A 144,179-nucleotide genomic window follows, 5' to 3' on the forward strand; every position below is an offset into this window, starting at 1 on the left:
TCAGCTGATTCTGACGTTCCGCGACAGCGAGAGACACGCTGGCGTCGAGCGGGCGTTGACCTCTCCGCCGCCGCCGCGAACGCCGAGCACCGAACACTAGAGATGGGCAAAACTGTTCTTTTCAGAGATTGGATCAGAACTGTTCACTCCCTGAAATGAATTAGCTCTTTTTCATGACTCACCACTCATTTACAATAGAAAATAAATGGAAGGCACATTGCCCTTTAAACTTGGTTTATTCCAGTACTATACCTGTATTTTGATCTTATTTGATCCTATTTTGAAGTAACACACATAATGAGTAAGAATTTTGTATTGTTTATTGAAATTTCCACGATATGACAAAGTTTTTGATTATTGATTTATTTTGCACTATTGTGGTTTTTTGGGTGATCGGAAAATGTTGTAACTTGAGATTTACATTAACAATATATTTGGCTATAATGTATTAAAATTTCATTAACCTCATACAAATACATCGCAAGCCATATATTTTTAAAGTGAACATTTCCTTCCGAAGACGCCTAAAATCGCAAAATCCGTACCAGAATAAGAAAAAAATTTATAAATTTGACTGTAAAACGAAAGTGCTGCATATAGCCTTACGCAGAATAAAACAAGGAAAATATTGGTGTATCACATTTTGCGATACGTTTATCGGTTCGCTCGTAATTAAAGCGTAAATTCGAGTGTCCATAATAAAAATCCTATAGTAAGAGGAGTCATCAGGAACCTAATCTAATCAGTTCAAACAAATAAAAATAAAATAAAAACAATTGATGTATACATAACATAATAATGTAATATACATAGCGGTATTACTACGAAGAACAATATCCAGTAGGGACGAACTCCGATGCAGAGGCGCTGAGTTGAGCAGGTCGAGCCGCGAGCTGTATTACTGCGTGAGCTGAGACCGCAGAGACCAGAGTGACACCTGAGTCGCTTTGCTCAACGCTCTGGCTAGAGTCGAGAGGTGGGGTGAGCGTTGAGCGGGCGAGTTTCAAGGGTGGAGGGAGCCGTGAACTCACCCGCTCCGAGACAAATCGTCCGTTCCCTTGCGAGCAGGTTGTTGCAAGTAGTTCCTATGTTATCCGCTAGGTGGCTCTCTGTCCTGTTGCTCGCATCAACTGCCCAGAGGGCAGGACGTGCGACTGAAACGATCGCCGACAGAGTGCGATGCTAAGTTAAGCTGCGCCAGACACTGCGCGCGGCAGAGGACGCACAGAGACGGCACAGCATATGTGAAACACAAAATCCAATGGGGCACTGCACAATGCAGACAGCCAAGGTAGAAGCAGGGCAGAGGCCGGCGCCGGCTGTGTTGTGTGGCGTGCACTGTGCTCTGACCAGCAGAGGCGCTGCTGATATGCTCCGTCTCTCTCTCTCTCTCTCTCTCTCTCTCTCTCTCTCTCTCTCTCTCTCTGCCGTGGGAAACGTTTGGAGCTACCGTTCTTTTTTTCTGAATCATTGATTGTTCACTTCTTTGAAAGATTCAACTCTATGAATTAGTTCAAGAGCGGATCCCCCATCTCTACCGAACACACCAACCGACGCCGTTGCGAGCTAAACGTCGCGGCATAGATCATCGACACCGCAATCAATTGTTATAATGACCTCATTCTTTGAATAGTGCAACAAAAAAATGTTTGTACTGTATGCACATCTTGTACTCCAATGACATCCCAGAAACATTTAAGTGAAAGTGACCAAAGCAGTTAGTCTGTCACTCCGCCGAGGTTTTCCCCAGGTTTCCCTATGGCCGCACCAAATGGGGAGCAAACAGTTGACACCCCTGGGACTTCAAGTTTATGGACTAACTCGTGATTGTATACCTTGAACACTGCAAAAGTTGCAACCCAAAAAGAAGCAGCCAAAATTGTATTCTATTGTATTCTATGTCCTTTTCTTTTGTATATGAGTGTATACGTAACCAATTGTATATTTTATTGTTATGTAGATAACTTCATCTGTATTACACTTTGTGTGCAACACACCTCAGTAACTACAACATACGATGTGACATATGTAAACTGTGAAAGAAGAATCTGCGTGTGAACACTGTGGACATGAAAGAGGAAATATTTATGTCAAAAAACACGAACATTTTTTTTATGACATAAACATTTCGAGGGGCAATATAGCGTCCCCAGTGCCATATTACGAAAGGACTTAAAAACAATATTTATAAATAAGAGACATTCATAAATTGAATAATATTTTTTTTTTCATGTAGCCATAAAACAATAATTTCTCTGTCAAGAAATGCAAAGAAATGCAATGCAAAGAAATATAACAAAGTGATCTAAAGAGACGACAAGATACGCTCTTTTGTTAATTTTTTAGTCGTCTTCACTTCCTCTTTTGTCTTGAGTGTGTATAGAAGGACATCTTTCGAGTGCTGACAAATGTAAGCATATTTGTATGAGTTAAGCAGATAATATATTAATTGAATATTATTGTGCACTTTTAATTTGTAAGAGGTGATCCCGATTTCATGTCTGCCTTCCTTGAATTAACCTGCATTCAAGTAATTTACAGTTCAACAATCGCAGCGGCCGATGCAGCCAAAGACGCCATTACGTGGCGATATTAACTTATGAAAATTAGCGGAAGCGAAATACTCGCCCGTTATTAACATAATATTAATATTTTTCCACATAAAATACTTAGCTTTAAGATTCTTATTTTCAGTACCATAGCCGAGACCCAGAGCCAGGACTCCGACTACAATACAATGGTTAACGGAGGTAAGAAAAATGCTCTCGCGCGTGTGTGGGCCGCAAATGTAATTAATAACTAAAGATCTTTTGCTTTAAAGTGAATTGACTAGCCGAGGAAATTAATATGCAAAGTTTATTACATTGTTCAGCTTGTATGCTCATGTTTGTAAGATGCAGCGAGTCTAACATTCATTAACGTAACAAATAATTTGAGATTAATATTGTTAAAAAGGAGAACTTCAGGAAAGTATTTAACCGTAAAATCAAAATTAAATGGAATATCATTTTTATTAAGGCCCACCACTTAAGTCGGCAACAATAAAAAAATAATAATAATAACAATAATAATATATTAAATAACCACGGCCGACGGACGCAAGAAACTACATCCTTCGTCAGGGCTTCGATTATGTATCATCATGTCTTAAATAAGGGACATCCTACCCCAAGATACTTCCAACCCCCCTTAAAGTGGTGTTCTGCCACTCACCCAACTACCCCAACATTTTAGTCCATCCTTATGCCACTCCCACCCCCAATCCCCTGCCACAGGGATCATACCCTATAGAAAACCCAGACGCAAGATGTGCCAATCCACCCGCTCAGCATCACTTACTCCAGTCCTGTTACAGGCTTATCTTACCCTATCAGGACAGGGCCATCTGTGTAAGCAGCCATGTTACATACCAGCTCTGCTGCAACCACTGCACAGCATTTTACATTGGTATGACAACCAACAAACAGTCGACTAGACTGAATGGCCACATAAAACTGTTGCGAAAGGCAAGGTGGACCACCCAGTGGCACAACATTCTGCAGAGCACATGAGAGTCTGCTGCATAGCCCGTGCCATCTGTATGCTCCACACCACTACCAGCATTTCTGAGCTGTGCAGATGGGAGCTATCCTTACAGCACATCCTTCACTATCATAACCTTACTGGCCTAATCGTAAGGTAACTCGGACCACCACCCAGTAGTGTGTGTGTGTGTGTGTGTGTGTGTGTGTGTGTGTGTGAGGGGGGAGGGACACTTACATGTTTGGATGCGTGCTCACCTTTCCCCTACATGTTTGAAATAAGAAAGTACATTCTGAAAGCTGGCAAAGCTCTATGCCTTTTGTTTGTGTGCCTATTGACGACCCAGTGCTTCTGCCTTTCAGTGAGTTGTCACTTTTATTCCTAAATAATTTGGCATAAGTCAATTGTCATGCGATCTGGGCTGTGGACTGAGCAACGAGCATGCTACTGGTTTGGTGTGTTGGAGCTAATACCTTGGACTCTCTCTCTCTCAATAACGAGTCGCTGATTTCCGTACACAGTGATGGCACCCAATAACAAGCCATGTGGGGGTTCCACAAGATTTACACCAGGCGAACTTGAGTCACTGAGACATCAATGCGAGTGCACTATAATGCTCCTCAAACCACTGTAGAATGGTTCTGGCTCTGAGACATACACAGTTCTACTGCTGAAAGATGAAATCACCATCAGAGAAGACATCAAGCATGAAGTGATGTAGGTGTCATGGCTGTCAGTGTATTTTTGATTACTACCACAGGTCCCAAGCAAGTGCAAGAGAATGTCTCCCATTGTACGAGGGCTATCCACAAAGTACATTACGTTTTGGAATTAAAAATAAATAAAGTATTGGAATTTTTTTTATTATATACAGGTGAAAGCCACACTTAAATACTACTTTTCTACATAGTTGCCATTTAAATTAAGGCACTTATCGTAGCGATGGACGAGCTTGGAAATTCCTTCGTCGTAAAATTCGGCCGCCTGCACCTTCAACCATTTAGCGACTGTCTTTTGGGACAGAAAAGGTGTGATTTTTGTGGATTTCCTGGAAAGAGGCACTACAATAAACTCTCAAAGGTATTGCCAAACTCTGCACAACCTCAGAAGAGCAATACAAAACAAGCGCAGGGGAAAGTTGGGCTCAAAGATCTTGCTGATTCACGACAATGCCCGGGCCCACACGGCAAATGCCACTCGTGAAGTTCTCGAATCTTTTAAATGGGAGTTGTTTCCTCATCTGCCGTACAGTCCCGACCTGGCACCGAGCAACTTCCACTTATTCCCAGCAATGAAGACGTGGTTGTCTATGCAGCGTTTTGATGACGACGCACAGCTTCAAGAAGAGGTAACCACGTGGTTGAAGGCGCAGGCGGCCAAATTTTACGATGAAGGAATTTCCAAGCTCATCCATCACTAGGGTAAGTGCCTTAATTTAAATGGCAACTATGTAGAAAAGTAGTATTTAAGTGTGGCTTTCATCTGTATATAATAAAAAAAATTTCCAATACTTTATTTTTAATTCCAAAACGTAACGTACTTTGTGGATAGTCCTCGTATAATACTGCTCCCATCAGCCTGCATCCGTGGTGCTGCATGTTTTGAGCCGTCATTCACTGCGGAGACTGTTTGTGGAGACGACCAATTACATTGAAGACAACCAACGACTTAGTGTAGCAAAAATGTGATTACCCGAAGAGTTGACACATTTCCACTGATCAACAATCGAACCCCCATGGTCTCATCTCCACTGCAACCCTAATTGACAATGTCGATGGGTCAACATGTGAACATGTAGGGGTGGTCTGCTGCGGAACTCCATGTTCAACAAAGTACGACGAATGGAGTGCTCCGAAACAATTGTGCATGTGCCAGCATTGTGTTGTTTTGGTAGAGAGGCCATAGGTCGCCATCTATCCTACTTCACAGAGCAGACAAGCCTCTGAACACCACATTCTGTGAACAGTCATGGATGTCCAACTATTTAGCTCCTAGTGGTAGTTTCAATGTCCTTCCACTTCTTTCCATAGATGCTCACAACAGCAGCACTTAAAACATTCAATCAGCTTCACCATTTTTTAGACACTCTTCCATAGGCTCTGGCCCTTTGTCAAAGTCGCTTATCTCAATGAACTTCCCGTTTGCAGTCACCCGGAACACCACCAGGTGGCACCCAACACTGTGCTGGCCAGTGGTCATAATGTTTTGGCTTAGAGTATCTTGTTATATGTAAACCATGGTGAGACCCTGTTGACTCGTGTGCAACTTGCCTTCAGAACTTCTCAGTATGTCATCTTTGGACTGAAACTTGAACAATGCTTATTAATGTTGTATTTTCTACCCCCCCCCCCTCACCCCCCCCCCTCACTCTCACTCTCTCTCTCTCTCTCTCTCTCTCTCTCTCTCTCTCTCTCTCTACGATACCTCCTTCATTTTTATCTCCCTAGTACTCACAACGAGTGAGTACCTCCATCTAGTGTTGTGGGTGACCTCTCCTTTTTAACCTTCCTCATCATATCCATTCTCTCCATCCTATCACTCAAGATTTATTTTTATCATCCCATCTTTCCTGTAATCTTTGTACATTCGTTTTCTCAGAATTATGTTTGTCATTCTCCAACTTTAGATATTTTTTTAGCCAAAAGAGCCTCAGTCCTAGCTTTTTCCTCCTGATGTTAAGCTTAAGATCAGACTTATCTGCACTTATACCTCCTCTTAAATAAAGTTGTTCATCTTTCAGTAACTATATTTTTCTCTTCTGTCTACATCTGCATCTAGAAGATACTTTATGTACTACAGTCATTTCTCCCTTTCCAGTTCCAGTTGTGAATGGTTCACAGGAAGAACGAATGCGACTTGTAATTTCTCTGGTTTTACAGTCATGACCTTTTTGCAAGATCTATGTAGGAGGAAGCGCTATATTGGTTGACTCTTCTAAAAAATATATGCTCTCAGAATTTTAACAGTAAACCACACTGATGCACAATGCCTCCGTTGCAACATCTGCCACTGGAGCTGGCTGAGCATTTACATGACATTTTTGTGATTACTAAATGAACAAAACACACTGCTCTTCTTTGGATATTCTCTATTTCTTCTGTCAATCCTATCTGGTACAACATAATGATGTGCAATATTCAAGAATAAGATGAACAAAGGTTTTGTAAGATACCTCTTGTGGGTCAATTACACTTCGTGAGAATTCTTCCAGTGAATCTGTCTGGAATGTCTTACCTGTGATTAGGTTTAAGTGGTTGTTCCACTTTAAATCACTCCATTCATGTACTCTTAAGGTGGATTTACAGCTAGTTCAAAACACGTTCTGCAACATTGTTCATGGCTCGTGGACTACCACAGTTCAGTTCACAAACTGCAGAAACTGTCTGAGATGGTCTAAAACTGAAGTAATTCCTTCACAGGAATTTCTTTTGTGAAATATGTCTTTCTTTGAAACAACTGGCTCCATAATATTTATTGTAATTTCAAAATCCGAAGGTACGAACACTAGACCTGTCTTGCAATTCAGCTCACACAGCATGTCATTCCCAACACGTCTTCTACAGTACCAGTAAATAACCTCTGATTACTTTACTAATGTGTTAAATACTTGACATGAAACTTGTAAGTAAAAAAAAAAAAAAATTAGGCTTATAGTTTCTTGGAAGTCACTACATGCTCTCTTCTACCAACAGTAGTTACATCTTTTCTCACTATGAAATGCTAGATGAACATAGTTTGGGTAATTTGAACTCCATTTTAAGCAAAAACAAATTTTTTGCACATCTGAATATATATTATGTCATATCTCCTGCACTGTGTGTCACACACTGATAATTTTACTCACACATTCAATGGTATATGTAGATGCTATCAGCAAACCTGTATTGTGAATAGGGTCTGTAGTAAAAAAGTGAGAAATTGTCATGTCTGATGCTGATGTTTTACTGCATGAACAGAAAAGGAAAGCCATAAACTTTCCTTTCTTCATTCTGTGGGGGGCGAGGGGTGTCAACAAGAAAAAGGTTTGGAATTACGTGCAGAGTGTGTTGGAAGTCACTAAATGCTTTCATCCACCAACAGCAACTATGTTGTATTTCCTTATTTCGTCAAGTATTATTAATGCATCACCACATAACTCTCATTAGTTCTTCCTTTTTACTGTCATATGGTAGCTCTTGCTGTGACAACACGATGTGAAAGGTTCGCTGCCAGTTGAGCATAGCTGACTATGTTAATAGTTATGTAAAAAGGTTGGCACTAGTGTAGATGGAAACACGAACAATGAACCTTACTGCCAATATGTTGCTGATTTCAGTGGAATAGTGTTGCAAACAATGATGTAAACAGAAAAATGTTTTTAAATTTAGTGTACATGCAGCTACAGGTGCATCTGCTTCCAGTGACTGTTCTGCAATCATGTAACCCTACAATATTGGCTCCTTCTGCCTAATTGTGTGCAACACATTACATTCATTTATGTTGGGGGTCAACTGCCAATTCCTGCATCAAACAATTGTCTGCAGGTCTTCCTGCATTTTGCTACAATTTTCTAGCATTGTGACATGCTGTACACAACAGCATCATCTGCAGAAAGCTCATGGAACTTTCACCACTAGGTGATTTATACATGTTGTGAAAACACTCCCTTGGGGTACATCCAAAGTTAATTTGATGTCTAAGATTTCTCTTTGTTGAGAATAACATGTTGTGATCTGTAACAATATTGTGAAAATGAAAGTTGTTACTCACTCTATAGCGGAGATGCTGAGTCACAGATAGGCACAACAAAAAGACTGTCACAAATAATAGCTTTCAAAGCCTTCGTTAGAATTAGACAGCGCGCGCGCACACACACACACACACACACACACACACACACACACACACACACACACACACACACACACGTTCCATCAGAGGCCACACTCATTCCAACTTGGATTTTCCATTGTTTGACATGTTGTGATCTTTTAATAGACTCTCGTCATTCCAATCACACAGCTGGTCCAATATTCCATAGACTTTTATTTTGTTTATTAAGTGGCACTGTCTAACTGTATCTAGTAGCTTCGGGAAGTCAAGGACACCAGCATCAACCTAAGTGATGCTATCTACTGCTTTATGGGTCTCATTAACAAACAGAGTGAACTGGATTTCACCCATATTTATTCCTTTAGAGAACTTGTCTCCAGAACCACTGTAATACACATGTTCCAAAATTTTAAAACAGGCCAACATCAAATATACAAGCCTATCGTTTTGTGCACCTATTCAATGAACCTTTTAGGAAAAAAATCGAAATGACCTGTGCTTTCTTCCAATCACTAGGAACATTTCCCTCCTTCAGAAAACTACATTACACAGCTGCTAGAAGAGGAGAGAGTTCTTTTGCATCATTATGTAGAATCATCCTGTAAGGACCAGTGGCCTTTCCTCTTGAGCAATATCAGTTGCTTTTCTATCCATGGTGACTTATTCCAACCACCCTCATTTTGACATATTTATAACAAATTAAAGGAAAAACCAACATGATCTACCACAGTGAAACAGTTTTAGGAAAAGGTGCTTAGTATTGTGGCCTTCTCTGTATTAACCTCTATTTTGAGGCCGTTGTGGTCACAAAGATTGTGGACAGATGGCTTCAATACATTTACTGATTTAACGTTCAACATCAAAACTTCTTAGGATTTTCAGCTGAGTTGGTAGAATTATACTTTTGAATCACTAAACACTATGCATGACTCTCTTTGCATTAATTTTGGTTTTCTTCAGTTTTTGTTTGCAAGGCTTTGGCTATGTCTAAATTTGCCCTCTTTGCTTTTGTAGCAACTTTCAAACATGGCTGTCAAACCATGGTTGGTCTTTCACACATCCCTCCACTTTCCTTGACACTTCGCGGACTAATGCATATTATACAACACACACTAATTTGTCGATTGATGCAATGCATTGCCAGTGATGATGTTGACCATTAAGATAAACTGTTTTCTGTTGCTTTTGCTAAGCCAAAATATCTTCCTACCTTTCTTTATATTACTATTTACTGCCTTACTCTGGGATGCTATAATGGCCGTATGATCATAGTTTCCTGGGAATTGCTGAGTCGAAAAGTTCATGTCTGTCGATGACCAAGAAATTCAATATATCATTTTTATAATTCAGTTCAACAGTTAACTGGTCAAAGCAATTTTTGGATAAGGCACTTAGAACAATATCACAGTATTCCCTGATCCTACTACTAGACCTAATTACTTGAGTCTCCCAGTCTGCAATTGGCGAGCTAAAATCCCTACCTAACACTGTCACACGACCAGAGAATTTATGTGACACTATCCTCAAACATTCCCCTCAAATGTTTCACCACTACTGCCCTTGAGGCTTGGGGTCTATAAAAGCACCCAATGACCATGTCTGATACAACTTTTACACATATCTTCACCCAAATTACTACACATTTGGAATCTATAAATTCATTAGGTACATTTTGACTGCTATAAACATGGCTCCACCACAGGTGTTCAACCTGTTTGTGATATAGCGTATTCTGATTGGAATTCAGACTTTAATTGCTATTAATGTCTGCTATCAGACTTGTTCTGGGACCTTTCCATTGATGCTCCTGGACTTATTGACAGTATACTATAACATTTTCTGTCTCCAATCTGCCATGGCAAATGTCACTTTCAGTAAGTAATAGGTATAGTGCTCTTCCCTGTCTGAAATCAGGAAGTATATTGTTGGGCTTGTGGAGGGAGTAATCATTATTAAAAAACCAGCGAAATGTACTACACCATCCTACTACCAACTTCCTGCACGTAAAGCATGCCTGACCTATGAAGGGGAGGAGAGGGTCCTCCAATTCTCCAGCCAAATGTGGAGGTTGAGAAATCTATATCCAACATTGTTAAGAAATCATCTGGACCTTAGGTTTAAGTCTTTCACTCGACTCCAAACCAGAGGACTGCAATTGGTTCTGGGAACCATGCTGTGAAATGCTAGCTCTGCTTCCACCTCACAGGTAATGCTAGCTGTCTTCTTCACAGCATCCACCTACCCTCTCAACCTAGTCATTCATACTGACAGGAGACACAATTTGCAGAGCCTCCTCCACATCTCAGATGTGACCTCTCTGACAAGCATAGTGGACTCTGACCTTCCTACCCACCTAACCTTGGAGAGCACAATGACAAGCAATCCCACCATCAACCTTTCTGGAAGGAGGGGATGCATCATCCCCCCCCCCCCCCCCCACCCCACACACTGAAAATTCAAACTCTACTGTAGTTTCTGATATTTGGTCTTCTGCACTCATTTCACATTATGTTGTTCAATATTCCAAATGTAATATCACTTTTAAGCAGTTGCTACTTGAAAATGACACACGATTGGATAGAATAATTTTTAAGGACTTCAGAAACATGCAGAAGAAAATAATGTGACAAAGGCGTTTTAATAGCAATGAATATACATTTGTTTCCCAGTATGATATCCTCACAGACCGCAGAAATCACTTGTCTTCTCAATATCATATCAGTTGGCCAACTCTCACGTGTTACACATATTTAGAAAAGGCAACTCTTACAAAATCAAAACAAAAACTTAAAAGTAACAGCATGAGAAATCAGGTCTAGCCCTGATCGCTATTTTTATCATCCCAGAGGAAACACTCAATGTATTGTTAAATAATGTAACAACTTCACACAAAAAAAAATTTGTTCAGGATAGACAGGTAGGGAAACAAATTTATGTAATCGATAAATATGATGCACCCCAAGCAGGTCTTCATCGTGTTCACACTTCACTGCTCTCTTCAGTTACTCCTGTCAAACAAGCTTCTTGTTCTGAAGGATTAAGTTCTATATTTTAACATATGCTGCATACTTGCATTAACTGCCAACTACAATCATCTGCCAAGGGTGATTCTACTGTCTATGCTCTGCATTATTAAAAATAGATATTGCTTTAAATTTTTTAAGTTATAACAGTACTGTTGTGAAAGAGCTTTTAATGTTCGCATTCAACAGACACATTGCTAAAAATCGTGTACATTCACTCTTGTCAGGTGAAACACGAAATGCTACCAATAATAAAGGAGCAGTGGAGCTTTCTTTGGCGGCAGGCAAAAAACAACAGCACTTCAAAAGTTGCACAGCAATATAAACGACAGTATTTTAACCAGAACATACAGGATGTGTCCCTGCTTCCTTTACATCTGCTTTTTGTAAGTATACACGTCAACAAAATCATGCATATTGTACAATGTGCCTACACACACTGTTTGCTAATGTCAAAACACAACTTTAAACAAATTATGTCCATATGGTTTTATGCCATTAGACAGAACTGCCAGAAAATTAGGATTTGTTGAACAGGGCCTTGTGGATTGTTCCAATATCAGGAGCAACTGATGACTTCGTGCCTGTTGGCAATTTTATTGCTGCATCGGAAGTTGACCGTAAACCACTGAAACATAAAAATATACGGTTTTGCATCAATGGTGACTAACATTTTCCTTTAAGTATTTAAATGTGTTCAGAAAATTTTCAAATTACACTGTTCTACAAAAAAAAAAAAAAAAAAAAAAAAAAAAAAAACTTTTTTCTATTTCTGATAAAAAATATTGTGATCCTAGTTGTATTTTGAGTGCTGAACTGAAAACTGTTTTTGGTTTTTTTTTTGTCCGGGATAGTTTATGAGTAATCGCAATTTTATTTCTCTTTTCAGTTTCTGATATAGTGCAGCAAACATGAGGTGAAATTCGACAAACAAATGCACATCTTTATGATGTTATAAGTTCATCACATTAGTGGAGGATGGGATCTAACATTAAACACAGTAACCTTTGTGTATACACTTCGAAGCATTTATTTGACATGAGAAATTACAGAAAATTGACAAACAATGAGCCACTGCCTTGTAATGCACATCACTTTTTTCTCTTGTATTGTGAATCTTTCTTCTCTCGAATGATATTCCAGCAATAATCTGCTAACATAGAAGGTATCCACTTCCCTTCATAGCGCCTTTCTATGGTAGGAATGTCTTTATGGAATCTTTCCCCATGTTCATCCGATATGTCACTACAACTCTCTGTGAAGTAATCCAGATGAGAGTCCATCATATGTACCTTCAAAGACATATTGCACCCTGATATGCTTTTATCATATCCTTCACTATTGCTTTGTAGTTAGTAGTTCTTCTTCTTCAGGAAGTTTTTCGACAACATCTTGAAACAGTCCCATGCGGTTTTTTCTGTATCAGTTTAACATGCTTCAAAATTTGCATCTTTCTGCAGTTCCCCAATTTGTGGGCCCACAAATACACCTTCCTTTATTTTTGCAGCTGAAAGACGAGGGAATCTGGTAGCTAGATATGCAAACCCACAGCCTGTTGGATCCATGGCCTTCACCAATTGTTTCATCAGGCCAAGTTTGAGGTGAAGCGGTGGAAGTAGTATATATTCAGGAGCTACCAGACTTTCACGTTGTACATTCTTTTCGCCAACTTTCCATCTTCGCCTAGGCCATTTCTTTTTCACGTAGTGAGAATTTCGGTCTTGACTATCCCACTCACAAAGAAAACAGGCATACTTTGTATAGCCTTGTTGCATTCCCAATACCACAGCAATTACCTTGAAATCTGCACACGTTTTCCATTTGTGTTCGTTGTATTTTAATGAATTTAGCATCCTTTGTATGAATTCGTAATTCTCTTTTGTCAAACTAGCATAAGCTACTGGAACAGAGGGTATTTTATTTCCATTATGGAGCAAAACACCCTTCAGACTTGTTTTCAATGCGTCTATGAAAAGTCTCCACTCCTGTGAAATATAAGTGAAGTTCAACACTTTCATCAGGCCAGCAACGTCATTGCAAAATGTCAGTGCTTCGTCAGTTGAAAAATAAGAAATAAAGGCATGTTCTCTGTGCCTGAATACACTGATTTTCGTACTTTGGTGCAGTAGATTATACTCTTGTAATCTTGAACCAAGCAGTTGCGCCTTTTGTTTACTTAGTCCTAGATCACGTACTAAATCATTTAAATCTGCCTGTGCTAACAAATGTGGCGATGACTCACTTGTGCAGTGATATAAAGAATCATCATCTGTGATTTCTTCAGTACTACTAATTTCACTGTCACTCGGAATTTAACCTCGAGCTCTTGAAGGTACTGGAAGGTTGTCAGAATGCTGCACTGGCATTCTCGCTGAAGGCAGATCTGGGTAAACAATGTGCCTCTTCGACTTCTTGTTTGTAAAACCCTGAATTTTTGTTAGACAGAAATAACAATCAGTAATATGGTCCTTAGGCTCCCTCCACACCATGGGAACAGCAAAGCAACGCCACATTCTCTTTACCTTTCCACCACTGAATTAGTTTGCAGTAACATGTAGCACAACAGAAATGTGGTGCCCATTCTTTATCTTGGTCTCCTACCTCTACTCCAAAGTAATGTTTGTATGCTTTCTTTATGACTGAAGAAATTTTCTTCCTATTTCTGATAAAAGTGAACTTCCCACAGATGAAGCAGAAGTTGACCAGCTTATATCGACATCCACGACGACGTGGCATTTCTGCAAATTTAAAAATACCACTTTGGTAATACACCTGTATTAAATTAATAGTAGGGAAGTACAGGAATGCTGATGTGTAAAAACAAGCAGTCTTTTTACCTTCAGCACCAGGCTCAATCAGTTGACACACAGGAACTAAAAAATTCAACCGTGCTTGGAAATATGACAGACAGTTACTTGTCAGCCAAAACAGCCACTCGTTAAGACTAACAGAAATTGCGGCTAACACCACTGTTGTAAACTCGAGATATATATATATATACACACCCACCCACACACACTCACACTCTACATAAAAAGTATCCCTGACAACGATATTTTGTTTACATATTTGAATTTCCCACCATAAAATGGTCTAGAAGCACATACTTTCATATCAGAAATAGAACCCATGTCGAACAGTGTTATTGTACTACTACACAATGCAAGGTATGGGCAAACTCATTTTCACTTTATTCGAAAATAGCATACAAATGGTATCTAATACACAGTGCAGTTCATTAGCTTTAAGACTATGGCAATAAAAGAGACTGTTTGCTAAAAATATAATTTGAAATAATGTGTAGTTGAACAGGGTGTATATGCGGACAAGGAAAAACAATTCCTGGATTTCCCGGCTAAAAATACACTTTCTTCCGGATGAAAATACACTTTTTCCCTGTTAAATGACAGTATACTTTCTCTCGAAACTCTAAAACTTATCAGTCCTTTGAAGTGTTAAGGTTTTATGCATCAGCTTAAAATTCCCAGTACATCAGTAAACGACCGCAAGTGGAAAAAAAGGAAATATTTTTGATGTGCAGCAACAAGTACGCTGCATATTTTTGTATTACAAAAGTATATATTCGAATGCCACCAAACACAGCATGTTAGTTTCCAAAACGTTGAAACTGAGATTGCGATGTGCCAATCATAGTTCACGTCATGTGATCTCACCAGCCAATAAAAGCAGATATTCAAAGCACACAAGTCTATCATATAGTCAGTCCACAGCAACTTCACTTAAGTAGCATGAATACGCGAGTAGGAAAATTTAAGGGTTTAAATTAATATAAAAGTGTGGCTACAAGAAAAGCTTCGCTTTCACATATAATACCGGTCTCTAAGATCAATAAGCCACCAGAAAAGCTATACTTTCATGGATGAATTTGTCCTTTTTTACGTGTATCACTTTAAGATACATCACACAAATGTGCCAGTAAAATTTTAAATAATGACAAATAAAACTAGGGGTTAATCTGGCATGACTGATGCAGAGATGACACCGGGTGGCAGATTCCTTCTGTGAAGAACTAAAGCTGCAGCACCATGCAAGCAAAGGGGTCAGTAAGCCACAACATGCTCAATCTCTGATGAGATATCTTATTTGCACCTGCAAATCTGCACCCGAGATCATCAAACCAAAAGCTGTGCAAGTTATAAAATAATTGCTTCTCTGACCGAACTGTCAAGTGTGTTCATTCCCCGACATATCCGTACGGCTTGGGATCCACAGAAAGACACGTGCAGAGGCAATACAACTAAGGTCATGAATAGCAGGTATCACAGAGTGAGAAGATTATGACTGGTCAAAGGCTTGGAGGTTGCTCAATGAGTCATTACAAATTAAAATGTGGTTGAGGGGGGCCTGTTTAATAAAAGATAGGGCTCTATTAATGGCTATCAGCTGTAAAAACACTACATGTTGTCCCTGGCAGCCAGAAGATGTAGATGACTAAGTACATTCCCTCCTATAAATGGTTTTAGAGCCATCAATGAAAATGATTGCAGACCCTGATACTCCTGAAGAACACAGAGGAAAATGCCAAAAGTCATGGGGAGAGAGTAGCACCTGAGACGTGGTAGAATTTTCCGTCTTGAGATGGGACCATTCAGTAAATTGCCACTTAAGAGTTCATTGAATACTTTTCAATATCACCTGCAAAGAACTTTGTCCTAACAGGGTAAAAGGACTGTCCATTTGTTCCGGTGTTAACCAGGAACTAAGGGGAGTATAAGTGTCTGCAAGTCATTTGATTTTGCTTTCGTTTCCTGGTGTGATGAAGGAGGGTTGTAAAGATTTGCACTGAACTGTCATCTGTCTGAAGACACTACCAATGTCTCATTGACAGTGACTGAAATTTGGTTTCATGAAGCCAAACATCTTGCCACCCATTGCATATGAGGGCTCTCATAATGGGAGCCAACCAGCCAGAGCAAAGGTCACCTGGGGCGGTGCCAGTGCCTTGAGTGGACAGGTTGACTCGTTACTGGTTATGTACTGTTATCCATCACCTGCCATGTGCAACTTTTAATTTTGTAGGATTCTATGAATCACTTATAGCTGTACAAATATTTTTTAAGGAAAGTTTAACCAAGGACAAAATTGATACTACAGCTCTGATATAAGAGTAGATGAAATCACCTTTGGCCTTGTGAACTGCAAACCAAAATAATATAGCAAGGATGGGACTAACACCTCAATGAAAGTGTATGAGCCACTCTCGAGGACAAATGATACGAACAACAGAAATTTTCGGAGAACAGCAATGTACAGATTCGGCAGAAATAAGTGCATCACAAACAGCTGAAAATTACTCACGTGGAAGAACTTCGACTGCCACTTTGTAAGACAGGAGGTCGAGAATTCACCAACATGCACTTCATTGGCTGCCCATCAAGTTGTCGATTATGATAAACGTCAACTGCACGTAATGCATCCTCAAGTCTAGCATACACAACTTCCGCAGTGCCTGGCCGCACCAAACGTGATACAACTAATGTTCCAATGTCTTCAAACAATTCCTGCAAAACAAGCAAGAGTTTTAAAAATCAAACTATTAAGTTTTGCTTAATTTAACTAAAAATAACTAACATCCACTGCAACCCAATAAAGAAAGTTAGTAAAAATTTTACTTCATAGTAGCTATGAAGTAAATGTAGCTCATACAACAAGACACTGCAAAAGATCACAAAAGGATGTTATGAGAAGTAAGTTTATTGTAGCAACAGAACTCAAGAAGTCGACAATGACGAGGAAAAACTATTGGTAACTGCCAATTAAGGCAAGTTCACAATTTTAGGCAATAAATACCACCACATTTATCTGCAATTAAAACATTTGACATTCGAGACCAAATTTAGAGAGCTGCAGCATTTCTGTCAGGAAGAGTGAAGAGGCAAATGTTCCGATCGCAGCATATTTGACAATTTAATAGTTTTCTTTCTTCCTTCTGAAATGTTTCACAATTCCACTGATCTATCCTTTTACCCCTATCTGCAGATCCTTTAAGATCCGTACATAATACAGTTCAGTTATTTTCATTTGTCCTTGCTATTCTAGAGGTGTAAAGATAAGGTGACTTTGTTACTGGATATCAGGCAACTGGCTACTATTAAAAGGTGAAGGAAGACAGGTGTACGAATGTCTCACATTTTCGAACTGCCAAATAGTCCAAAACTTTCTTGCGAGTCAATGTGCTAAGAGACCAACACGCTAATTACAACAAACTGAAGGTCTGAATGTGAACTATAAATTATCAAAGAAAGCACGAGGAGTCTCCATTTATGAAAGAAAGGATACACCAGCTGAAAGGTTGCTGAAAGGCAATAGAGGCAAGATGGAGACAGGATGATGAAAATAATGGTAGAAAAAGAAAATGGTTGTAATTGGCTTCTAGTTTAATATTAGTATACTGGTAAGATTGTTAAATTTATCACAAGTTTGGCTTGACATGAATGAGTGATTTCCATGTAGGAAAAATACTAGCATTTTTATGTAGTAATTTACAGACATCACTGAACACTAAATTCACAAACCATGGGTCAACTTTTGATTCAAGCTATGTCTGGGTACAAACCCACAGTTAACTAACTACTGCACCTCCTCAATTTGTAGCAGCTGAATGGGTAAAAGAAGTAGCCAATGGGTTGTGAAATAGTGTGTGGAGAACAAAATGAAGAACATGAAACTGATTATCTTACAGGTCACAAATGGAAGAGGAAGACAAGTGGGAAGTTACATGCATTATGTAGAACAGACAATACGAGGCACGTTTTTAACAGAACAGACATAATATGATGCATGTTTTTAACTAAGTACAGTTTTGAAATCAAAATATAACAAGTAAATTTCTCTAAGCAATTTTATTTTTACATGAAAGCCTGTACTTTAATTTAATTTTTCTACACAAGTCTCACTAATATTAAGACACTTATCATATTGTACAATCAAGTTTGAATACCATCCTAGTAGGAATCTGCTGCCAGAGTATAACTTTCAATAATTTAAACATTTTGTAACAACTGCATAAAGCATAATTTACTTGAGGAAACACATCACATAACCTGCATCAAATTATCAGTAATGACTAAAGGTTACCTACTTTGTTCTCCTCATGCACATTCGTAGAGCCACCTTTAAAAGCTCTCATCCATTTCTGTACCATCCCATCAATCATAAGCGTCAAGAAGTGTGTTCTATGCAATTGTTATAGACCATTTAAATTATCTAAAGTTATGCTCAGGCAGCACATTTTTATGAGGATGGTATTCACAGCTGGTTGTATGGTACTATAAGTGCCTTAAAATTGATTGAAATTGTGCAAAAAGATGATTAAAGTCCAGGCTTTCATGTAAAAATAAAATTGCTAAAGAAGTTGATTGGTTTTATTTTTATTTCAAAATGAAACTTACTTAAAAAATAGGCCTCACACATAGGCGCTGACTGGCAGACAGGCACATTTAAAAATAGTTGGGCCTCAGTGCCTAGAGGCATTCCTGTCTGCTGATAAATTGTCTCAACTGTGGTAATAATTTATCCTACTTTATATTGTTATTCCCTCCCAGATTTTTCACTCAGACGTAACACGTAAGTAAACACAGAAACAGCCAAAAATGAAAAACTGAAACCAAGCAATATGAAGACAACTGGGAAGACTATTAGAAATGACATAGCAAGTATTTCACAGAAGGGATGGACAGATGGACTAAATACTGTCCAAGTTTTGTTGTTACACAGTTTCAATCTCTACAGATGTTCAGGAATTGCACTTCAGTTTTACTCCACTGCAGCAGCAAAGTGTGCACAGGACAGCCCTGGACTCGTGACCACCAAAATAGTCAAGAAGATTAAATAAAGGGTGTACCTCCCAACTCTTCACGCAGTCCATGCAGACCTGCTCAACTGGACTAACATACGAGGGTCAGTCCAGAAGAAATGCACACATTTTTTTAATCCATCTTTTATTCTACATGCTTGAAAGTTTTACAGTATGTAGATAAATCCTTTAGGAACAATATTTTCATTTCTCCACCTAATTTTCATCTCTCTCAACTGCCTTACGCCATCTTGGAATCAGCGCCTGTATACCTGCACAGTAAAATTCTGAACCAACCTGTTGGAGCCACTGTTTGGCAGCGTGCACGAGGAAGTCATCATCTTCATCTTCAAACCTTGTTCTACGAAGAGAGTCATTCAGTTTCCCAAAGAGATGATAGTCACATGGAGCCAGGGCAGGACAGTAAGGCGGGTGTTTCAGTGTTGTCCATCCAAGATTTGTGATCGCTTCCATGGTTTTTTGACTGACATGTGGCCGTGCACTGTCGTGCAACAACAAAACATCCTACTTTTGCCGATGTGGCCGAACACGACTCAGTCAAGCTTGAAGTTTCTTCAGTGTTGTCACATATGCATCAGAATTTGTGGTGGTTCCACTTGGCATGATGTCCACAAGCAAGAGTCATTCGGAATCGAAAAACACTATAGCCATAACTTTTCCAGCAGAAGGTGTGGTTTTGAATTTTTTTCTTGGGTGAATTTGCATGATGCCACTCCATTGATTGTCTCTTCGTCTCTGGTGAAACATGATGTTTCACCACCTGTCAAGAAATTCATCTCAATTCTTGTACTGTTCCAAAAGTTCGCTGCATACCGTTTTTCTTGTTCCTTTGTGAGCCACTGTCAACATCCTGAGAACCCACCTGGCACAAACCTTTTTTAACACCAACACTTTCAGTATTCTGCAAACACTTCCTTCCCCTATCCCAACATAGCGTGACAATTCATTCACTGTGATGCATCTGTCAGCAGTCACCAATTCGTTAACTCTCTGCACATTGGAGTGTGTGCAGTATGAGGCCTGCCGCTGCGAGGACAATGCTCAATACTGTCATGCCCGCTTTCATCACGTAACCTGCTTGCCCACCGACTAACTGTACTGTGATCGACAGCAGCATCTCCATACACCTTTTTCAACCTCTTGTGGATGTTTCCCACTGTCTCGTTTTCACAGCACAGGGATTCTATGACAGCACGTTGCTTCTGACGAACGTCAAGTGTAGCAGCCATCTTGAAGACATGCTGTGACGGCGCCACTCACAGGAGCAGGTTGAACTAAGTTTGAAAACAAGTGGGAAGGATGTATCCACACTGTAAAACTTTCACACATGCAGAATGAAAACTGTATTTTTACAAAAATATTGTGCATTTCTTTTGGAGTGACCTCATACAAACTATTATCACACTACTGGGTAACACGCCACACCAATCCTGTAAAGCAAACATCAACACAATCTCTCAGATCCTGTTTTGGAATGCCAATGGTGTCATAAACAAAAGAAATGAAATGGTTGCGTTCAAGGAGCAAAAGGGTATCCGAATCGCTCGTGAATGAAACGCTGCCTACGCCTCACAAACAACTAAACATTCCAGGTTATAGCATCTATCATACTGACCAAGCAGATGGCAGGAATTGGTGCGACACAGCCATCATCATGTACAAAGACACAGAACACACAAACATTGAGCTCCCTGTACTTGAGAGACTAGAGTCTGTGGCTGTCAGGGTCAAGTACAATGGAACTAAACCCCACTCTGGTACCACTATACAACCCACCTAAAATCATAGGAACACATGATACCAGTACAGTTCAACATAGCACTGTGGGTAATCACTGCTGGAGATCTAAATGCAAAACACCTTGAGTGGAATTCACAAATATGTACCTCCAATGTCAAGAAACTATATTTAACATGCACTAGGCGAAAACTACATTATACTAGGACCAGATGTCCCCAAGTACATGCCAACACAGGCCAGACATGTTAAACACAGACTTTATGAAGGGCATCACATGCACACTCAGTCTTACAGTTGGAAACTGATCTGGACTCAGACCACATGTCTGTAATACTTCACGTGGAAGAAACACTGCAGGACACAGAACCACACAGGATATTAAACTGTAAGAGTGCAAATTGGACTCTGTTCACGGAAACGCTTGATAGTCATATCCCAGACACTCCTGAAATTAACAACACACAACAAACTGATGAGACGATGGAGTTTCTTACTACCAGTGTCCAAGATGAAATGTCTGATGCAATTCCACATACAACGCTCCAAGAACACTTGACAGCCTTGCCCAGGTAATCCTGGGTCTTATCTTTATGAGGAACCACCTTACAAGATACTGGCAGCGTACCAGGTACTAATAGGAAGAAAATACAAACATTTAGAAACGATCAATAGAGGCAGAAACCCTCAGGGCTAGATGCCGTATGTCTTGGCGTGTGGAAGTTCGCCAGACACTTCACTAGGGATAAACATTACATTCCTACTCTACAAGGCCCATACTGCCCTGCATACTTTTCGAAGGAGAAGGCAGAGCTGATGGCAACAACACCTGCAGTGTCTTTCATGCCAAATCTGGCTCCTTCAGACCCAGCATTCACACTTTAAACGGACCAGGAGATTACATGACACATAGCCCAGCCCACGTGTAACGAGATCTGACGTACTAGCATGAATGAAATCACTCGAGCTATCAAGTATTTCAATGCTGGGAAATCCCCTGGTCCTGAAGGCATTCAAAACCATGTCCTCCAGTAGCTCACAGAGCTGCAGAATACCTTACATACTTAACGAATGCCACCTTGTAACACCAATATGTCGCTGACTTTGGAAGGCAGCAAAGGTCCTGATCTTCAGAAAGCCAGGGAAAGACCACTCCCTCCCACAAAACTATCGGCTCATCAGTCTGCTGTGCTCACTCAGCAAGATTGTTGAGAAGGTAATACTAAAACGCATCACTAGGCACTGCATCGTCAGTGACACCTTAAGATCTCAGCAATTTGGCTTTAGGAATTGCCACTCAACAGCACAACTCCTCTGCATAGTTGAACCTATAACACATGGCTACAACACGAACAAAGACACGGGAGTTGTGTTCCTTTCAATTGTCTCAGGCACAACCGCCTCATATGCAAACTAAGTGATGTTGGTTTCCCCAATGGGCTTGTATGTCTCATATATCTCACAAACAGATGTTTCAAGAGCAAACAATTGACACAACATGGTATTCAAGCTGGAGTACCTTGGGGAAGCATAATGGGGGTCATCTTGTCCAACCTCTACATTAATTATCTCCCAGCAACACAGAACACAATGCTGGCCGTCTATGTGGACGACACAGCCATCCTTGCACAGACTGGAAACCGTCAAACATTAAATCATGATTACAGACAGCAGTCAGAACTTCTGGGCCTTTGTTGAACGGAGTGTCAAAAACTGAAGAAGTTCTGTTCATACGCAGAGCAAAACCACTGCGCAAACACCAACACTGTAGGCATGTAATAATACATGCATGCCCAACATGTTTCCAAGAGAAAATCAGATACCTCAGTGTCTGGCTGGACTGGAAACTTGCGTGGCGGAACCACATGGAATACGTTCCCAACAGAGCACATGTGAGGCTCAAACAAAACGTTCAACAGGGAAAGCATACTAAACAGGAAGGTATCAAGATCCATATACATGACAGTGATCAGACCTCTGATGTACGCAGCTTGTGTCTGGGGATATGCAGCTCCTACTCACCTGCAATTCATATAGAACAAAGTGCTATGCATTAGCAACACTTCACACTGCATTCACACTGTGGACCTTCACAATGAATACTACCTTGAAACTCTCAAGAAAGTACTCAAAAAGCTCGTCACACCACTACACAGAAACTCTTAAGACACACTAACAATCCTTTCACCCTTCCTCTGGGGAACTACGATCACAACCACAGGTGGAAGCATAAGTGGCTAAAAACAAAGCTAGCCACAGCATAACCAACAATTGCAAGCTAACAAACAGTCACAAATGACAACATTGGCCAGCTCCTGCACATCAGCAATGCTGACTGTATATGCCAGCTGCTATCACAGCTGACCAACAGGCAACAGCAGAGAAGCCGACAAACTTTTATACTAATGTACAAACAAACCCCCAATACTACCCTACACTGTGAATCCAGTGTGTGATCTATTGGACACTAACCTATGAACCCAACCGTTACAGGCATGCCGATGTTGGTCGAGAAGTCAACATCAGTACCCAGCTGCGACAGCCAAGTAACAATGTCTCAAAGTCACAGGCACCCACCTGCATGATACCCACCACTAACTTACCTAACCCTTGCATGATCTGTCACAGATAGCAAGCAAACCACTACTGCTCTCATTACCCGACACAACTACGAGAGATGTTTTTTCCCTCACTTAGTGTTCTTATTCCCCTCTGCCCTTCAAACTGCTATGCTTCATTCAACACTCAACCTAATATATCTCCAGAGGAGCTTAGTAGTGATTTATCATAACCAGACAAATGCAAACATCAAAGTATGTACATCCTGCGAAGAACTAACTTAGTGAAAACTAACTACTATGCAGAGATGGCAGTAGACCTACTGTGTTGGCCATCATGCCAGTGCGGGCATAGAGGGGCACTCTTTTTGACAGATTGAAGTTGGCAACCTAACTGAACAGTACAGTTAGCACCTGTAAATCCAAGCATACAAGTTCAATTTGCAGTCTAAATATAGTAAGTTACATGAAAGTCTGTCTATCAGTTTCCAAATTCTGAATCGGCACACGTCAGAGGGCTTCAATTAGTAGTTAATGTTGGCTGCAGCCAACATTATCTAGTTGATAGTAAGGATGGGAAAAACCCATTGGTTAAACCAATACCAATATTTTAATTCTGAATAATGCATTTTTCAGTATTTGTTTAGTCCTGGTTATAGAAGGTGTATTTCATATTTTACTAATATAGCCTATTCCCAAATTTACCATTGCTTTGAAACACTATATGAATACCAACATTCAGAAACTGATCAACACTATCTTAATAACAATGCCTACAAACATTTGGCATTTGCCGCAGTAGTAACACTGGCTCCTGTCAGATCACAGGAGTTAAGCACTGTCAGGCTGGGCTAGCAGTTGGATGTTGACCATTCGGTCTGCCGAACATTGTTGGCAAGTGGGGTGCACTCAGCCCTTGTGAGGCAAACTGAGGAGCTACTTGATTGTGAAGTAGTGACTCTAGTCTTGTAAACTGACATTCGGCCAGGAGAGTGGTGTGCTGACCACACGCCCCTCCATAAACGCTTCCAGTGACACCTGTGGGCTGAGGACAACATAGCAGCCATGGCATAAGAATCAGTAGACACACAATAATTTATTGGTGCTGTGTGGCACGGCATACCAGACGCTATGTGTGTACGTGCACTGTGTAATACTTGGCCCCAACTGATCTACATCTACATAAAAATCCGTAGGGACCAGAAAAATTTTCATTTTGTGATAAATGTGAAAAATATGCAAATTCTGCCTCAAAATGCAAAATTACTTAATAGGCGCTGTTTCATAGAAAATTTTATCTAGATGAGCTACTTAGCAGAGATGTTTGAAACAGCTTTATTTTCTGCACGCAATATCGAAGATTCAAGCAGTTACTGGCATTATATATCATCTGGTGAAGCCCAATTTGGCAAGAATGTGCTAAGAATGCAGTTGCAAAGTAAATTGTATGAAGGCAATGATGTATTGATGTGCTCAATAATATGCTGCATGCCAACTGTGGATGACTGACTGGTCTATTTAAGATACACATCATACAATGCAATATAGTACTCAGCCATGGGACCTAGTATTTTACGAGGAAAAAATGTGTAGTTTGTTAGCTGACGTTCAAGAGATAGTATAATACAGACAGATTTAACTTGGCAAATTACATGGCAGATGTTTTGAACTGTTGTGGAACTACATCGTTAACAATACTGTCAACTTCAATGGGCAACTGTGAAGTAGCCGACCCCCCAATGCTTTGTGTTGAGCGTTGCTCATTGTTTACTTTTCTTATTTTGAAATAAGTGAAGTGACTAATCCTGGTCCACCACAGGTTTCTATTATGACCATTATAACAACAGAAGAGATCGGTGACCCCTGTGGCAATGTGTCAGTTCTGCTGTAGGCTGCTGCTCAGTGAAATAGAGTCGAGGTTTGTTTCCCTGCAACGCTCCTTCCCCTTTGGCGGTCAAAATTTTAGTCTGTTTATGCTCACGGCTATCTGCGACTATAGCCTATAGCACCCGCCCTCTGCGATATAGCGACTGGAAAATAAAATCTGTAATATTTTTCAATGGCACTGAAATTCTTCCCCTGATGCTAAAATCACGTTGCCATACGTTTGGTTCTACTTCCACGCTAAGTGCCTTGTCAGTTCTATCTGCAGTGTTGTCAAGCATGGGTGATAGGGCTATGAATGCCCATGAAAGGTTGAAATTAGTAGTGTGCATATTTTTTAATCTTCAAATTGGTCGGGAAAAGACAAATAATGTCCAGAAACACCTAATATCAGAGACACATTCACTTAACTGGCAAGAAAATGCTGCTGCTTTTCAACAGAGCCATCATTTTTGAAAGCTTAAGTACAGCCAAACAAAGAAAACAAAGGTTATTTCGGAAGAAAAAGATGTTGAAGTTTTCACTCAAATAAACATTTCAGTCAGAAAGTTCCCAGTCAGCACTTTTTAGTCAATTTCGAAGAACTAATAACATGTTTGTCATCACTCATGTAGCGTGACAACCTTTTAAATTTCTGCATCTCATTTACGAACTAAAATATAGTTGGGGGGAAAGAAAGAAAGAAAAAGGGGGGGGACATAGATTTTGCCAAAAAGTAGATGCTACATTTTCCGGTCTCTAAATATTCCGTAATTCACTATATAGTATGATGTACCACTACTAATTACTTCCATTTCTGTTACACATGCAAACAGAATGAGGAAAACTAACTGCCTATACATCTCCATACTAAAAAGAAATTATTTCATCTTTGGTGCCCTTGCATTGGTCACAGTAGAATTATTCTGCAGGCGGCATAATTTGCCAGTTTTCTAAATTTTCTCAATCACGTTCCACAGAAAGAACATCGTCTTCCATCCAGGGATTCCAATCAGGGCACACAAAGCAGCTGTGTAATACTTGTGTTTTGATCGATCTTACCAGTTGCAAAATTGCTTTGATGTCTGCCTTTAACCGGTGCAGATCCCAATACTCTAGCAGTACTCAACAATGTACCGTTCAGATTAAACTGGAGATGACAAGAACAAATGTATCTGAAAACTAGTTGACTCAGCAATAACTGCTATCCCTAGTAGACAGTAATTTCTGAGGTAGCCACTGTTGTCTGCTGTATTGTACTTCAATATTTCACAGTTTCTCTTCCTCGTAGTAAGTGTATGCAATCGCCGCAGCTACAAATTTTATCACAGGGTAATACACAAGGCAAGTGTTGAGCTTGGTGAGTGTGCAAAACTTCACACATGCACGAAGTGCCATCCAGGGCTCGGCCAGTCTCAACAATACTCTGTACAGCTCTGTTTTTTCTCAGCTGTCCTCTAAATTGCTCTGTGCAGCAAAATATTTCACCTAGCAGGTTGATGCAACACTTTCTTTGAGCATCTGTTGCAGCATTTTTCTACCGGAACGACACTCTGCAATTCAGCAAGTCCTAATATCAATGGTGTTTATTCTTTGCTAGTCGCTTGTGGTATAAAGGTAGTTCACAGGGCCCATTGCTATTCACATAAAAAAGAGGCAATCTCGTGATCTATTATCACAACCTTTAAAAATGAATAGGAATCACAATTCTTTTTCGAAGAGACGTAATATAATCGAAGAATATTGCAAATTTAATACTGAATGCCATTACACCATCATGCACAAATAATTAAAAGATTTAGTTGGGGAGGGGGGGAAAGGGGGTCAAGTGTGAGTAGGACACACACACTGAGGAGGGTTCCATGAAAACAATTTTATATACATATTTTTTTCTATCCATCCTGGAAATCTAGGATCTCAACGATTTATGCCCATATTCTGAATAGATATTGTAAGGGTATTGATCCCGGGAATTCCAAGATCTTATCAAAATCTCTATGGTAGTTCCTTAGACTAGCCCAGACATACCAACAGAAGCGAGCAGAGGAGTTCAGTTTGCATACAGGTTGATAAATTATTGAACAATATGAAAAAAAGGTAAATTAGTTACGAACTACATCGCACACACACTTTATTCAACATGTAAACGTCATTACAGATATTCTGATTTAGGTTCGGACACATTTGATACGCCTGCAATCCTTGGTGGTGATGTGGTGCAGACGAACAGTAAAATTGTGCATGAGCAGCTGAAGTGACTGAAAATCGATGTTGTTGATGACCTCCTGAATGGCTGTTTTCAGCTCAACAATGGTTTTGGGGTTATTGCTGTACACCTTGTCTTTAATATAGCGCCACAAAAAGGAGTTGCATGTGTTCAGATCCGGATAATATGGCAGCTATCCAAAACCTTCATGTACTGTTTGGTAGTCACCGTGCCATCAAAGGAATATCGCACTGTTTATTCCGTGACTGGACACTGCACACCACACAGTCACTCATTGAGGGATAAGAGACTTCTGAATTGCGAAATGCTGATTCGCAGTCCTCCAAACAAGCCAATTTTGCTTACTGATGAACCCATCCAAATGAAAGTGGGCTTCATTGCTAAACCAAACCATATTCCCATCAAAGTCATATTCGTCAATTCTGTGGACAACAGTGTTGGTAAAACATAACCGCTGTTCCACGGCCCTGGGGCTTAATGGCCAATGTGTTCCAATTTTGTATGGGAAGACATGCAGGTCTTCAGCAACATTTTGTTGCTGTGTCTCCTGGCTGATTTCCACCTGTTGTGCAGGCAGCTTATTTGATAGATTTCCTGGGGCTGATTTGAAAAACAGCATGTGTCTTCTCTATGTTTTCATGCATTTTCACCTTTTTTGGATGACTGATGTTGCCAACACTCATCACTAACACTGACCGTTCTCTCAAAGTTGCAAATCAAATTATTGATTGTTAGGACAACTGGACACTCTGACTTCAGCTTGAACTTGGTCACAAACTTTCTCTGAGCCCCCACGTGGGCGGCTGTTTCGACTTCACAAGCGCTATAGACCCAACCATGCTGTACCATGACCTCTTCACGTACAAATGGCCGAAAACAACATGACGCATGTGCATATGCATACTAATTCCCACCATGTCCCACAGTCAACCACACAGTTTGAGTGTCCTAACTCAAACCATTCAGAAGTTATGATGATTTTGTTTCATATACCGGGTGATCAAAAAGTCAGCATAAATTTGAAAACTTAATAAACCCCAGAATAATGTAGATAGAGAGGTAAACATTGACACACATACTTGGAATGACATGGGATTTTATAAGAACCGAAAACAAAAACACCCCATATTGCTAGACGCGTGAAAGATCTCTTGCGCGTGTTGTTTGGTGATGATCATGTGCTCAGCTGCCACTTTTGTCATGCTTGGCCTCCCAGGTCCCCAGACCTCAGTTCATGCGATTATTGGCTTTGGGGTTACTTGAAGTCGCAAGTGTATCTTGATCGACCGACATCTCTAGGGATGCTGAAAGACAACATCCGACACCAATGCCTCATACCATAACTCCGGACATGCTTTACAGTGCTGTTCACAACATTATTCCTTGACTACAGCTACTGTTGAGGAATGATGGTGGACATATTGAGCATTTCCTGTAAAGATGATCATCTTTGCTTTGCCTTACTTTGTTATGCTAATCATTGCTATTCTGATCAGGTGAAGCCCCATCTGTATGACATTTTTTGAACGTTTGTATTTTTTGGTTCTAATAAAACCCCATATCATTCCAAGCATGGGTATCAATTTGTACCTCTCTATCTACATTATTCCACGATTTATTCAGTTTTCAAATTTATGTTGACTTTTTTATCATCCAGTACTTCAATAATTGTCACCCTGTATGTAGACATAGAAGGTTTAATAAAATATTTTTTACTTACTTACGGAAACATGACTACAACTTACATTTCAAGTTTACATGCAGTAATGTTTGTCTATGGTGAATGCAATGTATGTTCTAATGCCAAAAACATTTTTTCATGATGTAATTACAATTTGCGATTTTCAGATGTTTTTGCTTGTACAATGAAACTTTGCTTCTTGCCAAATTTCACGATTCTCCATCAATGGGAAATACCCTGTATTTCTTGATTTGTTTTCAAGTATCAAAATATAGATGGCCATATCTTTTGACTCAACTGACTTACAAGCTTAAAATTTTTATGCTGGCAAGAGACTATAGACCTTAATATGTGACAGACATAACTTAGAATGATATGTCTCCTTGGTCCCCGAGAAAAAGAGTTCTTAACAGTTGGACAGTCTGAAAACAAAGCTATTCTATAAGAGTCCCATAACAACACACTGAGGCACAGAGCAATAATCACACAATCAATATATGATTTGTATGAGATTCATTGTTCTGCATACTTTAGGCTAAATTTGTATCTAATGAAACTGGTGGTATGAATAATAAATGTTCTCACATCGCAACAATAAGTTTCAACAGTTTTTGATGGAACTGAAAGAAGACTATGGGGAGATTATATATTAGTGCAAAGTACGACTTCAGGGGACATTTGAATTTCTGAAGGAAAAAGGAAAGCCGGAACCAAAATTGTAAGATATGGGATGAGTTTTAGATACAAATTATAAGATATGGGATGAGTTTTAGATACCAGATTTTAAGCAGACTAGTGTGTCTACTGCCCTCATTAAGATGTTTTGCAAGGAGAGAAGCAACTAATCACCAACTTGATGGTGGAAGTGAATGCATTTAGAAAGAAACTCAATTTGTGGAGCAGACAACATCTGACAAAGAACACTGTCCACTTCCCTAAGCTCACCGGCATCAAAGAAAACATGAATTTTGAAGAATTCATTGTGGCGTTGAAAGAATTACAGGAATGGTTTCTAATTTTTTTCAAGACACTGTCAGTTTCACATCTGTTTTTAAGCTGTTTTCAAGATCATTTCAGTTAAAGTCTCTCTGAATGTGCAGATGGAACTGATGCATCTGCAATGTAATTCCTGCTTAAAAGCAATTCTTTTATGTTAAAATTGTCCAAGAGTTCTATGAAGACTTCCTCGTAGAGTTTCACACCTCAATAATGAGGTTGCAAAAGTGATATCCATGTTCTGACAAAAAAACATTAAAAGGTATTTTCAATTAAATGGCCACCGGAGTGATGAAAATCTGCAAGATGTCCAAGTTTATCAGTATGCCAATAGTTTGTGCAAGACAAATTATATTGTGTCTTTGGTGAGCCAAAAATAATTAGATAATACTGAAAATTTCTTTTTATGAACTTTGTTGTTCAGAAATATGAAACTAATTTGCATAAAAAGCTATTGATCCATGTTTGTTTAACAACTGCATTTCCCTTTAATGCGGCACTTTTCCCACTCACAAGGGAATGACCCAATAAGACATGTTGAAACCTACCCTGAAAATTTTTTTTACACAGGAAGAACACAATGGAAGAAATTTTAGCTGCTAAGAGACACTGCAAGTATTAAGGTCAGCGGTACATTTGTAAACAGGAAACATGACAATCTGATCTTGACTTGCAAAGAACGTTTCAGTTACTGTTCATTGATAGTTTCTCTAACACTACAGTACACAGTCATTATTCTCTTGAATTAGCCACTCAAGTAACATCTATTACTAATTATCAGTTGGGTTTCGCAGTATTGGTAAGTATTGACAATACAGGTAAAGCTGAATTAATATTTACTGTGCTTTCGTAAGGCACGCCTGCTAATAGTACCCTGTTTGTTCTTCCAGTTTCACAATAATGTGGAATCCAATTAACGTTCTCAATTTAGCAACGATGATATATTAAGAACGTGGTTTCCAGCCGAAATCACTTACTCCTCCTGAGAACATACATATGTTTAATTTGTTAGCCGATTTCCTTGACATTAATTTGAATGATGATATTTCATTTGAAATTGTGGATATGTTAGAAGAACTAGGAAATAACTCTACTGATTCCATGAATTGTGGTTTGGACGACGTCAGTTGTGCCAGTAACAGTTCCGAAGCAGAATACCTTCCAAACCTTTTTAATACGTACTGCAACAGCTTTCAGTGACAAAGAAAATGAAGTTAAATATTGGATAAACAAAGGAGGGAAGAAAAGCTTGAAGTTACACAGTCTACAAAGGCGTTTTCGCTACGTAAAATCGGACCGTGAACTGTACAAATGGAAGAATGAATTACATGTAATAAGAAATATGCACCAAACAGAAACTTTAAACCATCTGAATGAAAAACTCTTTGAAAGTTTTACAATTGCTCGTGAGAGGCTATGCACTGTTACTGATGGATATCTATGACACTGTGCCCTCCAAATTACATCTGACAAATATATTTCTAATTTCCAGGCTTCATCGACCCGGCTACACAGGTTCAAAAAATCTTACAGAATAGGAAGTCACAAAATTACCAAGTTTACTTAAGTGTGCAGAGCAGCTGCCAGTGATAGACAACGCTATAGAGAAATTCATGGCTAACAAAAACAAAACTTGCAGTTATCCGCACAACTGCTATTTATAATGCTGAGCAGTCAAGTTTTGTGCAAGAACTGCCTGCACACTGCACTTCACCATTTCGGGGTGATACAAAGATGTAGTCTGTTGCCCAATCAATTAATGCAATGACACACACATATACGATAATGCCAGTTATAAATATGAGTATGAGCGGTTTACTGTTTCTTCAGGTGTATATCTGTCTTCAAGAACAGCAAGAAATTAGGACCAAAAATGAAAAATGGACTGTTTAGTTGCAAATATCTTGTTATCAACACGTCAAAATCTGGAGAAATGGGAAAGAATAATTTTCAACATTCCATTCGAAACGTATTCCTACCAGCTGCAGAAACTAATTCACTGTTCCTTGAACAGTCCAAGCGTGTACTGCCGGTCTATAGTGTCCAACGGGCACAATATTTCGGCGATCAGTAATGTCACCATCGTCAGGTGCGCTGACGAACTAAGCTCCGGAGGGCGGGCGGCCGTCCTAAATCCCCTTCCCCCGCGAGAATAATTCACTGTTATTGCTTGATTCATGGTCTGGATAAAACGACGCCTCTGTTCTTGTGGAGTACGACAAAAAATCTGTAGATATAATGTGGAAATTGTTTCACTGATAGACAAATGTACAACATTCAAACATTATCATTATAAGGAATGGCCTACAGGAATTGTTATAAAATGTAGTGCTGCAAAACATTTCATTTCAACCAATTACAAGTCCTCATTGATGGAAGTCGTCTGCGACGTCAAACACTGCCATGGTTTTATTTTCTCTGCTAGAAACTTATCAGAATTACACGTGCCGAAACAAACTAGCTCACAAGCAAGAGCAAAATAGAATTCTGTCTGGTGTACACAGTAGGCCTCTTGCAGGTCTTTCAACTAGACATCACAGCACTTACTTACATGTCCCTAACCTTCCCCAGTTACCTACTTGGAAAATGGGAGACCTACAGTTTAACATGATATCCAAACCACACGGCTTTCGTGGCTACTCCAACATCTGTCAGAAGTGACTGCTCGGTTAAAAATCTTGGTGAAGAAGTTGTGGTCTTAACGGGATTTGACCCCGCGCTCTCTGGATCACAAAGCGTGCGCTTTGCTACTAGACCTTTTTTTTTTTTTTTTTTTTTTAAATGACCATTAGACCTTACAGGCGTAGCAGAAACACTAGCTGTGTCACCTCTTGAGATGATGCTTGACATTGGTAATTAGTGTTCTGTTTATAAATTTCCCGTCAATGGTAATGACAAGCCAGGGGAAAATGGCAGCCGACATACAAGGAAAATTTTGGACCAGTGCTAAGTAGAGAGAGAGAGAGAGAGAGAGAGAGAGAGAGAGAGAGAGAGAGAGAGAGAGAGAGAGAGAAGGGGGGGGGGGAGGCAATTCCGCGTAAAGTGCACGATCTCCATGCAGGTCTTCCATACAAACTGAGACGCTTAAATTATTCCTTCAAAATAACTGTCACGGAATACCAGTTTCGCACTGTGGCTGTAACAAGATAGAGTTTTATCCTCAATGCTGAATATTAGCTCCAAAAACTGAAAACAACAACACAGCGTTCATAGGCAATGTTCGCTACCTCGTGTTCTCTTTCGTTCCTTCTAGTACAAACGATTCTACCCATATACAAGCGAATGGTAGTAAATTTCTGCAAATGCTCATTCGCACGTATTCGCTTCCATTCATTCCATCGTAAACCAGGCTTTAGATGCTTAAAATTGGTGTCTGTGAACTCCGGGTAATTCCACTATGCGGCACTGCGTGAATGATTCACCGAGTCCTCTATAAGAAAGGTAACAGAGGGTGTATACGCGGATAAGGAAAAAAAAATTCTCAGATTTTTCGAAGATATTTTGGTTAAAAAAAACTTTTTCCCGGGAGAAAATACACTTTTTCCGTCCTAATTGACAGTGGGTTTTCCATAGATTTCCCTCGGAAGTGTAAACTTTATCAATCTTTTGAATAATTTAAGTTTTATACACTGGCGCAGAACTTCCCGGCACCAGCACTCCAGGGGAAAAAGAGAAACGTTTTGGAAAGACCTTTGACAAACAGCAACATATACGCTGCATATTTTCGTATTAGAAATGTACAAATTCGAATTCCTCCAAACACAGCATGTCATTTTGCGGGGCGTTTAAATCATGATTGCAATGCCCTTTTGTCAGCCTATCGTATATCATGCCTTGTGATCTCTCCAGCCCATGACAACAGATGTTCAGAGCATAGGACACATGTTGTAGTCAGTCAATAGCAAGATTACTGTTGAAGTGGCATGAACACACAAACAGGAAATGTTAATAGTTTATATTAATATACTTAGTGTAGCTACAAGAAAAGATAAGCTTTCACATATAACATTGGTCTCTAAGATTAATAAGCTACATGAGAAGCTAAGTTTCCACATGTAATATTCTTCTTCTTTTTGCGCGTGTTATACTTTAAGATACATCACACAAATGTGCCTGTAAATTTAAAATAATGACATAAATGTCTGGTCTTCTGAGCTCAAAATTCTTCTAGTGGCTGGTCCACAATGTGTTAAGTTTAAAAGAGAGTCAAACGCTCTGCGATTTAAGGAAGTCATCCCACGTAACATAATTTACCCTGAAAGTAACGCTTTTCAAACCACCATTGGCAATAGTTTCCCGAGGCTGTTAGAAACAGGTCCATTTTAGATGTCGCCAGAAAACAAGCATTATTATGCGTACGCAGCTGTGGTGATGTAGGAAGCCCTGATGTTCATATGTATAAATCATAAAGAGGTCTTACATTACACCATAAAAGAAACAGGACATAAGAGGATACTCTAAGAGCACTGGAATTTCTTAAACCATACTAAAATGCATAATTTGGCTTGAAGCACACATTGGTTTGTCCTGATTCACAATGAAGTAGGCCCCACCTGATATTAAGCTCTTTAGTGCTGTTTTCGGGATGTAAATTTTCTTACAGTACCAGTACTGTATAATCGATTCTTTATTGTATGGCATTATGGCATATGTGGGAGAAGATAAAAACATGCACCTGAAATTCAGTGAAGAAGTGAAACTAGCCAATACTGTGGAATGAGAAACTGTTTCAAATAAACTGAGGGCCTCAGCGGAAAAGATTAATAAAGCCAAATTTCTTTACCAAACGAACAAAAATAACTTCATTGGTCTACAAGGTGATTAATGCTTGACTGCCAAAAACGTGGATATAAAATAAACTGAAATTAATAATATATTTTTGCCTTCCGTAATTATGTGAATGTATTATAATTCACCTGATAACTTCCAGCCACATAAATCCGTTTTGTTTCCATTTGACATGGAGCTGTCAATGAAATGGAAACAAGGAATCACTTAATGTAAAGACAGGTTGTGTGGTCACTACCCCCCACCCCCACTGCAACTCTGCACATGTGCAAATCTGGCAGCTACAGTGTGTAAGAAAAAATTCTCGTAGCATGTGGCCGCTTGCTGTTACTGCTCATATGGAGTCAACTGCGCATGCACATGAGCCCACTGGCTACTGCTCAAACGAACCTAATGCAAACAGTTGCAATGTCACGTTCATAGAAAACAGTTTATTGTTACGAAGTATTGCACAGTCTTTGCCATAAGGCCTTTGATACATTTTTTGCAGACCCTTACGCGTGCATGGTGTTTTGTTGTTGTAAATGGTGCATTTCCTAAAGTTTTTTTTTTCTCTCCTAATTTATGTTTTATTGTTGAAGTGTTATTTTCAAGTAACAGGATACAATAAGATTCTTTGTTAGAGTATCAGTTCTTACCAGTCAAAACAACAAAAAATTAACTGAAAACTAAAACAATGAAAAATTCCTGGGATTCCAAAAAATTCCTGGGTGTTTCCCAGTTTTCTCCCGGATGATAAAATTCTTGGAATTTTCCCGGATTTCCCGGGTGATATACACCCTGTAATAGAGAGATATCAGTAACTAATGACCCTTTTCTTCACTACTAACATTATTCTCCAAAATTTTTGAGTATGTCATGTATTCTAGAATAGTATCCCACCTGAGCAACAACATCTTAACAGTTTGTATTTCAGGAGAGTTGCTCAATGGAAAATACCATTTACATATTCACTCACCAAATTTTACGAGCATTAAAAAACAAAACTGCACCAGTTGCTATTTTCCATGACCTATTTGAGGTATCTGACTTCACGAACCACAATGCTCTCATGGATAAGATGAGGTTTTATGTAACTGACGATACAGTCAATCAATGTGGAATGTCATACGTAACCAAAAGATTGCAGAAAGTTGCTTAAAATTAAACCAATAGAGTCCAGGGATGTAATTCTGACTGGGGAGAAATCACATACAGGGTTCCTGAAGGCTTTATCTTAGGTTCAGTATTGTTCTTCAAATATGTAAATGATCTTCTGTGTAATATACAACATGCACAATTAGTTCTTTCTGCTGCTGACACTATTACTGTAATCAATCCAAGCATAAATACAGAAACAGAAGAAATGGTAAACAAAGATCTTAAAAGAATCACCAACTTTCTTCCATTCTCAATTTTAAGAAGACATGTCCAGTTTTGTACATCCTGAGGTACTACACCAATATTGACTGTAATATATGGTAGGAAAATAATGGATACAGTGGAAACAAATTCTTTGCTGTCCATACTGATGAGAATTTAAACTGCAAAAAACAGTACTTTTGGAACTCCTAAACCAACTTATTTCAGCCGCATTTGCACTTAAGAGTCAATACAAATCTTGAGGAGAGACAACTCACTAAGACACATTTTGCGTATTTTCATTCAATAATGTCATATGGAATAATGTTCTGGGCTAATTGATCCAGTGCTCAAAAACATGTTGGGAGAATAATACACTGTGTTCGTCCAAAATCACCTTTAAGACATCTATCTCAGGATTTTGACTACTGGTTCCCAGTATCTTTATTCTCTCAAACTTTGTTGTAAATAATCTTCTACAGCTCGAAAGGAGGGAAGATGTACATAATTACAACAGACGAAAAAATGACATTCCTTACTCCACACTGGAGTTGTCTTTAGCACACAAAGTGGTGGACAAAGCTGGAAGCAAAATTTTGAATCCCTTATCAAATGATATAAAATGTCTGACAGGAAAGTAAAATTTGGAAACAAACTGAAAAAGTTTCTCCTTAACAACTTCTATTCCAAAGAAGAATTTCTATTATTGTAATAAGTAAAATGTGAGTTAGTAATTCCTACTCATCACATCTGCATATTTATAAAATAAACAAACAATAATGTGCCCTTGTAAATAGTCAGCATGTAACCATATTTACAAATTAATTTATTAATTGAATGTAAAATGACTTTTTCCACATTATTGTGATTGATCATGCAAGTTATCCACAGAAGATGGAATTCACTAATGTACATAATTGAAACTTCCTGGCAGATTAAAACTGTGTGCCCGATTGAGACTAACTTGGGACCTTTGCCTTTCGCGGGCAAGTGCTCTACCATCTGAGCTATCGAAGCACGACTCACGCCCGGTACTCACAGCTTTACTTCTGCCAGTACCTTATCTCCTACCTTCCAAACTTCACAGAAGCTCTCCTGCGAACCTTGCAGAACTAGCACTCCTGAAAGGAAGGATACTGTGGAGACATGGCTTAGCCACAGCCTGGGGATTGTTAGCGGGCATGAGTTGTGCTTCGGTAGCTCAGATGGTAGAGCACTTGCCCGCGAAAGGCAAAGGTCCCGAGTTCAAGTCTCAGTCGGGCATACAGTTTTAATCTGCCAGGAAGTTTCATATCAGCCCACACTCCGCTGCAGAGTGAAAATCTCATTCTGGAATGTACATAATTGTTCTCTCTCAGGTTTTCTCTGCATGACTGATTAATAATGAGCTGAGTGTCCAGTCAAGTTGTTTCCATTTTTTGCACAATATTCTGACAACTGACCCAGGTGTCTTCTTCAGGTGCTCTACTATGCATACTCACTGCATGGACTCCAACCACACTATAAGCTATTGATGGTCTCAGGCTTCTATTTATTACCCAGTTCGATTTCTGACGTTCACAGCGCCCTTTGATATGCTTCTTTGTTTTACAGAGCATGCACTGATACTTTGTGAAACACAAATTTCCTCAACATTTCCCATTTCTGATGGGTGTAATGACTGGTGACATTTTAATAAACTGAGTGCCAGCCCCCAAATGTTACTTAAATTGAAACCTCCATTCCTGTTTATTAGGTTTTCTGACATATGTATTTTAACAGACTCCTTAATTATGCTGTCCCATAAACTCAGAATTTGCACTGTGACACTGCCTTCATGGTATTTCATTTCATGATTATGTTCAAGGCAATGCTCAGTGACAGATGATTTGTTTCTGGGACAGCAATGTATTAAAATCTTACCGACCACCACATCCATCAGAGTTGGAAAACTCCGAGGGAATTTTCAGTGCATGCTCTGTAAAAGGGAGCGGTGGATGTTGGGAATACGACTGTTATAAATAGCAGCATGAGACTAACAACAGCTCACACTCTTCTTGGAGTCCAGGCAGCAAACACACACAACAGCAAAACTCTCCGCATCTGAGGAAGATGGCTTGGTTGTTTATTGAAATATTGTGCAGGAAATGGGAATCTCAACTTGGCTGCACATCTGCACGCTCACTATTAAATATAGTTGTTACCAAAAATAATTTAACAGTTGAGATTACCCTTAAGCACCTCCTCCTGTGTTTCTAAAAGATCAAGCAAATTCTGTTAATCAGATTAGCTATATTCTCTGTCTCATTATAACACATTTCATCAACACAAACAAATTTTTCATCTTTCTGATATAAAACATATTGAAGAAAGCTTCAAACTTTCACAAAAATGTATGAAATACAGCAAATAATTAATGCTGATAAGAAATTCAATGCCATTAACAAACAGGTCACTATGTTGTTATAGAAATCTAAGGCAATACTTAAGTCTGAAGATAAATGATATCACACCAACATATCTCTCTCTCTCTCTCTCTCTCTCTCTCCCCCCCCCCTCCTTTACACACACACACACACACACACACACACACACTACAAAAGGTGTGTAGTGTGTACAATTAGTGATTCACAAAATAAAATCATATTTTAACTACATACCCTTATATCTTCCTGGGTCACACTTGGCTGCAGATTGGAAACTACAATTCGATGTCCTTGAGAAGAGGATGGTGTGTGGTGAACACTGCTGGGTGTATCAAGTCGTGCCTTCAGTTCTGAACTCATTCTATGCGCCCATGGACCCTCCTCTTCTGAATCATCAAGTCCTGATCTGCAATGGCAATATGCATAAAACACCAGAAACAACACTAGTTCTAAACTAAATTTTAGTCACAGTGTACAGAAATAATGAAGATAGCAAAATTACTAGAGGTACAGACCGCAATCTTAGGCTACTTGGTCTCAGTAAGCTGTTGTCCCGTTTCCATTCCTCTCGTTCAGAAAGCAGTAACGATCCATGATTCTGTAATTTATTAATAATGTAAGGCATTTCAAGGAACACTTAAAATTATTAAAACGTTAAAGAGTAATGTGAAGTGAGTACCTTGTGTGATCGAGCTGCACTACTCCTTACTATCGCTTCAAGACTCGAAGAGTCAGGTGTAGATGTATGACGACTGGGAAGTAATGGACGACGTTCACTCAGAAGAGAACTTGGCGACGGTGGGCAATCTCGACCCCAAGAAAAGGTGCTGTCATGAATTCCATGACCACGAAACGAAGTTTCATTGTTTACTGTGCGTCTAATAACTGGTGGCAGCAGATCTATGTAATTAAGAAAAGACCACTGTTCCATGTATATAATAATTACAATTACTATTTAAAAGTAATTTATCTTATATTTTTCAGTATGACTGATAAGGCAATATTTACTCAAATGTCCAGCCAGAGTGATAATCCCCCGTATACAGAACAATTAGTACCAAAAGTAGAGTGAAAAATGGTTCAAGAAAGCATTTCTAGTGGTTGAACAAGACCACACCACATTCAGATTTCAAAGAGCAAGAGTAACTTTAGGTTTGATTACATTTCCCCATCTAGTCAACTCCTTTACCAATTCACTCACTCAAGAGATTTTGCTATAGTAAGGAAACCAGCAGCAAAACTTGCCCCAGCTGTCATTCCACAAGCACAGACGAGATCAAAAAACAGATATCTCAGAGAGATGCAAACTGTCAAAGAGTTCCGTAATTGTTTCAGGGATTAGAGAACACACAGGTTTAAGTGTGTAATATTTAATGGTGACTATTTTTAAGAAGTAACAGCGATTTAGAAGAACAAATAAAATTCTTTACAAAATAAAAAATTAAATTTTTTTTAACACACCATGTGCCTGCACAGACATTGTATTAACTCTGATTTAAGAGGTGTGTTCAAAAAGTAAGGTGACTATACTTTTATGAAAAAATATTTATTTATTAATCAATATTCATGTTGTCTCCTTAAAAGTAATGCCGCTCAGATACAATACACTTGTGCCAACACTTTTTCCAATACTCTAAGCACTTCTCATAAGCACCTTTTGGTACAGTTTTGAGTACTTCCAGCGATGCAGTTTTTATTTCTTCAATCGTTGAAAATCTTCATCCTCTCATAGGTTTCTTCAGTTTTGGAAACACAAAAAAAGTCGCAGGGGGCCAAATACAGTGAATATGTGGCTGAGGCATGATTGTCATGTTTTTGGCTGAAAAATCTTTCACGAGTAACGATGAATGAGCAGGTGCATCGTTGTGATGCAAAAGCCACAATTTGCTTTTCCACAATCCCAGACTTTTTTGCGTATTGCTTCTCACATACGGCGCATAACGTGAAGTTAATACTCCTTACTGGCCGTACGATCTTAAAGCAAAAATTCCTGATGCCACAGTAAATGGAAAAAACTGAGCAAGACTGACATTTGATAGACTTTGGCATGCTTGTTTCAGTCTTGGCTCTCTCCAGGATGCTTCCATTGGGATTACTGCGCTTTGGTTTCAATGTCATAACTGTAAACCCATGTTTCATCACCAGTAATGACCCTTTTGAGCAAATCCGGACCATCATTGACATCATTCAAGAGCTCCTGAGTGAGGCTCATGCGACAGTTCTTCTAATCAAAATTGAGAAGTTTCTGAACAAACTTCAATGACACACCTCTTGCCCAAAACATCAGAAAAAATTGCACGACGCAAGCTGGCCGGTATGCCAACATCCTCAGCAACTTCTTTTATGGTAATCTGATTATTTTCCATAAACAATTTTCTTCGAAGTTTCGACATTATAATCTATTGTTAATGATTATATATATATAAAAAGATCAATAATCTAATGTACATTTCCCAGGCCATTGGAAAAGTCACTTTACTTTTTGAACAGCCCTCGTATACATAACAGTTACTGAATGTAGCAAGAATTCCATAACCTGTCGACCAAGAAAAATGATCTGAGACAGTTTATATTAATGTGTATAACAAGAATTTTACTTTGACTAAAAATGAAATGTTGAAATTCTAGCAGTCTAAAGCAAAAACAATTGGTATGAAATATACTCAAAGTTATATTTTCAGAGAATACAGTGTGTGGCCTTTGCAACAGAAATGACTGGTAACTGTCTTTAAGCCAGAAGTATTTTTAACAAAGAAAGTGATTTAATCATTCTACATGTCTCATCCTCTGTATCAAGATGCAAATACAAACCTGCAAAATTAATAAAGAACCCAAATCAATACAATATATTCTTAAGTTTGCTACAAAAGACGTGATCTGTTGAGTTTCCACACCTGCCTATAAAGTTTGATGTGCTTATTGTCATGGAGTTTTCAGATACTGATTAATGTAAGTTAATACGAAAAAAAGATATAAGAGTAGTAGTACAGAGGAAACAATGCACTTCGCCTGACATGCCTACCTTCTTTAGAACAGTGACATTTATACTGCATTCACAGTACAAAGAACCACTGAACACTGTCTGCATTTATACACGTTCCTCCAATTCTTATGTTTTACATACTTTACTCTGAAAATTTTTAGATGCTGATACTGTATTTTCTCACAGCACAATGAATTATATGTATCAATTAATAGAAAAGATACATGTTTTGTTCCTGTACAAAACCATTATACATCAGAAACCATTTTCCATGACTGAAATCAATGAATCTCTGTCTTTGTGTTTCAATATGCCTTTGAAAAATAAAGTGTCTAGACAATTCCAAGAATTCCTTGTAAGGGCAAAATTTGAGTGGAATTATAGACAGGAAAATAATAAGAATGGAAGAAAGTATTTAATGTTTAGTGAATTTTTAGCTCTTAACCATCTTAGAAATTAACACATTCACATTCATGAACTGTAGTTTACAATCAAAACAGTCAACTGACTTTCTTCTAATGTGTACCTAAAATGAGGGTGACATGTACAGCTGTGCTGCATCAGAGTGACTGTATTAGTATGAGCACTCTAATGATGAAGTGCAAATTAGAATTTCCATTGTCACAATTGTAAAACTTGTGTGCATATTGGCTTTCTATTTTGAAAAACTTTCCAGCAAATTACTGTATGTACGTTACTTTGTTTTTAAAGAGACTCTGCTGGAAAGTATTAAAATGTAGTTTTGTCACCATACTGGTTTTTTCCTCTTTCCACTGAGCAAAGTAGCCACCGAAACAAAATTTTCATGTACACCCTTCCTTCCATCTCCTGCTACAGGCTGTAGAGCAGCCCACTATCACATTCAACAAAAACAACTCCACCAATGGGACAAAGGTACAACAGATTTGGCACAAACTGCAGATACGCATATAGTATCACATCAAATTACTGTAAATTATTTGTCACTCATGAGAAATTTTACACAATGGGAAATACAAGTTGGAATATGACAATATTATGAAAAGAACAATTGCTGAGTCACAGACAAGTACAACAAAAAGATTGTCAGAAAGTAAGCTTTCAACCAACGGGGCCTTGATTGGAAATAAACAACACACACACGACCACAGTCTCTGGCTCTGAGTCCAGTCTGGCCTTGTTGGCTGAAAGCTTACTTTCTGACATTGTGCCTGTCTATGACACAGCATCTCCACTATATGATGTGTGGTGTTTTATAACATGTTAACTAGTTCCAGTGGTCATTCCACTACTTTCTAGAGAGCCACAGTATTATTAAAAGTAGCTGAAAGTCTGACTAACCAAGAAAATTTGGCTAAAATCCCCTCAGAGTGCAACGTTATGTTGAAAAGATACTTATGCTCACCATGTTCATCATTGAAATCTATATCCATATCCATAAGAGCTGGTGCAGAACTTCTAAAACCTCTGGAATTTGGAAGTATGTTGTCTTTATTTCTTGGCCAGCTTTCTCTATTTTTGTTTGTGCTCAACGTTACCTGCCCATTGCGATTTGTTCTTCTTGTAATGTTGGCATTAACTTGAGAGCCTGGTCTGCCCTACGGGGAGAAAGAGCTCACATACAAAAATCAGACACAAAATTATGATCAATATACTATTTAAATATTTTTACTGCTACAGTAAACACTATCACATTAACACAATACACCAAGAGCCCAATAATCCATGTTAACGTGGACCTGAGTGTATGGATCAACCAAATTATAAGATTTTGGTAGAAACGACAGTTCAACGAATTTACAATGCCTACTGCATTACTTACACTTGACTCACTGTTAACAGACAATTTATTTCCAAAATTACACTTAAAACACAAAGTATCTTGCATCACTTTCACAAAATAATCATCCTGGTATCTCTGTTTCTGATTTCACATTCACTTTTTTCCTGGAAACATACAGACAGGTAACTGGCAGTGGACATGTTGCAAGGGTAGAGTACCAGCATTTACCTGAAGGTTGAATGGGAAACTCCTGAAAAATACATCAGGGATGGTCGACAGTAGGATTTGTGCCTGCATCGTCTTGCAGTAGAAAAACACAGGCTACATGGGTAGTAATATACTAGGAACAGAAATGTTCCTTCTAATTACAACAGAATATTAACTACAACGGCGTAATAAAGTATAATCCAAACCAAAACTTGCCCTACTGGCAAATATTCGACACTCTCTTTGTTAGCTTCAGTTTATCACACTGTTTCTCTTTTACTTTTCTAGAAGTATAAAATGCTTGTGAAATGAAATAACACAGTAAATATAACTCAACCACATTAACAGCAAAAACATTATGAGCTATACACATTAATACTATAAAGACAAATGTTTCTTGCTTGGAAGATTGGCATGATCTACTAAAACATGCTGTCCACTGAGAGAATAGGACTGTGCCTGCTATACACACACCAGTGTTTACTTTTAAAACAGTTCCCCTAAAAATCTCATTTGATAGTTATAACAAGGAAACATAACACAACACTCAAAACTGTTAATGTTCAAAGAATTTAGAGTTGGTGAAACATAATGCACATAGTAATTTTACCAAAAGCAAACAAAAGACCACCCTCATTTTGAATTTAATCTGTGTTTCTGCCTGGAAAGTACTGTACATATGTTGCTCTGAAATAACAACAGATCGCTATTATTGTTCCATATATCTGCTGCACACAGATGAGCCGAAGCTTTATGAAAAATCTTAAGTTGAAACACAGTCATAATCTTCAGCAATGGCACCAACAAGGAATTTGTTTTAGACAAGTGCACCACACTGCCACAACAGAGGGGTAAAATTTCAAAATTGCAAGCATCAAAATGCCAAATTAAGAAGCCATGTAGTGTCACCATGCAGGGAGCAATGCCAAAAGATCTTAATAGCCACTTCAAGACCACTTCATTGATATAATATCCATCTGCCACTAGAAAAAGCGAATTGGCTACATGACTTATCCACCAATACATTATGTAATCTTATAGAATTGGGAAGTATGTGAATAATGATAAAATTTGAAAGACAGCACAATGATCTCATTTGCTGTGTTTATTGCTATTCCAACAATAACAGTAATATATATTCAGCCTCGTCAAACTTCTTCAGCTAGCACAAACTACAGTAATGGTTGGTTGGTTTAAAAGGTGTGTGTGTGTGTGTGTGTGTGTGTGTGTGTGTGTGTGTGTGTGTGTGTGTGTGTGTGTCAAACACTATAATGGACAAAACACGACAAGAAAACCACAGAGATACACAAGAAACAGAGAGAAGAGACGAAAAACAAAACAAGAAAGACTAGCATGGCTGGCTGACCTTGAGAATAAAAACGGAGAAGCCTGCCATCCTGCAACACATTAAGACCTCCACCCTAAGAGCCCTAGGGTGGAGGACACAGAGGGACAAAGGACATGCGCTAAAACTCAGATCAAATCATAAAACCCACCCTCATGAATAAAAAGTAAAACTAAAGCAGCTGTAGAGGCATTGTCGCCTAACACCGAAGGTAAGGTGCTGGAAAAGTTAAAAGTCCGCTGCAGAGCACCTAAAAGTGGGCAGTCCAGCAAGAGGTGGACAACTGTCATTTGGGAGCCACAGTGACATCGAGGTGGGTCCTCACAATGGAGGAGGTAACCATGCGTGAGCCACGTATGGCTAATGCGGAGCCGACAAAGTGAGAAGCCCACACGGAAGACTTCCACACATTCGCAGTCTCCTTAATGACACACAGTTTGCTGTCTCCCAAAGCTGAAAAACCTTGCAGTGTAAGACAGAGCACAGGTCAGTTTCAGATATGCCTATCTCCAGGAGCGGTTTCCGCGCAGCCTGTTAGCAAGTTTGTTGGCTGGGATTCCAACTTGTCCTGGGGTCCACACAAACACCACCGAACGACTGGACTGTTCCAGGGCAGAGAAGGACTCCTGGATGTTCGCTACCAAAGGATGGTGAGGTTAGCACTGGTCTATAGCTTGTAAGCTGCTCAGGGAGTCAGAACAGAGAAGAAATGACACACCATAACAGGAACAGATGCACTGAAGTGCATGAGGTATGGCCACAAGCTCTGTAGTGAATATACTGCAGCCAGCAGGCAAGGAATGCTGTTCAATATGGCCTCTGTGGACATAGGCGAAGCCAACATTACTATCAGCCATCGAGCTGTTGGTGTAAACAACTTCAGAGCACCAGAACATGTCAAGAACCGAGAGGAAGTGACAGCGGAGAACGGCAGGGTTAACGTAGTCCTTAGGGCCATGCAAAAGGTCCAGATGAAGCTTCAGCCGAGGTGTACACCATGGAGGTGTACATGAATGAACCTCACAGAAGGGGAGACCAACGGCCCTACAGCTGCTGCTAGGCTGCTATGGTCACTAAAAATAGAGATACATTCAATACAGAACCCTGCGTAATGCCATTCTCCTGAAAACGGGGGAGAACTATGGGAGGCACCAACTTGGACATGGAAAGTATGGAGCGCCAGGACGTTCTGGATAAAAATCGGGTGCAGGCCCCGGAGACGCCACTCATACAATGTGGCAAGGATATGACGTCACCAGGTCATGTCATATGCTTTTCGTAAATCAAAAGACGGCAATCAGGTGTAGGTGTCTAGAAAAGGCTGTTCAGATGGCAGACTCAAGGGACGCAAGATTATATGTGGTAGAGCAACCCTAGTGGAAGTCGCCACCTGACTGACACATCATACGTTCCAGCTTACAGAGAACGTTGGTGAGGCTGATGGGCCTATAGCTGTCCACATGAAGTGAATTTTTACCAGGTTTTAGCATCAGAATGATTGTGCTCTCCCGCCACTGCGATGGAAAAGACACCTTCGCACCAGATCCAGTTGAAGATGATGAGGAAATACCGCTTGTAGTCAGGCGAGAGATGTTTAATCATCTGACCGTGGATCTGATCTGGCCAAGGAGCTGTGTCGGCGCAATGTGCACGGACGCTGAGGAGATCTCACTCTGTAAATGGGGTGTTACAGGGTTCACTGTGGCTTGTAGTGAACGAGACAACTTTCCTTTCCGTCCGTCGTTTGAGGGTGCAAAAGGCTGGGGGTAGTTCTCCGAAGCAGAGGCTGGAGCTTAGCGCTCAGCAATCGCGTCTGCGTTGGTGGACAGCACGCCACTGATGTTAATGCCAGGGACATCTGTTGGGAGTCCAGTACCCAAAAAGATGCCTGACCTTCATCCAGACTTGGGAAAGTGATGTATGGCACCTAATGGTCAACATGTACCTCTCCCAACACACTTGTTTTCTTCATTTTATAAGCTGGTGAACATGGGCACGGAGCTGCTTAAAGGGTATTAGGTGCTCTAGGGAAGGGTGCCACTTATGTCGCTGAACAGCTCGCCAGCATTCTTTAATTGCCTCAGTGACTTCCAGCAACCACCAACGGATTGGCTTTCCCTGGGAGTACCCTGAAGAACGAGGGATTGCATTTTCCACCACAGAAATTATCGTTGTAGTGACCGGCTCAATCACAACATCGATGGCACCACGTGGAGGAGATTCAACGGTGACAACAGAAGTGAAGGCTATCCAGTCTGTCTTGTTTAAAGCCCATGTGGGTAGGCATCCGTGGAAGTGACACCGGGGGAGTGACAGGAAGATGGGTAAGTGGTCACTACCCCACAGGTCGTCATGTGCTCTCCAGTGGACAGATGGGAGAAGTCCTGGGCTGCAAATTGATAAAGCAATGGCCAAGTAACTACCAAGAGCCACACTGAAATGTGTGGCAGCCCCAGTATTTAAGAGGCAGAGGTCGAGGTCGAGTTGGGACAGCAAATTTTCGACATCTCTGCCATGCCCAGTAAGCATGGTGCTACCCCACAAGGAGCTATGGGCGTTAAAATCTCCCAAGTGTAGGAAAGGTTTAGGGAGTTGATCAATCAGTGCAGCCAATACGTTCAGGGGTACCGCACCGTCTGGAGGGAGATACACGTTGCGGACCGTTATCTCCTGTGTCATCTGTATCCTGACAGCCACAGCTTCAAGAGGAGTTTGAAGGAGCATAGGTTCACTACATACAGAGTTCAGGACATAAACGCAAACTTCACCTGACACACTATTATATTCGCTATGATTCTTGTAATATCCCCTGTAGCATTGCCGGGAACCAGGTTTCCTGGAGGGCAATGGAGAAAGCAAGTGTAAAGCTTAACAGTTGCAGTAGCTCAGCCAGGTGGTGGAAAAAACTGCCACAAGGAGAGATCTAGGTTCTCAGCGGATGCCACAATCTTCACCTCATCCTCTTCAACGCAGAGCTTGTAAGCAGCAGTGGCGTGGGTGCCACCGCAATTCCCTTGGTCTTCGGGGGTCTTCTTTCGGGATTTCTCTTGCTGATCCTTGGATTTCTCTGGCTGGGAGGGCTTCACTGAGTCAGTCTCTGGGACTTAGGATGATCGTGAAGCCCTAAGACCAGCTACTTTTGGGCACACCAGCCATTAGTGGGAGTCATCTTTCCCCACTAGGAGAAACCTAGGGACCCCTCCCTAGCTACAGAAACCGAACAAGACTTACGATTCTTTGGCTGAGAAGTGAGGACTGATATCCCTGATGGTTGGGGGACAGTGCTCCTGAAGTAGGTGATGCGGGAGCAAATTTGGGAGGGGGGAGGGGGGGGGGAAGTGCCTCCACCATCAAGGCAGCAGGTGTTGCCTTCTGGCTCTGAGAGCTGACTAGAACTCGCAGAACTGATGAAGCTACAACTGTTCTCGTAGTGGCAGCATAAGAGAGGGTCATAGTCACAGGATGTAGGCACTCAAATTTCCTCTTGGCCTGAGAGTAGGTAAGTCGGTCCAGGGTATTGTATTCCATGATTTTCCTTTCTCACTGTAAAATCCTGCAGCCTGGTGAGTAAGGGGGCACATGGAGTACTGGGATGGGACGGACGTCCACAATCTGGTTTCTGTAAATAGTCTTTCACTCCCTGTATTTTACCCCTGTCACCTTCAGAATTTAGGAGAGTATGCCAGTCAACATTACCAATAGCTTTCTCTAAGTCTAGAAACACTAGGAACCTAGGTTTGCCTTTCCTTAACCTATCTTCCAAGCAAGTCTTAGTAACACCTTGCGTGTTCCAAAATTTCTGTGGAATCAAAACTGATCTTCACGGAGGTTGACTTCTACCAGTTTCTCCATTCGTCTGTAAAGAATTCGTGTAAGTATTTTGCAACCGTGACTTATTAAGCTGATAGTCCGGCAATTTTCACATCTATCAGCACCTGCTTTCTTCAGAATTATTATATTCTTTTTTAAATCTGAGGGTTTTTCACCTGTCTCCTACATTTTGCTCACCCGATTGAAGAGTTTTGTCATGGCTGGCTCTACCAAGGTTGTCACTAGTTCTAATGGAGCCTTGTCTACTCCCGGGGCCTTGTTTCAGTGTAGGTCTTTCAGCGCTCTGCAAAATTCTTCATACAGTATCGTATTTCCCCATTTCATCTTCATCTACATCCTCTTCCATTTCCATAATATTGTCCTCAAGTACATCGCCCTTGTATAGACCCTATATATACTCCTTCCACCTTTCTGCTTTCCCTTTTTTGCTTTGGCCTGGTTTTCCACCGGAGCTCTTGATTTACAGGTGGTTCTGTTTTCTCCAAATGCCTCCTTAATTTTCCTGTAGGCAGTATCTTATCTTTCCCCTTGTAATATATGCTTCTACATCCTTACGTTTGTTCTGTAACCACCCTTGCTTAGCCATTTTGCACTTCCTGTTGATACCATTTTTGAGAAGTTTGTATTTTTTTGCCTGCTCCATTTACTACATTTTTATATTTTCTCCTTTCATCAATCAAATTCAATCTCTCTCTTGTTACCCATGGATTTCAACTAGCCCTCATCTTACCTAGTTGATCCTCTGCTGCCTTCACTATTTGATCTCTACCCATTCTTCTTTTACTTTATTTCTTTCACCCGTTCTTATCAATGGGTCCCTAATGCTCTCTCTGAAACTCTCTCCAACCTCTGGTTCTTTCCGTTTATCCAGGTCCCATCTCCCCCCCCCCACACAGTTTCTTCAGTTTTAATCTACAGATCATAAACAATAAATTGTGGTCTGACTCCACATCTGACCCTGAAAATTTCTTAAAATTTTAAACATGGTTCCTAAACCTCTGTGTTACCATTATATAATCTATATGAAACCTTCCAGTGTCTCCTACCATCTTCCACATATAAAACCACCTTTCATGTTCTTAAACAAAGTGTTAGCTATGATAAAGCTATGTTCTGTGCAAAATTCCACCAGGCAGCTTCCTTTTTCATTCCTTACCGTCAGTCCATATTCACCTACTACTTTTTCTTCTATTCCTTTTCCTATATAGAGTTCCAGTTCCCCACGACTTAAATTTTCCTCTTCCTAAATTATTTGAATGATTTCTTTTATCTTATCATACATTGATTCAATCTCTTAATCTGTGGAGCTAGCTGGCATATAAACTTGTACTGCTGTGTTAGGTGTGGGTTTCGTGTCTACACTCCTGGAAATGGAAAAAAGAACACATTGACACCGGTGTGTCAGACCCACCATACTTGCTCCGGACACTGCGAGAGGGCTGTACAAGCAATGATCACACGCACGGCACAGCGGACACACCAGGAACCGCGGTGTTGGCCGTCGAATGGCGCTAGCTGCGCAGCATTTGTGCACCGCCACTGTCAGTGTCAGCCAGTTTGCCGTGGCATACGGAGCTCCATCGCAGTCTTTAACACTGGTAGCATTCCGCGACAGCGTGGACGTGAACCGTATGTGCAGTTGACGGACTTTGAGCGAGGGCGTATAGTGGGCATGCGGGAGGCCGGGTGGACGTACCGCCGAATTGCTCAACACGTGGGGCGTGAGGTCTCCACAGTACATCGATGTTGTCGCCAGTGGTCGGCGGAAGGTGCACGTGCCCGTCGACCTGGGACCGGACCGCAGCGATGCACGGATGCACGCCAAGACCGTAGGATCCTACGCAGTGCCGTAGGGGACCGCACCGCCACTTCCCAGCAAATTAGGGACACTGTTGCTCCTGGGGTATCGGCGAGGACCATTCGCAACCGTCTCCATGAAGCTGGGCTACGGTCCCGCACACCGTTAGGCCGTCTTCCGCTCACGCCCCAACATCGTGCAGCCCGCCAACAGTGGTGTCGTGACAGGCGTGAATGGAGGGACGAATGGAGACGTGTCGTCTTCAGCGATGAGAGTCGCTTCTGCCTTGGTGCCAATGATGGTCGTATGCGTGTTTGGCGCCGTGCAGGTGAGCGCCACAATCAGGACTGCATACGACCGAGGCACACAGGGCCAACACCCGGCATCATGGTGTGGGGAGCGATCTCCTACACTGGCCGTACACCACTGGTGATCGTCGAGGGGACACTGAATAGTGCACGGTACATCCAAACCGTCATTGAACCCATTGTTCTACCATTCCTAGACCGGCAAGGGAACTTGCTGTTCCAACAGGACAATGCACGTCCGCATGTATCCCGTGCCACCCAACGTGCTCTAGAAGGTGTAAGTCAACTACCCTGGCCAGCAAGATCTCCGGATCTGTCCCCCATTGAGCATGTTTGGGACTGGATGAAGCGTCGTCTCACGCGGTCTGCACGTCCAGCACGAACGCTGGTCCAACTGAGGCGCCAGGTGGAAATGGCATGGCAAGCCGTTCCACAGGACTACATCCAGCATCTCTACGATCGTCTCCATGGGAGAATAGCAGTCTGCATTGCTGCGAAAGGTGGATATACACTGTACTAGTGCCGACATTGTGCATGCTCTGTTGCCTGTGTCTATGTGCCTGTGGTTCTGTCAGTGTGATCATGTGATGTATCTGACCCCAGGAATGTGTCAATAAGTTTCCCCTTCCTGGGACAATGAATTCACGGTGTTCTTATTTCAATTTCCAGGAGTGTACCTTGGCTGCAATAATGCATTCACAATGCTGTTCATCATAGGTTATCCGCATCCCTATTTTTTTAAAATTCATTATTAAACCTACTCCTGCATTATCCTCATTTGATTTTGTATTTAAAACCCTGTATTCACCTGAGCAGAAGTCCTGTGCCTCCTGCCACCAAACTTCACTAATTTCCACTATATCTGACTTCAATCTAACCATTTCCCTTTTTAAATTTTCTAACCTACCTGCCCCATTAAGGGATCTGACATTCCATCCACACACTGATCTGTAGAATGCCAGTTTTGTTTCTCCTGGTAATGACATCCTCCTGAGTAGTCCCCAACTGGAGATCCAAATGGGGGACTATTTTACCTCCGAAACATTTTCCCCGTAAGGATGTCATAATCATTTAACCATACATTATAGCTGGATGCCCTTGGGAAAAATTACGGCTGTAGCTTGTCCTCACTTTAAGCCATTCGCAGTACCAGCACAGCGATTCTGTTTTGGTTTATGTTACAAGGCCAGTTTCATCAATCACCCAGACAATTGCCCCTACAACAACTGAAAAGGCTGCTGTCCCCCCCCCCCCTCTCCCTTTTTCAGAAACCACAGATTTGTCTGGCCTCTCAACTTATACCCCTCCGTTATGATTGCACCTATGGTATGGCTATTGGTATCACTGAGACATGCTAGCATCCCCACAACGGCAAGGTTTATGGTTCGTGGGAGATAAGTTTAATGAAATGCATTATGTTGAAAAGAGGTTATACTATGAACAGCAAGACAAAAATATACATCATGGGTAGTAATCAAATTAATGAGATGCTGTGGGAATTAGTATCAAGATATGACACATTAACAGTAGCAGGTAGGTTTTGTTATTTGGACAGGGAACTACCTGATGTTGCCCAAAGCAGAGATTATGTAAAACGTAGACCGGTAATCCAAACATTTCTGGGGAGGGGAAAAAATAAATAAATAATAATAATAATAATAATAATAATAATAATAATAATAATAACAATAACAATACAGGGTGTCTACGTGGACAAGAAAAAAAAATTCCCAGATTTTTCCCGTATTTCCCGGTTAAAAACACAATTTCTCCCGGATGAAATTGCGTATAAAGCGGGTGAAAATACATCCGGGTTAAGTAACAGTATACTTTCCCTCGGAGCTATAAAAAGTATGTCCTTTGAATCGTAAAGGTCTTATACCGGCGGAGGACGTCCCAACACTTTAGGAAACGAAATCCTGGAAAAACAATGCGTTTGGAAAGTTGTTTGATGCGAGACAATTGTTTTCATATTGCGAAAGTATTTACACAAATTACAGCACGGTAGCTTCCGAAACTCTAAAATAGAGATTGAGTTGAGCGATGCACTTTTGTCAGCCAGTCATAGCTCATGTCACGTGACCTCGCTAGCGAATGACGGCAGTTATTCAGAGCATGAGGCCTACGAGAAAAGGCCGGTTCCCACTAGTGCGCGGCAGCGCGGTGTGCGGAAACGGCAGCGGCAAGCGTTGACGCGGCGGCTCGCGGAATTGGCGTTCCCATCTGGAAGCGGCAGACGTTAGCGGTAGCCAATGACGGACAGCCACTGAGGTACGGGGCAGGACCCACTGAAACGCGCGGTGCGTTTGATTAACCATATCTTACACCTACATGAAGGAAAGACGAAGTTGGGTGAAGACATACCAATTTTTCATTTTCTGTACAATGTACTCTTTCACATATTTCATTATTCATGTTTTCTCATTTCACCATAAACAGATTTCGTGACTACCGTTCACGATTGTTCACTATCTCCTAACACATTGAAACAATGTACAACAAGAGAGATTATTCTGATAGTTAAGCGAGACAAAAATTTAAAATGTGGTACGGTAGCAGGTACACGAAAACAGTAAGAACACAAAGGGTAGGTGGAAGGGATGAAGGTGGAAGCCACCTGATAGAATTTCCCACAGAGCATAATGTAATCATCACCAGCACCTTGCTTAAGAATCACGAAAGAATAATATATATTTGGAACAGTTTTCGAAACCAGATTTTAAATTGTAAGGCATTTCCTGGTGCAGACGCAAACCTGACTGAAGACTGTCAATAGCAAGAAAAGCGTTCTGAAAAAGAAAACTTGTTCACACCGAATATAAATGCTAATGGTTGGATACTATCTGTGTAGAGTGCAGCCTTGTATGTAAGTGCAACGTGGACGATGAACAGTTCTGTCAAGAAGACAATGGACGCTTTCAAACGTGGTGATTCATAAGAATGCTGAACATTAGATACGAGGATCGTGTGACTAAAGAAGAGGTACGGAATTAAATAGAGGAGGAAGAGGAAATTACGGCACAACTTTGACAACAATAGGGGTTAGTTGACAGGATGTATTATGGGGCGTCAAAGATTGAGGACAAAGGGGTTGGGTGATAGTATTTTGATAATAATCATCTGTTGAAATACTATTCTACTATTTTATCTATTAATGTAAGCAGTGAATTTACTCTTCCATGCACTCTTTAAAACCAAAACTGAAATCAGCTGAACACCAAATCTTTCAACCACTGTCTGACAACTACTGGATTCACTTTCAACTTTCTATAACTATCACTGGCTAGCCACACACACACACATACAGATATAAGGAGAACAAAAATAAACAAACATTAGTTTTCAGCATATAATTCTGCAGGTTGGCAACATGGAAATAAACAAACCAGACAGGAATGGACATGAGGTGAACACACTGTAGTTACGACTTTAAATCAGAGTTTTCGGTAAAACGTCTACTGCTAGTGACAGAAGAAAAAAGAGCGAACATGAAGATGTGCTTATGTTCCATAATCTAAGTTTTAGTTCAACCTCCAGCATGTGACCAGGTGAGGGGAAACGTATATGTCCGCCAAAAACTCAATTCACTGTAAGTAATCAGTCATTCACGTAAAAAAAGATGTGAACTGTTATATAATCTGCAAGTATCACAGATCAAAACAAAACTGAGTCATTCTAGATTCCACCGAAGTTGCCTTAAAGTAAAAGGCGGAACGCGTCTTGATACAGTAAAGTACACTGGATAAAGAAAATAGAAAGGAAATAATCAATAGCTCTACATATTTAGTAAATTACATCCTATGACATACCGGCAAATTAGTTTCGGTTTAACTTCTCATTCGACATGCTATTAATGCCATTTAAAAAAATTCATCTATCCCTTCTGAAAAACTGTAGTTACTTTCATATCTCGGTAGATAAACAGATGTAGGATATTTATCATGCGATGAAATACATGACTTTTCACAAGTTATCATTTGCAAAAAACACGTTTCGATTTCTTGAACCGTTTACGAAATTTGCGGTTGATACAACCACATGGTTTACGACGAGCAGGACGAAGTACCGGTCGCGTCGCGAGCAACCCGCGCGCGCCACGGCACAGCCCGTCCGCCGACATCAGTCAATATCTCGAGAACGGTGATAGGTATCGATCTGCTCTCAGCTTTAAAAACAATTTCGATATGTTGACTAAATTTCATACGCAATAATGTATTAACTAAAATGAACTGTACGCAAAGTCCACGCAATGCGTTTTTTCCTCTGCACACTCATTAAAATTTCGTGTAAAGGTTTACGTAAATGCGATACAGCAAGTAACCACCACGAATAACGAAAGGAAATTCGGTTCTTTAGCGAGAGAAGATATCAGGCTGTAACATGACCAAGAATCAAATTTTTCTACCGAATAGTTTCCTCGGAATCGGGTGATAAGTATTTCATAGCTGCCGCCGCGTCCGCGCCAGCGGTTCGGCGAAAGTTCGCGTGGCCCGGGGTTCCGTACCTGACGTCACGGCAGCGCGGTCTGTGATTGGCGGCGCGCACCTGGGGCGCGTCAAGGCCGGTTCCCACTAGGGCTGCCGCGCGTCAAAACCGCGCGTCAGCGGCGTGGTTGCCATGGAAACGGCGTCAGCGGCACGGCGCGGCGGGCTCTGCGTCGCGGTTTGCCCATGTCGAACCGCTTCCGCTGCCGCGTGACGCGCCCCAGGTGCGTGCCGCCAATCACAGACCGCGCTGAGCGTGACGTCAGGTACGCAACCCCGGGCCACAAGAACTTTCGCCGAACCGCTGGCGCGGACGCGGCGGCAGCTATGAAATACTTATCATCCGATTCCAAGGAAACTATTCGGTAGAAAAATTTGATTCTTGGGCATGTTACAGCCTGATATCTTCTCTCGATAAAGAACCGAATTTACTTTCGTTATTCGTGGTGGTTACTTGCTGTATCGCATTTACGTAAACCTTTACACGAAATTTTAATGAGTGTGCAGAGGTAAAAACGCATTGCGTGGACTTTGCGTACAGTTCATTTTAGGTAATACATTATTGCGTATGAAATTTAGTCAACATATCGATATTGTTTTTAAAGCTGAGAGCAGATCGATAGCTATCACCGTTCTCGAGATATTGACTGGTATGTCGGCGGACGGGCTGTGCCGTGACCGCGCGAGGGTTGCTCGCGACGCGACCGGTACTTCGTCCTGCTCGTCGTAAACCATGTGGTTGTATCAACCGCAAATTTCGTAAACGGTTCAAGAAATCGAAATGTGTGTTTTTTTTTTTTTGCAAACGATAACTTGTGAAAAGTCATTTATTTCGTCGCATGATAAATATCCTAAATCTGTTTATCTACCGAGATATGAAAGTAACTACAGTTTTTCAGAAGGGATAGATGAATTTTTTTAAATGGCATTAATAGCGTGTCGAATGAGAAGTTAAACCGAAACTAATTTGCCGGTATGTCATAGGATGTAATTTACTAAATATGTAGAGCTATTGATTATTTCCTTTCTATTTTCTTTATCCAGTGTACTTTACTGTATCAAGACGCGTTTCGCCTTTTACTTTAAGGCATCTTCGGTGGAATCTAGAATGACTCAGTTTTGTTTTGATCTGTGATACTTGCAGATTATAAAACAGTTCACATCTTTTTTTACGTGAATGACTGATTACTTACAGTGAATTGAGTTTTTGGCGGACATATACGTTTCCCCTCACCTGGTCACATGCTGGAGGTTGAACTAAAACTTAGATTATGGAACATAAGCACATTTTCATGTTCACTCTTTTTTCTTCTGTCACTAGCAGTAGACGTTTTACCGAAAACTCTGATTTAAAGTCGTAACTACAGTGTGTTCACCTCATGTCCCTTCCTGTCTGGTTTGTTTATGTACATGTTGCCAACCTGCGAATTATATGCTGAAAACTAATGTTTGTTTATTTTTGTTCTCCTTATATCTGTATGTGTGTGTGGCTAGCCAGTGATAGTTATAGAAAGTTGAAAGTGAATCCAGTAGTTGTCAGACAGTGGTTGAAAGATTTGGTGTTCAGCTGATTTCAGTTTTGGTTTAAATGTTTTAAGGAGTGCATGGAAGAGTAAATTCACTGCTTACATTAATAGATAAAATAGTAGAATAGTATTTCAACAGAGGATTATTATCAGAATACTATCACCCAACCCCTTTGTCCTCACTCTTTGACGCCCCATAATATGTCCTGTCAACTAACCCCTATTGTTGTCAAAGTTGTAACGTAATTTCCTGTTCCTCCTCTATTTAATTCCGTACCACTTCTTTAGTCACACGATCCTCGTATCTAATGTTCAGCATTCTTATGAATCACCACATTTTGAAAGCGTCCATTGTCTTCTTGACAGAACTGTTCATCGTCCACGTTTCACTTACATACAAGGCTGCACTCCACACAAATACCTTTGTAAAATAGTATCCAACCATTAGCATTTATATTCGGTGTGAACAAATTTTATTTTTCAGAACGCTTTTCTTGCTATTGACAGTCTTCAGTCAGGTTTGCGTCTGCACCAGGAAATGCCTTACAATTTAAAATCTGGTTTCGAAAACTGTTCCAAATATATATTATTCTTTCGTGATTCTTAAGCAAGGTGCTGGCGATGATTACATTATGCTCTGTGGGAAATTCTATCAGGTGGCTTCCACTTTCATCCCTTCCATCTTGCCTTTGTGTTCTTACTGTTTTCGTGTACCTGCTACCGTACCACATTTTAAATTTTTGTCTCGCTTAACTATCAGAATAATCTCTCTTGTTGTACATTGTTTCAATGTGTCAGGAGATAGTGAACAATCGTGAACGGTAGTCACGAAATCTGTTTATGTTGAAATGAGAAAACATGAATAATGAAATATGTGAAAGAGTACATTGTACAGAAAATGAAAAATTGGTATGTCTTCACCCAACTTCGTCTTTCCTTCATGTTGGTGTAAGATATAGTTAATCAAACGCACCGCGCGTTTCAGTGGGTCCTGCCCCGTACCTCAGTGGTTGTCCGTCATTGGCTACCGCTAACGTCTGCCGCTTCCAGATGGGAACGCCAATTCCGCGAGCCGCCGCGTCAATGCGGAAAACGCTTGCCGCTGCCGTTTCCGCACGCCGCGCTGCCGCGCTCTAGTGGGAACCGGCCTTCACGCGGCAGCGGAAGCGGTTCGACATGGTCAAACCGCGACGCAGAGCCAGCCGCGCCGTGCCGCTGACGCACGGCCGCCTGTATTATACAGGCGGCCGTGGCTGACGCCGTTTCCATGGCAACCACGCCGCTGACGCGCGGTTTTGACGCGCGGCAGCCCTAGTGGGAACCGGCCTAAAGACAGGCCGCGGCGCCTACGAGAAAAGGCCGCTGCCGTTGCCGCACGCCGCGCTCTAGTGGGAATCGGGCTAAAGACAGGCCGCGGCGCGTACGTTACGAAGTTACGCCGAGCTCGCTCAACTCAGCTAAGTGCGTTTCTACACCCGTTAACTCTTAAGCAGATGTGTATGTACGAACGAGAATTGCACCGTCTATTGGCATCCACTGTTATTAGTCCTACAATGATAGGAAGTCCGTAGGCCTACTAACAGGCTCTAATTCGGCAATTAAAATCGTGCCAAAATGATTATCAGTTGCGTAGAAAAGTCAAAGTGCTCTGGCATGAAGAGACTTGTGACATTGCTCAGTAATACATTATGTACATTTTTTTGAAGGTCAATTACACTTTTTGGCATTGATTGCATAATTTTTTATCTATGAAAGAACAACATTAAACATGAAAACTAACCTGAAACTCGGTCTTTTTTTGGCGTGTGTTACATGTTAAGTCATATCAAATACAAATGTGCCAGTAAAATTTTAAATAGTGGCATAAATGACTTATCTTCTGGACCCGACATTTTTCAAATAGCTGATCCTCAAAGTGTTACGTTTTGAATGAGAGTTATAAAGCCTTGTGATTTAAGAAATTCACTGCACATTCTCACACGTAACATAAATCATCTTGCATGGAAATTTACTTTGAAAGTAACGCATCTCAAGCCACTATTCGTAATATTTTCTGGTGATTGTTAGAAATTTAAACAGTTGTGACGTCACGCACATCGAATGCACGTTAGTTGTTACGGACGTACTTCATAATCTTCGACCTAAAGCCTTTGACATTTTTCGGTGTCGGCAAACTGGTCTGTGCTTTGTGTAAATTACCCATTTTCTATCCAACTAAACTTCTATTTTGGTGTTATTCTCTGATTTATGTTTCATTGCTGCAGTATTATTCAGCAGTAGTGGACTAAAGTTCTTTGTCAGCGTATCTGATCTTACACGTCAAACCTACAAAACTAACTGAAATCTAAAACAATGAAAAATCCCGGAATTCTAAAAAATTCCCGGATTTGTCCCGGATGAAAAAATTCCCGGGTTTTTCCCGGATGTCCCGGGCCGTATACACCCTGTCAGGGTGTATACGGGGACAAGGAAAAAAAATTCCCGGATTATTCCCGGATTTCTCCCGGAATCCCGTTTAAAAAATTCGCTTTTTCCCGGGCGAAAATACACTTTTTCTGTGCTAAGTGACAGTAGGTTTTCCGTAGATTTTCCCTCGGAACTGTAAAACTTATCAATTCTTTGAATGGTTAACGTTTTATACAATCGCATAGAACTTCCCGGAAAAAAAAGAGAAGACGGGCAGAGAAGTTTTGGAGCGACTTTTAATTTTAAAAAAAGGAGAGAAGTGTTGGAAACACCTTTGATTTGTAGCAACATATATGTTCCATATTTTCGTATTACGAAAGTATAAATTCGAATTGCACCAAACACAGCGCGTTAGTTTGCGGAGCGTTGAAACCGAGGTTGCGATGTCCTTTTGTAAGCGAGTCATATCTCAAGCCACGAGATCTCGTTAGCCGATGGCAGCAGCTATTCAGAGCATAGGACACGTGTTACAGTCAGCCAATAGCAAGATCACTGGTTACATAGCGCGAACACGCAATAGGAAAAGTTAACGGTTTAAATTGATGTACACAGTACCGTATATCTACAGGAGAAGCTAAGCTTTCACATATAATATTAGTCTCTAGATTAACACGCTACAACAGAAGCTAAGCTTTCACATGTAATATTGATCTTTTTTGCGTGTGTTATATTTTAAGATACATCACACAAATGTGCCAGTAAATTTAAAATTATGACATAAATGTCTCGGCTCGAAATTCTTGTAAGTGGCTGGTCCTCAAACCGTTCAGTTTCGAACGCTCTGTGATTTAGATCTCCATCCCACTTTCTCACACGTAACATAATTCATCTTGCGTAAAAAGAAATTTACTTTGAAAGTAACACTTTTCTAACCACCGTTCGCAATACTATCCGAAGACTGTTAGAAATAGGTTCGATTTAAGTTTCCAGAGAGCGCCAGAAAACAGGCATTATTGTGCGTGTGCAACTGCAGTGGTGTAGGAAGCCCGTATGTTCGTTTGTATAAAGCACTAAAAGAGCTTACATTACACCATAAAAGAAACAGGGCATCAGAGGGTACTCCAAAGAGCATCGGAATTTCGTAAACCATACTAAAATGCATAATTCGGCTTGAAGTGCGAATTGGCTTTTTCCAGATTCACAATGAAGTAGGTCCCATCTGATATTAAGCTTTTCAATGTGGTTTTTGGGATGTAAATTTTCTTGGAGTACCAGTAGTCTACGATCTCATTTTTGGTTCTTTCTTATGGCATAATGCCATATATGGCAGAAGATGATAACGTACACTTGAAATTCAGCGAAAAGTTGGAACTAGCCAATACTGTAGAATGAAACACTTCGTTTCAAATAAAATGATTGCCTCAGCGGAAAGATTAATAAAGCTAAATTTCTTTAGCAAACTTGCAAAAATAACTTCACTGTTCTGCAAGGCGATTAATGCTTGACTGCTACTAACTTGGAAATAAAATCAAATCAGAAAACTGAAATTAATATTTCTGCCCTCCATAATTATGTGAATGTATTTTAATTCACTTGATAGCTCCCGGCCACAGAAATCCGTTTTGTTTTCATTTGACTTGGGAGCTGTACACGAAGAGAAGCAGCGAAATCACTTAACGTAAACACGTGTCACGTGGAGATTAACCCCCTCCTCACTACAACTCTGTGCAAGCGTGAATCTGGCAGCTAGGGCGCGCGAGAAAAATTTGTCTCGTTTGCATCTGGCTGCTTGCTGCTGCTACCGATACAGCTAACAGCCAAACTTCAAGTAGCGGGAGAAGGTACTGCTTATACGCGAGTCAAATGCGCATACGCAACAGATCGCTGGCAATTGGTCAAACGAACCTATTGTGAACAGTTGTGACGTCATGCTCATAGCATGCAGTTTATTGTTACGAAGAATTACAGTCTGCGCCCTACGGCCTTTGACATATTTTTGTTATTTGCAAACGCTTGTGCGTGCACTGTTTTTTGTTGTTGTAAATTGCACATTTCATTTCTCACTAAAGTTTTATTTTTTCCCCTCTCGTTTATATTTTATTGCTGCAGTATCATTCTCCAGCAGCAGGATACAATAACAGTCTTTGCTAGAGAATCAATTCGCAAGCCAAAATTAAAATAATTTAACTGAAAGCTAAAACAATGAAAAATTCCCGGAATTCCGAAAAATTCCCGGGTTTTTCCCGGTTTTCTCCCGGATGAAAAAATTCCCGGGTTTTTCCCGGATTTCCCGGGTCGTACACACCCTGTTTAATGCTAAACATCTGCCAGGTCTCCAGTACTCTTAGTTTATTAGTTACATTTTTTTGCCTTCTACTGTTTTAAGAGTTATTTACAAAATATACATTTTTCAAATGGCCATACCATTTACAAAAATTAAAATAAAACAAAAATACTTTATTTCTTAACACTTTGATATAAATGTCTAATATACATTTTTTCCAGAGAAGTTCATAACCATGAGTTGACTTGACCTGTATGATTTGAGATATTACCCTAAGTATGTAAAGTTTCCTTAATGTTTTTTCAAACAAAATCTTACACAGATCCAGAACAAAGAAAATATTTTTCTGCAAAATTTTAAAATTTATGATTTTTTGAAGTAACATGGTAATTAAAGTCCCTGTCTATTTGTGTGTTTAAGAGGCATAGTCTCATATTTAGTAACTAGTGTAGAGTTTTGATGCCTGTATCGCTGCTATCATTTGTTTGGCTCAAAAAGCCAACAATCACTGTGGAAAGCTCTGTCAGGTTCCATCCGCTATTCGAGAACCAAAAGGAGAGTAGATCGGTTGTTTGTGTCTGAAAGCATGGAGTGAAATGGTGTCAGTGACAGACTCAGTGTTTTTGTACCACCTTTCTTGTGTGTTCTCATCAAGTGTGGTAATGCAAATCCTTGTGCAACAGACAAGGTTGGTTTTCGTCATTTTTATTTACCTATTGGTTTCAAGCTAATTTTAATAACAGGACGGACAAGGACTGTGCATCCCACGTGCAGACTTAAGAGTTGGTCACAGTTCAGGAACAGCCAAGGATGTTGTTATCTGCAATTAGCTTTCTGCAGATTGCTATCTCAGGGTGTTGTGGCAGCAGGGAAATTGACACACTTCATGGGACAACTCATGTGTCATTTATTTTTTCCATGCAATGTACTGCCTAGACACCTTCCAGCATACCCGACTTGGAGCAGCCACACTCACCACAGAGGAAAGCATCAAGTTATCAGGCATTTGCGTTGCTCAAAAAGGAGAGTCATTTGGAGATTGGCCATTTGTCCTCACTCATTCACCCTGTGAGCGGACACGTGTCTGCTCCTTCAGCAAGGTCCAAGAAGGCACGTTGGGGAAGGGATCTGCTACTTATCAGGAGCTCTATTGTTAGGCAGATCGTGGAACCCTTTAGGGAAATAGTATCCAAGGTTTGAAAGGAGTTCAATGTATGCTCAGCAAATCTACAGGGAGGGAAAAGGGGGGGGGGGGAGGAGGAGGGAAGCCATGTCTGAAAGGAGGTAGAAGGCATTAAGGAGGCATTCATCTGAGATGTGCAGCAGCCTTCGGCTATCAACATTGAAGAGTGTAGTCATCTTCAAGTTGAAGCTCATGTCAGCATCAATGACACCTATCATGTCGGCACCAATAACACCTATCACTTGGAATCTGAGACCATCCTCAGTTCATACAGGCAGCCACTAAAAGTGTTAAAATACTGTTGGCCTCACTCGTGAGGTACAAATAGAGCTCAGAATTTGTAGAATCAAATCCAGAATTGACGGAGGTCCTTGGGTTTTCAACCTGAGTGGAGAGTGTCAACCAAAGCCTCTGTCAATTCTGTGACTGTCTTGGCTACAGACTTCTGGAACTCTGTTATGGGGTGGAGAATAGGTGTAGCAATGCAAGGGGCACCCAAATTTGTTATTAAAGTCAGTAAATCCCTCAAAGGAAGGTATTTTTCAGTACAGGTATTTCGTTCATTCCAAGCAAGCGTCCATTCGTGACATTGTCCAGACACGAGTTGACTGTAATGTGAATCCATTTTAGCAAACTGATAGTTTCTCTCAGGTGATAAAATTTATAGATTATGAAACACAAGATCTTTAAGTTTATTCAGAAACCGCAAATATTTAAGTAGCAATTGCATGTCATAATTTATCTGTTTAATATAAAGGTGTTTTGATTTTGTATGCAAAACAAAGTGTGAATGTGTGTGTGGCTTTTACTCCGAGACGAGTTATCACTTAGAGTGCAAAAGTGTGCGTGTACAGTTCGTTGACCTGTGCGGTGAATTTTATTTTTTATGATTTTGACTCAGATGGACACAAATCCAGTTCCAGTTAGACTACGCGAGACCAAGTTATTACAGAAAAGTCGTTTAGCCCACTAGGGAAAATAAACTTGCGGGCTCGATTTAAAATATGTTACACGCCAGTGCGTAATCGAACTGCCCTACACATACAACAGTTACAAATGCACTTGGACTTAATGCACTAAGTTGAAAGTTAATTTTCAGACAAGAGACAAGTACCGATTTTGACAAAAATGACCGAAAGTTTATTTAAAATATCAAGGTTCAGTTTTAATTGACACACACATTACTGTGTTGATTATGTTGCCTAGCAACACTTTAATGCAGCTTAATTAATTTATCTTAACTAGTCGCAGCGCAGCAAGTCCGATTACACACACAAAATGTTACACATGACTGCACGAGAGTCTTTTTCTTTCCATAAATGCCAATAAACTTGCAGTTTTTAAAAGTTAAATCACCAACTGTTGCGCAACTTCATTGTATCACTACGGAACTTATTATATTGTGTCTCTTCATCAAGAGATCTAAGGAATCCGGGACAAACAAGATGACTAAAAGAAGAAGCATCGGTAAAAATATATGGCGCCACAACATGGGGCCTGAAAAGGATATACTAACTTCAGGTGCAAGGCACGAGCTTCGACCTATTGGAAAGGATAAGGAATGATGACAGATTTGGGTTGATGGGGTGTTCGACATCATGGTCATCAGCGCCCTGACGAAAAGTCAACATGAAATCTCATGGGTGGGGATGAAGGCTGTCCCCATATGCGGAGCAGTTTATAATGTACTGAAGTCTGCCGCCCTTCCCTACCAGTTTACAGACGAGGCCTAACAGTTCACAAATTTTCACCACTCTGTTAACACTGGTATAGGTATCTACGAGGATGGTGGGCAGATCTCCAGCAAGACCAAGGGCTGCCCTAATATCAGTATACAGGACACACACAGCCACAATACACTGAACTGAAAGCGGCACGCTACAAACTTCACAGATTGGTGGATCCTCCCACCGGAGTAGGAAGTCATGTGTGAAAGGACCGATGCGCAGTCTGGTAAGCAAAACCTCCTGCGAGTGGTGAGGCTGACACGAAGCCGCCGAGTCTTTGTGGTCGATTTGAGCGACCACAGTTTGTTGTCTGGCACCTGCAACCATTCAGTCTCCCACTGACGCATGATGCATCTGTCAGAAAATGAGATAATGGCATGCAATGGGATGGGACACTGATGGAGAGCACCATCCCAACATGCTTCCTTGGCAGCTTTGTCAGCCATGTCATTACCCTGTATCCCAACATGGCCAGGGACCCAGCAAAAGATCATCTCCTTGCCAGGGCATTGGAGCTGCTGTAAGGAGTCATGGATGGGCTAAATCAGTGGGTCTACCAGGTACATTTGGTGAAGTGCTTGCAGTGCACTAAGAGTCTGAACAGACAAGAGAACTCTTACGGTGATGTCTGGTAACCCTCTCCAGTGCCATCAGAATGGCATATAATTCCGCATCATAATGTGTAAATTGTTCTAGAAGACTCACTTTAAAAACCATATCAGGGAGAATCACAGAACAACCAAGAGCATGCTCCTGCTGGGACCCATCTGTATAAATGATGATAAAACTATGGTACATACTTAAAATAAACGAAAACAAAGTTGTAAAAACCACATCTGGAGTACAACTTTTTGTGTACTGTGTCAAGCTTAAAATCACTTTGGGCAGTGCGTTCCATCCCTGGGTATGTATTTTCATGCCCGAGAGATCCAGATCCCTGAGACAGTCTGTAGCACATGTACCAAATGGCTGGGTCACTTGGGGCCGATTCCTGAATAGTCGTTCGAAGATGAGTTGGATCACTGAACTAAATGCCAATGACTGAGATGACACTGCGAATGTAAGCGCCTGTCGAGCCAAAAGGATAAATCACCGAATCCAGAGGGGTACCTCACCAGCCCCTGCACACAGACTCTGAACTGGGCTGGTCCAAAAGGCTCCAGTCGATATCCAAATACCCTCATGGTGGACAGCATCTAACATCCAGAAATAGGAAGGACGGGCCGATCCGTAGACAGGCTGATATAGTCTAGGTGTGATCAAAAAAATGCCTTATAAAACTGGAGGAGTCAGGACCTGTCACCTCCCCATGTTTTTCCGCCAAGGCACATTTCAAAATGTTCAACAACCGGAAGCCCCTTGTTCGTAGGTATTTCAGGTGTGGGAGGCATGTTATTTCGAGTCAAATAATAAACCCAAAAAGCGCACAGTGTTTTGAAAACGTGAAATACAGTCCCCCAATGTAAGCTCTGGTTGGTTAAAACTTCGACGAGCACGATTAAAACTGACACACAGTCTTCTCAGGTGAGAACCGAAAACCAGTTGTCTGGGCCCAGGTTTCCAGCCTCCTAATAGTCAGCTGTAGCTGCCTCCTCGTCATCGTCGTAAGGTCAGAGGAAGAGTTGAAGACTGCAAAGTCATCCACAAACAAAGAGCATTGACAGGGCTCCTGACTGCGGAGGAAATGCCATTGATAGCAATGGCAAACAATGTGACACTGAGGACACTGCCCTGGGGCACACCATTCTCCTGAACAAAGCAAAAAGATAGGGCATCGCCAATGCGATAATAAAATGCCGGTCCTCAAGAAAGGATTGAATCAGAAGGGGCAGGCATCCACGTCGTCCCCATTGGTGAAGGATGATGTACCTCCAAGTAGTGTCATATGCTTTTTCGAGGTCAAAAAACGAACAAAGTAAATTGTTTCGGCATAAAAAAGGACTCCTGTATCCCCATCTCCAATATAATTAAGTTGTCAAGAGAGGAATGGTAGTGCCTGAAACCGCACTGGGAATGGCTCAGGTGACCTCGCGACTCACGAGGCGGCGGTTGACTATGTGTTCCAGAGTCTTACCCATAGAACTGGTAAGGGTGACACTCCGATAACTGTTAGGGGTGCTATGATCCTTGGCTGGTTTCCAGAATGGAATTAATATTGCCTCCTTCCATGTCATGGGGTACTGCCCATCAAACCATATACGATTGAAACAAGAGAGGAGCTGACGTTTCGTTTCAGGGCATAGATGACGAAGCATGGCATAATGGATCTCATTAGGTGCTGGAGCAGTATCTCTGGCTGCAGATAAAGCTGATTCAGTTCCCACATGGAGAATGGAAGGTTGTAGACTTCCTCATTATGCGAGAAGAAATTGAGCTTCCTGATCTCTGCAGTCCAACGGAATACATGAACAGCAGGAGCTTGTCTGGATGACTTAGTAACAGTAAAGAAGTGTTCAGCTAAAAAACGAGTCATGTCTTCTGGCGTGTCCACTAACACCCCATTATTTGACAAGGCCATAAGGGGATGTGGACTACCCTTGCCTGAAATCCGTCTTATTGATTCCCAAATGCGCGCAGTGGAAGTGGGCCGATTAATGGAAGTCGTGATTTCCCTCCAGGAAGCCCTCTTCCCTTCTATCACTCACCTTGCATGTGTTCTCGCAGACCTGAAGGCATGAAGATTGTCTATAGTTGGACACTTTTTGAAGATCCGCAAAACTGTCCGTTGGGCCCTGATTGCCAATCGACAAGTACAGGCTGCTGTCCGAGATTGTTACTAGACCTGGGGATAAACTCTGCGGCAGCCCTTGGATCTCACACGTGATACGGGCCACCACCTCCTGTGCACAATCCTTTCGTTGAAAAAATAGCCTGTCGACTGTACTGTAACCAATTTGCCCTTTGTATCAGCCACCTGGGTGATCTCCTGCTGGCCACCGTCCTAGGCAGCAGTCAAATCCACACTGGGAAGCTGTCACTAGAATGTAAATCTGGAGCCACTTCCCACTGAACTGAGTCTGCAATAGCTGGGGAACAAAAAAAAAGATCAATAGTAGAAAAAGACCCTGCAGCTGTGGAAAAGTGAGTCATCTGATCTGCGTTTAGAAGGCAGATATTCTCAGAATGGACGAGTCGCTCAATCATCCGAAAATGGGAGCAAGTAGTAACCGAGCCCCACAGCACATTAAGGGCATTGAAGTCCCCCACAAGGAAAAATGGGTGTGAGAGTGGGAGTGCCTGGAAGAGGTCTGCCAGAGCATCCGCATCCAAAGTGTCATTGGTGGGGGAGGGGCAGGTAAACAACACTTGCTTGCATGGTCGTGGTAAGAGGGACAGGAGAGGATTGGCATCTGTCAAAGGAAAATAGCCATTCCACCTTTAGCCCTGTCTCCAGTAGTATTGTCCTTCCTGTACATGTGGTTGCCCCGTAATGCAGGTGTGTCTGACTTTAAGATGTGTCTCTTGTAAGCAGATGCAGAAAGGTTTATCCTGGACCAGCAGCTGCAATTCTTCCAAATGTGAGCGATATCCATTCAAATTCCACTGCAACACAGAAATCCCGAGGGAAGCCACTGGTTAGCGCTGGTGGTTCTTTTCTTTCGGGTACTTTGACAAGTGCAAGTGCTCATACTGGAATCTGTGGTCTGAGTTTGTGTGGTGGTATCACACTTAGCTATTGGTGTCTTAATGGCTGGTGCAAAAGAAGTAGCAAAAACCAGTGGTTGCATGGCTTTGTAAGCCTTTTTAGCTTTACCGTAGGGTATGCGTCTCTTTACCTTGAACTCTTGAATTTTCTTTTCCTCATTGTAAACCCCACACTGTCTGCTCCACACTGGGTGATCCCAGAGCAGTTGACACATTTCGGAGGATGTGCACAAGAAGTCCCATGCACAAGAAGTCTCCGATTCGTGAGCAGAGCCTCCACAATTGCTACACACAGCATTCCCGTTACATCCCATAGTGGTATGGCCAAATTTTTTACATTTATAGCATTGCATGGGGTTAGGAACAAACGGGTGAACCTTAAAACAGATACAGCCTGCAAGGACATATTCCGGTAATTCGGGAGTATTAAACATTAGAATAAACGTTGCTGATTTTTCCAATTTGCCATTGACTCTCCTCATATAATTCTGCACCTCCATGACGCCCACATTCTTCCACTCTTCAGATAACTCTGTGGGGTCTATCTCCATTATATCTGAGCAGGTAACCATGCCCTTATTATAGTTAAGGGTGTTATGCAATTCAGCCTCGACTGGGTAGTCACCTATGGTCTTACATCCCAGAAGCTTAGATATTTGGTTGGAATTAGCAGGTTCCATTATGAAGTCATTTGACACTTTTCAGAGACCCAGCAATACCTTCCAATGCCTTGTGAATATAGAAAGTGAATATCTTCTCAAAGCTTACCCGTTTTTCTTGATTACGATGAAAGTGGGATGGCACACTAATGCCCTGTTACTATTACTCTGAGGCTTCTTTTTGGGAGGACTGACCAACTGAGCTCTCTTTGAAGAGAGGGTGTAGGTGCTGCTTGACAGTACACATGTCCTGTCAGTAGTACTAGTTTTATGAGACAGTTCCATAAGGATCCCATGAGACACTAGGGAAACAACCGTTGATCCAGGCAGATCCCTGCATGCCTGAGCAAGCCTGATACAACTGAGGGAGGGGGGGGGGGGGGGCGTAGGTGCCCCAGCAGAGGTTGCCCGCTAAAGAGTGTTTTACCTCAACAGCCATTCATTCACCTCCTCAGCACGTAGCACACTTTGAGGTTGACTTTTTTTTTATAGAGGTGTGTGCCTTCCTCATGGTCCAGGCAGTGAAGCCAAGACCCCTGTTCTCCGAAACACACAACATTCCACCAGTGTGCCACACGGTGATCGTTTAAGAATGACTAGAGCTTATGCTGACAGGACTGATTGCATTTACCAGCCCCCAGCTCACTAACCCCAGGGTCGCCAAGCCGATACTCAGCAAATGAATGCTGAGCCCCCGAGAGATGGAAAGGATAAGTACTCACAGCTAACATAAGATACTCGCAGGTTTGAGTAGGATAGGTGTGTTGTGTTGCTACTGATATTTTAACTGTGTATAAAGATATGAGGAAAAATGTGAACCCGAACAAGGAGAGTGCGAGATAATGCAACCCACAGTTTGGAAGTGACGGGTGAGGGGAGTGAATGTGGATATAATCCTCATGAGGAGGTAATTGAGGAACCAATTATGTACCAGTGCTCGCACAATTTGAGTGAGAAAAATCTTGGTGAAGGAGTCCCAAATGTGATAAATGTACGACAGCAAGCACATAATTTAAGTGATAGTAATATCACTGGTGTATAGGTGACACTAGAAGCAGACCCGAGTACAAGTAGAAATAGTAACATACAGGAATCTATAAATACCAAAGTTACACAGGAAAGTGTGAATCTTACGTAAAATGTTACAAAGCTTAAAGATGATACGATTATTAAATTCATGGCGAGCACGCAACATCAGTTAACTAAGAATATGCGATGTTTAGATGAGAAGTTTGATGCTAAATTTGATTCCCAAAATGAGAATATTACAGCTAAATTTGATTCTAAACTGAAAAATTTGACACCCAAATGAGTTTACGCAATGAAAAATTTGACAACAGGTTCGAGTCTCTTTAAGAATGATAATGGACAATTAAATGAAAATTCCCCTCATGAACCATGGACCTTGCCGTTGGTGGGGAGGCTTGCGTGCCTCAGCGATACAGATGGCCGTACCGTAGATACAACCACAACGGAGGGGTATCTGTTGAGAGGCCAGGCAAACGTGTGGTTCCTGAAGAGCGGCAGCAGCCTTTTCAGTAGCTGCAGGGCAACTGGTCTAGCCTAATAACATTTACCAAAAGGTCCTTGCTGTGGTGGTACTATGAACAGCTGAGAGCAAAGAAAAACTACAGCCGTAATTTTTCCTGAGGGCATGCAGCTTTATCATATGGTTAAATGATGATGGCGTCCTCTTGGGTAAAATATTCCGGAGGTAAAATAGTCCCCCATTCGGATCTCTGGGCGGGAACTACTCAAGAAGACATCATTATCAGGAGAAAGAACACTGGCGTTCTACAGATCGGAGCGTGGAATGTCGGATCCCTTAATCAGGCAGGTAGGTTAGAAAATTTAAAAAGGGAAATGGATAGGTTAAAGTTAGATATAGTGGGAATTAGAGAAGATCGGTGGCAGGAGGAACAAGACTTTTGGTCAGGTGAATACAGGGTTATAAATACAAAATCAAATAGGGGTAATGCAGGCGTAAGTTTAATAATGAATAAAAAATAGGAGTGCGGGTAAGCTACTATAAAAAGCATAGTGAACGCATTATTATGGCCAAGATAGACATGAAGCCCATGCCTACTACAGTAGTAATAGTTTATATGCCAACTAGCTCTGCAGATGAAGAAATTTATGAAATGTATGATGAGACTAAAGAAATTATTCAGGTAGTGAAGGAAGAGGAAAATTCAATAGTCACGGGTGACTGGAATTCGATGGTAGGAAAAGGTAGACAAGGAAACATAGTAGGTGAATAAGAATTGAGGGTAAAAAATGAAAGAGGAAGCCGTCAGGCAGAATTTTGCACAGAGCATAACTTAATCATAGCTAACACTTGGTTCAATAATCATAAAAGAAGGTTGTATACTTGGAAGAATCCTGGCGATACTAGAAGGTATCAGATAGATTATATAATAGTAAGACAGATTTAGGAACAAGGTTTTAAATTCTAAGACATTTCCAGGGGCAGATGTGGACTCTGACCACAATCTATTGGTTATGACCTGTAGATTAAAACTGAAGAAACTACAAAAAGGTGGGAATTTAAGGAGATGGGACTTGGATAAACTGAAAGAATGAGGTTGTATAGAGTTTTAGGGAGAGCATAAGGGAACAATTGACAGGAATGGGGGAAAGAAGTACATTAGAAGAAGAATGGGTAGCTCTGAGGGATGTAGTAGTAAAGGCAGCAGAGGATCAAGTAGGTAAAAAGACAAGGGCTAGTAGAAATCCTTGGGTAACAGAAGAAATATTGAATTTAATTGATGAAAGGAGAAAATATAAAAATGCAGTAAATGAAGCAGGCAAAAATGAATACAAATGTCTCAAAAATGAGATTGACAGGAAGTGCAAAATGGCTAAGCAGGGATGGCTAGAGGACAAATGTAAGGATGTAGAGGCTTATCTCACTAGGGGGCAAGATAGGTACTGCCTACAGAAAAATTAAAGAGACCTTTGGAGAAAAGAGCCACTTGTATGAATATCAAGAGCTCAGATGGAAACCCAGTTCTAAGCAAAGAAGGGAAAGCAGAAAGGTGGAAGGAGTATATAGAGGGTCTATACAAGGGAGATGTACTTGAGGACAATATTATGGAAATGGAACAGGATGTAGATGAAGATGAAATGGGAGATACGATACTGCGTGAAGAGTTTGACAGAGCACTGAAAGACCTGAGTCAAAACAAGGTTCCGGGAACAGACAACATTCCATCAGAACTACTGACGGCCTTGCGAGAGCCAGTCCTGACAAAACTCTACCACCTGGTGAGCAAGATGTATGCGACAGGCGAAATACCCTCCGATTTCAAGAAGAATATAATAATTCCAATCCCGAAGAAAGCAGGTGTTGACAGATGTGAAAATTACCGAACTATCAGATTAATAAGCCACGGCTGCAAAATACTAACACAAATTCCTTACAGACGAATGGAAAAACTGGTAGAAGCCGACCTTGGGGAAGATCAGTTTGGATTCCGTAGAAATGTTGGAACACGTGAGGCAATACTGACCTTACGACTTATCTTGGAAGAAAGATTAAGAACGCAAACCTATGTTTCTAGCATTTGTAGACTTCTTGTTGTCGTCGTCTTCAGTCCTGAGACTGGTTTGATGCAGCTCTCCATGCTACTCTATCCTGTGCAAGCTTCTTAATCTCCCAGTACTTACTGCAACCTACATCCTTCTGAATCTGCTTAGTGTATTCATCTCTTGGTCTCCCTCTACAATTTTTACCTTCCACGCTGCCCTCCAATGCTAAATTTGTGATCCCTTGATGCCTCAGAACATGTCCTACCAACCGGTCCCTTCTTCTTGTCAAGTTGTGCCACAAACTCCTCTTCTCCCCAATTCTATTCACTACCTCCTCATTAGTTATGTGATCTACCCATATAATCTTCAGCATTCTTCTGTTGCACCACATTTCAAAAGCTTCTATTCTCTTCTTGTTCAACCTATTTATCGTCCACGTTTCACTTCCATACATGGCTACACTCCATACAAATACTTTCAGAAACGACTTCCTGATACTTAAATCTATACTCTATGTTAACAAATTTCTCTGCTTCAAAAACGCTTTCTTTGTCATTGCCAGTCTACATTTTATATCCTCTCTACTTCGACCATCATCAGTTATTTTGCTCCCCAAATAGTAAAACTCAATTACTACTTTAAGTGTCTCATTTCCTAATCTAATTCCCCAGTATCACCCAAATTAATTCGACTACATTCCATTATCCTCGTTTTACTTTTGTTGATGTTCATCTTATATCCTCCTTTCAAGACACTGTCCATTCCGTTCAACTGCTCTTCCAAGTCCTTTGCTGTCTCTGATAGAATTACAATGTCATCAGCGAACCTCAACGTTTTTATTTCTTCTCCATGGATTTTAATACCTACTCCAAATTTTTCTTTTGTTTCCTTTACTGCTTGCTCAATATACAGATTGAATAACATCGGGGAGAGGCTACAACCCTGTCTCACTCCCTTCCCAATTGCTGCTTCCCTTTCATGTCCCTCGACTCTTATAACTGCCATCTGGTTTCTGTACAAATTGTAAATAGCCTTTCGCTCCCTGTATTTTACCCCTGCCACCTTCAGAATTTGAAAGAAAGTAATCCAGTCAACATTGTCAAAAGCTTTCTCTAAGTCTAAAAATGCTAGAAACGTAGGTTTGCCTTTCCTTAATCTATTTTCTAAGATAAGTTGTAGGGTCAGTATTGCCTCACGTGTTCCAATATTTGTACAGAATCCAAACTGATCTTCCCCAAGGTTGGCTTCTACTAGTTTTTCCATTCGTCTGTAAAGAATTCACGTTAGTATTTTGCAGCTGGGGCTTATTAAACTGATTGTTCGGTAATTTTCAAATCTTGTCAACACCTGCTTTCTTTGGGATTGGAATTATTATATTCTTCTTGAAGTCTGGGGGTATTTTGCCTGTCTGACAAGGAAACCTCCCGATCACACCCCCTTCAGATTTAGTTATAAGCTGGCACAGTGGATAGGCCTTGAAAAACTGAACACAGATCGATCAAGAAATCAGGAAGAAATTGTGTGGAACTATGAAAAAAATAAGGAAAATATACAAACTGAGTAGTTGACGCGCAACATAATTAACATCAAGGACCCTGTCAGCTCAGGAGTGCCGTGGTCCCGTGGTTAGCGTGAGAAACTGCGGAACATGAGGTCATTGGTTCAAGTCTTTCCTCGAATGAAAAATTTACTTTTTTTTATTTTCGCAAAGTTATGATCTGCCCGTTCAATCATTGACGTCTCTGTTCATTGTAATAAGTTTAGTGTCTGTGTTTTGCGACCACACCGCAAACCGTGCGATTAGTACACGATAGGACGTGCCTCACCAATGGGAACCGAAAACATTTGATCGCAAGGTCATAGGTCAACTGATTCCTCCACAGGAAAACACGTCTGATATATTCCATAAGATACTGGCGACGGCATGTTGTCGACCCACCTAACTTGTACACTTGGCGAATGGGTAAAAACATTCTTCTACCTTGCCCGATTTAGGTTTCCTTGTGGATGTGATAATCACTCCCAAGAAAGTGATGAAAACATAAGAGATTGTCACATAAACTGAAAATAAAAAATTAAAATTTTTACTGGAGGGAGGACTTGAACCAAGGACCTCTCGCTCCGCAGTTGCTCACGCTAACCACGGGACCACGGCGCTCCTGGTATCATAGAGTCCTTTTTGTTAATTATGTTGCACATCAACTACTCAGTTTGCACATTTTCTTTATTTTTTCATAGTTCCACATGACTTCTTCCTGTTTTCTTGATTGATCTGTTTTCAGTTTTTCAAGGCCTATCCACTGTGCCAACTTATAACTAAATCTGAGGGGGGTGCGATGGGGAGGTTCCCTTGTGAGGGTATTTCACCTGTCTCTTACATCTTGCTCACCGGATGGTAGAATTTTGTCAGGACTGGTTCTCCCAAGGCCGTCAGTAGTTCTAAAGGAATGTTGTCTACGCCCGGGGCCTTGTTTCGACTCAGCTCTTTCAGTGCTCTGTCAAACTCTTCACGGAGTACTGTATCTCCCATTTCGTATTCATCTACATTCTCTTCCATTTCTAGAATATTGTCCTCAAGTACATCGTCCTTGTATAGAGCCTCTATATACTCCTTCCACCTTTCTGCTTTCCCTTCTTTGCTTAGAACTGGGTTTCCATCTCAGCTCTTGATATTCATACAAGTGGTTCTCTTCTCTGCAAAGGTCTTTTTAATTTGTACGCAGTATCTATCTTACCCCTAGTGAGATAAGCCTCTACATCCTTACATTTGTCCTCTAGCCATCCCTGCTTAGCCATTTTGCACTTCCTGTCGATCTCATTTTTGAGACGTTTGTATTCCTTTTTGTCTGCTTCATTTACTGCATTTTTATATTTTCTCCTTTCATCAATTAAATTCAATATTTCTTCTGTTAACCAAGGATTTCTACTAGCCCTCGTCTTTTTACCTACTTGATCCTCTGCTGCCTTCACTACTCCATCCCTCAAAGCTACCCATTCTTCTTCTACTGTATTTCTTTCCCCCATTCCTGTCGATTGTTCCCTTACGCTCTCACTAAAACTCCGTACAACCTCTGGTTTTATCAGTTTGTCCAGGTCCCATCTCCTAAAATTCCCACCTTTTTGCAGTTTCTTAAGTTTTAGTCTACAGTTCATAACCAATAGATGTGGTCAGAGTCCACATCTGCCCCTGGAAATGTCTTACAATTTAAAACCTGGTTCATAAATCTCCGTCTTACCATTATATAATCTATCTGATACCTTTTAGTATCTCCAGGGTTCTTCCATGTATACAACCTTCTTTCATGATTCTTAAACCAAGTGTTAGCTATGATTATGTTGTGCTCTGTGCAAAATTCTACCAGGCGGCTTCCTCTTTCATTTCTTAGCCCCAATACACGTTCGCCTACTACATTTCCTTCTCTCCTTTTTCCTACACTCAAATTCCAGTCACCCATGACTATTAAATTTTCATCTCATCATACATTTCATCAATTTCTTCATCATCTGCAAAGCTAGTTGGCATATAAACTTGTACTATTGTAGTAGGCCCCCCCCCATGAACCATGGACCTTGCCGTTGGTGGGGAGGCTTGCGTGCCTCAGCGATACAGATGGCCGTACCGTAGGTACAACCAGAACGGAGGGGTATCTGTTGAGAGGCCAGACAAACGTGTGGTTCCTGAAGGGGGCAGCAGCCTTTTCAGTAGTTGCAAGGACAACAGTCTGGATGATTGACTTATCTGGCCTTGTAACACTCACCAAAACGGCATTGCTGTGCAGGTACTGCGAACGGCTGAAAGCAAGGGGAAACTACGGCCGTAATCTTTCCCGAGGGCATGCAGCTTTACTGTATGATTAAATGATGATGGCGTCCTCTTGGGTAAAATATTCCGGAGGTAAAATAGTCCCCCATTCGGATCTCCGGGCGGGGACTACTCAAGAGGATGTCGATATCAGGAGAAAGAAAACTGGCGTCCTACAGATCGGAGCGTGGAATGTCAGATCCCTTAATCGGGCAGGTAGGTTAGAAAATTTAAAAAGGGAAATGGATAGGTTAAAGTTAGATATAGTGGGAATTAGTGAAGTTCGGTGGCAGGAGGAACAAGACTTCTGGTCAGGTGACTACAGGGTTATAAACACAAAGTCAAATAGGGGTAATGCAGGAGTAGGTTTAATAATGAATACGAAAATAGGAATGCGGGTAAGCTACTACAAACAGCATAGTGAACGCATTATTGTGGCCAAGATAGACACGAAGCCCACGCCTACTACAGTAGTACAAGTTTATATGCCAACTAGCTCTGCAGATGACGAAGAAATTGAAGAAATGTATGATGATATAAAAGAAATTATTCAGATAGTGAAGGGAGGCGAAAATTTAATAGTCATGGGTGACTGGAATTCGAGTGTAGTAAAAGGGAGCGAAGTAAACGTAGTAGGTGAATATGGATTGGGGCTAAGAAATGAAAGAGGAAGCCGCCTGGTAGAATTTTGCACAGAGCACAACTTAATTATAGCTAACACTTGGTTTAAGAATCACGATAGAAGGTTGTATACATGGAAGAACCCTGGAGATACTAAAAGGTATCAGATAGATTATATAATGGTAAGACAGAGATTTAGGAACCAGGTTTTAAATTCTAAGACATTTCCAGGGGCAGATGTGGACTCTGACCACAATCTATTGGTTATGACCTGTAGATTAAAACTGAAGAAACTGCAAAAAGGTGGGAATTTAAGGAGATGGGACCTGGATAAACTGAAAGAACCAGAGGTTGTACAGAGTTTTAGGGAGAGCATAAAGGAACAATTGACAGGAATGGGGGAAAGAAATACAGTAGAAGAACAATGGGTAGCTTTGAGGAATGAAGTAGTGAAGGCAGCAGAGTATCAAGTAGGTAAAAAGACCAGGGCTCTTAGAAATCCTTGGGTAACAGAAGAAATATTGAATTTAATTGATGAAAGGAGAAAATATAAAAATGCCGTTAATGAAGCAGGCAAAAAGGAATACAAACGTCTCAAAAATGAGATCAACAGGAAGTGCAAAATGGCTAAGCAGGGATGGCTAGAGGACAAATGTAAGGATGTAGAGGCTTATCTCACTAGGGGTAAGATAGATACTGCCTACAGGAAAATTAAAGAGACCTTTGGAGATAAGAGAACCACTTGTATGAACATCAAGAGCTCAGATGGAAACCCAGTTCTAAGCAAAGAAGGGAAAGCAGAAAGGTGGAAGCAGTATATAGAGGATCTATACAAGGGCGATGTACTTGAGGTCAATATTATGGAAGAGGATGTAGATGAAGATGAAATGGGAGATACGATACTGTGTGAAGAGTTTGACAGAGCACTGAAAGACCTGAGTCGAAACAAAGCCCCCGGAGTAGACAACATTCCATTGGAACTACTGACGGCCTTGGGAGAGCCATTCCTGACAAAACTCTACCATCTGGTGAGCAAGATGTATGAAACAGGCGAAATACCCTCAGACTTCAAGAAGAATATAATAATTCCAATCCCAAAGAAAGCAGGTGTTGACAGATGTGAAAATTACCGAACAATCAGTTTAATAAGTCACAGCTGCAAAATACTAACACGAATTCTTTACAGACGAATGGAAAAACTACTAGAAGCTGACCTCGGGGAAGATCAGTTTGGATTCCGTAGAAATACTGGAACACGTGAGGCAATACTGACCTTACGACTTATCTTAGAAGAAAGATTAAGGAAAGGCAAACCTACATTTCTAGCATTTGTAGACTTAGAGAAAGCTTTTGACAATGTTGACTGGAATACTCTCTTTCAAATTCTAAAGGTGGCAGGGGTAAAATACAGGGAGCGAAAGGCTATTTACAATTTGTACAGAAACCAGATGGCAGTTATAAGAGTCGAGGGGCATGAAAGGGAAGCAGTGATTGGTTGTAGCCTCTCCCCGATGTTATTCAACCTGTATATCGAGCAAGCAGTAAAGGAAACAAAATAGAAATTTGGAGTAGGTATTAAAATCCAGCCTGTGACCGCATCTTTGAGCTCTTCGTCGTCATCAAACCGCTGTGACCCGAGCCATTTCTTCAAATGCATGAAGAGGTGATAATCACTTGGCGCCAGGTCTGTAAGGTGGATGGTTGATAACGTCCCACTTGAAGGACTCAAGAAGGGCCGTTGTTCTGCGAGCAGAGTGAGGACGGGCGTTATCGTGCAAAAAAACGATACCGGAAGTCAGCATACCACGGCGTTTGTTGTGTATAGCCCGTCGTAACTTTTTTATTGTTTCACAGTACACGTCTTGATTAATGGTCGTACCACGTTCCATGAATTCAACCAACAACACCCCTTTGGCATCCCAAAACACCGTTGCCATCAGTTTTCTGGCAGAAAAATCTTGCGAGGCTTTTCTTGGTTTGGTAGGCGAATTTGAATGTGCCCACATCTTTGATTGTTCTTTTGTCTCAGGGTTCACGTACTGAATCCAGGTTTCATCACCGGTCACGATTCTGTTTAACAATGGTTCTCCTTCATCCTCATAACGTGACAGAAAGTCTAATGCAGAGGCCATTCTTTAAGTTTTGTGGTGGTCAGTAAGAATTTTGGGCACCCATTGTGCACAGAACTTACGGTAACCCAATCTTGCTGTCACTATCTCGTACAAGAGAGTCTTAGAAATCTGTGGAAAACCAGTAGACAACTCCGACATTGAGAAACATCGATTTTCACGAACTTTTGCATCAACTGTCTGAACGAGTTCGTCAGTCACCAATGATGGTCTACCACTCCTCTCTTCATCATGAACGTTTTCTCGTCCACTTTTAAATAAACGTACCCATTCATGGACAACTCCTTCACTCGTAACTCTTTGTCCGTACACGGCACAAAGCTCACGATGAACAGCTGCTGCAGAATATCCTTTGGCTGTAAAAAACCTTATGACAGCACGCACTTCACATTTGGCGGGGTTTTCTATTGCAGCACACATTTCAAACTGCCACAAAAACTAAACTAGCGCAGGTACGACGTTCACTCGACCACAGCTTGATGCCGCTGACCTGTTGAGTGCGTGAACGCACAGATGGCGTCGCTACTCCCCCACAACCCGCACTGTGACCGATCGGAGGTTACTTTCTGAACCGCCCTCGTATTTCAAAGGGGCATAGCGATTTGTCAAATAAAATCTGTAACTGTGAAAGTAGTTACTTGAAGACCAATGTGCAAATTGAGGATCTGATTAAAAAGATGTCAGAATTTGAAATAAAAACTTGCAAGGGCATAGATAAATATATAAAGGACCAAACCAACAAAATTAGGTAATACTCTTCCTGAGTGGATAGAAGTTAAAAATAAGGAAATCGAAGAGAATGTCAATACCACTTTTGAGTTGAAATAAGCTGAGGGAATTAAGGAAAAACAAATTGAAAACGAACTTATCACGTTATTTACTAGTGAGTTTCAGGCTATTAAAGATAAAGTAATTGAATTACCTAAGTGGCAAAGTGAAACAAATTGTAAATTGTCAGAATTTATTAAAAAAGTACCTGTTGTGAGAATACACCAGATAAATTTTGTGACTTATGGAAATGAAAATGACATTTTTGTCCAAAGAGGGTACTTGTTGTCTTCAAAAGCAGTCAGTTTCCTACCTTTTCAACTGAAAAAGATGACATCCATCCAAAAGATTTCATCAACTTTTTAAGAGTATTTTTCCTTGCAGTTGGTCTGAACATAAGACTTTAATTTATTGTGTCCGAGATCACAGGTGAAGCAGCACTGTGGTCTGGAGAAGTGAGTGAGAACTGTAATACATGCGCGAAGTTTGAACAACTTTCCTTAGTGAAATACTGGTCGAGTAGTAAACAAGAGAGGCTACAGAAGGAGGTGTATCAACTGGAATTTTATAATAGTAAACAATTTATCAAGACAGTATTTCAAAAAATACATTAATAAAACAAGGTACTGGAGTGATCCTATTTCCCATAGGGAAGTGATATATATTTTGAAAGGAAGATTATCTATTCATATACGTGAGGAACTTATAAATGTCCCTCACCATGATGTGGAACATTTGCTGTCTGTGGTCAATTCGCTCGATATGATACTAGAAGATGCCCGAGTATGGAATAATAATAATAATAATAATAAACCAAAAACCAACTCCAGGAACTACTATAATATCTTTGGGAAACAACTGCAACAGTATGAGGCCCCTACACTAATACTGAAAGATGAAGGTGGAAGAATGACACACAGTAACAAGGAAAATGCAGAAATTATGGCAATAGCATTTAACAAACTTCTGAATTGCGAGGAACCCAAAGAACCCTTACAAATCAACATAAATACCCCAATAAAAACCAAACCTAACAAACTAGACCCTCCAACTTTCCAAGAAGTAAAAAATTTATAAGGCATGCAGAGAAGATCAGGTTTTTGTTGAAATGTGGAAATATGCAAGTGACACAGTCAAGACCTCCTTACACATGGCTCTAACAAAAATTTGGGTAACAGAATGATTCCTCGAACATTGGACCACAGATAACATCCACCTACACAAAAAGGGAGATAAGAGCAACCCAGACAACTACAGAGGAATCTCTCTCCTAGATTGCACATACAAAATTCTATCCAAGATCTTATATGAAAGAATCAAGGAGCAATTAGAACAGGAGTTAGGGGAACATCAGGGAGGTTTCAGACCATGGTGAAGCTGTGCAGATCAGATAATTAGTTTAAAATTGATTATGGCATACTACAAGAAACAGAACAAACCTCTGGCAATAACATTTGTAGTTTTTAAGAAGGCATATGACTGTCTCCACAGACCTTCAGTACTAAAAATTTTAAGAAATCTAGGACTCCATCCAAAACTAATTAAAATAATACAACTCACTCTAACCAACACCAAATCAAAAGTGAAGTTTAGAGGAGAAATTTATGAACCATTCCTCATAAAAACAGGCTTAAGACAAGGTGACTGCCTATCACCATTACTGATCAACTGTGCACTGGAATACATAATGAGAGAATGGTACAAGGACAATCCAAAGATAAGAATTGGAAGTGCAGAAGATGATATTATCTTAAACTGCTTGGTATTCACTGATGATAATCTCTCCTAGCAAACACTGTTCAAGAAGCCAGGCAACAAGTGAAATCACTACAAGAAATAGCAGAGAAAGTAGGCCTTAGAATATCATTTGAAAAAACTGAGATTATGCTAACTGATCCACCACTTGCAAACAAAATTACAATAGGAGAACAGGAAATCAAAATTGTTGATAAATTTAAATATTTAGGCGAAATAATAACATAGGCGAAATAATAACGTACAATCTAAATGAGAAGCCATCATGGCCGAATAGAATTAAAAAACTGAACTACGCAAATTACATTACCAAAACTACATACAACAAAAAAAAGCCTATCTATAGCTGCAAAATTAAAACACTATAAAACAGTTACACAACCAGAAATAACGTATGCAGTTGAAACTGTCTTCAAAACAACTAATACAGCAGAAATTGACAAAATACTAAAAATAGAAAGAAGAATAATTAGGACATGTAGAAATAAACAGTATAAAATAAATGGACATTGGAGAATAGCATCAAATGAAACAGAATATAAGAAAATAGAGTCAGTCATGAGCACAATCAGGAAGAAACGCATCTCATTCGTTGGACATCTGATGAGTACTCCAGAAAACAGAATTAGTAAAAAAATAATACAAAAATTGTGGAATAGCAAGAGCTACATTAAATGGATCACAGAAATTAAGGAAGATACAAAAGAACCCCAAATTACAGTAGATGACCAAAAAAACAAGACAGTGAATACCAGAATACTGCAAGACCCACAAACCAGACTACAAATGAAAGTCAATAAAAGGAGTACAGGAAGAAGGGTCTCAGATGAAGAAAGAAAATATCTGAAAGAATGAAGAAATATTGGGCAGACAGAAGAGCAAAACACCTTCCATATAAGAACAGACTCTAATAATTATATTACCTAAATATCATATTAAGTTATTGTTGAGCCAAATTGTATTCCTGTGTAACAACTTGTTTACAACTTTGTGTTTTTGACTAGAGTGGTCCAATGAAGGCCATAAAATAAATAATATAATAGTAATAATAATAATAATAATAATAATAATAATAACAACAACGACAACCAAGATAGAAATCCTAAACCCATACTACATGGAGGAGGACAAGCGACATCTTATGGCTACAGTAAAGCCAATAATAATAATCAATATAAACCTAACACCTATTATACTAAAGAAACCTATGGAAATAATAAGGTGAATCAGATTAGTACAGGAAAACCAACTGATCTAGGACTACTCTCTCCTTTATCACGGACTGTCAAAATGTGATTCAAATAATCAGTATGGTAATTCACGCTGACGTGATATATACCCAGAAGACAATCTTGGAAAGACTCTTCGACACCTGAAGTTCGATGGGTAGATGCAAATGCAACTCAACAAGCACAACAACCCCAAGGACCAATACCACTTGGCAATGGAGCAATAAAGTCGTGAAGGCAACAACCAACAAATTCTGACCATACTGTACGTATTGTTGAAGTACATGAACCACGGAACATGACATCTACTGAAAGATTAAACTAGAACCGGTCAGCGAAAGTCTTCCTAGAATGACTTCAGAGGATGAGGAGGGCAGTAAACTGAATGTACTGAGATATAATCTGGACCTAAGGGAGGAACTGATTGAAGAAACACTTTACAGTTTGAGTAAGTGTGGACGAATTTTGCAGACAGTAGTTTAAGCTGTAATAAATAGTATCGATGTTGAAATTTTGATTGATACTGGAGCAACCATTAGCGTAATGACGCAAGATTGTTTTAAACAAATTAGTCGAGGAGCAAAAGTGCTTATACACTCCTGGAAATTGAAATAAGAACACCGTGAATTCATTGTCCCAGGAAGGGGAAACTTTATTGACACATTCCTGGGGTCAGATACATCACATGATCACACTGACAGAACCACAGGCACATAGACACAGGCAACAGAGCATGCACAATGTCGGCACTAGTACAGTGTATATCCACCTTTCGCAGCAATGCAGGCTGCTATTCTCCCATGGAGACGATCGTAGAGATGCTGGATGTAGTCCTGTGGAACGGCTTGCCATGCCATTTCCACCTGGCGCCTCAGTTGGACCAGCGTTCGTGCTGGACGTGCAGACCGCGTGAGACGACGCTTCATCCAGTCCCAAACATGCTCAATGGGGGACAGATCCGGAGATCTTGCTGGCCAGGGTAGTTGACTTACACCTTCTAGAGCACGTTGGGTGGCACGGGATACATGCGGACGTGCATTGTCCTGTTGGAACAGCAAGTTCCCTTGCCGGTCTAGGAATGGTAGAACGATGGGTTCGATGACGGTTTGGATGTACCGTGCACTATTCAGTGTCCCCTCGACGATCACCAGTGGTGTACGGCCAGTGTAGGAGATCGCTCCCCACACCATGATGCCGGGTGTTGGCCCTGTGTGCCTCGGTCGTATGCAGTCCTGATTGTGGCGCTCACCTGCACGGCGCCAAACACGCATACGACCATCATTGGCACCAAGGCAGAAGCGACTCATCGCTGAAGACGACACGTCTCCATTCGTCCCTCCATTCACGCCTGTCGCGACACCACTGGAGGCGGGCTGCACGATGTTGGGGCGTGAGCGGAAGACTGCCTAACGGTGTGCGGGACCGTAGCCCAGCTTCATGGAGACGGTTGCGAATGGTCCTCGCCGATACCCCAGGAGCAACAGTGTCCCTAATTTGCTGGGAAGTGGCGGTGCGGTCCCCTACGGCACTGCGTAGGATCCTACGGTCTTGGCGTGCATCCGTGCGTCGCTGCGGTCCGGTCCCAGGCCGACGGGCACGTGCACCTTCCGCCGACCACTGGCGACAACATCGATGTACTGTGGAGACCTCACGCCCCCACGTGTTGAGCAATTCGGCGGTACGTCCACCCGGCCTCCCGCATGCCCACTATACGCCCTCGCTCAAAGTCCGTCAACTGCACATATGGTTCACGTCCACGCTGTCGCGGCATGCTACCAGTGTTAAAGACTGCGATGGAGCTCCGTATGCCACGGCAAACTGGCTGACACTGACGGTGGCGGTGCACAAATGCTGCACAGCTAGCGCCATTCGACGGCCAACACCGCGGTTCCTGGTGTGTCCGCTGTGCCGTGCGTGTGATCATTGCTTGTACAGCCCTCTCGCAGTGTCCGGAGCAAGTATGGTGGGTCTGACACACCGGTGTCAATGTGTTCTTTTTTCCATTTCCAGGAGTGTATTTCCTGTTACTGGATGTACTGTACCTGGAGCATTTAGTGCTAAAGCACAAAAGGTCTCAGAGCAGGCATAAGTCAACATTATGATGCAAGGGGGGGGGGGCCTTCAATAGAAAGAATCTTCTTAATTGTTTCAAGAATGACCGTACCATGTGTTTGGGGTCTAGTTTTTTGTATGATGCTGGAGCAGCACTACATTAGAGATTAGATTAGTTTTTGTTCCATAAATTCGTGCTGAGGAGATCCTCGTGGATGTGGAACATGTCAATTTTTTTTGTTAATTTGTCAATGAGTAGGAGGAGTTGGCCACTAGTAGGTCTTTCAGGCTCCTTTTAAACTCATCTTTATTTGTACCTAAATTTTTTATGTTTGCTGGAAAATTATTGAAGATGAGTGTTCCTGAGTAGTGGACCCTTTTCGAACTAAAGTAAGTGCTTTTAAGTCCTTGTGTAGATCATTTTTGTTCCTGGTATTGGATGTATGAACTGAGCTGTTTGTTGGAAAAAGAGATATTATTTAGAACAAATTTCATTAAGGAGTAAATATACTGAGAGGCAGTAGTTAGTATACCAAGTTCTTTGATGACGTTTCTACAGTATGTCTGTGAATTTACTCCACAGATAATACGTATGACACGCTTTTGGACTCTGGAAACTTTTGTTTGACTTGAGTTACCCTAAAATATTATACCACATGACATTATGGAATGAAAGTAGGCAAAGTATGCAAGCTTTTTCATTTTTATGTCGCCTATGTCTACTAACACTCAAATTGCAAATAGAGATTTGTTAAGGCGTTTCTGCAGTTCTGTGGTGTGCTCCTCCCAACTGAATTTAGTAATCCCAGGAATTTAAGACTGTCAACCTCTTCTATATGCTGCTGTTGTGGTCTTCAGTCCTGAGACTGGTTTGATGCAGCTCTCCATGCTACTCTATCCTGTGCAAGCTTCTTAATCTCCCAGTACCTACTGCAACCTACATCCTTCTGAATCTGCTTAGTGTATTCATCTCTTGGTCTCCCTCTACGATTTTTACCCTCCACGCTGCCCTCCAATACTAAATTGGTGATCCCTTGATGCCTCAGAACATGTCCCACCAACCGATCCCTTCTTCTGGTCAAGTTGTGCCACAAACTTCTCTTCTCCCCAATCCTATTCAATACTTCCTCATTAGTTATGTGATCTACCCATCTAATCTTCAGCATTCTTCTGTAGCACCACATTTCGAAAGCTTCTATTCTCTTCTTGTCCAAACTATTTACCGTCCATGTTTCACTTCCGTACATTTTGTAGCACTCCATACAATTACTTTCAGAAAAGTCTTCCTGACACTTAAATCAATACTCTATGTTAACAAATTTCTCTTCTTCAGAAACGCTTTCCTTGCCATTGCCAGTCTACATTTTATATCCTCTCTACTTCGACCATCATCAGTTATTTTGCTCCCCAAATAGCAAAACTCAATTACTACTTTAAGTGTCTCATTTCCTAATCTAATTCCCTCAGCATCACCCGACTTAATTCGACTACATTCCATTATCCTTGTTTTGCTTTTGTTGATGTTCATCTTATATCCTCCTTTCAAGACACTGTCCATTCCATTCAACTGCTCTTCCAAGTCCTTTGCTGTCTCTGACAGAATTAGAATGTCATAGGCAAACCTCAAAGTTTTTATTTCTTCTCCATCGATTTTAATACCTACTCCGAATTTTTCTTTTGTTTCCTTTACTGCTTGCTCAATATACAGATTGAATAACATCGGGGAGAAGCTACAACCATGTCTCACTCCCTTCCCAACCACTGCTTCCCTTTTATGCCCCTCGACTCATAACTGCCATCTGGTTTCTGTACAAATTGTAAATAGCCTTTCGCTCCCTGTATTTTACCCCTGCCACCTTTAGAATTTGAAAGAGAATATTCCAGTCAACATTGTCAAAAGCGTTCTCCAAGTCTACAAATGCTAGAAACGTAGGTTTGCCTTTCCTTAATCTTTCTTCTAAGATAAGTCTTAAGGTCAGTATTGCCTCATGTGTTCCAGTGTTTCTACGAAACTGATCTTCACCGAGGTCGGCTTCTACTAGTTTTTCCATTCGTCTGTAAAGGATTCGTGTTAGTATCTTGCAGCTGTGGCTTATTAAACTGATTGTTCGATAATTTTCACATCTGTCAACACCTGCTTTTGTTTGGGATTGGAATTATTATATTCTTCTTGAGTCTGAGGGTATTTCGCCTGTTTCATACATCTTGCTCACCAGATGGTAGAGTTTTGACAGGACTGGCTTTCCCAAGGCCGTCAGTAGTTCCAATTGAATGTTGTCTATTCCAGGGGCCTTGTTCTGACACAGGTCTTTCAGTGCTCTGTCAAACTCTTCACGCAGTATCGTATCTCCCATTTCATCTTCATCTACATACTCTTCCATTTCCATAATATTGTCCTCAAGTACATCTCCCTTGTATAGACCCTCTATATACTGCTTCCACCTTTCTGCTTTCCCTTCTTTGCTTAGAACTGGGTTTCCATCTGAGCTCTTGATGTTCATACAAGTGGTTCTCTTATCTCCAAAGGTCTCTTTAATTTTCCTGTAGGCAGTATCTATCTTACCCCTAGTGAGATAAGCCTCTACATCCTTACATTTGTCCTCTAGCCATCCCTGCTTAGCCACTTTGCACTTCCTGTCGATCTCATTTTTGAGACGTTTGTATTCCTTTTTGCCTGCTTCATTTACTGCATTTTTATATTTTCTCCTTTCATCAATTAAATTCAATATTTCTTCTGTTACCCAAGGATTTCTATTAGCCCGCGTCTTTTTACCTACTTGATCGTCTGCTGCCTTCACCACTTCATCCCTCAGAGCTACCCATTGTTCTTCTACTGTATTTCTTTCCCCCATTCCTGTCAATTGTTCCCTTATGCTCTCCCTGAAACTCTGTACAACCTCTGGTTCTTTCAGTTCATCCAGGTCCCATCTCCTTAAATTCCCACCTTTTTTCAGTTTCTTCAGTTTTAATCTACAGTTCATAACCAATAGATGTCGTCAGAGTCCACATCTGCCCCTGGAAATGTCTTAGAATTTAAAACCTGTTTCCTAAATCTCTGTCTTACCATTATATAATCTATCTGATACCTTTTAGTATCTCCAGGGTTCTTCCATGCATACAACCTTCTTTCATGATTCTTAAACCAAGTGTTAGCTATGATTATGTTGTGCTCTGTGCAAAATTCTACCAGCAGCTTCCTCTTTCATTTCTTAGCCCCAATCCACATTCACCTACTACATTTCCTTCTCTCCTTTTTCCTAGACTCGAATTCAAGTCACCCATGACTATTAAATTTTCGTCTCCCTTCACTATCTGAATAATTTCTTTTATTTCATCATACATTTCTTCAATTTCTTGGTCATCTGCAGAGCTAGTTGGCATATAAACTTGTACTACTGTAGTAGGTGTGGGCTTCGTATCTATCTTGGCCACAACAATGCGTTCGCTGTGCTGTTTGTAGTAGCTTACCCACATTCCTATTTTCCTATTCATTATTAAACCTACTCCTGCATTACCCCTATATGCTCTTCTTCATATTTAATGCATGTGCTGGGTGGAAACCTTGTACAGGTTCTGAATTGCATATAGTGAGTTTTTTCAAAGTTTAATGTCAGTGAGTTGGCTTTAAACCATTTAGTAATAGCCTTGAAAATATCCGTAGCAGACCTTTCTAGAACTACACTCAACATACCATTTATTGCAATACTTGTGTCATCTGCAAACAAAACAAACTCTGCTTCTGGCAGTGTAACTGATGAGAGATCATTAATGTACACAAGAAAAAGAAATGGCCCCAAGATGGATCCTTGTGGGACACCACATGTAATTTCTTCCCATTCTGATGATGACTGATGACTTATTCACTAGTCCCTTGCACTGACACCCTTTGTTCCCTGTTAGCGAGACATGACTTGAACCGTTTTGCAGCACTGCCCGTGACACCATAGAATTCTAATTTATTAAAAGGATGTTGTGGTTCACACAATCGAATGCCTTTGACAAATCACAGAAAATACCTGCTGCTTCTAACTTGTTATTTAATGAATTAAGTACATTTTCACTGTAGGTGTAAATAGCCTTCTCGATGTCAGAACCCTTCAGAAACCCAAACTGTGTTCTTGATAATACGTTATTTGTGGTCAGATGGTTTAGAAGCTGCCTGTACATTAGTTTTTCTGAAATTTTTGAGAATGCTTGCAAAAGTGAAATCGGTCTGTAGTTTCATGGTATCTCTTTATCCACTTTCTTGAATAGAGGCTTAACAACTGCATATTTTAGCCTGTCAGGAAATGTCCCAGTTATAATTGACTGGTTACACAAGTAACTCAGAATTGTACTAAACTCACAAGAACATGCCTTAATTAACTTTGTTGATATTTCATCGGAACCACTAGAATGCTTTGCTTTTAAAGATGGTGAAGTTAGTGACATATTCGTGTACCTGAAGCTATTTGTAAAGGCTTGTTTCAGATATTCAAGGGCATTATTTACTGATCCTGACAATCCCATTCTATCAGTAATAGATATAAAGTACTTGTTAAATAGATATGCCACACTATGGCCCATCGGTTACTAATGTGTCATCTACCCTTAGTGTTATTTGCTCCTGTTTAAAAGATGGAACATGTACCTTGGACTCCAAAGGAGACATTTTGACAGCCTCTGTGATAAAGGGCAATGTAGTCCCAGATCAGTATTGCGTGAAGTTAATGGTTAGCTATATTGGTATTGACTGTAATTTAATTGATTATACTTTCTATATTGAATATATTGGAGAAGAAATAAGTCAAATTACACTTCAGGAGAAAATCTCCAAATCCAAATACCTATCTGCAAGGCAGCGAGAAGATTTGTGTTGCTTGTTAAGTAATTAACTGCCCGTATTATGCAAATGTCCCTGAATAATCAAAGGTCTTGAATATGACATTAAGACCTATCCACACGAATCTTTTTGTCGCACTTCCTATTCTGTTCCTTGGTCAAAAAGAGAGGCAGTCAAGAAAGAAATTAACAAAATGTTAGAGTAGGGAATTACAGAGCCCTCTCATTCTGAATATTGTAGCCCTCTTTTGGTGGTCCTCAAAGCGAATGGTGACGTCAGATTAGTTCTCGATGCCAAATAGATAAACAAGATAATCAATTGGTAGAGAGAAGACCTGAGAATTTGGACAAGTTAATTCAGAAATTCTGTGGTGCCCACTTTCTAATATCCCTTGATATGAGAAGTTCATACTGGCAAACGAAAACCTCTATTGAATCTCAAAAGTATACTGCTTTTATTTTTATGGGCGGAAGCTACCAATTCACCGTTATGCAATTTGGACTAAATATTAGTGGAGGTGTATTTATATTGGCACTAGACACTGTACTTGATAGAGATTTGCTCAATAGAGTTACCTTGTATGTGGACGACTTATTGATCGCTACCAAAACACGGGAGGAGCATCTCGATCTGCTTGAAAAAGTATTTGCAGAATTCTTAGAGTATGGAGTAATAGTAAATTTAATGAAATCTAGATTCGCTAGAAGTCGACTGAAGTTTCTAGGACATATAATTACGCCAGATGGTATTATGCTGAATCCTAAGAAAATGAGTGCTATCAAAGAGTGTCCCTATCCCAAAAATAAAAAGAAATTAAAACATTTTGTGGGATTAGCCTCATTTTTCTGCCAATTTTTGCTTAACTAATTAATCACCCAAGAATGTTTATTACAGTTATTGCGAAAGATCATGTGGATGGAAATGGATTCCTGAGTGTAGTCGAGTGTTTGACAAAATCCGAGACGCTTTAGTTAACACCCAGTTGTTACACCATCCAAAACTTGAACAAGATTTTTACATTGCCAGTGATGCTTCCGAAACAGGCCTAGGCGCTAAGCTGTTCCAAATGGGTGATCCACAAGATATGATTATCATTAAGATTATAGGATTCACAAGTAGAACACTCTCTAATTGTGAAAGGGCATACTGTACAACAGAGTTAGAGGTACTAACTGTAGTATGGGTGCTTAGAAAGTTTAGATATTTTGTCTATGGAAAAAAGAATAACCGTATTTTGTGGCCATAAAGCTTAGTCTTATATTTTAACGGGAAGAATGTTTCACTCAAGGTCAACCAGATGGGCCTTGTTACTTTAAAAGTATAACATTTCAGTGCAATATATAAAAGGAAAAGACAACATTGTAACTGAAGACAGGATAATGAAGAATTTGAGGAACAGACTTTAGATTTAGAAGTAATGAATGTATCTATTGCATTTCGTGAAAAACAAGTTTCAAAGTTGTGTCACAATATGTCTCAGTTGCAAGAACAAGATCCTTATTGGAAACCTATACGAGATGTAATCAGCCAAGGAGCTACAAATCATTCTGGTAGTCTATATACTTTACAACCTTAATATATAATTTCGAAGAAAAACTCATGCCGAACCCTGGAAAGGGGGTGTTGCAAAGGAACATCTGGAACCTTTACTGTGGTATACACACGTGCAGTGGGGACACTTTGGATCTTTAAAATGCAAAGCCAAGTTAGCCCAATATTGCTGCCATCCGAACTTAGAACGTTTGACTAGTAACATTCTAACAAAATGTAAGATTTGCCAGAAAACTAAACCCATCAACTATTGCCGAAAAATTGAATTACACCCTATCATACCACACCAACCTTTAACATTGATATCTTGTGGTGTGTGTGGACTATGTCCTACTACTCATGGAAGATTTAAGTATATTCTGGCGATCTACGATATTTTTTCAAAGTATGTGAAATTGTATCCTTTGAGGAATCTCCATGTGCATCCTATGTTAAAGAAATTTGTCAATGATTTCGTGACAGAGTTGGAAAACGAAAGATGATATTGACAGACAATGCTGCCTACTGTACCAGCAGAATCTGGAGAGACACTATGAAGGAATACAATATTACACTTATATAAGTATTATGTTTTTATTCCTGCAGGAATCCAATCGAAAGATTGTTCTGCGAATTAAATTGATTTCTACGTACATATACCACGCACCAACATTACAAATGGATTGAATAGTTATCAGGATTTGAAAGTATTTATAACAACTCGCCTCATACTTCTACAGGATACTCGCCCAACCAAGTAATGTATGTCAAGGATGATTCTTAAGACTGGCTAAGGGATGTCCACAAATTGAAGGAGACAATCTCACTAAGGAGGACATCTCGAGGAATCTACAACATCAAGCTCAATTACGAAAAGCAAAATTCAATAAAAATTAAGAAGGTGATTCTGTTGGAGAAGAAATATTGTTGAGAAACCATCCAAAAGCCTCGATAAAAAGTTAAATAAGACATGGCAATATTTATATACTGGACCATACAGAATAATACAAATTCCCCATGAAGGAAGTTATATACTTGCTGACTGTCTGTTTCTGATGCGATAAAAGGTTTATTCCACCATAAAGAGATAAAGAAATATTATCAATGAGAAAATATGTACCATTTATGAAGAGAAAATGAAGGGAAAGAGAATGAGAAGAGTATTTACTAACAGGACATCAATATTAGAATTGAGCCACAGGATGAGCTACAAGATGAATTATTTTGTTCGTTATTTTATACATAGTTAAGAACATTATTTTATTCAATTATTATTAAATACAATGTACGTGTTATGACAAACACACCACAATAATATAATTTAAGAAAATTAAAATGAAAAAATTCATAGAAAAGAATTTCCGGAAAGAAGAAAAAAGCAGTTAATAGATTGAAGAGCAAGAGAAAGCAAGATTAACTGACTTCAGGTTGATTAGTTAAGTTTAAAAGAATGCCCTAGAAGCAGAAGTATTTTACGTTTATGAATTGTTGAAGGAATTTTATATGTATTAATGGTAGAAGGTATATTTTATGTGCATGTAATGGCTCGATCAAAGCTAGAGTAAATATGAGAAAGAAATGAAAAAGAGCTGATGTAACTGTCTACTCAGTGTTATAATCTGGAAAACATAATAAAAAAACCATGTACTGAAGACAATGAAAGTATGATACAAAACACACAGAAATAATTATTTGAATTTCATGATGAACCAATAACCATTATGGTAAGGAAAATGGATACAAATCTCATGAAGGCACAGTGGTAGGAAGATGGAAGGTCTATTGTCTAATATAAACTGAGGACAATTATGAGATGGAACAAACATCAATATTGGATGACAATGTACACGGGGGGCAAAAAAAAAAAAAAAAAACCAAAACAAATACTGGCAAACAATACTCACAGTATTTATGATGAATAGGCAAATCTGCACAATAAATTCTGTAGTGCGCTTTTATAACAATAAATCAACACTTGACGGTTGACAACTGAAACCTTTTGAACACAGCAGTACATCACGATGCACACATCAACGAGAATATTGCCAACCTGCAGTAAGTAACTTCAGCCGTGAAACAGACAAATTTTGTAACCCAAATTTCAGAGAAATAATCTTTATTAAACAAATTAAGAAACACATTCGTCGAAGAACTGGAAGAATTGTGTATTCACTTCATTTTTCTGTTTACAAAACAATATCAGACAAAGACACAACACTTGCTCCAGACAGAATTGCAAGATGCACAGTGGAGAAGCAGAGATGAGGTTACCAGCTGATATGTCACTCAACCCGACACTGTACGCAGCTCGTTTGAAAAGCAAAAAAGAAGAAGATGACCGAGCCGGCTATAGCTACGTATACGACTCGATGGGGGTCACAGTTCTATCCGTTTTCTATCGGAACTGCCTGCAATCCCTGCCTTGTGCAGCCTGTTGAAAGGGCTTCTCACCAAATAGTGAAGTGTTTTGTGTGTGTGTGTGTGTGTGTGTGTGTGTGTGTGTGTGTGTGTGTGTGTGTGTGTGTAGTGCATCGCACCAGGAAGTGAAATTCAAACAAATTCATTGACTTTTGGAGATTCATTTAAACAGGCAATTTATGTTAAGCCCCCCATTTACAATTACTCACGTAAAATTTGAAGTGAAGTGTACGTTACAACTTGTGGTATGAATCTTGGAATGCCTGGACTAAGGTATAACAGCACAGTACACAATCCTACCATGCTCCAGTGAATCCTGTAACATCTTCATCTTCAGTCTTATCGCGACATTACAGATTGGGGGGAGGGGGGGGGGGGGGCACAGTAGCGATGCAAGGGGTACCGAAATTTTATCAGTAAATCACTCAAAGGACAGTATTTTTCAGTACAGGTATTTCGTTCATTCCAAGCAAGTGTCCATTCGAGACATTGTCCAGACACGAGTTGACTGTCATCTGAATCCATTTTAGCAAACTGATAGTTTCTCTCAGGTGATAAAATTTATCGATTATGAAACACAAGATCTTTAAGTTTATTCAGAAACCGCAAATATTTAAGTAGCAATTGCATGTCATAATTTATCTGTTTAATATAAAGGTGTTTTGATTTTGTATGCAAAACAAAGTGTGAATGTGTGTGTGGCTTTTACTCCGAGACGAGTTATCACTTAGAGTGCAAAAGTGTGCATGTACAGTTCGTTGACCTGTGCGGTGAATTTTATTTTTTATGATTTTGACTCAGATGGACACAAATCCAGTTCCAGTTAGACTTCACGTGAGATAACGTTATTACAAAAGAGTCGTTTAGCCCATTAGGGAAAACAAACTTGCGAGCTTGATTTAAAATACATTACACACCAGTGCGTAAGCGAGCTGCCCTGTAAATCACGTACAATAGTTACAAATGCGCTTGGACTTAATGCACTAAGTTGGAAGTTAATTTTGAGACAAGTACTGATTTGGACAAAATGAACCTAAAGTTTATTTAAAATATCGAGGTCCAGTTTTAATTGAGACATGTATCACAATGTTGATTACGTTGCCTAGCAACACTTTAATGCAGCTTAATTTACCTGAACAATTTGTGATGCAGTAAGTCCCATTGCACACACAACATGTTACACATGACTGCATGAGAATCTTTTCCTTTCCATAAATGCCAATAAACTTGCAGTTTTTAAAAGTTAAATCACCAACTGTTACGTAACACACTACGGAACTTATTATATCGTATCTCTTCACCAGGAGATCTCAAGAAGCCGGGACAAACAAAACTGTAACTAAAAGGAAAGGTATTGGTAAACAGGTATGATACAGGTACACCAAACAGAGGAAGCAGCTACTCGTGTAGCTGAGTACTTGGGGAGAACACAGAAGGGTTTGTTAGGCTAGGTGATAGTTTGATCCACAGTCAGAATTTCAGCAGTAAACTGTGAAGCATACATTGTGAAGTTCTTGACTTAATCCTTCTGGAATGCTGTTGCACTCAAATTATACTTGGAACGAAGATGCTGATGAAGCTGAAGTAGAAAGGTCTGGATTATTTAGTGATGGATGGAAAGTATACTGAAAAAACAGGTTAGCTGACACAGAAAGAGAATGAGGGTGTTAATTGCATTATACAAAAGGTCTAAAGTGAGCCTGACCGTGAAATTATTCAGACAACCAGGCTAAGGGAACTACATTCATTGGATGATTCGACTTAGCAGTAGTTCAATCATTGAAGGCAAGTACTGCAGAAGTAACCCCATCAAGCTATATTATATGGAGGCAACATTAATGCACCAAGTACAGACTGGGACATCAACGGATTCAAAGCAGATGGCACGGACACATTTTCTGAAAACTTATCTCGAGCAAATAATTAGACAACCCATATGCTATGTAAATATTTTAGACATTTTAGTTACAAACAAACCTGATCTTATCAACAGCGCCAGTTTAAAGACAGGCATTAGTGAGCATGATATGCTAGCTAGAATGGTTGTCAAAAATTAATAACTCAATTTAAATCCATTACAACAGTTGCAGAGTTTTTGTGGTGAAAGGAGCAGGTAAAAAGTTGTTGGCCTCCCACAGAGAATAAATAGAAATCATTTAGTTCTGATGTGATGGACATGAGGAAATATGGGATAAGTTTAAACTGACTTTAAATCATACTTTGAAGACATATGTAGATTAAGGATGGAAGAGTTTCACCTTGGCTTAGTAACAGAATTTGGAAAATGCTGAGGAAGCCAAGTGTTGCATTCTTGTTCAAAAAAGAATGCAGAAATGTTGCCAGGAAAAAGTTAGTAGACATTCATATATGTGATGTACGCAACATTCACACTCACATCTCAACAAAAGATCTTGCTGAGAACCCATAAAAATTATTCTCCTACATAAAAATCAGTAAGGGGGTCGAACACTTCTATCTCGTCACTTGTCGAATGGCCTGATATTGCAACAGAAGACAGCAAAAGAAAAGCTCAAGTTTTAAGGTTCACATTTAAAAGAATTGTTGACACAGGACAATTTGGTCCAATGGAAGCATCTCATTCCACCCATCTGCTTTAACCCACAACATAAGGGTGTTGTGTGTGACTTCATTATGGCGCGGAGTTTACGAGTTGGTTGTGCTTGTTTATGTCGTCGTCTTGTGTTTGATGGGCCCTCTCAACATTTGTTGGCGGTAAGTAATTTTTTTTGTGTATTTTTCTCGAGTTGTAATGTTTTGTGTACTGAATGTGTTTTAATTTACGTAGAGATGTTTGACTTTTTAATTTTTGAGATGTTGACATTTTGGTTGTTTTTCGTATAGTTTTAGGTGGTGGGTTTTTCATATCAATAGTTATGGTTTAAAGTTAAAGGTCAAGGTAAATGACCTACTTCAATTTTTGTAGTTTTTGCTGTAGGCATTGGTGTTTTGGTATCATCAGCTGCGGCTGACCTATGTAGGTCAAAAAAAGTGTCAGATTCCTGTAGATTTTCATTATTTTCTTTTTGTCATTTTGCGTGGATCGTGGTGTCTTTTTTTTACTGTTAAATTCAACTTGTCCCCTCCCTAAAACCCCCAATTTCCCACAGCTGCCCCGTTAGTTCGATTGTATTTTTTTGAGGGAGATGTTATCTTATTTATATGTATTTTTGTTTTTGCTGCCATGTGTCTGTAGTGACATCATAGGCGCCATATTGGAGATACTTAGAATAGCCATTTCCACCATATTGATGGTGTCATGGGTCAAAGCAGATGGGTGGAATCTGTCACTTTCATAATCACTGATGTATCATCATTTGACTGTAGCAAGGATTCCATAAGTTGGGCACTGAAATAGAAATTCTGGCAGTCAGAAGCATGTGAAGGAGTTGAAAACAAGTCAGTCATCAGTTCCAGATGGAACCCCAGTTCGGATTTACAATAAGTCCTCTTTAACCCTGGTTCCCACTTGGTTTGCCTTCTTCACAAATCTCTCCCTGGTTCAAAGTACCAACCGACTAGAAAGATGGCTGATAACTGCTGTATATGAAGGGTAAAAAAAACAGACCTGCAAAATTAGACAAAAATCCTTAACACTGGGTTGCTAAATAAATTTGTACGTTTGGCTTTGGGACAAGTAACACTCACTTTCATCTGTGAACACAGAATCTGAAAATGATATTTTTGGGGCCCAACACAATATGCAACTAGCATATCATACAAAATGCTTAGTAACAGTGTCTTAAGCTTCTGACTGTTAACTACCATTCTGGAGGAGAGAATAATAAAATACGGGTCGACCAAAGCGTCCGATCCCACCCATCGGCTTTGACCCGTGACGTAAGGCTGTTGTGGTGTGTGACGTCATGACGGCGCAGAATTTAGTTTGTGAGAGTGGCGTGTTTGTAGGTGTCGTTTTGATGTGATCAGTGGTGCTCTCTGGTGGTGTGTTTATGAGTAGCGTGTTACATGGTGTATCGGGTTCATTTGCGTGATAGCATTGCACGTGTGTGGTATTGCGACTGTGCTTTCAGTGGAATATTTTTCTGTGAGTTAATGATTTTAGTTTTGTTATTTCGACGTTACTGTAGTTTTTTTTTCTGTTTGTCATGTGTGAATTTTGGTAAATTCTTTTTTTTTGTCTTACATAGTTATGGATATGACTGACAAGATCAACAGTTTTTGGTTGTCGGTGATGATGGGGGACAGTGCACTGTCTCTAATAAAATTTCTTCAACTGTTGGGATTTTTGGATTAAGTCATTAAGTGTTCAGTATGTCGTGAAGAAATGAGCTTACTAAAGTTCCGACGTCTCTGATGCTTACTAAAGTTCCGGCGTCTCTGATGCTTACTAAAGTTCCGGCGTCTCTGATGCTTACTAAAGTTCCGGCGTCTCTGACCAGGGGCAGCGGTATGTGGAGATGTCATAAGGGTAACAGGTCAAGGGAAGTGTTCGATTCCAATTTTGTTGGGTTTTTGTGTTTGAGGTAGTGATGATTGTGGACGTGGTTGTAGTTCTGGGGTTTATGATTTGGTATAAGTAGTATGTGTTGACCTATGTAGGTCAAGGGAAGTGTTCGATTCCAATTTGTGGGATCGGGAGCTGCTGTTGAGCTTTATAGGTCAAGGGAAGTGTACGATTCCAGAGGATACTGTGTTTAGTGGAATTTGGGGAGTTTTGTGTTGTCTCTTTTTTTTTGTCTTTTGTGTGGTTTGGCATGGTGGTGTGTGTCTAAATTTGTTTATATTTACGTTTTCCCCACCCAAAAACCCCCAATTTCCCACACTTGTCTCATTAGTTTCATTAGGTTTCTTGCGGAACGTGTGTGTGTGTGTGTGTGTGTGTGTGTGTGTGTGTGTGTGTGTGTGTGTGTGTTTTGGTCTTTCAATGTATTTTCGTGTTTGTGGTGTCATGTTTACGTAATGATGTCATAGGCGCCATATTGGAGTCGTAGTGTATCGTCGTTTCCGCCATATTTGTGACGCTATGGGTCAAAGCAGACGGGTGGAATCTGACGCTTCTGTATTTCCTAAATACATTACAGAATGAGATAGAAACACTTTTTTTCTGTCTAGCTGGCACAGCCAGAACTCAAACCTAATTTTGCAATTTTTGTTTTCCACATTCTCTCAAACTCCAAAATCTGCAACTGTCTTTCTGAAGTACTAACTGTTGGATGCCAAGGTTATGCTTGGAATTTTTTTTATGCGACTAGAATTTTGTAATAAACCTCATTATTCATTTGGCCTGTTCCGATGACCAGGCAGGTCACTCACATTCTCCGAATAGCAAATCCCTACAGTTCTTAATATGTAAGACTTCTTCAGTCTTCAAATATATTTCAGGGTGCTCTTACAAAGCAGAAACAATAGAACTTACACTTTGATTAAAATAACTGTCATTGATGTGGTTGGAGTCAGCCAGTAGAAAATCTAAGGACATTCTCAAGTGCCAAATGTGTTGTCTGTTTTATAAATTGCCAGAGTATTGTCTTCACACCAGGAACAAGCCCTTCCCCATCTGCCATTACAATCTTGAGGTTTAATTTCAGTGAAATACAAAAAAGAAATTGGAATAAGCATTTAGTGTGTCAATTAGTACAATTTGAAATTGAAATTTGATTTCACAGACTTCTGTTAAAAGAACTTACGAGATACCAGAACATAATGTCAGACTTATCTGTTGCTGAAAAGCAATAAAACCTAGCAGTAGTACAGATCAGCATCCAGTTAAGAAACAGGTCTTTGATACTTTCGAAATGCCTGTAAACACACTAAAACAAAATTAAGATGTCAAGAGAAAAATAGCTAAAATAGAAACAAAGGAAGTCAAATACGCATCTCCAGTGTACATCTAAGGAGAAACTAACACTTCAAAAAACAGACAGTACATGGCAGCAACAATATTACATAGTGCCTGATGATGGCAATATGCCAAAATGGTCCACTGTGAATGATATATAAAATAAAAACCATTTAAAGAGCAGTGCAACTGGCTTATATTCATAATCATAATGTCATTAGAAGACATATTTTGCACTGCGGGCCCCATATAACAAAAGCTATATGTGGTAGCATTTCTGATATATACCAGCAAAAGAGTTGCCTAAATATCAAGAAAACCTTTTGGGTCAAATTTCACCTCCAACTATCTCAGTAAACCATCCACTTTAGTAAGCTAAATTTTGTAGACTCACAAAAAAAAATTAATACAGAAAAAGCCTCGGAATTTTTTTGTCAATACAATAAAATTTCTTTATCACTCATGCAGTGAACTCTATCAAACTATAATGGCACTCTATTGCCCATCTGTACTATCCAATTAGTTTACCAACTCTCAGGACTACAGCTTACCTATTAAATGAAAGATGTAACCTCTTAGTTTACCTAATCTTCTGATCATCACAAAATATCTAAAACTTTGACTTGCGTGCACAGCAAGTGAACTGACAATGTTTTGTTATCCCTATGGGCAAGCCCAGTTAATTTGTGGTACAGTTACTAATGACTCTTGCTAATAACGTAAGCATGTGCATATTACAAGTGCAGGCATATGTGAGCAGGTAGTATTTATGCTGCTTCATTTTACTGTTGAATTTCTAGAATTGTTCCATGTTGTTCTCTGCAATATGATCTGACTGAGAAAGAAAGGAGGAAGACATTATTTTGAAGCAAGAGACAAATTATGCATCAACAATGTAAAGCAAAAAATAATTACTGAATGAAACAGAATTAACACATAGATAAATTAGAAAAAGATATAGGGCAACCCAATTGTAAGGGAGTGAAAGGTTAAAGTAGAACAGTAAATCTCAACGTACTACAGTAGTCAACTCTAAAATAGTCAAAAACGAAGTGAAACATTGTACATGGTTTACACCAAGAAGACTTGACATTCAGCTAAAGTGAAACCAACAAAAACCTGGATCACAACTCCCAAACATAACATTAGGGGAATACTGAAGAATGTGATACAATGCACAGGCTTTGGAAAATGATGTTACAAGTTACCACACACAATACATTGCAAAGACAGACTAATGTTAAGGAACAAAGGGACATAGTATAGCTAAAAAACATTGTTGACAAATAATTTATATGCCTATATTTCGAATCAACAGTTGGTCTATATTGATCATCTGATAGACAGGATACCAATACTGGCAAAGACAGAAAAGCAACAAATGTAAAATTTGTGTCCTGTACTTCAGCTGACCTATACAGGTCATAAGTCAACTGACTAATAGGAGACCTTTGTAGTTCAACTGGGATACAAGATGCCAGTGTTGTGTGTGTGACTGTTTTTGCTTTCGCTATCACTAGTATCCTACTCTTAAGCTGATCTACATAATACAGGATATGAATCAACTGCAGAGGAAACATCAACAAACACCTCATTATGAGAAAAAATGTATAATTCAACATGTGATTTGAGGTTCCCACAAGCAACAAAAAGCAAACATTATCTACCTCTTCGTAAAACATTTATTTTTATTTACAATTATGATGCTTTGCCACAGAAGATAACTAATTTGTTATCTACACTTTAAGAATAAACTAATACCTATGATTAACACAAAAAATCACTGGTCAATGCCTAAGAGTTGTATCCTGTTCTTCAATTGACCCAACTTGAGGTTTGCCTGTGCATAAATGTAGTACCCTGTTAGGTATAGTGATGAGAAGACTAACTTGGGGAACATAATGAATTATTAAAGCAGCAGGGTTGCAATAATACAAGTGTATCAATATATTGTTCTGAACAGCTTACTTCTTCCTAGGCCTACATAAATCCATTACTCTCCCTTAGGATATTATTTATACCCCATTCACAAATAGTGCAACTGTTGGGAAATAGCCCATGATGAATTACATACCTACGTAACTGGTTTATTGTCCACTGCCGCTATAAATTATTTGACTACTCAAAGCCGACACGCGGAACGACAACAAGCAAACACGGGATTACTGGATAAGAATTTGTCTGAAGAGACGAAATGTGTTCTAGTGAAAAGAGCACACCAATTTCTGCACTTACAAGCTACACAAATCTATTTAATAAACACGTAATTGGTATAATTTCATAGGTAGATAAGTGTCACTAAAATTATTTTCAGTCCTGGGAGTGAACAAAGCCATTGAATCACGTAATAAGTTAAAAATGACATCAAAACCATGAGAGTTACAGAAGCCGACAACAGTTACTCAAAAATGTTTATGAACACATCTTTAATTCAACGGATTAATGACGGTCTGTTAGCCGTAACTGAAACAAAACTTGGTTTCAAATGTCACAACAAAAGAGTGACGAATCTGACTATATTTTGAAATTACCAAAATTACACTCACTTTCATCCGTTTTAGTCGAAGTTTCTCCAGTTTCTCTCTAGCATCACTCTTCTTCGCAATTTCCGCCAACTTATCTCGGGCATCTGTCAACTTCTGTCGTTTATTTTGTATGATTTTCAACCGAGCATCGCTGATTTTTGTTATGCCCCCTCTCTTACGAGGCGCATTATTTCTTTTCACATTTCGCGAAGATTCATTTTTCTGCTGGTTTCTTTTCAGCCTATAAAATAAAAACCTCATAAACACTTCACCTCATAACCACTACTTACAATGCACTGAAAAGTTTTAGTATAATATGAAACATTAAAAATCGAATTTTTTAAATGAACTTCCTTAAATTAAATACACGTCACATAGTTTCGCTGAAAACACTTGCCTTGCGCGCCCATAAGGGGTTTTCACTATTTTCTTTTGAATGATATCGTCAAGACTCATATCTACACTCGCCATGCTTTAACAATGTTTGGCTGTATCCAGAGACACATTTAAATTTTATTCCCACAACTCCTTAGGCAAAGAGACAGTTAAAAAGGGCGACATTACAAGAGCCACGTAATACGCCTTTCTTCGTAATTACATTTGTCATTAGTTTTACTTGCAGTTTGTTATACAATATTTAAATTATCTGATATATCTGTAAATGCAGATGACAACAAACAGCAACATTAATAACAAACCAGATACTGTAAAGTTTGTTAAACGTGTTTTGCAGATCTACTATGTAAGTCGCAGAAAAACTTTCAGAGAACTCGCTATTGCTCTTTGTAGGAACATGAGATTGATTGGGGTGATAAGGTAATAGCTATATACTGATTCTAAATTGAAAAGCATACACAGATACTAAGGCAACAGAAAAATAAAATTTCAATATTAAAAGCATAGCTTTTACAAACTTTAAAATCCCTGTCTTTGTTGATTTAATTGCGACACGGTCATGGTGTATAGCACATACTTTTCCTCTGTCATTAATCTGATTTACATATCTCGGTATTTTGGATGCTTTCTACGTCCATCTTCATTATAATAAAAGTGAAACTGTGAAATAAAGGTTGCGCCTAGTTTACACGACGACATTGGGTTGCGCCACTCGTTGCGTGGAATGAGTTGCACGCAAGTGGTTTCATATATGACTGCAGACACGGCAACACCAGTATACACTTCAGTCTCGTCGTTTTTGGGGTCCATGAGTCGTGTCTGAAATGAAAGTTTTGGCAGTTGCACGTCGCACGAGTTGTGATAGAGTTAAAGCTTGTGCGTGGAATCGCTGCATAAGAAAAAAAAAATAAGAAATGTGTTTCGATTCGCGACTAAAGAAAAGACGTCAGCTCGGTTGCTCATAATCCTTGCTGAAATTTATAACGGAAGACCCAAGAAGTTCTTCTAATTATCTTATAATCTCACCAGAACTGTTCACGTTTCTTCTAAATAGAGTTAATTATGCGATAAGGAGTAAAGGTACTGCAACGCATGCCGGGATGGTTCCTTTGAAAGGGCACGGCCGATTTCCTTCCCCATCCTTCCCTAACCCGAGCTTGCGCTCCGTCTCTAATGACCTCATTGTCGACGGGACGTTAAACACCACTAACCTAACCTAACCTACTGCAACGCATGAAGCACTGTCGCCAGTGCTAAAATTACATATAATATTGTGTGCATTACAATCGAGAACAGTCGGCATGATACAAGATGCGGTTTCAGGTGGTGATGACGCTTTTTCATTAATACCAATAATTATTAACAATAATAATTATTAACATTAACATCAATAATTAGTCGAAGCAGGCCGCACTAAGAAGAGAATGGTTTCCACACTACTCTATTGAAGATAGACCTGAACACTGACGTTATTTCAAAATTCCAACATATGTGAATAGAGAGCACTGCAACAACATTTTAAATAGATGAATATTGAATAAAGACTGCAGCTTCTGGAATTTGTATAGTCTTCCCTCCTGTCAACAATATCCCTTAACAAAGAGTTGGCCAACTCGAACGATGGGATTTTAGTCTTGTAGACGAGAGCATTGCCACAGCTAGACTTACACTTGATTGTATTTTTCTTAATTCAATTATATACGTGCTCCTAACTCAATAAATTTCGCCCTGCAACTTGGATATTGTCAAACCATCTATATTATAATCACACATGAAGGTCTCAGCAGCAGCAATACATTGCTTATTTTTGTAATCAGCATCACTGAAATCCTACAAACACCTATGCAAAGCATAGATATCCATAAAGCGAACATTATTCTCCGTTCCCCACTTCATATTTCAGTTTGTCTACACTCTACAAACACAAGTAACCTCAAAACTCATGCAACTAGTGTTTAGTTTCACCAACGAGTTGCGCAAACGCGAGGTGCGCATGTGCAGTGGCCGCTAGCGCAGCTGCCTGCAACCTAGTATCGTCGTGTAAATTAGGCTTTAGAGTTTAATGTCCTATATACACTAACGGACGAGCAAACATCAGGAATGAAATCATACGTGCATTTGATAATTGAAGCAATACAAAATTTATCGCGAGTGATTTAGGTAAGTGGCTGGCTCTGAGCACTATGGGACTCAACTGCTGTGGTCATAAGTCCCCTAGAACTTAGAACTACTTAAACCTAACTAACCTAAGGACAGCACACAACACCCAGCCATCACGAGGCAGAGAAAATCCCTGACCCCGCCGGGAATCGAACCCGGGAACCCGGGCGTGGGAAGCGAGAACGCTACCGCACGACCACGAGATGCGGGCGACTTAGGTAAGTAACGTAAATACTAAATAAGGTTTTCTAAGGTATTGAGAAAATTCTAACAAAATACAAATAATCCTTCATTGAACTTGACTGATTCTGAGAACATCTTGTGTGCCTGTTTTCACAAACTTTTGGCTTCGCTTCATTAAGGATCAGTTCTCACAGGATGTCAACAAGTGCAATGAGTGACAATAAGACACTTCGATTATCCCAGTGCTAAATACTGACAGAGAGGTTGTGAGATACCATCCAGGATATAAAAATTCGGAATACAGTATCAGAATTAAGAAACTTGCTACGATAAAGTTTATGAGCGGCCAAAGCAAATTCATTAAGGATGTTTTCCAAAATGACTGTTAGCTCAGATTAAAAAAATTACGATATTAAATATTAAAGAGCCAAACATTAATATCAGTAACATCAATCAAAAAATTGCAATAATAACAATCAATTGCAATAGGATTTTCCGAACATCTTTTATTCACTGGTATAGGAATACTCAATATCGACAGATACAACTTAGTTGTAGCATGTCACGTGTAGAGAAAGGTGGAGTTTGTTACACAGTATGAGTTGTTCTGTTGACAGTCTTATGCTGTCTGCTATCTGGCTACATTAATTCCCAAAATTCACGAATTTTATCGTCAAGACATTCATATGCTCTTAGAAATGGCATTGTGTGCAGAGAAAATTGGGGTGTGTATTGCCATAAAGCGACTTTGAATTATGTGGCCAACCTTTTTCGATACTATCTTCACTTCTGATGTCTACTTTTCCTAGATAATTTATCTATTTATCGCCCTGTTGAATGAAAATGAGACCAGCCATTCATTTTTCCAACAATACAACGCTACTGCTCATATAGCATGTCAATCCCTATGACTTTTAGGTGAAATCTTTGGAGACAGAGTAATTACAAAAGTCCTTTAGCCACCACATTCCCCAGATTTGGCTCCAGCTGAGTATTTCCCCTAGGGTGCGGCTAAAACATTTGTGTATCAAAATAACCCAAAGACAATAGATGAACTAAAGACAGCGATAATTATCTGCATTTGATTACATGTAAAACACTGGTAAAAGTGTTCACAAATAAATGTAAAAGTGTTGAACTGCACCTTCAATAAACAGGAAAACATTTCCACTACCTACTGTATTATTGGTGAGTACAGTGCAATTAATTATAATTAATATAATTAATTAATTTCATTGTTTTAGTTGTACTAATATCGAATCCCATCTCCCAACATAGCTGCAGCCACTAACAGTGAATCCCACCCCCTAGCTTATACAGCGACATGAATGTGCTGCAACATTACATGTCCCACAAGGCAAAATACGTCGAGGTCGCTACCGCCACTGCAGAGAGATTTTGTGGACATACTGTACCTGCGGCTTAGTGAATTTACCTCCATATCGTCAGGCAAATTTAAATATAAACCAGATGTTAACATAATGAGGTATAAAGAGAAGTGCTTTGTAAACACTACAACATGTCGCCCTACAATATCTTCAAGAATGTATCTTTCTGCCTCATAAACAGTGAGGAGCTCTCGGACAAAGACTGACCATTTGAACTGAAAGGATGTGAGTTTCTGTGAGAATAATTGACGAGGTTATGCCTCCACAGTCGCTAGCTTTTGCAGCACAGCGCCAGTTGTGGTGTTGCTTGCATCATTGCTGACTGTGAGCTGTGTGTCTGGAAAGGGGTGGGACAAACTGATTGTGTGTGCAAACCAATCCTTAGTGAATTCGAATGTCTCCTTCGTTATTGCTATCTACTCAATCTTCCACATCCCTTGCTTGTTAGTAAGCAATGTGTCAGTGAGGGGTGCTCATAAAGCCATTGCTTGCAGCAGGTGATGCTGATAAAAGTTCAAATTTCCTAAGAATCGATGGAGCTCATGATAATTCTGAGAAAGGGGAAACTGTCTTAAGGTGTCTGTTCGGTCCAGGATTGGTCTGATTCCTGCAGTGTCCAAGGAAGACAACTTCTGCTTCCTGTGACTGAGATTTGTTGACGTTCATCACCAGACCCCCATCTCTCAGAGCAGTGAGAAATTGTTTCAGGGATCGGTTGTGGTCTTTGGGGATAGTCAGAAAAATGAGAAGTCATCCAAATAGACATAGCAGAAATGAAACTTGTCAAGTACTTCTTCAATGAAACACTACCACATTTGTGCTGCATTATTCAACCTGTATGGTGAAAATTGATATTCACAGAGACAAAACAGTGTGATAATTGCGGTTCTTGTGATATCATCTTTCTGCATCAGGAATTTTAGGAAAAATTTTTGCACTCAGTCACAATGAATATAGCTGCACCTACTAGCGAGTAGATGAAATATTGTGTATTGGGTACTGGGTTCCTGTCATAGGGTTTTGATGACTCTGTAGTCGCCTTAAGAGTCTCAAGGTTCCTTCTTTTTTTCGGTACTAATTTGATCAGCGAAGCACACAGGCTGTCGGATGGGCTTAATATCGGTGCCCATAACACTTCGTCAAACGCCACTTTCGCATCACGGAAGTTATCCAGACCCTCGTGTCATACTGGCGACCCGGCATCATGCCATTATTTGTCACACAAGCTTCTGCCATCATGTGAGGGTGAGCGGAGACGGTGGTGTGGTCTATGTCGTCGAGGCAGAGTGCGCTATACTAACCTTCATGGTGTGCCATGCCATCAGGTCACTAGCCGTACAGGTCCTGGGTCCATGGAGGTCCACAGTTGGTCGGTGAGGGTGAGGCCGCGCTTTCTTCCTCACACTCATTAGAGTGATGGATGCATGAGAAGACTTAGAGGTGCACATGTGCTAGCAGGAGTGCAGCAGATTTGTCCTTGATTCATTGTAGGATCGACTCTTGGTGCAGAGTGTGTTAGAACTAGGTCATAGTCTTTGTAACACAATTGTGCCAACAGCAGTTTTTCTGCCATCATGACACTCTCCCTGAATGTATTGACGTTTGTTGCCCAGATGGACAGCACATTACGTCATGTAGGAATCAGGTTCTCAGGGCGAATTGCCCTAGGATGCAGCAGCCCATATTCTGCTGCAGGAGCATAGCATGTTGTATGTCTAGAGAGGGATAGAAGTGATGTAGGAAGTCAATTCCCACTGCCACTTCTGTGATGCCCATGAAGAAAAAGATCCATGTGTGTTGGAGATGAGGCAACAGTTGTAGGAACTGTGCAACATGATTTTTGATTTATTAGCCAAGTGAAGTGTAGTGATGATGTTTTGTTGAATGTCAATGTGCTCTCCAGCAGTATTTAGCTAATGTTGGATCCAGTGTCTACCAAAATGCCCTGTCTTGAAGTTAGGTCGAAGATGCACAGTCAGACTCCCAGGTGTGCCATTGAAAGGACATGTGCTTGAATCACTTGTAGTGACCTTTGAAGACTTTACACTATGATGCAAACCTATGTGTCTGTTATCAACCACGTCTGGATTGTGGAGGAATACACACAGTACAAAGTAGTTACGTCCAGTGGTGCAAGACTAACAATGGTACCAGCATAACTGTGACCATGATGGTGGCCTCGTATCTAGGTACCAATGAAATGGTGTGAGGGCTGCTTGTTGTTCCATTTGGATGATGGGTGATGACGTCCTCTTTGTGAGTAATCTTTGAGGATCGTGTCGGGTCAGTGGGTTGGGTGCATGGCGATGGTCATGTGCTGTGTAGTGTGAATTTATACTTGTTGCTGATTTTCTGGTGGTGCACTAGTACAGTAAATATTCTGTACGCCAGAGCTAACCGTTTTTCTTCGGGTTCAGCTTTGTGTGCTATCACTGGCAGTTGTAGTTTTGGCAGAAGTTTAAGAATCCAGAGCATATGAAGGCCAGCATCCAGCAGGAAGTTAATGTCAAGTGTGGCTCAGAGTTGTCACCAAAGCTTTGATAGCATTCTATCAGCCAATTTATTGTAATAGATACCTTGTTTTAACTGTTGCTTGGATATTCATAAAAGTCGTTGTAACAGAGCAGATTTGGCAGCATAATACTTTTTGTGGGTAGGCGGCGCTAATCTGTCGTTACTGATGTTTTCTGCCAGATGATAAATCAGGACGACAAATTGGGTGTTGTCATCTGAAATGCCTAGTTAACTAAATAAACATTACATGATGGCAAATCATATAGTAAGTTGTTATGGTCGAATCTGTGTCAGTTTAGACTCAAAGCTGATTCTGTGAGGTTGGTAATGGCTGTGTTACGGTCGGCCAAGCTGGTGTTGGCGATAGCAGAATTTGATGAGGTGACGGCACAGTATGAAAAAAGGCTCCTAAGATGTCTGCATACCCAACTGACTTTGTAGGTATGTGCAAAGCAGGTGAATGTCTTGTCGCATTATGTGCTGCAGGCATCCCAGTTGGCTCATGAAGTTCATTACTTCCTGATTTTGTGTACATTCTAAGCCCAATAAAAATTTGTTTGTTGGCTGTCATTGTAGAGTATTAGGAATTGTTTTGGTCAGTACTCTTCTACTCATAGCCACGTTAAATTCGTGTTTTATCACAGGTTGATGATCAACACAATGATTGCACTGTCAGTATACTACATGCGCAAACCCAGGAGTGATGTTCCAAAGAACAGGCTGATATGATTTTACAACGAAACAGGACTGCTTTGATGATACGCATCAAAATATTCATACAAAACTTTCCATGACGTGTTTTGAAGTTGACACAGGGTTATCACTATGGAAGTATGACAGAAAACAGGAGTCGAGACTAGTGATGATGAATATAACATGTCTACATTGAATCACCTCTCTGCTGTTTTTCACTCGCCCACAGATATTCCTCTGCTCTCTGGTTAGCGATGTGTGTCACTACCGATGTTCCGACAGACTAAACGTCTAGACATATAATATCATTTCACTCATGAAAAAATGAATGATAGTTCTGTTCTTGGATCCTGTGACAGATCAGAAATTAGTTGTTGTGCATGTTTATTAAAGCACTTATCAAAGAAAAATTCCACTCCAGTTGTAGATAATTATCAATTGCCTCTTTAAAATCAGTAAACAAGAGTGGGAATAATATATAGCGTAGCTTGTTGTGCTAATAATATTGTAATGTTTGTGTGCAGATGAGCAATAACTCAATGGAGCATATGATGTTTTTATATATTTTCTGCTTCCAATTGTCACACTATTTTTTATTCCTTTGCATACTTTTTGTCTTGTTATCACCATTAATGAATTCTACTCTGTCTCTAGTGTTTAAAGTGCCTTCCTCTTTACTCGAGCAGTAACACTTATTTACCCCAAACTGTAATAACTTAATTACAATCAGTCCAACAAGCTGTCACTTACGTGAAAAAAGGATAGAAATATAAAGACATGATGACTGTACATTTCACAATTACATGCATGTTTGATGCTTGTGCTGCAGAATTATGTTTATATAGACAGTTAATGATAAGTCACAACGTTCAGGGTTCCATGTGGTAATTTTCAATCATTTATGAAACAGTTTGGTGCAATTTTAATATTCTTGATTGCCAAGCAGAATGAGGTAATATTGACAGAAGACTTAAACTGAAATTTCTAGTGCGTACACAAGACATTCAGTTCAGTACTTCTTATAGAACTCCACAAACAATAAAATAGTTTTCTCACGCAATGAAATACAAGACATAGAGAGTGTTAAGCTTCTGGGACTACAAACTAATAGGAAAACCCCATGTTGTGCCGTAGTTCAGCTACTTTTGCAGTAGAAATGATTGCTGCTGTAGGTGATTTAAAAAATGAAGAAGCTTGTCTATTCTGGATGTTTCCTTTCCTTAATACGTTTTGTAATCATCTTGTGGGAATGGAATTTACAGGGACAGTATTTTCAGAAAATAGAATGACAGTTATATCTGATGTTAATTCTAGAACTTCTACAGAGACCTCTTCAAAAATCTGCTATATTGACAACTAGTTCACAAACATATATATTCATTTATGTCCATTGTCATTACCATAATTTCTCTTTTCTCCGAACACAATCCAAAGCATGAATGTAAAATTACAACCAGTAACAGCTTCTATAAAGACAGAAAGGAGTAAGATGCATGGGTATATGTTTATGCAGCTACAAACTACCATACCAAATTATATGTGAAATAGACAATGCAATGCAGTTTAAGACTGAATTAAGGAACTTTCTGTTGGGCACCTTCTTTTACACCATTATAGAGTATAAATCCTTAAATTTAATGTTTTAGCTTATTTTATAAATAGAATTAGAACAGTAGTACAAAAACTTTTACTAATGTTATGTGTGGCAGACATTTCTGAATCTTTGCCAATTATAAATGAGCAAGCATGTACACAGTTTGTTTGGTTTTTGTACTTGAATTGAAAGGGACCAAAATGGTTCCAAAGGATGTTATTTTATATAGACTTATCCCATATATTTTCAATTATTTGTTTTGTATTTTTCAATTTGTTTGAGGTGTTCTTTGGGCAGTGTGAGGCAAATAAAGTTCATCTTCAGACCCTCTATGTCTCAGCAGGTGCTGAACGAGGATACCATTGCCATACAGTGTGTCTAGGAGGACCTCAGAGTACTTCATGTTATGAACATCGAAGATAAAGTCAGCTAGTATGTAAAGTATGAGATTATGCAAAAGATAAGGTTAAAATTTGAGCCTGTCACTGTTCAAGTCAGACATATGTATATCTGAAACAAAAGTTAACAGTTATTTAAACGAATGACAGTTATTTCAAAGAGAAGAATACTAGTATATTATTAATTAATTCTATTTAAAGAAGAAGGATATACCCAAAACAGGAGTTGTATTTCATATGGCGACCACACTGAGAAACGAATCTGCAGCAACCAGTGGAATGTAGTAAATAAAGATACAGAATTGGTTACTATTACATGGTTTTTCAATATTCCAAAAGATGAAAAGACTTATTGAGATCACTTTAATTACGACTCTGTTCCTTGCTACCCAAACTGTTGGGCAGTGCATCTGTGAGAATTTAATAAATTCATTCTCTGTGGAGACACTATGATACAGTGATCAAAACTCAATGATTGTAAAACATCATAAGAAGTGAAGAAGTATGATTACTTTGACTTTAATATAAAACTGAAAATGGGACTAAAAGACTGTTTTCTAAATTGAGACGATGAATTATTTAAAAGTGACATTGACATACTGTACTTCAGTGGGGCATGAGCTACATGCATAATTTTATAATGATAATGAATCAACATTGATAAGAACTCACAGTAGTGCTTAACTAAGGCAGGAGGTTGTTAAACACTTTATTAAACAGATGTTAAATAATTTTGAAATTATTAATATTACTTTCACGAAATATATGTGAGAGTATTCTTGATAATAACAGTAATAAAATAAAACATCATCAATAAATCCGACGTTAGAGCAAACAGCAATAACAATTGTTTGAACTGACTGAGTGGAATTTTTCTTTGACAAGTGCTTTTGTAAACATGCATGCCAACTGATTTCTGACTTGTCACAGGATCCAAGAACAGAACCATCATTCATTTTTCCATGAGTGTAATGAAACTGTTTGTAAATTAGTGAATTAGTAAATTTAGTCTGTTGGGACATCGACAGCGACACACATCGCTAATCAGAGGGCAGAGGAATATCTGTGGGTGAGTCAAAGATAGCAGTCATGATACAATGTAGATATGTCATATTCGCCATCAACAGTCTCGATTCCTGTTTCCTGTCATACTTCCATAGTGGTGACCCTGTGTCAACTGCAAAATACCTCATGGAAATATTTGTGCGAATATTTTGATGCACATTATTAATGTGGTTACGTTTTGTTGTAAATACAAATCAATCTCTTCCTTGGAACTTCGCTTTCTGACGTTAATGCGAATGAAGTGTAAACATTGTGTCAGCTGCTTGGTGCATATCAAGCAAAACCAAGACAGTCATAAACTCTAAAAGTCTATATGTAAGCGTGACACGTGTCAAAGGCAGATGATAGGCATCTCAGTTACTGGACTCCAGGAAACGCAAAAGAGTTACAAGTATAGAGGAACAATTATTTAATATGTCACCACCTACAGCACACAGTGTATCGCTGAATGTCTTCAGAAATATTCCAAAAAGGTAGGTTCTATATGATAGAAAAGTTTAAAACAGGTAATAAAAATGATCAAACCTACTAAAGCTCCTGATACGACCACTATATTACTTGAGCTATTCCGAAAAGTTATTGCATCATACTGTTCCGTTTTATTTTCATAGTGCATTTATACTTAATGCATCTATCAAACATATCTCTAAACCATGTATATTCCTTGACCATGTTAGAAATGTATGACTTATTATGTAGCTATTTAAAATGTATGTAGCTACATAAAATATATGTAAAATGACCAAACCAATTGCATGGAAAATGTATAAAGATGGGTCAATAAATCAAATCAAATCATTATCATAGTTCTAATGTGGCTGCAAATGTGTTAAGTAATAGAATGGTAAGTCATGTAGGTAAAAAGATGAAGGCTAGAAGAAATTCTTGAGTAACAGAAGATTACTGAATTTAATTGATGAAAGGAGAAAATATAAAGAATATAGTAAATGAAGCAGGCAAAAAGGAATACAAACCTCTAAAAAATGAGATCGGCAGAAAGTGCAAAATGGCTAAGCAGGGATGGCTAGAGGACAAATGTAAGGATGTAGAGGCTTATCTCACTAGGGGTAAGATAGATACTGCCTACAGGAAAATTAAAGAGACGTTTGGAGAAAGGAGAACCACTTGTATGAATATCAAGAGCTCACATGGAAACCCAGTTCTAAGCAAAGAAGGGAAAGCAGAAAGGTGGAAGGAGTATATAGAGGCTCTATACAAGGGCAATGTATTTGAGGACAATATTATGGAAATGGAAGAGGATGTAGATGAAGATGAAATGGGAGATACGATACTGCGTGAAGAGTTTGACAGAGCACTGAAAGACCTAAGTCGAAATAAGGCCCTGGAAGTAGACAACATTCCTTTAGAACTACTGACGGCCTTGGGAGAGCCAGTCCTGACAAAACTCTACCATCTGGTGAGCAAGAATGTATGAGACAGGCGAAATTCCCTCAGACTTCGAGAAGAATATAATAATTCCAATCCCAAAGGAAGCAGGTGTTGACAGATGTGAAATATACCGGACTATCAGCTTCATAAGTCACAGCTGCAAAATACTAACACGAATTCTTTACAGATTAATGGAAAAACTGGTAGAAGTGGACCTCCAGGAAGATCAGTTTGGATTCCGTAGAAATATTGGAACACGTGAGGCAATACTGACCCTACGACTTATCTTAGAAGAAAGATTAAGGAAAGGCAAACCTTCGTTTCTAACATTTGTAGACTTAGAGAAAGCGTTTGACAATGTTGACTGGAATACTCTCTTTCAAATTCTGAAGGAGTAAAATAAAGGGAGCAAAAGGCTATTTACAATTTGTACAGAAACCAGATGGTAGTTATAAGAGTCGAGGGACATGAAAGGGAAGCAGTGGTTGGGGAGGGAGTGAGACAAGGTTGTAGCCTATCCCCAATGTTATTCAATCTGTATATTGAGCATGCAGTACACGAAGCAAAAGAAAAATTCGGAGTAGGAATTAAAATCCATAGAGAAGAAACAAAAACTTTGAGGTTTGCCGATGATATTGTAATTCTGTCACAGACAGCAAAGGACCTGGAAGAGCAGTTGAACGGATTGGACAGTGTTTTGGAAGGAGGATATAAGATGAACATCAACAAAAGCTAAACGAGGCTAATGGATTGTAGTCAAATTAGGTCGGGTGATACTGAGGGAACTAGATTAGGAAATTAGACACTTAAGGTAGTAGATGAGGTTTGCTATTTGGGGAGCAAAATAACTGATGATGGTCGAAGTAGAGAGGATATAAAATGTAGACTGGCAATGGCAAGGAAACCATTTCTGAAGAAGAGAAATTTGTTAATATTGAGTACAGATTTAAGTGCCAGGAAATCCTTTCTGAAAGTTGTTGTATGGAGTGTTGCCATGTACAGAAGTGAAACATGGGCGATAAATAGTTTGGACAAGCAGAGAATAGAAACTTTCGAAATGTGGTGCTACAGAACAATGCTGAAGATTAGATGGGTAGATGATGTAACTAATGAGGAGGTACTGAATAGAATTGGGGAGAAGAGGAGTTTGTGGCACAACTTGACTAGAAGAAGGAATCGGTTGGTAGGACATGTTCTGAGGCATCAAGGGATCACCAAATTAGTATTGGAAGGCAGTGTGGAGGGTAAAAATCGTAGAGGGAGACCAAGGGATGAATACACTGAACAGATTCAGAAGGATGTAGGTTGCAGTAGGCACTGGGAGATGAAGAAGCTTGCACAGGATCGAGTAGCACGGAGAGCTGCATCAAACCAGTCTCTGGACTGAAGACAACAACAACAACAACAACAACAACATACTTATCTAAATTTGTGGTAATTTCTAGCATTAACACACATTTCTCTACCACCTGTAAATAGCTTTTTAGAATATTCACCAAAGCCACAGAGGAAACAAATTCAAATGTTTCAGTGTGAGTTAAAAAATAAAACACACACACTACATTTCGACCACTCTATATCCAAGGTTTTAATGACTTCCACAATATAAATTCAAATTAGGGCCGGATGCTGTGGCAGAGTGGTTCTAGGCGCTTTAAACTGGAACAGCACGACCGCTATGGTCGTAGGTTGGAATCCTGCCTCGCACATGGATGTGTGTGCTGTCGTGCTGTTGTTAGGTTGATTAGGTTTAAGTATTTCTAAGTTCTAGGGGACTGATGATGTCAGATGTTAAGTCCCATAGTGCTCAGAGCCATTTGAACCATTTTTTTCAAATTAGGCCTACATACACATATTTCATGGCAAGTCTTGGTTTGTGGGGGCGTGATAATCAATTCGTATTTTACGTGTGTGCAATGTTTATGTTGCCATGCACTTTATATTCAACAGAGTCAATAAATTCCAGCTTACAACATTAACAAACATGAAATATTAAATGTCAAGCTGAGTCTTGGCTTTGTGTGGATAAAAGGGGAAACACACAAAGTTTCATGGTTTGCCGAACTGGTAGGATTTGTGCCTTTTGCTGGTCCCAGCCGTTTCGCAGCGAATTTTCTTTTGTTTCTCCTTTTACTGACACACAATTTTTTTTGTAAACGTCAGAAGTTAATTTCCATTCGTTTCGCGCCGAACATTTTCGTTGACTGATGGTAACTTGGTTCTCATTGGTTGACTGTACTGTCGAGACTTATCTTTGGAATGTAATGTATCTTTCATAGACCATTGCTACTAGCACCCAAAACAGCCTCGGAGCAAGGTCAGATATACCAGTAACGTTAACGGCGAAGAGAGAGATCAAGAAAAAAGTAGATTATTAACACAGTCCCCATTCTAAAACCTGTAATTTGTAAAAATCTTGGGATTACAACTTGATAATAAATTCAGTTGGGAGTAACATACTAACGAACTGCTAAAGTGCCTAAATAAGTCTGTGTTTGCAATGCGAATTATGTCAGGCATAGGAGATATAAATATAAAAAAAACTGGCATATTTTGCTAATTTTCACTCCATTATGTCGTATGGTATCATATTTTGGGGTAACTCCACAAACAGAGCAAAAATTTTTAGAGTACAGAAGCATATAATAAGAGTAATGAGTACTGTTAATCCAAGAACATCATGTCGAAACCTATTCAAAGAATTGGACATATTAACGACAGCTTCTCAGTATACTTATTCCTTAATATAGTTTGTTGTAAATTATACAACTCTTTTTCCAACTAACTGCTTCGTACACAGCATCAATACTAGGAATAGGAACAATATACATAAAGATTTAAAATCACTTACTCTTGCCCAGAAAGGAGTCCAGTATTCAGCAACGCATATTTGCAATAAGTTACCAGCAACCATTATGAGTTTAGTTTCAGACAAGGCACAATTTAAACATAATTTAAAAGAATTTTTGGTGCCCAACTCCTTCTATGCCATCCATAAGTTTCTCAACAAGTGCAGTAGACCATTTTAATGAAAATTTATTATACTTGAATTTTTGACAATACTTGGTTGTAACAGCCAAGTAACTACCTACTGTGTGAATGATGGATGTATGGAAAGCAGATGTAAGTCTTAAGTCTGTAAATAGTGGAAGTTTAATTCTATATTTTGTACATAATCTGACTGGTCGGGACACTTCGCCTTGACTTTGTTGCCTACTGCGCCATCATCGCCCCAAGCGTCCAGTAAGTTAAACTGTCCAGTTCGGCGCGCACGTGAAAGCGAATATTAGTTAGTTGGCTGGTTTGTGGCATTGAAGGGACCAGACTAGGGCCATCGGTCCCTCGAATATTAGTTGTTTATTTTGATTTGTACAATGTTTTTTACAATCGGGAGCGTTTATAGCACAATAAATTGCAGCAACAACAGGAAGAAGACACCACAACTGTCTTTTTTTAGGTTTCCTAAGAACCCCGAGAGGTATATACCATCACGTTACTAAATACACGTTACTAAATACACGAATACAAGATGGCGGCCACTGAGTGACGCGCGTTTCTTTGGCTCGCGAGTTTTTCCGCTCATTGAAGGTGTTACAGAGAAGTGCGGCAGTCCACAACGTGAGCATACGACTAAACAAGTGTTACTTGCCGTGGTGTGTTGTTCTCCGTTGATTACCACAAGTGATAAGTGATAAGTGAGTGAAAAATGGGAAGAGCACGAGTAAGCGGCAGCAGGCGAGGCTACAGGGGCGCAGGCAGCGCGGGCGCCCGGTCTCCGGCGGCAGGTGAGGCCTCGCTTCCCGACATCGGGGAGCTCGTCCGGTCCCAGGTGAGTGCGGCGCTGCACAGTAAAGACACTCTAGACATAATCGTGCAGTCCATCACGGACTCTGTGACGGCCGCGGTCATGGACAAACTGCAAGAGTCTGTCGGGCGCAACAGCACCGAAATCCAGTCTCTTAAAAAGTCCCTGGCCGCACAAGAGGAAAAAGCCGCCGACCTAGAAGCTCAACTGTCTGCGGCCACCGATGAAATTGAGCAGTATCAGCGAAGGAACAGCTTGCGCTTGTTCGGGGTAGCTGAGAACGATCGTGAAAACACTGACGACCTGGCCATTAGCCTCGTGCGTGAGAAACTTGGCGTGCAGATCGACGTGACCGACATTGACAGAAGCCACCGTGTTGGGCGCAGGATACCAGGTGCCGTGAAACCCAGGCCCATAATAATTAAATTTGTGTCATACCGGAAAAGAGCTGAAGTGTTTGCCCAGAAAAGAAAACTCGCCAAGAGTGGGGTTACCCTGAGGGAAGATCTGACGCGCGAAAGACTAAAAGTTTTGAACACTGCGATCACACAGTTCGGCCTTCAAAATGTATGGACCCAGGATGGCAGGATCGTAGTCAAGACGGAAGGAGGGAGGAAAACGGTGACGAACATGTCCGAACTGAAAGTCTGAGCGAAATATCGCGAGACACAAAGTCTCATATTGTACTCTGTCTAATATAAGTTAATTTTTATTCTTTTTTTCATTTTTTACGTAAATATTGCTTTGTTATTTCTATAAGCACCATAAGTACTCTCTTTAAAATCAGTCAATTGTCTCACATAAATATTGCTTCTTTATTTGTCTATCATAAGTGCTCATGCATATTCATATTATCAGTCAAACGGGAATTAACATTGTCCATTAACAGGAATCTCCTTAAAACCGCCTTTCTATATCTGTCATTTTCATCCTCGTCACTACCACTACTACTACTATTATCTTTTTCGTAACCAATACTGCCACTTTCCATCTTTCTTTTTGCTCCTTTCTCCGATACCTCCAGCTTGTCTTTCACCTTTAGCTCACAGACGCTTGAGTCAGTCACGACCTTGGACACACCTGTAAATATGTCTTCCCCCGCGAAATCCAGCTTTTGTCCCTCTTCCGGCCAGCAGGTAGACGGAGCGCGCTCGGTCCTACAGGCGGCCACAATGGGACGGACCGGTTCCGGCGACGGGCTCTTTGTGGCCCACGCGAACGCGCAGTCGCTAACGGCTCACTTCGACGAGTTCTGTGACCTGTTCTGCCAATCGCTGTTCCATGTTATCCCCGTCTCTGAAACTTGGTTGAAACCAAACATTTCTTCCGACGCTATCCGAATCAATGGTTACTCTCTCCTAAGAGCAGATCGTGAAACACGACGCGGAGGTGGTGTGGGTGCCTATGTTCGCTCTGATCTCAGACCTACTGTACTATGCACATCGGATGCAAAGGGCGAAGGAGAAGCAGAGTTCTTGTTTTTCGAAATAAACACATCAAATCAGAAACTGCTAATTGGAGTAATCTATAAACCTCCAAACGTCGGTGCTATGTCCTCCTTTCAGTCTGCCCTGTCCTCGCTCGTGACACTGTATGAACACATAATCATTATGGGCGATACAAACATCGACTTACAGTTAAAATCTCCCTCTGCAGAAAAACTAAGGAGACTGTTCCACTCCAATGATATGAGTTTAACACCGCTGGACCCAACTCATCACACGCCACACAGCCATACACTCATAGATATAACAGCAACAAAGCGACCAGATAAAATAATTCGCGCCAATCAGACATCCGCTCCAGGACTCTCTGCTCACGACGTGATATTCTTAAATTACTCAGTGCATACTACCAAAGAAAAATCTCACCTGGTAACCTACAGAAACCTAAAAAATGTTAACCATGACGCTCTTCAAAAGGATTGCTCAGACATCCCTTGGCATGATATAAGCAATGAACCGACTTTAGACGGAAAAATTCGGGAATTATGTCGCAAAATTATTACACTGTATGATAAACATGCTCCTCAACGCACTGTCAAGGTAAAGAGAGCTCCCGCTCCGTGGCTCACCACTGCATTACGCCAGTTAATGAATAAACGTGATGCTGCACATAGGGCCTTCAAGCGTAACCCAACTCCCGAGGCATACAAAGCTTATAGGAAACTCCGAAATAGAACCAAGCAAAGCGTGAGGAATGCCAAAATCAGACATGCCCGCTCTGTCATATGCGGTATAACAAAACCTGCTGCACTGTGGAAAAAGCTGCGCAGTTTCGGTATAGGGAAGCGAAGATCTGACGCTGTTTATCAAGCGTCTGCAGAAGAATTCAATGATTTCTTCTCAACAGCTATAAACTGCCACGCAGCGACAAATTACCAGCCCCAAGATATCAATCTCTCGAGAGACAAGTTTTACCTAAAACATGTAACTACTGGCACAGTACACAAGGCAATTATGAGAATCTCTTCCGAGGCAGTAGGAAATGATGGAGTGAGCATTGGCATGATTAAGAACGTCGTAGACACTATTACTCCAGTTATCACAGACATCTTCAACCTGTCTCTTGTCAGTAGTACATATTCTACTGAGTGGAAGCAAAGTTTAATTCAACCTATACCCAAGACTGACAACCCTAAGTCGCCAGGTGATTACAGGCCGATCAGCATACTACCTGCAATATCTAAAGCCCTAGAATACATCGTCCATGAACAGCTGATGGATTACCTCAAAACTCATAACATCCACAACAAATATCAGTCAGGCTTTCGAAAGCACCATAGTACAGCAACTGCATTAATCAAAGTAACTGATGACATTAAACATGCTATGGACAGACGTGAAGCTACCATCCTAACACTGCTTGACTTTAGCAAGGCTTTTGATACAGTTGACTTTGATATATTACTAATTAAAATGAAACAGCTGAATTTTTCAAACAGCGCTATACACTGGTTCGACAGCTACCTCAAAAACAGAAGTCAACAAGTCATTTGTGGGTCGGAAAAGTCATCATGGAAAAACGTGCGCTCTGGAGTTCCCCAAGGCTCCGTCCTTGGTCCATTACTCTTCTCACTGTACATTAATGATATTTCTTCAGTGATTCACTCCTGCAACTACCATCTATATGCCGACGATATCCAACTGTACATAAGTGCAAGCCCCAAGAACATTGCTGACGCAGTAGCGAGTATGAACGCAGATCTTTGCTCTGTTTCTCGATGGGCACAGAACCTAGGTCTGAAACTAAACCCCAAGAAATCCCAGGTCATACTTATATCTCATCCAAAGTTAATCAGTCGGTACTTTCGCGAAACAGTCCCCCAAATACTCCTCAATGGTACCCAATTACCATACCAAAAAACAGTAAAAGACCTTGGAATAATCTTGGATGAACACCTAAACTGGGAAGAACAAACAGTCACAGCTTGCCGGAAATCGCTCTCCTCCCTACATGCAATTCAAAAATTTAGAAAAATATTTCCAACCCATGTTAAACAAAAATTAGTCCAAACACTAGTCTTGCCTATTCTTTACTACTGTGATGTAGTTCAACACGGCACAAATAGTGAAAATTCGAGATGCCTCGAGCTAGTGATGAATGCTTGCGTTAGATACGTATGCAATATACGGTTGTATGATCATATCAGTCCTTCATACTCCCAGCTAGGTTGGATACGCCCACATAAGGCACGCGATCTCCACACGATGTGCTTACTTCAACGATTTCTTAGCCACTGGTGCCCCCAATACTTATCTTCTCACATTAAACACCTATCATCATTCCACAACCGCAATACCAGATCGGATACATCTAGCATCTTGGCTGTACCTTTACATAACACAAAATCTTTCTCTGTGTCATTCTCCATCTCAGCCATACGACTATGGAACGCGCTCCCCTGTGATCTGCGTCTTATCCAGAACCACTTAACATTCAAGAGGGAACTCAAGACTTACATATTAGGGACGGTATAGCCACCATTGTCGTGCCCCTCTCATCTTTTTCTTTCTCCTCTCCATCATAGCTTCGAATTTTACCTTTCTATTTCTCCTCCTCTAACTTATCTACCTTTTTTATATCTCTTTCACCCCATTCTATCGTCTTATGTCTCTGCTTGATGAGAATAACTCACAAGCTGCAAGAATATAACGAGAAAATTCCCAGCTAGCAATAGGACTGACATTCATAAAAGAAAAAATATGTTCACTTTCCTATACATAGTCATTACTATTATTATTATTCTTGATTATTATAATTACTTTTTGATTGTTATAATTATCATTGTAGTACTTTTATAATCTCTAATTTTTTCTGTAACATTAATACTGTATAACATGTTATATGTCCTTAATGTTCTGTAGAAACTGAAATTTGTTGAATCTGAGTATGCCTGGTTAGGTGTAAGAGAGGGCCTGAAGGCCCTAATCTTGCCAGGTAAAATAAATGCATAAATAAATAAATAAAATAAATTCAAAACTGTATTGTCAGGATTCGCTTGCAAACTACATTTGTAATAATGATTAATGTTTCGTTTTAGGAGAAGAAAATGGATAGTCAACAGCAGACGAGAAGATCTTGTGAAAAAAAAAAAAAACAGTATACCTTTGTAATAATATTGTCACAGAAGAAGCTGAGTAGCACGGTCGCTGTAGTGTAGTGGTCATGAGCCTAAACTGTTGCATGTCGGGTCATGAGCTCAAAAGTCAGCTGAAATGAAAAATTTTAATTTCTATATTCGGTTCGAGTACATTCTAGAAGTATCCGCAAATGGCAAGACTCATTGTACTGGAATGTTCTGTAGCTGTATATATACCGTATGTTTTCTGGCGGGAGGCAGTTCGCTCTGAGCTCTTGTATGTGCAAGTACTGAATAAACCTTCATTAAGTGAAGTTAGTGGTCGTCATTCATCTACTTACACCTTCTTCTATGTGAGATTATTCTGGTGCAGACCCTGGCTATTGGATCTTGTGATACCGCACATTATATCGACGTCACAGTGGCTCCCAACAGGCCACGACAGAGAGCCGTTTACGTGGCGAGAAATCAGAGTTCGAGTCATATTCAACAGATCGCAATCTTTCGAAGACAGAAGAAGAAGAGGACGTTACGATGACAGCAACTGTGTGCCACCACATGAGTCATCCTTCTGGGATCTCTGGTGACGACGGCCAAGATCCAAACAAGTGGCTGAAGGTATATGAGCATATAGCCAAATTTAACAAATAGGATGACATCATGTGTTTGGCTAACGTGTTTTTCTACTTGGAGGGCATTGCCAAGCAATGGTATGAGAACAACAAGGAGAAGTTCACAAACTGGGAAATATTCCAGGAGTAACTGCACAAGTAGTTCGACGACACACAACGATAGAAGTGCAAGGCTGAAGATAAATTAAAGTGCAGGGCACAGCGTCCAGGAGAAACGACAGCATCCTACATTCAAGACGTCTTGAAGCTGTGTAAAATACTGGATCCTCAAATGAAGGAGGAAGACAAGGTTGCATATCTCATGAAGGGTATTGCTGAGGACATGTATCAAGCCCTACTCCTGAAGGAAGTTTCGACAGCAGACGACTTCATAAAATGGTGCCAGTATATCGAGACAATGCAAGCAGGTCACCGTCGCCACAAGCTAGCCGCTGGAGAGGATGCTCCCCAACACTCCGATCAAGGTCTCCATAGCCGTTTAGAAGCTCCAGCCGATCATCTAGGCGTCACACTGGAAAACTAAAGGGTGTGGCGTTCCTTGGAGGTGATGCTGCTGAAGAGAAAAATCCTCCGCCGTCGATCACAACAAAAATGATAGGAACTACGTTGATAACCTCATTGATGGCCGACCAACTCAATCTCTTGTGGACTCTGGAGCGTCATATTCAGTCATTTAGGAGAAGTACCGTCGCGAGTTGCAGAAAACCGTATTCGTCGACAACAAAACATCTCTGCTGAAGGTGGCTAATGGGAAACATGCAAAACCTACAGGAAGATGTACCATTCTTGTGGGTATAAGTGGTCATACACAGCCCTTAGCATTCATCGTCTTACAAGAGTGTAGTCACGACGTCATTCTCGGAAGCGGCTTTTTCAAAGCTTCTCAGGCAATTATAAACTGTGGTCCTCGAAGATTATGCTAGACGAGATGAGATACTGTGGACAGAAAGATGCGCATCAAAGTGTGTGGAGAATATGTGTGCTGCATGAAGTGATCATTCCTGCAGTCAGTGCGAGAAAGGTAGCTGTCATGTGTCATGCCATGCACCAACTCATGGACCTTGCAGTGGAATGTTAGAGAAGCATGCCACTGAAGAATAACTTGGTCATCCCAGCCTCTGTCGTCTCGTTTAAGAACAGATTCAGTGAATTGTGGATAGTTAATTGTCACCGAGAACCGCATCCTTCCAAGATGCATGTGCTTAGCAAATGATGAGCCATTAATTGCAGAACAGCTGAGCGTCATAGAAACCTCCCATGCCGAGTCTGTGGAGGAAATTATCGCTACTACTACGAGACAAGATCTTCTACCTCGACCATCACCACATCTCACTAAGGAACAACAGAAGAAGCTACCTGCCATTCTTCAAGAGTTCTCTGAATGCTTCAATCCAAAGGTGAAGAGCAAATTAGACAAATCGATGGTGAAGCACCGGATTAGCACTGGATACCATCAACCAATAAGCCAGAGAGCATACCGTGTGTCAGCAACGGAACGTCGAATAATACACGACGAGGTAGAGAAAATAATGAAGAATGACAGCCTTGGCAGAGCCCATGGTAGTCACCAGTGGTTCTCGTCAGGGAGAAGGACGGCAGCTGGCGCTTTTGTGTCGATTACAGGAAGCGGCTCCCTGCCGCCGTTGGATAAGCAGCTGCCAGCAGCAAGTCGTATACTTCTAGCTCACTTATTTGTTACATAGTTTAATTCTTAATTTCTTTGAGTGTTTTTGGGTACTTGCATTGTTTACTTCATAAATTTCGGGCGTATTATAGTATTTGAGAGTTGTAGCATCGCGCTTTAGTACCTGAATAGTGTAAATTCGCGTAGTCGTTTGTCTTCTGTTTTTGTTTTGAACGGCCAGTGTCGGTTGGTCACAGCCAGTGTGCTCCCTGCCGCTGTTGGATAAGCAGCTGCCAGCAGCAAGTCGTATACTCCCAGCTTACTTATTTGTTACATAGTTTCGTACAGGAGGTGTATTTTCGAGTTTTAGTTACTGTAATCGTAAATTCAGGCAGATTGTAGCACAGCCGTTAGGCATTTGTACCAGTCAGTTCATACATTCTTTGCGTGTTTCCCTTGCGTTATCTAGGCACGGACTCGTGTTTCAGTAACTGTTGTTTAACATCGATTAGAATGGACAGGGACTGTGATTGCTGTGTTCGGATGAGGGCTGAGTTGGCATCCCTTTGCTCACAGTTTCAGGTGGCGTGACTTCGGTCGCGCAGCTTGAGGCTGTTGCCAATGGGCACCACTGTGGGGAGCCGGACTTGGTTATCACAGGGATGTCAACCTCGTCCCGTCTGTCCCCAGATCGGTCTGCTGCTGTGGTTGCCCCGGTTGCTGTCCGCAGTGGGGCTGAGCCCTCGCCTGTGGTTGATTGGGAGGTCGATCCTAGGCGTGGCAGGCAGCGAAAGACGTCCCCGGAGGCTGATCAGAAAGCCTCCCCGGTGCGTCTGACAAACAGGTTTCAAGTACTGTCTCTGGCTGAGCCAAATACAGCTGCCAACCCTGTTTCAGGCCCGGGCAGTCGCAGAGGGTGGGCTTATTGGTAGTTGGGAGCTCCAATGTTAGGCGCGTAATGGGGCCCCTTGGGGATATGGCGGCTAAGGAGGGAAAGAAATCCAGTGTGCACTCCGTGTGCATTCCGGGTGGAGTCATTCCTGATGTGGAAAGGGTCCTTCCGGATGCCATGAAGAGCACAGGGTGCAGCCAGCTGTAGGTGGTGGCACATGTCGGCACTAATGACGTGTGTCGCTTTGGATCTGAGGAAATTCTCTCTGGATTCCAGCGGCTATCTGATTTGGTGAAGGCTGCCGGTCTTACTTACGAGATGAAGGCAGAGCTCACCATCTGCAGCATCGTTGACAGAACCGACTGCGGACATTTGGTGCAGAGCCGGGTGGAGGGTCTGAATCAGAGGCTCAGACGGTTTTGCGACCGTGTTGGCTGCAGATTCCTTGACTTGCGCCATAGGGTGGTGGGGTTTCGGGTTCCGCTGAAGTTCACTACACTCAGCTGGCGGCTACACGGGTAGCGGATGCTGTGTGGCGTGGACTGGGCTGTTTTTTAGGTTTTTTGGTTTGTGTAATGCACCAGCAACTTTTGAACAGTTGATGGATAATCTTCTAAGTCACCTGAAGTGGACGATGTGTCTTTGTTATTCAGGTTATATTATAGTGTTCTCACACACATTTGCTGAACACATAAAAAGAGCTGGCAGAGGCTGCAAGTAAGATGGGGCTGGACGTTTTAGCTGTTATTGACATTCGGGTAAGGGGTGAGAAAGAAGAGGAAGTGGGAGAATACAAGGTCTACCTGTCAGGAGTCAAAGCAGGAATAGCACAATGGGGTGAAGGGCTTTATATCAGGAAAGAAATGGAACCCAGCGTAGTTGCAATAAGGTATGTAAACGAACGACTGATGTGGATAGATTTGACAGAGTCTAGCAAGAAAATTAGGACTGTGTCAGTATATTCGCATTGTGAAGGGCCAGTCAAGATAAGATGGATAGTTTTTATGAGGCACTCAGTGATGTAGTTCTTAGAGTAAAGGACAAGGACAGTGTTCTGCTCATGGGTGATTTTAATGCCAGGATTGGAAATCGAACAGAAGGGTATGAAAAGGTTATGGGTAAATTTGGAGAGGATATGGAGGCCAACAGGAACGGGAAACAACTCTTGGATTTCTGTGCCAGTATGGGCTTAGTAATCACAAACTCCTTTTTTAAACATAAGAACATTCACCGGTATACTTGGGAAGGCAGGGGAAACAGATCTGTCATTGACTATACAGGGCTATTACAAATGATTGAAGCGATTTCATAAATTCACTGTAGCTCCATTCATTGACATATGGTCACGACACACTATAGATACGTGGAAAAACTCATAAAGTTTTGTTCGGCAGAAGCCGCACTTCAGGTTTCTGCCGTCAGAGCGCTCGAGAGCGCAGTGAGACAAAATGGCGACAGGAGCCGAGAAAGCGCATGTCGTGCTTGAAATGCACTCACATCAGTCAGTCATAACAGTGCAACGACACTTCAGGACGAAGTTCAACAAAGATCCACCAACTGCTAACTCCATTCGGCGATGGTATGCGCAGTTTAAAGCTTCTGGATGCCTCTGTAAGGGGAAATCAACGGGTCGGCCTGTAGTGAGCGAAGAAACGGTTGAACGCGTGCGGGCAAGTTTCACGCGTAGCCCGCGGAAAATTGGCTCATGCCACAAATGGAGACCGACAGCGCCGACTTCATCTTTCAACAGGATGGTGCCCCACCGCACTTCCATCATGATGTTCGGCATTTCTTAAACAGGAGATTGGAAAACCGATGGATCGGTCGTGGTGGAGATCATGATCAGCAATTCATGTCATGGTCTCCACGCTCTCCCGACTTAACCCCATGCGATTTCTTTCTGTGGGGTTATGTGAAAGATTCAGTGTTTAAACCTCCTCTACCAAGAAACGTGCCAGAACTGCGAGCTCGCACAACGATGCTTTCGAACTCGTTGATGGGGACATGCTGCGCCGAGTGTGGGAGGAACTTGATTATCGGCTTGATGTCTGCCGAATCACTAAAGGGGCACATATCGAACATTTGTGAATGCCTAAAAAAACTTTTTGAGTTTTTGTATGTGTGTGCAAAGCATTGTGAAAATATCTCAAATAATAAAGTTATTGTAGGGCTGTGAAATCGCTTCAATCATTTGTAATAACCCTGTATAATAACAGATCAGGAATTCAGGAAATCTGTGAGGGACACACGTTTATTCAGGGGATTCTTTGATGACACTGATCATTATTTAATCTGCAGTGAAATTGGGATTGTGAGGCCGAAAGTGCAGGAGGTCAGGTCCATGTGTAGGAGGATAAGAGTGGAGAAACTTCAGGATAAGGAAATTAGGCACAAGTACATAACAGTGATCTCAGAAAGGTACCAGTTAGTTGAATGTAGTCAATTACAGTCATTGGAAAAGGAATGGACAAGGTACAGGGACACAGTACTAGAAGTGGCTAAAGAATGTCTTGGAACAGTAGTGTGTAAAAGTAGGATGAAGCAAACAGCTTGGTGGAATGACACACTCAAGGCAGCCTGTAAAAGGAAAAAGAAGGCATATCAAAAATGGCTACGTACTAGAACTGAGGAAGACAGAGAAAGTTGTGTTGAAGAAAGAAACAAAGCCAAACAGATAACTGCAGCATCCAAGAAGAAATCTTGGGAAGACTTTGGAAACAGGTTAGAGACTATGGGTCAAGCTGCTGGAAAACCATTCTGGAGTGTAATTAGCAGTCTTAGAAAGGGAGGTAAGAAGAAAATGACAAGTATTTTGGACAGGTCAGGAAAACTGCTGGTGAATCCTGTGGATTCCTTGGGCAGATGGAGGGAATATTTTGAAGAGTTGCTCAATGTAGGTGAAAATACCATCAGTAATGTTTCAGATTTCGAGGTACAATGGGATAGGAATGATGATGGAAATAGGATCACATTTGAGGAAGTGGAGCAATTAGTCAATAGATTGTAGTGTAATAAAGCAGCTGGGGTGGATGAAGTTAAGTCGGAACTCATCAAATACAGTGGAATGTCAGGTCTTAAATGGCTACACAGGATAATTGAAATGGCGTGGGAGTCTGGACAGGTTCCATCAGACTGGACAAAAGCAGTAATCACACCAATCTTTAAACATGGAAACAGAAGAGATTGTAACAACTACAGAGGTATCTCTTTAATCAGCATTGTGGGTAAAATCTTCTCAGGTATTGTTGAAAGGAAAGTGCGAGTGTTTGTTGAGGACCAATTGGATGAAAATCAGTGTGGGTTTAGGCCTCTTAGAGGTTGTCAGGACCAGATCTTTAGCTTACGGCAAATAATGGAGAAGTGTTATGAGTGGAACAGGGAATTGTATCTATGCTTTATAGATCTAGAAAAGGCATATGACCGGGTTCCTAGGAGGAAGTTATTGTCTGTTCTACAAGATTATGAAATAGGAGGCAAACTTTTGCAAGCAACTAAAGGTCTTTACATGGATAGTCAGGCAGCAGTTAGAGTTGACGGTAAATTGAGTTCATGGTTCAAAGTAGTTTCAGGGGTAAGACAAGGCTGCAACCTGTCTCCACTGTTGTTCATATTATTTATGGATCATATGTTGAAAACAATAGACTGGTTGGGTGAGATTAAGATATTTGAACACAAAATAAGCAGTCTTGCATATGCGGATGACTTAGTTGTGATGGCAGATTCGATTGAAAGTTTGCAAAGTAATATTTCAGAGCTAGATCAGAAATGTAAGGACTATGGTTTGAAGATTAGGAACGAAAGTAATGTCAGTGGGAAAGAAATATAAACGGATTTAGTGCCAAATAGGAGGAACAAAGTTAGAACAGCCAGACGGTTTCAGGTACTTAGGATGCGTATTTTCACAGGATGGCAACATAGTGAAAGAACTGGAAGCGAGGTGTAGCAAAGCTAATGCAGTGAGCGCTCAGCTACGATCTACTCTCTTCTGCAAGAAGGAAGTCAGTACCAATACTATGTTATCTGTGCACCGTTTAATCTTTCGACCAACATTGTTGTATGGGAGCGAAAGCTGGGTGGATTCAGGTTACCTTATCAACAAGGTTGAGGTTACGAAAGTAGCTAGGATGATTGCAGGTACTAGTAGATGGGAACAATGGCAGGAGGGTGTCCACAATGAGGAAATCAAAGAAAAACTGGGAATGAACTCTATATATGTAGCAGTCAGGGCGAACAGGCTTAGATGGTGGGGACATGTTACACGCATGGGAGAAGCAAGGTTACCCAAGAGACTCATGGGTTCAGCAGTAGAGGGTAGGAGGAGCCAGGGCAGACCAAGGAGAAGGTACCTGGATGCGGTTAAGAATGATTTTGAAGTAATAGGTTTAACATCAATGTTAGCACTGAATGGGGGATCATGGAGGAATTTTATAAGGGGGCTATGCTCCAGACTGAACGCTGAAAGACATAATCAGTCTTAAATGATGATGATGATGATGATAAAAAGACTGAGGGCCGTTCTTCAGTGTCTCCAATAAGGCGGACTGAAACTTAATCCAAGAAAGTGTCTCTTTGGAGCAAAAGAAATCAAAATACTTGGACACCTTGTGTCAAATGTAGGTGTGCGGCCAGAGCCAGAAAGGGTGATATCTATAACGGAATTTCCTATTCCTAAAAGTATTAGAGATGTGAAAAGCTTCCTCAGATTATGTTCTTATTACCTTTGTTTTATCAAAGACTTTTGTATCAAAGCCAGGCCACTCCAAGAGTTGTTAAAGGCTGATGCTAAATTTATCTGGATTGGTGCTCAACAAGATTCTTTCGATGTGCTGCGCAAATCTCTGACGGCTGGCCCTGTACTTGGTCTGTATAATGAGAGAGCATCTACAGAACTACACACTGATGCCAGTGGGTATGGGATAGGTGATGTTCTGGAGCAGATTTCGGATGGAAAAGAGAAGGTTATAGCCTATGCTTCTAGGACACTTACAAAAGCCGAGAGAATCCACTCAACTATAGAAAGAGAATGTCTTGCTGTGATCTGCGCCATGTGCAAATTTCGACAGAATCTCTGTGGAAGGCCATTCACAGTTCTTACAGACCATCATTCACTTTGTTGGTTGAGAGGTCTTAAGGATCCAACAGAACGACTCGCCAGGTGGGCACTACGTCTTCAAGAGTATGACATTACCTTAGTGTACAAAAGTGGAAGAAAACACCAAGATGCCAACTATCTCTCAAGAAACCCTGTGCAAGACCATCAAGATTTTGATGAAGATAGTGAAATGGAGGTAATGACAGTGGCACGTAAAGTGCCCTCCGCCACACACCGTTGGGTGGCTTGCGGAGTATAAATGTAGATGTAGATGTAGACTGTCTCGCTGCACTCCAGGATCTCTCTGCTGAGCAGAAGAAGGACGCCAAGATATCTCAAATTATGCTTGCCTTAAATCGGTCAGAGGATGTGAAAGGACAATTTAAGATGGACTACTCTGCAAGAAAAACTGTGATCCGTTTGGAAAGAGGTGCCTACCGGTGATTCCTAAACACATGCACTTAGTTGTTCTACAGAAATCCCATGACACACCTGAGGCCGGACATTTAGGATTTATTAAGACATACGATAGGATCCGCAAGAGATTTTTCTGGTCAGGTTTATTTAGGAGTGTCCGTCACTATGTGTCACACTGTCAGGAATGCCAGAGGAGAAAGGCAGTTCCTCATAAACCACCTGGCCGACTCACATCAATTCCACCAGCCAAAACACCTTTCCAGCGTGTTGGAATTGACCTCCTCGGATGATTTCCAACGTCTGCTAGTGGCAATAGATGGAGTATTGTTTGCACTGATTATCTGACGCGCTATGCCATTACAAAAGCCGTGAAAACAGCCGAAGCATTTGAGGTAGCCAAATTCATCGCAAAAGACATTGTATTAAAACACGGTGTCCCAAGGTCGTTAATTACGGATCGAGGGGAAGTTTTTCAATCAAATCTTGTGACAGAGATAAACCATCGGTGCAACATTATTCATCACATGATGACTGCCTACCATTTGCAAAGTAACGGGCTTACTGAATGCCTTAATAAGACCTTGGCCGACATACTATCGATGTTCGTTAACGGTGATCAGAGTAACTGGGATGAGGTGCTACCTTTCGTGACGTTTGCCTACAATACCACCAAACAAGACACCACAGGATTTACGCCATTTTTCTTGGTGCATGGTCGTGAGGCGACGACGACGACGATGGACACTGTGTTTCCGTTAGATCCTGATGACGTGGACAACGACTACATCGGGCACCAGAGCTGAGGAAGCCCTGCAGTTAGCTCGACTCCGCACGCTGCAGGCTCAAGAAAACGATCGCCAATGGTATGACGCGAACCACTGCCCTGTTCTCTACCAGCCTGGTGATCTCGTCTGGATATTCACTCCTGTTCATACCGTTGGTCTCTCTGAGAAGCTCCTCAGGCGCTAATTTGGACCTTATCAGGTTGAAGGACAGTTGTCTGGTGTTACATATGAAGTTGAAGATTTCGAGCCCGACACAAGATGACAAAAGATCAGAGATATGGTCCACGTCCTTCGAATGAAACCCTATAAGGATCCTGAAACCCAGGGTAAATTCGAAGCTCCAGCGACAGGCAACAAGCGGAAAGGTGACGAAGAACATAGTGGTAAGGAAAGTTCTAAGAAGGTCACTGCCAGGGCGAACATCCGTCATGGGGAGTCAGAGTATGCAGTACCGATGACTCGTTCCCGGACTAGGACGACGTAGCATCGAGATGCTGTTCTCTAAACGAGGGAGCAATGTCGCAGAAGAAGCTGAGTAACACAGTCGCTGTAGTGTAAGTCGGCTCTCAGCCGTGGCAGCGTGCGGACGGCCGCGCGCGCCAGCCAGTGCTTCGCTGCAGGCGTTGTTTACTTCCGCGTAGTAGCTTTAAGGCTTGTGTCCGTCCACCATGAACAATATGTCGAGCGCTTACCGCCGTGCAACCCTTAAAGTTTCCTTCCCAGCTGAACATGCACGACCTCGTGCACATGAAGTTGAAACGTTCCTACGTAAAGAAGTTCGATCACGAGTAGTGTCGTTCATATTAAAATGACAAACAATGAGATGTGTGAAGATGTCATCCCCCGCCATGCCAATGGACTTAAGTTCAAATACTCTGATGGTCACGTCGGAGCTGTAACACTTGAACTCGCAGAGTACGGTCAACGCACGATTAGGGTGTTTGAACTACCTTTTGAAGTGCCGAAGGACGAAGTTGTCTCTGCGTTACAACCATACGGTAACGTCATCGATTACGTAGAGGAAAAATGGCAACCCTTCACGACCTACCATGTTCTTATGGTGTGCGTCAGGTCAAAATTGAACTGAAAAAACATATTTCGTCATACCTGACAATTGGCGGCGTGCGAGCCATTGTCATGTACGACGGCCAACCCCGAACATGTGCGGGTTGTGGACAAGAAGGCCACGTCAGATCCGCCTGCATGCGACGACGCCTGATCCAGACGCCGGTCGGCGAGGAAGCGTCCCCAGCGGTGATCACTCAGATCCCTGTCACATATGCAAAGGTTGCCCAGGAAGGTAGCACCTCTACACAGGGTCTTCCTGCTCCGTTGACGTCATCTGATCAGGTAGATGCAACCGCTACTGAGATTCCTTCTGAGGTGTAACAGACGCCAGATCCTGACCTGCCGAATCATCGCAGCACTGTGACTGAAAATGCTACTGAGATGGACGTTGATCCGGGAGTGATACCTACTTCTGCTTACCTTCAGACCGGTCCGGAGTCAGACGAAAGCCACCTGCAATCAGACTCTGAACGACCTGTTCGAAAACAAGGGTCGGCACGAAAGAGAAAGAAACGTAGCCGTATACCCCCTGATGAATCCATTCTATGGAAGGATACCAGGGATGCAGACCCAAAGATGGACGACAAACCGCTCTTTGATGACCAAAAGTCTGATGTGAACGACCCGCCACAGGCGACCACTGGCAACGAACACCCCTCCTTACTGGCGCCGTCGCCCCCACAGGTCGACGTTGAAGAGAGTCTATCTGCTGAGCCGAAAACCACGTCTCCTCTCCACGTGGATGATGTACACAGCCCGTATCAGTCTCCTGGGCAGACGACGTGGAGATCAGAGGGACTGGGGTGGACGGTGCTGATGATGTGGCGCCCCCATCGGTTGCGCCCGCGGCCGCAAACTCTCCACAATAGCAGCCACTTCAGCGGACCGGCAAGATCGACGACCCCTCGCTCCTGAAGAAGGAGCCCCACCTGTGCCTGTGGGACTCCAACACCAGCATTATCGTGTCGCAGCGAGTAACCTCGCGACCATTTGTGCGCCCCACAAACTAGCGCTGCTCAGCGATATGATTTCTGATGCGGACATAGATATTGCGCTTTTTCAGGAAGTGCATGTCGCCGATTTTTCACCACCACATGGCTTCACGGCGCATCTTTCTCCCACTTCGGGCACCGGTAGTGGTGTTGCCATCATCTTACGAGAAGGTCTTCCTGCCAAAGATGTCCTATACCTCCCCGACGGCAGAGGTATGGCCCTTACTCTCTTTGGTGTACGAATCGTCAACATTTATGCGCCATCGGGCTCCAGCTACCGTCGTGAACGCAATGCCTTCTTCGCGAATGAAGTTACACCCCTTTTTATGGGACCACACAATGTCTGGGTCAAGGGTGGAGACTTCAACTGCGCCCAGCGACCTCAGCATCAATTGCCGCGTCACTCACCATGCGCACCTCTGGAAACAGTCGTTACGCGGCTACAATTTGTCGACACGTGGAGACATGTTCACAGTGATATTTTGGGATTTACGTACTACACTGCGTACTCCTCTAGCCGACTGGATCGCATCTACATCTCGCGATCCCTAATTCAACACACTTGACAAGCTGAAATCTGGCCTGTTGCTTACTCAGATCATGAGGCTTACTTCTGTGACATTGTTCTCACAAGACAGGCAGTATGGCATGGACGTGGTTTATGGAAACTGAACACGGCACTTCATAATTCACCTGACTGTCGACTTCTAATAGAAGACACTTGGATCACATGTAATAGACGCCGTCCCACGTATCCGTCTACTATATCCTGGTGGATCCAGTGTGCAAAACCTGCTCTTCGAAAAACTTTGATCCGGTATGGCAAAGATGTTGTCGCCTGGAGGAAGAGCACTACGGACTTTTACTACAGGATCCTACGAGAATGCTCCACGATGCCAGCCTCCCCTGAGCACCATACAAGGATGAACCATGCTAAGGCCCAAATCTCCAATCTCATGCGAAGGCATTTGGAAGGAGCGATAGTACGATCTCGTACTGCTGATTGCATGCCTCACAAACATCCGTCATGTACCATATCATCCAAGAATGCCAACATCGACGCCGAAAATTGATTCACGTCCTAACAGACCACGAAGGGCGTCGCTACATAACCCAATCTGCAACAGGGAATGTGCTTCACGCCCACTACCGGCAGCTCTACGCAGCAATTCCACATTCCCCAGAGTTGATCGAGGAAGTCTCACAGCTCAACTTCGGTGGTATCCCAGGAGATGTGGCGATTGACTTGATGTCAGAGGTGACTGATGATGAAGTCCGCGATGCGATCCGGGCAGGAACTATCAATCGCTCCCCAGGACCCGACGGTCATCCCCTCGAATTTTATCGCATCTTCCGTGATTTGTTAGAGTCCACCTTCACCTCCATCTGTCAGGAACTGATGTCTCCGGAAGTACCTGTGCCAGATGCTTTCATGGAAGGAATTATTATTCCTGTACATAAACCGCATGGTGGCAACAATATCAGTGATTATCGGCCCCTCACCCTCCTTAACAGTGATATGAAAATCTTCACTCACCTTTGGGCGGCACGGTTTAAAAACATTGCCCGATATGTTGTGTCGCCAGACCAAGCATCTTCGGGAAGGGGTAATAATATCCGCACGCCTTTATGCCGCTACAGGGATATGATCGCCGTTACCCAGGCGCAACGCCTCTCTGGGACACTTGCGTCTTTGGACTTTAGTCAAGCTTTTGATAGGGTTGACCATTCGTTCCTTATGGCCGTTCTCCACCATATGGATTTCCCAGTCACTGTTATCACAGTAGTGATGCGCCTTCTGTGGTGTGCCTCTTCCAGGATTATGTACAATGGCAGACTCGCTCCTCCGATAAAAATAGGTCGATCCGTACATCAAGGTTGCCCTCTATCGGCGATTTTGAATGCCTTTTCCTTGGAATCCTTGCTATGTGGACTCAGACAACGTTTGGTTGGGTTGTCCATAGATCGCTACCGATTCTGTTGTACGGCCTATGCTGACGATGTAGTCATCTGTTTACGTAATGCCGATGAGGTTCGAGCTGTTTTGGCGTGGGTAGTGACTTATGGTGAGGCGTTGGGTAGCTTTTTAAATGTATGTAAGTCACAAGTTATGTTCATTGGCACGGGACTTCCCGTGGAGTGCGTTACACCTCTCACCACCGTTGATACCATTCGCTGTTTGGGAATAGATTTTTCATCTGATCTCCGGCATTCAGCCACCATCAACTGCCAACGCCTCCTTTTAATGATCAGAACAGGTCTTATGGACCATCGCCAAAATACAGACAATTTTTCTCGAACTTCCTTTGGAGTGCTTTCCACAACCCGCCTCGCAGCAGGAATGTGTTAAGCGAAGAGAGAAGAAGGTTTCCTGTTTGAACCAATGAACATTTCTGAACAATTGAACGGAACACATCAATTTCGAGAAGACGTGACTCAACATATTACCAGCGGGGCGCAGAAGGCCCCTGATCAATTACAAAAAAAAAAAAAAATATCAAAAAAGGAAGATTTTGTTTTGTTTGTAAGGATAGCCCTAACCTTGGATTCCCATATTTCCCCTGGTATATAGGCAGCTCTCTGGGGTAGGATTAGTCAGGAGCCAACGCCTAAAATGGACCAGATTTTTTTGTTATAGGATGAAAAGTGGAGGTGGCACTTAGGTATTTTTTTTAGTTCCATTTTATAAAAATAAATGAAGTGTAGTGGCTATGATACTAGACTGTTACACGGCGGGTCATGAGTTCAAAACTCAGTCGAACTGAAAAATTTTAATTTCTTTATTCGGTTTGAGTACATTCTAGAAGTATTCACAAATGGCAAGACTCATAGTACTGGAATGTTCTGTAGCTGTATAGTAGTAGTAGTAGTAGTAGCTTTATTCATCCATAGATCTCTTTTTACAAGGATATAGGACACATCAAAGTATTTACAAATTTGGATCAATTTATAATATGCTAATTCGTATATGCACATATTTAGAAACGTCTAGTTAGAGATGATCATTACATTTACTCCTCAAATTCAATACTTTTTTTTACAAGGAACTTATTAAAAAATGTAATGCCACACTGGTCACTCACTATCAGTCACTGCACACACTATACACACATTGTTTCATAACACTACACACACACACACACACACACACATACACACACACACACACACACTTGTGATTGCTGCCCTGAAAAACTGAGTCAGCATCCCTCCATAATGAGTGAGATGTTGAGCTCAGAAAGAGGAGGAGGTGTTAGTATTGTGCTATGCGTAGCTGGGTGATAAGTATTTCTAGAAAGGAAAAACAAGGGAAAAAAGTGAAGGTGTTATGTGGAATGTTGGATATTTTATAATCATTATTATTATTTATTTGTATAACATTTTTTATCAAACCTCTACTCCGTTTTAGCTAAGTAATCCTTCAATATATAAAATGTATTGCATAACAGGTACTTTTTAGCTACCTTTTTAACTAAGTGTATTTCTGAAATTTCTTTAATCTCTTTTGGTAATTTATTGTACAGTTTTACTCCTTGGTAGAAAATGCTGTTTTGAGTTTTATGTTTATTTTTTCTTGCTAAATGTAAGTTGAGTCTATCTCTTGTTGGATGGTCATGGACAGAGCTGTTTGTGTAGTAATTACCAATATTATTTTTGATGTGTACAATGTGTAAATGTATTCACATGGAGTAGTTAAAATCCCCAGTGTTTTGAAGAGATCGTTACAATGAGCTCGACTAGTATTTTTGGTTAGTATTCTTATGACTCGTTTCTGGAGTTTGAAAATTGTGTTCATATTTTGTGCATTTGTTCCCCAAAAAAGAATGCCATAGCTATGCATTGAGTGCACATATGAATAATATGTAACTAAATGACATTGCATGTTATTCACTGATGATCGGATTCTAAGGGCATAACATGCTGATGACATTCTGTTTGCAAGTACCTTTGTGTGTTCACATCACTTCAACTGACAATAAATATTCATTCCTAGAAATTTTGCATTTGTTACACAGTCTATAGATGTGCCATCTACATTTAATTTAACATTGTCATTTTCCTCTTCAAACTAAAGTTCATGACATTAGTTTTCTTTGTATTAGATGTCGCTTTATTGCTTATTGACCAGTCATAAACTTCCTTGAGAGTTTCATTTGCTTTCTTGGCAAGGAGTTCTCTGGTTTTCTCAGTGACTATAACATTGCTGTCATCAGCGAAGAGAATTTTTTCACCATGAGTAACACTACTGGGACCGAGCGGGGTGGCGCAGTGGTTAGACACTGGACTCGCATTCGGGAGGACGACGGTTCAATCCCGCGTCCGGCCATCCTGATTTAGGTTTTCCGTGATTTCCCTAAATCACTCCAGGCAAATGCCGAGATGGTTCCTCTGAAAGGGCACGGCCGACTTCCTTCCCAATCCTTCCCTAAACCGATGAGACCGATGACCACGCTGTCTGGTCTCCTTCCTCAAACCAACCAACCAACAAACAACACTACTGGGAAAGTCATTGATGTATATCAGGAACATTATTGGTCCTAATATGCTACCTTGTGGAATCCCTATATTTATGTATTTTGGTTCTGATAAGTGTTTTACTAAATGTTTAGATCTATGTGTTGTCTCTACTCTTTGTACCCTATCTGTTATGTATGATTGAAACCAATCATTAGCTACCCCTCTTATTCCTAAAGCTTCTAATTTATTTAATAGAATATTGTGGTCAACTGTATCAAACGCCTTAGAAGATCCAAAAATTTGCTTGTGACACACTCATCTTTATCAAGAGCATCAAGTACAACTTTTGAGAATTCTACTATGGCTGATTCCTTTTTTTTGCCACTTCAGAAACCAAACTGTGATTCACTTAAAAGATTGTATTTAATCAGGTAATTCATTAATCTGTCTTTCATAGCTGCTTCTATTATTTTTGAGAATAGTGACAGCTGGGAAATGGGCTGGTAATTTTCTGTGTCTTCGGCATTACCTGTCTTAAGCAAACGTACAACTCTTGTCCATTTTAACTGCTCTGGATATGTCTCTGATGTGAAGGATTCATTTATTATATTTGTAACTTCTCTGCAATAGTTGAAAAATGGTCGTTTACATAGTTTGCTAAGTGTTGTGGATCATTTATTATCTTATCCCCCTCGGTTAGTAATATGTTATTCTGTGTTTGTTTGACTCTCCCCGTTTCCTTTTTTATAACGTCTCAAACTGCTTTGATTTTTTGTGTGCATTATACATATTACTTTGTCATTAAATGACTTTTTTGCGGCAATCAGCACCTTCCCATAGATCTTTTTGTATCTATGATAGAAATTTAAGAATTCTGGATCATTGCATATATTTTTCATGGAACTGAGCTGTTTAAGTGTTTGGGAGGACTTCTTAATACCTGCTGTTATCCATCTGTTCTTGTGAGTTGCTGATACAGACATGCTTACTTTTGGAAATGACTTTTCAAAGTTCAATTTAAACGATGTGGAGAATTTAGAGAATTTCATATTCACATTGGTTCCCTTATACACTTCATCCCAGCTTTGTTTTTCTAAATCTTTTGAAAAATCTTTTTTTTTTCATTTCTGATAGGTGTCGTTTGTAGGCTTGTAGTTTATGGAATGATTCGATGCCTGATTTTGCTGTTGTCATTTGGCAGAGATGGTCTGATACTCCGAGATCTCTTACAGCTACATCACTCTTTTTCCTGTCCATATTTGTGCCCACATGGTCAATTACTGATGAAGTCGTTGTAGTAACCCTTGTTACACTATTGACCAATAGGGACATGCCAATAGTTTGAAGGATGTTTATGAAAGTGCTGCTGGATTCATTTACGATATTAGTGTTGATGTTAATGTCCCCACACAGAATTATGTTGATTTTTGTACTTGAGACTTTATCTACAACTTACATGTCCACACTACCACTGGGAGATCTATGCACACGTAAAATGATTATTTTCTTGGTGATATCAAGCCCTGTTAATTCAATAGCTGATATTTCAAAGTGTTTCTCTTCACTTACTGTACAAAGGTCATGTCTTGATTTGAACTGTGTTCCTTTTCTGATATAAATGCATAATCCTCCACCTCTTGAAATAGTTCTGCAGTAAAAGTTTGCCTTTTCAGACAATGATAATACTACATGTTGGATTTCTGTGTCTCTACACCAGTGCTCAGTAATACAAACTACTGTGCAATTCAAAGATTGGAGCTCAACTTCTAATAGTTGTATTTTAGTTATTTATTGATTGCATGTTTTGATGGAGGATTGTTAAGTCTGTGAAATGCCCATGTTGCTCTTTCCAATGGTTTGTTTTTCTTTGTCACATCTGGTATATGTGATATTTGAGGTGTTAAAATCTGTCTTGTGAGTGATCGTTTCAGTATTTTTTAAAGTGCTGGAGATACTCTTTAAGTAGGGGAACCTGTTGTCTGGATTTATCTTTATAAAGACCTACTTTTGCTACCTATGACAACAGGTACTTGACCATGTGTGGCCCGAGATGCACCCCCTATACTTTCACGAATCAGCTGTACCAATCGTCCCTTCCCAGTCCTGTTTAGGTAAAGGCCATGCCTAGTGAAAACCCATCTGTTGATAGTACCGAAGGGCACCAGAGAAACATGAGCAAAGTTGGCTGTCCTCAGAGCCATCCCTAACTCCACATTGATTCGCCTCACAGCTCCATCAAGATGTGGTCGGATCATGATGCTGGAACAGCTCAACAAAGTGTACGTTGGTGCCATGACTCAGGGAAGCTATCTTGTCCAGATCACCACCTATGTCATATGCCCCATCCCTGTCCAAACTGTTTCCCACCCCACTCACTATCACTACATGATCCTCTTTTGTAAAGTCCTTACATAAAGACCCTAGGTCCTCTACCACATGACTTAACCCTGCATTTGGCTTGAAGATACTGGTGGCCTGGTATGTTCCCCCTAAACTTTCCTGTAACTCTGAGCATACACCTCACCCACGGCTATTACTCAGCAGAAACACTTTCTTCCTCCTAACACTTTGTACATTCCTTGGCTTCTTGGCCTCAGTTGAAGTGTGCTGCACATTTCCTGCACCTTGTTATACCTGGGGTTCTTCTCCACTTAACTCTGGAAGTGGTAAATACCTGTTTTTGGTGATGATGATAAAACTGTCAGATCACATTCTCTTTCTTCCTATCCTCCTACCAGCTGCCAGTTCCCAACCACCCTCTTTCCCCCTATCTCCCTTGATCCTTATGAGTTCCTCCTTTGCTTCCTCCAATATAAATACCGTATGGGTTCTGTCGGGAGACAGTTCGATTCATGCTCTAGTATGTGCAAGTGCTGAATAAACCTTCATTAAGTAAAGTTAGTGTTCGTTTCATCTACTTACCCCTTCTTCTATGTGACAATTTTAAGTTTTGTTCGCTACACTTTAAACAAAACCAGTTCATGAATGCAGACAATAATAAACTCATGTGGAATGCATTACTCACTGTTGGACATCCCAAATAAGCCACCTCAACTGACGATGAAGAGGAAACTGCCACAAAAGGTCGACAATCCGTCTAAAGCTGTAAAACAGTCCTATGACACAGAAGCAGCCAGTTCAACTCTCCATGTAGCAGTGCCAGATACATGTGAATTATCATCACATATCTGCTTTGACAAGGAAGTTGTTAGACTAAGTGCAGTTGTTCGTATCTTAAAAAAGCGTGTGAAGTGTCAGAATGTGCAGATCTCAAGAAAAGTGCCTATCATTTTAAGTACAGACAGGAACAGAAACTATGTCAGGAGGATCAAGTAAACAAGGACAAATGAATTTTGAAGACTGTAGGATCCTGATATTTAAAAAAAGATGCCCTAGTAGTAGTAGTAGTAGTTTATTCATCCAGAGACAATGAACATTGCATGGATTTCGTCAAAAAATACATAGTATATATATACACACATATAGGGTGAACAATAATATACAAAATACAGATGTGCATAGTAGACTACATAACATCAGACCACATTGAAATAGCATGTACAACTTTGATTATATACATTGATGTACGAGAAAGACTTTTTACATAGAATACACAGTTGATATTTAGATATAACACATACAGTTCTAGCACTTTTGTACATATTATTTATTTAGATCATAGCAACAGTCAGATAAAAATTACTATTGGCACAGAGTACATAAATATTAATGTTTAGTATGAACCTATTCCGGGTATTCTTTTACACTATAATAGCAGTTGGTCATTAAAATTTTGAATACTGCTTCTTTAAATGAAGACAATTTTTTTATTTCTTTTATCTTTACCGGTAGTTTGTTATACAATCTGCTTCCTTGTATGTTTGTTTGTTTCTGCGCCAAAGCCTTGGTAACTCTTTTTATATGAATGTCATTGCACTTTCTTGTGTTGTAAGTATGTAGATCCGCAGTGGATTGGAATTTGTTAATATTTCTTTTTACATTAATTCCGCTTTTCTGTATATAGAGGCACGGTAGGGGTAGAATATTCAGCTGTTTAAATAATTGCTTTGAAGGAGTTAGCTTTGAACTGTTGGTAATTATTCTAACAGCTCGTTTTTGTAGAGTGAAGCTGGTTTTGAGATTTTTTCTTACTATGACCCCAGAAGGTTAGGCCATAGGTGATAGCAGAATGTATATAAGCAAAGTAAACAGCTCTGCTACATTCCCTACTACATACAAAGCTAATAACACGTAAAGCAAAGCAAGCAGAGCTTAACTTATGCGAGAGATACAGGATATGTGATTTCCAGTCTAAATTTTCTTCTATGTGTACACCTAAGAATTTTGTGGTAGCAACTCTCACAATTTCTTTATTTTGGATTCTGAGATCTAGATCAGAGTGTGACCTTGCTTTCCTGTAATGGATATAATTAGTTTTAGAGATATTTATGGTTAATTTGTTCACTTCAAACCAATTTTGCAAATATTCTATAACTCTGGTTGCAGATGTTGGCAATACTCGGTTTATGTCAGTTACTACAATGTTTGTGTCATCCGCAAACAGGGTTATATGAGTACCATTTACTGGAATCTTGATATCATTTATGTAAAGAAGAAATAGGAGAGGTCCTAGAACACTCCCCTGCGGTACTCCAATTGGCACAGTCTGAATATCCGATCTGTAAACAATACTTTGGTTTTTACTTTTTGTTGTTGCAATTTCTACTACCTGTTTCCTATTATGGAGATATGACTGAAACCACTTTTTGGCTACTCCTCGTATACAGACATATTCTAATTTGTCTAGCAGGATATCGTGTTGGACAGTATCAAGTGCCTTTAAGAGGTCCAAATTTATTCCTATTGTACTGTTGTTCTTATCTAGCCCAATTACAATATTTTCAATGAATTGGGTGATGGCTGATTCTGTACTGATCCTTTGCGAAAGCCGTGTTTGTTTACAGACAATAGATTGAATTTCTCGAGGTAATTTGTAATTGTGTTTTTCATGACTGTCTCTGTTACTTTTGAAAATACCGATAATAAAACTATTGGTCTATAGTTTCCCACTTCATGTATATTGCCCTTTTTATACAATGGTTTTACTTTTGCAATTTTTAATCGTTGTGGAAAGACACCTTCTGAAAATGATATGTTTATGATGTGTGAGAGTGGGTCTGATATGACACTAGCAGATCTCATCATGACTGAGCAAGGTATCTCGTCAATCCCTGAGGACATTTTATTCTTCATTGTTTTTATTATTCGATTAACTTACAATTTGTTTGTGGGAGGTAGCAATAATGAATTAACACTTTGTTCTTCTGGGATTGATGTTGTACTATTCTTAGAACAATTTTTACTCAGATTGATTGGACTATTTATGAAGTAGTCATTAATGTAATTTACTAAAGTAAGATTTCTGACTAGCACACCTTGATCATCTTTTAAAACAAAGTCATCTGGATTTCTAACATTTTTGCTTGGGCCTATTTCTTTTTTTACTACATTCCATATAGCTTTCGATTTGTTTGCTGACCCAGCAATTATACTGTCATTGAGCATTGTCTTGGTTTTTTTGATCACCTTACTGTAAATTTTCTTGTATGTCTTAACATAATCTGTGAAGTGTTCATCTTTGTTATCTTTTTTGAATTGATTGATATGTTTTAGTGTTTGACTAGATACTCTAATAGCAGGTGTTATCCACTGGCTTGTGTTCCTAGGCATGACATTGATCTTTGTGAGCTTTTTTGGGAAACACATCTCAAATAGGGACATGAATGTACTAGAAAAAGCATTGAAAGATTCCTCAGTTGTTGTTTGTGCAAAGACATCTTCCCAGGTTTCATTAGCTAACAACTGGATGAAGGTATTCACTTTTTCTGTATAGAAGTGCCTTTTGTATCCCCACTTATATTTTACTGCCTTGGGGATAGAGTAATTTATGTATGTTAATAGTGTATTGTGATCCGAAAGACCTAAGTTTACATTTAGTGGCTCAGTGATACCATTCTCTAGATTTGTGAAAATATTGTCTAAAAGAGAAGATGACAGTTCTGTTATTCTGGTGGCATCTGTAAAGAGTGGTTTCATGTGGAAGCTGCTGAG

General features: G+C 40.5%; 1 protein-coding gene across 1 annotated transcript; it reads right to left on the bottom strand.

Annotated features, from left to right (window-relative positions):
* Positions 1 to 10,953: 10,953 nt before the first annotated feature.
* On the bottom strand, positions 10,954 to 102,708 carry LOC126188859 (uncharacterized). Its single transcript, XM_049930505.1, has 8 exons — positions 102,339 to 102,708; positions 101,963 to 102,182; positions 43,158 to 43,350; positions 39,470 to 39,690; positions 39,306 to 39,388; positions 39,025 to 39,196; positions 16,677 to 16,879; positions 10,954 to 11,985 (listed from the first exon to the last, which is right to left on the bottom strand). Exons 1-8 carry the CDS (start codon positions 102,410 to 102,412, stop codon positions 11,877 to 11,879), a joined length of 1,275 nt encoding a protein of 424 aa, XP_049786462.1. The 5' UTR covers positions 102,413 to 102,708; the 3' UTR covers positions 10,954 to 11,876.
* Between the last annotated feature and the right edge of the window lie 41,471 nt (positions 102,709 to 144,179).

This window comes from Schistocerca cancellata, chromosome 1 (genome assembly GCF_023864275.1).
Source record: "Schistocerca cancellata isolate TAMUIC-IGC-003103 chromosome 1, iqSchCanc2.1, whole genome shotgun sequence".
NCBI lineage: Eukaryota > Metazoa > Arthropoda > Insecta > Orthoptera > Acrididae > Schistocerca > Schistocerca cancellata.

Coding starts and splice junctions, on each gene's coding strand:
- LOC126188859 (XM_049930505.1), bottom strand. CDS start 102,412: ATGGCGAGTGTAGATATGAGTCTTGACGATATCATTCAAAAGAAAATA. Junction 102,183..102,338: donor ACCCCTTATGGGCGCGCAAG/GCAAGTGTTTTC, acceptor TTTATTTTATAG/GCTGAAAAGAAACCAGCAGA. Junction 39,389..39,469: donor GTGCAGCTCGATCACACAAG/GTACTCACTTCA, acceptor AATAAATTACAG/AATCATGGATCGTTACTGCT.